Source organism: Aptenodytes patagonicus, chromosome 12 (assembly GCF_965638725.1).
Source record: "Aptenodytes patagonicus chromosome 12, bAptPat1.pri.cur, whole genome shotgun sequence".
NCBI lineage: Eukaryota > Metazoa > Chordata > Aves > Sphenisciformes > Spheniscidae > Aptenodytes > Aptenodytes patagonicus.
In genome coordinates, this window is record NC_134960.1 from 11,439,006 (window position 1) to 11,583,184 (window position 144,179).

At 41.6% G+C, this 144,179-nt stretch overlaps 3 protein-coding genes across 4 annotated transcripts; all 3 read right to left on the bottom strand.

Annotated features, from left to right (window-relative positions):
- Positions 1-8,394: 8,394 nt before the first annotated feature.
- On the bottom strand, positions 8,395-46,387 carry NSG2 (neuronal vesicle trafficking associated 2). Its single transcript, XM_076350091.1, has 5 exons — positions 46,201-46,387; positions 45,546-45,696; positions 31,707-31,826; positions 11,955-12,065; positions 8,395-10,370 (listed from the first exon to the last, which is right to left on the bottom strand). Exons 2-5 carry the CDS (start codon positions 45,672-45,674, stop codon positions 10,179-10,181), a joined length of 552 nt encoding a protein of 183 aa, XP_076206206.1. The 5' UTR covers positions 45,675-45,696; positions 46,201-46,387; the 3' UTR covers positions 8,395-10,178.
- A 10,532-nt stretch (positions 46,388-56,919) lies between these two features.
- C12H5orf47 (chromosome 12 C5orf47 homolog) lies at positions 56,920-63,448 on the bottom strand. The gene is made up of 5 exons (XM_076350433.1): positions 63,160-63,448; positions 61,467-61,555; positions 59,903-60,005; positions 57,317-57,366; positions 56,920-56,946 (listed from the first exon to the last, which is right to left on the bottom strand). The coding sequence occupies exons 1-5, from the start codon at positions 63,446-63,448 to the stop codon at positions 56,920-56,922; spliced, it is 558 nt and encodes a 185-aa protein (XP_076206548.1).
- An 8,252-nt stretch (positions 63,449-71,700) lies between these two features.
- Positions 71,701-116,757, bottom strand: CPEB4 (cytoplasmic polyadenylation element binding protein 4). 2 transcript variants are annotated; one of them, XM_076350270.1, is made up of 9 exons: positions 113,747-116,757; positions 103,695-103,776; positions 86,385-86,408; positions 84,196-84,369; positions 81,681-81,770; positions 80,926-81,044; positions 79,901-80,015; positions 79,509-79,690; positions 71,701-76,130 (listed from the first exon to the last, which is right to left on the bottom strand). In XM_076350270.1, exons 1-9 carry the CDS (start codon positions 114,866-114,868, stop codon positions 75,903-75,905), a joined length of 2,136 nt encoding a protein of 711 aa, XP_076206385.1. In that variant the 5' UTR covers positions 114,869-116,757; the 3' UTR covers positions 71,701-75,902. The 2 variants fall into 2 exon arrangements, with proteins under 2 accessions (XP_076206385.1, XP_076206386.1); XM_076350271.1 differs by lacking the exon at positions 86,385-86,408.
- Positions 116,758-144,179: the final 27,422 nt, after the last annotated feature.

Sequence of the window (144,179 nt, forward strand, 5' to 3'; positions counted from 1 at the left end):
GGCTGTTCAATACGGCGCTGCAGTTCAGCCCTGGGTGGTGATGCAGGAGTGCGTGCCCAGCCCCACACACGTTTCCACACAGGTCCCTGGATACCGTGGGACTTGCAGCACTTCCAGACCCTCTGCACCACGGAAACTGGCAGCAAAGCTTTGCAAATGCTGCGTGTACCGTGCTGTAGCTGGTGGCGACCCATCTCTCACACAGACTTTTCCACTTAGGCTTGGACAGAAAGGATAAAATAATCCAAGGAACAAATCCGAAGGCAATAGGTACTGGAAGTGCAGAGGAGTTGCCAAGTACCTCCTGACTTCCAGTCGGGAGATGAGAAGCTGCCGTTCCCCTCCAGGAGTATCTGATGTTATCTGAAGACCTGTTCTCAGCGCAGGTGGAGTGTGGTGGCTCGGGCACGGCTCCTCCTGCTGATGCTCTTTGGGGTAACGCTTTTGGCCTTGCAGTGTGCCGATTTGGCTGCCCACACCCTGCAACCCGTCCTTCCTTCCTCGGTCATCCCCATGAATGTCCCCCGGGTGCTCCAGGCTCCCCTGCAGGTTCTTGTCCCCTTGGTCTTGTCTTTGTCCGGCTGGTGCTCTGCTGAAAAGAGCCCACACTCTGATGTAGGGATAAAACAATTTGGAGGTAGGCGAACCGACTTGAAAGAAAGTGAAAACTTCATGATGAACACATTTACTACTCAAAAGAAGCCAGTTTTAGAGAAATATGTTACCTGTTCTACCGTATGTTTGTGCAAAGACTTAGAAAAAGGGTGTTTGATCTTAGCTTTTGGAGGTCTATCAGTTACGTGGTGCTTCCTATAAACCTGTGATTCCTTAATCTCGTTAGTTCACACAGGCATTCACTGACACCACACAAAGCCCACAACAGTGTCTGTAGTGTTTCAGCCCTCTACATATTGTTTACTAACATGAACTAATCCCCCTTCTGCAGCCCAGCTTCCCTCGCATGGGGAAACTGAGGCAGTCATGTGCACGGTGCTGTGGTGTGGGGCTGTCACCATCACAGCCTGGACTGTAAGGCGGGTGTGCAGCCAGCTCACATAGGTCAGAAACATGATCCCAACGCTGTCCCCGAAAGAAAAGGAAAAAAAAAAAGGTGAAAGGTAAATAAATTCATTGCTCCATTTAGCATCTCCCTCTCTTTGACCTGGCAGGAGGAGGAAGAAATGTTTGTCATTTCTTTAACTTATGTTTTTAAAACCCAGTTCTTTTTTAACTGCTTACATTGCATAGATGTCACCAAACTGAGGATGGACTGTGGGCGGAATTACCTGTATTCCTAATGCTTAAAATGCATTGTCAGGCTGTAACCTGCTACAAAAATTTGCTGCAACTCCAAACCAATTAGTGGCCGGCTCTGTCTCACCCAGTGCCATCCATTTATTTTAATAAACAAGAGCAAATTGTTATAGATAACTGTGTTCTGTGCATTTTTAATCAGGTGCAATATTAGCCATGCTGGCGGGGTGATGACCAAGGAAAATAGTCCTGGATACCCTTTGCTTTCTGAACTGACATTTCAATTTACTGCTTGCCCAGAGACACAACATGAGCTCGGGTACATGGGGCTTATTGTTCCTGCAGAGTTTATTTTCTCCTTATAGTATTTGACCACCACAATGACTGCCATTTGCTGGAGAAAAGGGTTGAAATAAATAAACCCTTGCTGAGACTCCCTGGATAAACCGGGAAGCGCAGGTGCCTGGTGCTGCTCTCTGCACGCCTCCCCTGGGGCATCAAGCCATGGCAAGCGGGGGGGAGGGTGTCCTTTGCACAGCTGCAAATCCTCCGAGCTAATCGCTTTAAAACCAGTTCACCTCCAACAGGACTCTTCACTGCCCAGTGACCGGTTCAGGCTGGGGGCTTGTTGTCAGGAATTGCTCAGCCCTTGGGCGAGTTATTTCACCTCCGTGCAGGTACTGCTCCTGCCTCCTTTAGTCGCCCACCCGCTCTCTTTAATGACATTTTTCTGAGCACTGTCTTTTTTGCAGCGTGTTTGCAGAGGCTGTAGCACAGGAAAACCCTGAGTTTACTAAGGACCTTCAGGTTTTCCTCTATGCAGCAATAAGGCACATACGGGGCCCACAAAAAGCAGTATAAGGCCCATTTCTTTAATAGCAGTAAATCCCCATTGAATCAGAATTAGTTCTAGCAGGTGGATTATGGCTGTATGTCCCTTAAAGTAATAATAATAGTAAGGAGAGGAGGTGTTTTCTTGGAAATACACTTGCAGTTTACCAGAGTTGCCCCTTTTTGCTTGTACCTGGATTTTTGTGGGGAGCACTCGTGTGTATGCAGCTAGATGTATGCATGCCATGCACACCCACACACGCACATCGGCAGAGGTGCCAGTCAACAGCCTGGCTGGGCCCTTCCATATCCCCTCCAAAGACAGCAGCCCAGTCGTCATTTCGGTCTCTCAGGCTCTGATAATGCACACAAACCCTCGCAGTCCTGCTGCCATTTTAATGGGCCTCATAATAACTTTTCACAGAAACAACCACCAATACCGATGAAATATCAGCTGTTGTAGGGACCTGAACGTTTTATTTCGTCCTCCCCTTCTTACTCTCCTGCCCTTTCTCACGTTCCCTCCATCAGGCAGGTTATTAGTATGTGTCTGTGTGAAAATCAACAGCTTCTCCATCATGTACACGCCAAAATATTATTGGAAATAAAAGGGCTGAAGAGATGGCAAGTCATCCCTTTTTTATAGGCAGTCATCACTGTGCCGCACAGATTGAATGCAGCAGGGAAAAGCAACAAAACCCTCATGCTGAATAAGGAACAGAATAGAATTTTCTCCCCTTCTTTGTTTATTTAGTTTGAGGAGGTTAAAGTGGCATGTTTTGCTTTTTTTTTTTTAAAAAAAAACACACTTCATTGTCATTTTTTTTAAGCAAGGTCAAGACACAGAGGTAAGCAGATAATGGGGTACGTTGCAAGATGGGATGACAGCACGGATGTGGAACGTGCACAGATTAATGTCATTTGTATAAGCCAAAGACTTTAACATCTTAATTACTCATCTTAAGGTCTCAGTGATTATGCCAATTGATCAAAACCATCAGAAAAATGCCTTCTCAAGGGATAACGTGGAGCAAGGAGGGAATGCCACATCTTGAAAGGTTAAGTGACTGCGACACCTCTGTGAACTGGAGCCTGAGTCAGCTCACCCTGAACAGTGATGCCGGAGCCCTGCGGGAGCCCACTTCTGCTGACACTGCCTCTTCCTCAGCAAAAATCATAAACCCACTGCTCTCCCTCTGTTACTCTCTTCTAGACTTTCAGCCTGAGGATCAGACTGAGAAAAATGGTTCCTCTGAAATATCCATTACTTGCAGCATCAAACCAAAACTCTACTCAAATGATCTTGTGTAACCTGCTCTTAGCCATTAGCACCCGACAGCTAACGAGGTTGCATTTGAAATGCTGGTCCTGCTTAAATGCATGGACACACATTGCCGTGTGTGTGTGTGTGTGCCTGCATCCTCCTTGCAGAGTCCCCAGGGATCCTCCCCTGTTATAGGAGCACAGAAACGACCACGGCTCCTCTGCAATAACAGCTGAGAGTCTGCAAAACAAAATGGCACCTCCAATAAGCTGTGTGTTGGGGAGATGACCCATAAATTGGCATGATGAGGGCTCATTTGCACCCCTGCGCATGTGAGGTAGCTGGAGTTTGCTCAAGGTACCCGTATGGGAAGGTGTTGGAAATGGAGGTGGGTCAAAAGTTTTTGGAAAAGGACAGGTTCAGCTTCCCATTCATTAATGAATTTGTGAAAACATATTTGAAAAAAAATGGGGTTTTTTCACTGTTTAGATACTTTCATTGCTACCACTATAATTTTGAAATTCCCTTCACCTTTATTTTTGTTTTTTTCTTTAACATTTATACTTGTAAACTCCCAAAGATGCTCCAGCTCTACTACAAAAAATGTATTTTCAGCAGAAGAAATGATCTTATTCCACTCTCCCCTGCCAACAATTCCTTTTTTCTTGATGGCAGGGAGGAGTTGTTTTTCCAGTAAGCCAAAGCTCCATAATTCACACAGTAATTCTACTGGCTGCTATAAAAATAGCCACATCTTCCCAGTGGATTAAGCTGTCTTGCACACCAGACTAGCCAGTCCGGACCTCTGCCAAATGCTATATTTACATTTCCAAACTAGAATCTGTTTCTAATACATTTTTATGGGGAGTTTTGACCCTTTATATTTATTGTTAATGAGCTTTCATCTCTATAATAGCCTTTCATCCCAAAGGATCCTGAAGAGTAATTGTAATAACCTGGCATACAAAATATACACAGAAATCAATTTACCGACCATTGAAATGTAGCCACGACTGGAGGGGTTGAGAATAAGCGACTGTTTAGCAGAAACCTGCGCAATGCTGCACTGCTGTTTCCATTTGAGTGACAGGGCGAGCTAATTACCTGCACTGGCTGTTGTCCAGACGAGCAGGGTTCACCCACAGGCCTGCAAAGCAGCTTGCGGAGAAGATATTTAGTGACTGCAAGGCCTTGGGAGCTTGGGGTTTTGGGTTGCTGAAAGGCCACCAGTACCTGCGCACTTACCCAGCTGGGAGATGGCAGTAGTGGAGCCCCCGGCATTGGTCCCTGCAGAGACCTGGTCCACCATAGCGTTCAACCAGTGTCTGTAAAGCTGCTGGCAGAAGCTGCCGTCGTCGCTGGGCATCGCTCCTTTTGCCGCAGCAGACAGTACCTCCCTTGGATTTGCACTGTGTTGCTGCTTAAAGCAACCTGCTGGCATTGACCTACAGACTGAAGGAGAGCTGGGCTTGCTGTGGCTTCGCAGCCCCACGTAGCATGAGCTTGGCTCTTTTTAACCCCGGGGACTGTGAAGGGCTAGACTCTCCTTGGCCATTTGCAGCTGGCCAGCACTGTGTCGATGGAGGAGGGCAGGGGAACAGTAAGTAATAATGTCACCATCAATCACCGATTGCCACAGGGAAGCCTCAGCACTCATCTAAAACACCGCTGCCCGAGTGGTGTAAATATTTTATTAATGGCTGCCTCAGTTTGCAGTGTTTTCATTATTGCTCACACCGGTAGTGCTCACGCTTTGTATTATCAGCAAGGGAAGCCACGGGGCATCTTGTTTCTGACCCCCCCGCCCTTGCGCTAATGGGGACTGCCGGCAGCTGCAGCAGCCCCTCCGCACAGGCAGGAGCCCTCAGCAGAGGGAAGCGATGCACATCCCTGGCAGACTGGTTGCATCCCTGGTGCTGGTTCCTGCACCAGCAGTGGGCTCAGGCTCGGGCAATCCCGTCATGTCAGAGCAGGGCAGGGCGCTGGCCATGCCAGGATGAACTGTGTAACCTGCCGTTAAGAGGCTTTTCCATTTCCTCTTGCTCTGCTTTTACCATTCACAGTCTGCCTACTGCAGGACAAAAGCCTCTTCAGCACTAATCCTGCCCAGCCTTTCCCGGTGACAAGCGGTTCAGGCATAATGCCAATGCATTTATCACCTTCCTGTACTTCGACTTGCCGTGGATTATTTTCCATGAGGGAGCTACCCACAACCCATCAAATGGCTTGTCATCCACCCTCCCAAGTAAAGTAACATTCTCAATCAAAAGGATTTTTCCTTTTTTGCCCCTCAAAGGGCACCAGTCCAGATGAGAAGGGGAGCTGAGTACCAGAGACCCCTGACTTTGCTGGGTGCTCGTCTAGTGCTCTCAGTGGGATTCCTGTAACACTCCTGCCACTGCTGGCATTTTAAAAAAGCAAAGGCAAAAGAGACAGAGGAAAGAGCCTTCCCTTCCCCCGTCCCCTGCCATAAGTCATTTTCTCTGGCCTATTTTACAGGAACTGAAAATCTATTAGAGGAATAGCTTAATCCGGTTTGACTGTAATAATTAGGGTGCTTTAAAAAAACCCTGACTAATCGTATAAAATGTGATTGTAGACAGTTCAGTGCACGACCCTTACACTTATCACTTGAGGTATTATTACAAACCAGAAACAGCTGGCAAGCACGGAGGAGGATAAAGGGGGAAAAAAAAAAAATCACATGCAAAGGGACAGAGACTGTTCCTTTTCTGATCTCGTAACAGAGGCACTGGCAGCACCTTGAGCTGTCTTTCTAACGCGGATCTAAAGCATGAAATCACCTCCAAGACCCTGGACAGACACCTCTGGTTTTGCCAATGGTGTGCCCCGCCAGCCACGGGGTCCTGCTGTCAGCACCTTCTTTTCTCACACTGTGTTGCAGGCAGTCCAAGAGGATTTGAATCAGTGGCGGAGCGATTCCCCTCAGAGCACGCTGCAGTCAGCAGATGTTTGTAGCAACAATGGGCAGCTTTTCCAAAACAAGACAGTCTGTATTAGTCAAGCAGGATATAGTGCTTTGGGGTCACTGGGTTATGACAGAAAAGCAATGCTTGCTTCCATGTCTTGGCTGGCAGCAACCTCTTTTTCTCTTGCTCTCAATCTTTCTCAGGCTCCAACAGCCACAATGTCTTCCTCCTCTTCCAGAGCCTAGGCTGGGGGCAGCTGAGTTCCCATCACGGCATCACTGCACCTTTTAGCAAAGCTATTTTTTTCCCCACACGTTCTGCCAGTTATTCCGCAGGATTGCTGCCTGCTCAGTATGTCCCTTTGCCCGCAAGATGAGCTCATCCATGCGTTGACACTTCTTGTTCATCCCTTCCTACCACTCCAGATAGGACAAACAAACAGTCCAGGCACCCATCCTCTGTGTGACTGTCTCAGAAGACAAATCAACTCTTCCAGTCCCAGTGGCCCAAAAGCATATTTTGGTGGTGAATTCAAAATCTGAGCCCACTGCAGCAATCTATTATAATGGAGAAGATTGCTCGAAGGGACTCATGCTTTAGCAGCATCAGTCACAGATGAAGAGGTTGGAGCTGACTTGACTTGGCCATCACATAAATGTTGGGAGAAGCAGAGGGAAGGCTCTTGTTCATCGGTACCATTCAGAGCTATGACTGAGCCCTCGCCAGACACTAGCTCGCAAAAACACTACTCTGTAGAGCCAGAAAGGAGCTTTAGACTTCACAGAGAGATGACAGCCAGGATGAGACTGCACTATCACCAATATGCTACTTTAATCAGCATTGAAAACGTATGATAAACCTTGAAGGACGTTTTTAAAGACTGAAATAATAAGATGTACTACAATTTCAATTTACTCTCTCTCTCTCTCTCTCTCTCTGTTACCGTGATTAAAATATGTGGTTGATCTTGGAAGCTCTATTGCAGCTTGTACAAAAACCGTAATGACAACATTGACAGTAATGGAACTTGCAGCTGGAGTTGGGTTGTTTGGTTTCGTTTGCTCTCCCATGAGTCTTCCTTGGGTCTTTTTTTTCCATTCTGCTCCATACACATTTCAATCTTTCCTTTATTAAATAGGAATGGTTATCCCCACTGACTCACTTATCTAATAATAGCTAGAACCCTTTAATTCAAATTATTTGATTCCTGGGTTTTTTTAGATTAAAGTAAACATACAGTTAGAGTATTACTGGGAGAGTGGCAATAGAAATACCATGGTCAAATTATCCTGTGACTCAATTCTGCAAAGCGCACTGAATCCCTTTTAATACATTCCATAAGTACTCACTGGTGACCTCTAACACCAGAGTGGTTTCTGTCCTATGGTAGCTCAATTTCACAATTCTGAATACACTTTTTTTTGGAAGGAAGGCCATCCAAAGGTTTTTATAAAACGTTCTTTAGCCTTTGGGAATGAGCCAATTAAATGCCAGGGTATCATTCAATTTCAGAGAGTTGAAGGACTTGAGGAAACACAATCTGCTTTCTGAACAATGTGAGATGAATATAGTTGTGGTTTCATTAGAAACCAATCTGCAGAGTTTGGATACAGAGCTCAACTTTTTCAAAGTTCAGCTGTGGCTCTTGGTTTGTCAGCTGTATTTCCTTGCAGCGCTCTTTTTGTAAAGGCCCTTCTGAAGGATCCTGCTCCAACATAGATGAACACTTGCATTGGGAGTAGCCGGTAAAGGAGACGTTGCTGCCAGCCAAAGTTTCTATCATTCATTGGCCTTAAAATGGGAAGGGAGGGGAGGTCTCTCCATAAAGTCAAGAATCACCAATAGAAAGCATCTCCACTTGCTTTGAAGATCACCTTGAGTTTAATTACTATTTTTCTATTTGCAATTGAAAAATGGGCAGGAACATAGGGAACAAACCCCCAGTGATTAAAGGGGAAAACAGCAAGCTCTGAAAATGCCTCCTGAAAGCCAGAGTCACCTCAGGTCCCTTGTAAAGACGCAGTCTCTGCTACAGCCACACTCAGCAGCACCAGGCCACCTGCCACCTCCCAGCCCACAGCACAAGTCACCAAAAAAACCTGCTGGAGCCACAGAGACACTCAGTCACATCTAGCTTTATTTTAATCCCGTCAGAAAAGTTCAAGAATTACACCAAAAAATACTTCAGTCTCTGCTACCTACTGACAAAAAATACACCACAAAATTATAAACTGTTCAGTGGTTTGCTGGAGTTTTGATTGTTGGTGGAGGAGGTGGTTTGTACATTTTGAGTGAGAAATGAATTTACAGGTGGAAGGGGAAGGAAGGATAGGAAATCAGACAATGGCATTTGGCACTACATTTTTAGCTACACTATACAGTTATTTACCATGACGCCTGTTAGGACTGAGGAGTTCTGCCCTCATTTACACCCTCTAGTGTCTATGTATGCGAAATGGAGGACAAAACTGCCCAATGCAGGGGAAGAAGGGGCCAGTTCCTAATTTCCATCCCAGTCTAGCCACAAATCTGAAAAAGCAGCCTTAGTCAAATGTGAACCTTGCCCTCCCTGTGCACTCTGCTCCTGCTGCTCAGTCTCACCCTGCCTGCACTACCAAGGAGCAGAGCTGCTTTGCAGCAACAGCTTGCAGCTCTGAGAAAAGAGAATCCTTTTTTTTTTTAAATCCCACCAGTCTGCACTAATTGCACATGCCATTTGTGGGGAGAGGATGTTTTACATTGGACAGGACTGGATTAAGCTTGGGGTCTGGTCTGTGTTTGCAAGCAGAGATTTGATGGGACCCTTCTACTCTGAGAGCATGCTACAGCCATCCCTCTCTACCTAGAATGACATTAAATACTGAAGTATCTGAAGTTGAAGAAGGGAAGCAGAAGCATCCCATTTCATGGGTGAGGGAAAATTAGGGGCTGAAAAGTTAGAGGCTTAATACTGTTCTATACTATCACCACTCTTGAGAGGCTCCTCAATTTCTAATGGCATTTCTTTGCCTCTCGGTGAGCCTCTGGAGGGAGGTCCCAAAGGATGAAGCCTCATATAACTTGCCAAAGGTCATGCAGAAAATGTGTGTCAGCAGCAGAAATAAAGGCCCAATCTCCTGACTCCTAGCCTCGTGCTCAGAAGTATATTCTTGATTTCACTATGGAAGCCTCCGTCTGCTTCCATCCTGCTCCATACCCAAATGCCAACCAGGATTTCAGCCTCAGAGCCTAGCCAAGATCACTAGCACAGTGGCGGCTCATTACAAATGCCTAGATCTTTCCGGATTTACTTAGGCCACTGTGCAGGGCTGTGTGTGCATGTGTGTTTGCACATGTGTATGTTTGAGGGAGGAGGGGATGCCTGTATTTCTCTATCAGCAAATGAACACTGATGCTAGATTCAATTTGACAGCAACATATCCCCCCTTTGGCAAGCTAAACAACATCACAATGTCTTTGTAACAGATTCTCTCTACCCTCTCTCTCGAAAGGATTTCAGCCGTTCCTTCACTGCATGTTAAGCCATGTCATAGCTTTCCAGCAATGATAAAACTTTGCGGGATTCTCTTTGCTGCTTTTATCATCTCTGGCTGTTTATCTAATTTGCTTTTTTTGTTTTTTAATTTCTTTTTCTAACAAATAGTTAAGCAATGATTTAAAAATATTTTTACATCGTAAGGTACAGTCAACATCAAACATGCCTTTGTACAAGAGCTCGACTCGATTACAAATCAACGAGAACAATGCACGAAAAGAAATATCCATTAAGATGACTCCCGCACTTGGGTTTTATTTATTCCTGTCGTGCTGTTAGCACAGCACCCTCAGCTAGAGCAATGCAGTATAGACATGGTGTTGTCCCCCCACCCTCCCACTTTGCCCATCACCACTTCTTAACCTTAATGACCTTCTGTCTTGGCAGCCTTGGCTTCGTGGTTTACCGATCCTGAAGACAGCCAGGGCGATACGGCCCGGGAGCTGGTCTGCTTGGCCATGCTGTAGTGGCTGATGACGGTGTAGAACCTGCCCCGGGAGTTGGAATCCTGTGCGGAGTAGTACGCGTCCAGCGAGGCCGGGATGCACCGCTTGTGCTGGAAAGGGGAAGAAAGCAAGAGAAGTAAAGAGTGGTCCCATCAGCCTCAGGCTCTTGCTTTAAAAATCCCAGGGTTAGCTGTTTGCATGGATGACGTTTGACTCAGACTTGCTGCAGCAAGAGCGTCTGCTGCGTAGCCCCGACTGCCTTCCAGTGCCATGGGAAAGCACAAAGTTTAGAGTAGGGCAGCAGCCTTCAAAACCTGTTGCTATTGGCAACCCTGACTACAGGCTGATTTCATCCGTGGATGGGAAATGGGGACTGTAAAATGAAGGTCTGACTGGTTTGGTACCTTACTGGCATGCATAGAGACCAAGGCCCCTTGCTGGAGTCCTAGCAGGGCTGGCTGAGCAGCTCTTATCATGTGCTGGACTGAAAGGTCTGTAGAGCGAAGTCCAGAATTAATCCTCAGACAAGTAGAGGACAGGCAGAGGCAGAGTAAGCTGCTTACGTGCTGCTCTGTTGCAGTGTTATCTCTGACCTGTAGGACGACCACCTTGGTCAGGGATGGTAGGAAGCGTAGCCCAACTGGCCAGCCCTTGTCAGAGCTTCTTGTCTGTGCAGACACTGCCCATGCGTCTCTGCTACGCTAGTGCGGACACTTGTGTGCTAAGAACTGCACAGATAAAACAATTCGCTTTGCAACAGCTGTAAAAGAGCAATCAAATGGTAACAAATGTCAGACTGGTTGGTATTCACCAGAGTCGAAGTAGCACCAAGGACACAAAGGGCCCCAGGTACAATTATTCTCAAATTATGAGATACCCCAACTCCCAGTTCAATGTGACTAGCTGAAATCTGAGTCCAAAACTTTTAATCTTTTCAGAAGTTCAGGTTTGGATCTGATTCTGAAATTCATTACGCTGTCCTAAGTTCATTTTTATATAACCTAAGAGAATAATTCACAATGACTAATACACCAACATCCTTACTCTATCTTCCAGCCCACAGACTATCCCCAGTGTGGTCAAGACTCCTGTGAGTTTATGAGTTTATTCACAGCAAGGAGTCAGTGAGTCAGTGAACTATTTTGCAAACAACTTTTTTTTTTTTTTAAATCTCAGCAGACCAGGCAAATAGTTCCCTGTGAATATTCAATATAAAATCACCGGGCAGAGGGGTTTTAGCAATTAAGTTACATGGTTTTGTTCTTGATAGAGGCTCAAAAGCACCTAAAATGAACTACATGAGCAAATTCAGTTTTCTTTCACAAAGGACACACGTGCCAGCACGCTGGGAGTTTGCTTTGCATTAAAATGTATGCCAGTAAACCTCAGTCACTTGAATGTGTGGGAAGTAAACGCGGGATTCCAGCTGCAATAAATCCATTCACAAATATGAGGGATTGTTCCTGAACATCTGTCTGCACTGTTCACCAAATGCTAATCCCAACAATTACAGTGTAACAGTAGCTGATGGAGGCAGATGCAAGTCCACATTTCCCATAACACTTTTCCCATTTCAACACATTCTTGCCAAATGTTCTGTTTGGCCTGGTCAAAAAAGCAGACTAGACTGTAACCATGTAGTCAATTAGAGTCTATCATTATCTCAGGCAATTCATGCGTCTGAAGTTTCTTACCTTATAAACAAATCCATCTGGGCAACTGTGGTCATAAGTAAAGGCTTTGTATACCACAAGAAACACTATGCAGGCAAGGAATGCAAGAGCCAGACTTATGAGAATAGTGACCTACAAAAGAGGGATAATGTTACTCTACATATGTTAAAATGGCATATGAGCAACCTCATAATTAAATGACTTATAGTAACAGCCATCCTAACAGACTGCAGTCTTCACTCCACTGTGCAGTACTTAACTAAGCATGGTAATTGAATGAATGCTAGATCCAATAGCCCTGAATTCTCACATCATTTCCATCTCCGCACAGACCTTCAGGAGTGCACATTCCTGTGTTTAACCCCTTGCAGATGTATGGATTTTGCTGAGGCATTTGGTGTTCTCAGAGGCTTTGTGTTCCCATGCTCTCAGCTGTTCAACGGGCAGCATCATCTGCTGGCCCAGCAGGATCCGCCAGCAGCCAGAGTCCACATTCAGGGTCTAATCTGTGCAGATAAGCTGCCTTATAACTATGGCGAGATCCTGCTTTTCTGATAGCAGAGGTAGGTGAGCAGGTAGAAAGAATGAAGCCTTTGTAGCACACATCCCTTTGTGCCTTCTGGGCGATGCAACAAGGATAAGTTGTGCCTCAAGTACCTTGCAGAAGAGAGGGCGGGAGAAAGGGAATCCTTCTCTATTTATTAAAGTTGTAAAAGGAGAATACCCCGACCACCAACAAAGCCCAGCATGTAAATCCCGCAGCATGTCCAAGAGCAGATGCTGGTGTTGGAGGTACCAGACACAATACCCTCTTTGGGGATCAAATATTTCCCCTCTCCTCATTCCCAAGCAGGTGACTTTGCTGCACCATTCTGTTTCTTTGCTGTAGCTCCCTTGTCCCCAGCCCTTCCAGGTCCCTCTTAAATAGTTCATTCAACAGCAAGTTTCCTGGCCCCATTCAGATGTCTGGACTGAGGCCCTTGATCCTTCATTTTAGCTAGGCTGTGTCCTCCCTAAGGACTAAGCAAGGGTCCCAAATGCACTCTCGTTTTCTCATTCCCCAAAGCTTTCTTGGTCCCAGCTGGTAATTCTGCAAATGCAGCACAAATGGCTCTGGACTTCTACTGTTTAAATTACAGCAACCCATCCTGTCGAGACTGCTGTCTCACACTGATCTGGATTGGCATGAAAAAAAATCATAATCCCTGGGGCTCCAGTGTTACCATGCAAACTGGAGTTCCTAATCAAATGAACTCACTTACAGAGATGATGGGGGTGGGAACAGCAGTAGGGAAAATATTTAAACCCGTTGTATGGCCAGCAGCATGGGGAGGGAGCTGCGGCAGCTCCCCAGCTTGCTCTGTCTCGCTGGGACTGAACACCAGCAGCATGCATTTTGCAGGATGTTTGCCTGCATGGGGAAGGGGCTGCAATGTTTCTGTGCTCGGTGAGCCTGTGAGAGCTCACGCTGAGGAAGTTCCTACAGCAAAAGTTTGAGGTCAGCCATGGGTTTACAGGAGGGATAGTGATCAGCGAGGCTTTTTCCTACCCACAACCTCAATCTATTTGCTTCAGAATCCCACTTTCCCACCATGACACCAGAAGCCGAGCCCAGGACTGCAAATTTTCCCTGGTCACATCAAAACCCATCCACTGAGAAAACCACAATGGTAGGACGTGGCAGGGACTGTGTGCCTGCCCCCAGCTAATGCCCCTACCTGCAGGCATGCTACCACATACCTGCACATACCACATGTGCTCATCCTCCAAAACATGCCCCCGTTCCAGTATCAGGGCTGCACCTACCTGTACTAAAGGCAATCATTATCATTTATTGCCCTAGCAAGGAAAAGCCACAAATTTTTCAGCTCCATCTAGTCATTCATGGTTCATCCACCCTTTTGTTGTTACAGTTATGGCACAATCCTCTTTGTTTTCTTGTATGGGTGTTCAAGGAAATTGCATAGTAGGTACAGGCAGAAGTTGTTCCTTAACTAATGTATAGGAGACTCGTGATGGCAGAAAGTGGGGGAGATACAGAGACAATTCCTGCAGTATACTGGACAGGCTTGTCAGGAACAGCAGCTAATAAAGAGCAAGCTGGCCACATCTCAGAATTCATCAATATAATGTTATTAATATAACAATAATATTATGTAATATTAGTAATATTATATCAATAAAGATATACTAATTGCTTAATACTGGTTCACACTGAATTTTGCTCTAATTCTCTCCTTTGGTCATCGTAGCAGCTGTAATTCTGAGAACCTGTATGATATGCAATCCCTGCACAGACTCAAAGGGGCCACTGTAATTGCTTGCAGTGCAGGAAAAGATTCCTCATCCTCATCAATCCTGCAGAAAGATGCACTGCCTGGTGAGATGTATTCCTACATCTCACACAGCACATTGGGACTATTACTCAGAGAAGCTAAAGCCCCCCTTCCAATCTCTGGAAGATCCAGAGATACAATTTTGGTGGCTGTTTTAAGACAAAAAGAAAGAGTGAAGGTAAATCTGCATGCATGGTGTTAAATCTGACCCACCACAACCAGTTCAGAAGTCAGGAAAGAGAGAGGTGTGGAGACTATATCTAGCAGAAGAGATTCCTAAGTTCATTGTTAAGTCAGAATATTTTAGAATAAAGTATAAAAAGGTAAAAAATTGGGGCTAACAGGTTTTTCCAGTGATGAACAGTCCACTGAAGCCCCGACCTGCCTTTTAGAATAACTGCTCATATTAACCTCCTCCTTGGGGCCTAATCTGCTGCGAAATGGGTCAATTAAGCAAAAAGCAGCTGCAGAGGGAGAAGCACTTACTGCTGGATCTCATCAGAGAACATGTGTAAGAGCGTCCTGGTGTGCTGAAAAGGTAGCTGGTAGGAAAGGAGTACAGCTGTATGAATTGCACTAGTCTGACCAAGAAAATATGGGCACTACCTCCTTTCCATCAAAGCACACCTGCCTGCAAGTTTGAATAATTTCAGACCAGCTTTATGGTAGCCCATGGGTTCCCAACCTGGGGAAGCCATGTCCCTTTTCATAGTGCTGAAGAGGAAGAAGTCTCAGTTGGATTCAAGGGAGATGGAAATGGAATTTGCCATGATTTCTGCCCCAAAAAGAAGTCATATTACACCTGAAAAAATGAAAAAAAGTTGCTTTGAAAAAGTATAGTCAAAAGGAGAGACTTCCTGGATTAAGTATGCCAACAGGAGACCTGCGAAAAAAGACCTCTCTCCAAAAAGGCCCATCACAACCCAGCTCTGGCAGGTCAACGTGGAAGAGCATTTCCCCCTGTAGAACACATGTTCATCAACTCTTCCCCATTTAAAAGGGAAGCATGTTAGGCCTGGTACTTCCTCCAACAACAACTTATGTAGTAATACAAAGATGACAATGACACAAGTCCCCTTTGAGGTTAGTTTGAAGGCACTAAAGCAAGACGTACATCTTGCTCTACCAAAGCCAATGCTTAGAGGGCAGCCCTGGCTAGAAATTCAGAAAATAAGAAATGCTCAGCTCTCCAGTTTGGTTGCTCTGCCCTAAATACAATGAAAAAAGAAATCTTGCTTGAGTTAAGCTGAAGGAACAAATTTGTGCTCAGGGCAAAGGAAGAGACAAAGGACAATGAAATTACACTGAATGCCACCTGGGAATGCATAGAGCGTAACTCAGCAAGAAAGTACTGCTTGTTCCTGAGAAATAAGAAGCTGCTCATCCTCTAGCTTTCTTTAGTAAATACAACCTTCATCATCAGGGCTAGCAACAGCTGCACACCAGCAGGATGCATACACCCTGTGCTATGATTCCTCCTGCCCTAATGTCTACCTGGTTCCCCTCTCCCCCTCTGCATCCCCGTTTCCTCCATCTCAGAGGGATCCCTCAGGGCTGACTGCACCCAGAGAAGAGGCTGTGAAAGGGGAATACCCCTGAACTGTCAGATGTCTCCCTCACCCGGAATGACTCTGTGTCTGCCTTCCCCAAGAGTTGCCACCAAGGTTGCTTTGAAGGCTTCTCACTCTGAGCCAGTTAAAATGGCCAAGTTCTTCCTTTAGCCTTCAGAAAAAGAAAAAAACAACCTGTCTGGAGTGAGAATGAATGCCCCTTCTTTTGTTAAATCCCACGTACATGCACAGCCTATGGAAATGACCGTTAGTAATGCGAGCTGACTGGTTCCTTTCCTCTTGTCTGCCCACTGAGCCCCTAAAAATAATAAATTCCCCTCTGCTCTGTCACTCTGCTCTGGCAAAGTGCTGACACCCAATTCATTACCTCCCAGGAGCAGGTCCCTCCGCTGAGCTCTCCCCTCCTTTCGGGGTGTAACCGAGCCCATTCTCACCTCCCTCCTGCCGTTTCATGCACTTGCAAAATTACAGCGTGACACAATATTACACATGATGATACATAGTGTAAAATTGCTCTGGGATGAAATGTCACGTAAGATGTTAAGACCCAGAGGAAAGGGAAGAAAAATCCACCCCCAGATATTTTGCCACACCAGAGCTAAGATCCACCTCTCTAGCTATTCCAGAGCATACAAAGCTTCATTAACATTCAAACACCAAAGAATCACAGAGCTGCAATACCTAATAAACCTCCACTTTTTTTTATGATTAACATGAACCTTGGCAGTCTCTAAGCAATATAAACACTCACAGAGGGGAAATAAAATTTAGTGAGCAGATAAAACCTAGAAGTGTTACAGGCATGAATCTGTCATGTGCGACTGCGCAAGTGGCTAAAAGAAGGGGGGGATTCACCCGCCCCTTCCCCAAAGTCGTATATTGTTCCCAAAGGTTCCCTGAAAAGGGGAGTATCTGCTGGAATGGAGAAGAGAGAACATCGTTACCATACCAAAAAAACTCCCCATCCTCCACAAAACATGGAAAGAGGCCCTTAGCATCAGGGAAAGATGATGTCAACCTCCCATCAACAACAGCGCGGTTGGCTTGGTTCCTCCCCACCTTTCCCATAGATGAAGTACATGTTGCATTTTCACAACAGCACGGATAAAAAAAAGATATATCCTCATCAAGCAACAGGACATAAGTTGCCACTAGGTTTTGTTCCAGCGAGATGATATCTAATTGCAATGGTGTTCCAGTTAACCTGGCTTTCATGCTGTCCATGGAAGTATCCTTCCTACTCTCTTTGATTTCAACAGCTGCCCGTGATTTTTTTTTTCATCAAAAATTCCCTTTTTCCCACTCTAGCTACAATGAAAAGCCTTATTTAAAAGCAAACCAGAGAACAATGCCACATCCAAACAGCAGGCCATTCTTTTAACTGCCTTTTCGATTGCAAGGTTTCTACATTTTTATTCTTTGTTGTTTTCCTTAGCAAAAATTTTCTGGCTTGTGCCCTTAGTTTTCAGAGAGGGTGTGCACCCTTCACTCCCCATGGAAGTCAACAGAGTGGGGAGCTGCTGGTCCCTCCAAAAATCAAGCCTTAGTGGCTTTGACGGAAATACCGATAACCTGCTGAGCTACAGAGCCTGCAGGTAGCTACACACCGGCGTTGGGCTGATACTGACTGTCACACAAACCAGTGAGGTATTTCGGTGCCCTGGAGTCCTGGGAAACCTGAACTCTCTGGAAATACCTGGGGGAAAAAAGGAAGCGGAGAAAGGCAGACCCTGAAAGGAGGTTGATGGGAATACTACTGCACAGAGCAGATATTCGTAAGGAAGGATTTTCAGGCAGTGTAGGTGGGGGAAGGGTCTGTCAGCAGATGGCAGTTCCCTCAAATTTATGCACTGTTTGAACTGAGTTGACAATTTTTTTTTTCCCAGTGGGGACTGGATGCAGACGGCTCTCTATTAGTATTCAGCATCTAACCTGTGCTGGTGAGTTGTGGGGGGTGTTGTTTTGTTCCCACTTAAGCCACATATTACTTGCATTAGCAGCTGGAGGAACATAATTTATAATCATGGCCCTGGTGTCAGGGCCTGTCATTCCACCTTTGTGTTTTTCTCACAGGTTCCGCTGATGGTGTAACACACTGCAAGGACTCAGCATAAAAATGGTTAAAAAAAAAAAATTGCATGGGGAGAGAAAATAACATGGGCATTCAAATGCAAAGCCACCTCACAGTGAAACAGGGAAGACATCCTACAAAACTGTGAAGCAACACCTTTTGAAGAAGTAAAGGGTTGTTTTTTCTAACCCAAACCACAATTATTCTATGAAATTAATCACAGTTAATCTAACAAATTTACTCTGTACAATATGGTCAGCAGAAGGAGCTCAGTAAGATTCCAAAAAGATTAGACATTCATATGGAGAGCCTCCACACAGCTTGAAGTAGGGCTTCATAAAACAAAAGGCACAGCCCCCTCTTCCCCCACCAAGTTCTTGTATTTGATGGCATGAACCAGTCATTCAGATCCAGATCCACAAAGGCAGTCCGGTGTCTAAATCTCCTTTAGTTTCCTACAGGACACTAAAATACAGTAGGCACCTTCTGTAGGCTCAGATGTCTTCAGAGGGGTAAGAAATTGTCCATTTTGGGTTTTCATACATTGCTCTGACACATCTGCCTCTGGGTCATTACAGTGAGTTTCAGCTAGTCTGGTACAGCACTGCAATCCTTGTGCTCCACTACTAAAGCTCAATCCCATCACTGCTCATGCTGAGGCAGCAGCCTTATCATCTGCTGTCTAAAATTCATTTGGCAAATCACCATGCTGCCCTTTCTTTGGGGGGGGAAAAACAGCTGCATTCAGTCCAGCTTTGGAGGAACTCGGCAAGAATTACCTGCTGTTTGTGGACAAGGCACAAGCCCCAGGTGCCCAGGCATTTGAAACCACCCTCCATTTGCCACTTCAGTGGAGCAATTCTCAGGGTGCAAACAGATGATGTGATCTCTACCAATGTCTGAAGAAAACAGCGCAGAATATCTCTTCCGTGCTCATGCAACTCTTGTGAGAGGCTAGCAAGCAGGGATTTTCATCAGCGTGGGTGGCACTTAGATATCGAGCATGATTTTTTTCTCTAAACCTGGCAAATAAATGTTTGACTTTGGACGTCCTTCCCACTGCTCAGAGCATGCAATATATGTGCTTATACGTGCTCAAAATAGGAGTACAGCCAAGAAGATGCCACAACCAGGAAAAGCATTGCTGTCTATAGAAAAACCAGCCAGACAAGCAGCACCCAGAGTTAATGCTCTCAGAGTGTAGAGTTGTGTGTTACTGTGAAGAAGATCAATTTAATTCCCAGGTAAAGATCATTTACCAAGGAAAAATCCCTACAAAATTCTGCACAGTCTTCCTAGTCTTAGCAGCTGTAACAGGCATAAAGGACCTCAGAAGCCAGATGCCTCTGCCCATTCCTGCACTGCAGTCTCACCCTCTTCACATTCAAGTTTGTCAGGAAAGGATGCCACCGACGATGCCATGTCTGGTTCTCCCAAGATACCTTCAGTGTTGCTGGGTATCAGGAAATTCTGTGACCTTTAATAGGCAACTCAGTCAAAGAAATTCTCTTGTTTTTAATTTTGTCTTTGTAGAAGAAGAAAGACTCTGAATGAGACAAAATTTTTTATAAATAAAATTGGCAGATATTCTGTCAAGATTATTTTCATAGAAGGGCATAAGAGCTGTGCTGGGATAGGCAACAAGGCTCTTTCTATAGTTACACCTGGAAACCTATCAATCCATTGACAACCTAGACAACTTGCATGCAAGAAAAAAAAAATCACAAAATCATCAATCCATTTGCCACAGGGCCAGTCCCAGAGGTCCTGCTGCTCAGTAGAAAGGCTTCAGCTGTAAGGGCATCTCAGTATACGTTCATAGATTCATGATCTCATTATAAGGATATTTGCTTGACAGTGAAAAATTCAGGAGGATAATTTTTTCCCCTTCATCCCATAACTTCTTCCAGCTGACAATTAGATGTACGATTGACAACATTAGATCTTGACATGAAAGCTACAGCTAAAGTGAAAGACTCGGGAGCACTTCCCAGCCCCCGGATCCAGCTATCTATCCTGGCTGCCTCCCACCTGTATGCCAGGATGAAATCCAAGTGTGAACTACCCCATCACTTGAATCCAGGTTGCTAATGTAAGAAAATCCAGGCATGTAGGCAGGGAGGGAGCCACAGGCTGACAGGTCACTCAGATGGATCGACCAGGGGGATAAGGACTCTGAAATACACCCCAGGAAGAGCTGCTCCACTGTTTAGACTCAGCCAAAGAAATGGTGTGGTGCATTGCCCAGCACCCTGTTATACAGCCTGATGTGCTCTGCAGGTAAAAATTATTAGGCTGCACTTCTTTGAAAATGGCATTTCACCTCTGATTTTTAACAATTTTTTTGTAATAAGTTGCTGATTTTGCTGATTTTATGGCAACAGCTTAGCCTCTGGAATTTTGAAAGGCTAACTGGAAAAAAGTGACACAACTGGGTCTTCCTATTTGCTTCGTACTGGGCAAGAAGATGTGGGATTTGTCCTTTATTATTACAGCACAGCTTTATTCCAGATGGTGTCCAGATTCTTAAGTAGCATCTCTTAGGAGATGCTTTGTAAGAGGGAAATGTCCTTAGTCATGTACCTAACTCTTCAGAGCTATGGGAAAATACTCCTTAGTGATGCATGGCTTCTTACACAAAGCTTAAGGGGTTTTTATTTTGGTCCTTTATCTTAGTATTCATAACCATAAACCAATTTGACCCCAATTCTCCTGAGAACACTGAACACCATCCATGAGGATGGTATGATCTTGGGGTCCAAAAACATCTCCCATCTGCTCCACTATTTCATGGGTTCCTTTCAGCCCACACAGCCCAGCAATCAAAGTCCAAAAGACTCACAGAGAAAAGGGAGGGTCATTTCTCCAACTACCCTAAAGCCTCAAAGGTATCCACCTGAAACAGCACTAGCTGTCTCTGAGCCAGTTTGCTATCCCAGCCATGTCCCTGTTGGCTCTACCCATCTCTGCATACACCACCCCACCCCGACTACACCAGTGAACCTCTCCAAGTTTGCAAATCTTAAAAAGAAACATCTATCTTCTGAGATGACTATGTACCCACCAGCAATTCCTCTGTTCTGCGCCTTGTAATACTGCAAGCGCAGGATGAGTGTGGAACAAGAACACCATGTTTCTAAGCAATTTGTCAAATAATTAAATTATGCACACAATAAATAGCTGGCTCAATTATATTAGCCAGTCTCCACCATGTAATATAATTTCTAGTGGCTGTTTAGGCACTAATAGCCTCAGATCTTTTTAGCTGTGTCTGGTGCCAGCTGCGATCTGCATGACATCTTTCTGTGCCAAGTCAAACCCCTTGAAAGGAAAATTCATGGCTCAGTTTCCAAGCCCCCATTCCTTATGGAAGTTCTAAAAAATGCCATTTTCAATAAGGATGCTTCCACCATTGAATATTAGTGAATTTCCACTTAGGTAAATGAAAAGCTCTGTTTGGTTTGCTTTTTCTTTTCTGCCATAAAAAAAAAAATCCTTCATCAGAACGGGCTGGTATATTGAGATGCTATAATATTGCTTCTAGGAACACCAAGTAAATACATGGCCTTTTTGGCAGACCATACAGGTGTTTAAAGGTCTTTTTCCCCTCCTCCTACAAGAATATTTTCTGCCTTTTTTGACTATCATAAGCCTTCCCTTCTTATTTCTGTGACTCTGCAACCTTCAAAAGAAAAGAAACAAAAACCCAAAATTAAACAAGTGGGGGACTCAGGAACACTGCTTATAAAGGTGCTTTTCTTCCCAAACCCATGGTCCTAATAACACCTGACATACCATTTCATGAGCTGAGCAATGCTGGAAGAGGCTTCCTTCCAGACCACTCATTTGGGATGGTTTTTCAATTAGTGGGACTGCAGTAGACAGATACATCATCTCCACAGCTAACCCTTCATCAGTGACGTGCTGCAATTTCCCATTGCATTGTGCAAAGCCTTGGCTGTGACATTTCCTCTGGTCACTTCACGTGGGACATGACAATGGATTCCCCAGCTCATCAAGGGCCCTTTTAAAATGCATTAACAGGAAAACAAGATAAATCAAGTCATCAACAAAATGCCTCTTTGCCTACCCTTTGCCTGCCAAGACTCAACCTCTGAAGAGTCTCATACATGCAAAATAATCTGCTCTCCCTGCTTCCCTCACATTGGATTTGGTGCAGGGAAAGCATTAGGAGCCATGAGTAAGAACGCGTTCAGGGATTAGTACATGGCAACAGACCTGGGAAATGCAGGTTGTGTTCCTTGCTCTGCTGCTGGCTTTCTTTGACACCTGACACACAATCAGGTCCAGCTCCACTGCTTGCTCCCCAAGATACTCACAGACGCTTCAGCAAGATGCACCCAAAGCTGCAAGCATGTAAGTCTCCAAAAGCTTGGCTTTCTCTGGGCCCGTGTATGCAAAACCACCCAAGCACCAACACAATCCCACGGACAAGGATCAGGCTGGTTCTAGGGAAAAGCTGAGGTCTGTTTGCTTTATGAATTACTTTCTTCCACAAGCAGGGCAATTTTCAAAGCAAACCTTTCAGACTCGAGTATTGACGTACTGGGCTAAGGCACAAAATGGTATTCCTCCAGGCGTGTTTTCTTGTGTATTTGCCTCTCCCATCACTTTCTTGTATTTTGATTTTACATGTGACACTACGATTTTCCTCATCAGCCATCAACAACAGAAGACTGGATTTAAAAATGCCCAGAACAATTTAAGCGCTTTATATGCCAGGGCACAAGATAACTTTCCCCTACCACTCCCCAGTCCCATGGACTTCTTAGATAAAATGAAATCGAAGGTCAAGCTTGCACAAATTAAGACACCTTTCTTCAGTGAACTCTTATGGTTAAAAAAAAAATCAATTGGAAGTTTGTTCCTTCAAGAAGGTCAACATATTCACATGCATTTCAGCATCTATGCCTACCATCACGGGCCAGGAAATAAAGCTAATAATATGGCAGCATTCATGGTCCAGTACACCTATTTCTCTTAAAAAACTTATTATGTGGGTGCTTCATACAAAGACAAAGAGAGGACTTGACGAGCAAAATGTCTCCTGGGTAACTTAAGAATTAAAAGCCTTTCCATTTTAAATTAGAAATGTGAAGCTTTATTGCTGTAAATGACTTACAAAAGCTACTCTTTTAAAAACAAACAACAAAATGAATAATCTAGCTGATTATGATGCCTTCAAAGGCATGAGGCCAGTTCCATTAGCTGTGGATCTGACCCAACAGGCTTAATACATCTGCAAGTACTAACAAGAGGGAGCTCAGGTCTGTTTAACATTCAATCAGCAGCCTGTGCTGCTTTATAAATAGAGAGAATGAAACGTTACATGGAAAAAAAAAATACATGAGTGAAGCATTTCACTTCCCTGATTTTTTTTTTTTCTTTTTTAGCATTCTGTGGTTTGGCTACAAGACTCAAAATGCACTTCAAGACAGTCAGTAAACTTTGCCTTGGCTTCAGTCAGCTGAAAACCTCCTCCATCCCATTCGGTCCCTTTTGCTACATTAGCCAAACTACCATTAAGCATATTTCATTCCACCTCAAATGCTGACAAGAAAATTACCCAACAAATAGGGTTTACTGTGGGGTGGCAGAGGTACCAGAACGAAACATGGCATTGTGTTGTTGAAGACAAAGGTGCAGTGTAAGAAATCATTTGGACTAAACAGAAACTGCAATTACATTTTGTAATTAGCAGAATGGGCATCTCCATGCAGTCGCTTATGAAAATCTTTTTCAAGCATTTTGTTCCAAAGCAAAGGGTCAGTTGAGGTTTCTGCTCTGTTACTCCTTTCTTCGTCCAATATAACATGGTCTGGAGAATTTAGATTCAGCAGGTCTACCCCATAAACCCTTAGTCATGTGAATATTCTCTGTGACTTCCATTTTTAGACATTTTCTGCATAGCAATTAACTTTCTTCTTCTCTCCAAAAATCAGTTAAAGCAAAAAAATAACCCTGAACAAATCTCTTCAGCTGATTACTCTGTCAGTGCTCGCAAATGGCAAAAATAAGATATATTTGAGGTGTTTTTTCTGACTTTGCAAGAGTATGTGTGTGTGTTTCTGTAAAAAAGAATATAAAACAAGAATACACTTTAAGGAATGATCCATTTCATATAAAAGCCATGCCTTTTTTTTTTTCTTTGCTTTGCTAGGTGGCCCCTAAGCCAGTCATATAGAGCATTCTAGTTAAATCAAAATATACTCTTCTTGTGTGTGTTTTAAACATGGAAACTCTTCCTGGCTTTACCTTCTTGGGTAACCTGTACCAGAAAGTCAGGTATTATCTGGGAACTCTTACAAAAACCACAGACTTTTACCCAGACAGGGGAAAGCTTGCAGGGTTTATAGTACCATACCTGGGGTCACGATCAGAAATATCTTTTTTTGTGGAAGCTGAGCCACAAATCCACATTCGTTTCACCCTCACAGCTCCGAATTGTCACTGATGACCACAAATGTCTCCATCAATCTATCTCCATGCAAGCTGTGAGACCAACTAGGACAGATATGACCTATCCTCTTCTCTTCCATTACAGCCAGAGGAGGAGAAAAATTATTTCTGAGCTCAGGCAGAAAGATGATGAGCAACATTTTTCACTTCCTTTCATATACACAAGTGAGAGTCCGAATCCACGCAGGTGCTAGTTTGCATCAGATGTAAGTAGACGCAAGGCCAGGCAGGGCTGGGCAGTGGATTTGTGAGAAAGGAGAAACTGTGACCCCTCTGCATTGCAGTGGAAAATACTCAAGCTCCAAAGACAAGGTAAAGTGTGGATCCAGAGTCAAGTCACTCCATCATTGTCTGGAGAAGACTTAGGTGAAGTGAGGGCTGCCTGACACCCCTGCAAAAAGAACATGCCCACTGCATCTGAGCCCATTGGGAAAGGAGATAGTTGAGAACTCCCAAAGGGAGTGAATAAGCCTCCAAATCAGTCCCTGGAGACTGAAATCAGCCCCTTCATACTGACACCTCTCCAAGCCCCTCTTTGAATGCAAGACTCAACAGGAAAACACTATACGATCCCCAGTGCTGGTGCCAGTGCAACAAGATGCCTGAACGCTATTGCCACTGCTCCCCCGTGCCTGCCACCTTTCTGATTTTCCTCCACTTTGTCCCTTGTTCTCCTGGATCACACAGCTCATCCGAGTGCTGTGCAGCCTGGAAACAACATCTCAGCCACATTAGCAATTATGACCAAAGTGAGAAAAATCTCTGTGTATTAGAGCGTGTTCCCTCCCTCGAGCACCACTCACATTAGTCAATGTAATGGGATCTTTCAGCAGCCACTCTGCATCTTCCAGATAACCGATGTGATGTGGCAGTCACCATGGTAACATTGTTATTGTTAGTATTAAAAAGCAGTAAGGAAAATTGTCCTGCTCACACTCAGAGTAGTCCTTTCTCTATGAGCTACTCCTGCCCTGTGGTAACTTAACAATTAAAGGAATCTTTAAATTTATTTAGCTATTGAATGGGCACAATGAAAAGCCCCATGCCATTTTTCTGGGATTCATTCCTTTGCAGGTTAGAGGAAGAACTATGAGCATAAAGCAATAGCCTACAGGTGAAAGCAGAACATGCTGTGGAGAAGTTTGCAGGAACCATGGCATGGAAGGGGAATTTGGGAAGGGGGAGCAGGGGGAGCAGAAAGAGAGGAATGCCACATTTGGGGCTGGGTGTATGTGCAGCAGAGCAAGGGCAAGTTGCCACCTAGACAGCTGCAATGGTGATGTGCCCTTTAAAAACAAGGGCAGGGTGGGCAGGTAGATAAATGTAGGCATTCAGGGAAATGAGGCGTTTCTCAAAGCTATGCTCACGGTGCAGTCATTTGGCAGCCCAGAAGCCACACAGCAATTCTCTGAACCACACTGTACAAGACACCTTGTGCTCACGTCTCAGCGGATCTTACCTACAGAAAGTAAGTGATCGAGACCTCCACAAGCATACAAGCCAGGGACTTTCCTTTCCTCTGAACTGCAATGCCTGTCACATGAGGATCCTTCCACTACAAGATCTAGCTGAATACCCTGGGGATGCAATGGGTCAGATTCTAGCGGTGCAAGCAGGGGAAGCATCCTCCATTACAGCAAAGCTGTTACCAACAGCAAATCAAGCCCTGGCCCTGGCCCTGGCCCAGAAAAATCTTTCTTAATTAGGAGCCAAGCATTTCAGATACTGGCTTGTTTTTGATAATGAACAATTATTGCATCAATGTCTGTTTTGTAGGGTGTGACTGGAGACAAACCGATTTTGTTCTGTCTTTCACATTAGGTCAGAGGAAAATAATTGTTTCAGTATGAGCATTCCAATAACAGAAACATTTGAATGGCTTCCACTATATTTTAAGAACCTGATGAAAAGTTTGGTGAATAATTATATCCACTGGATACTGGATCTGCAGGTATCAGAGCAGTTTCAGGGCGGAGGGAGGAGAGGGTTGATCTAATGATAAGAACTGTATCGTCACTGGATACTCAACAGGAACAGATTACACAGCCAGTGACTCTGAAAATGGATCTTGACAAATTGTAGCAAAATGAGTGAAGTTCCCAGTCTTCTGCAGTGAAGTAATGATCAATACTTGCAGATGATTTTTCCAGGTAGATAAATTGCTCATAAGAAAACATCTTAAATATACCTCAATTTCTCCCCCATACACCCACTCCCAACTTGTTCTGTTAAAGACAAGTACATAGTTTAATTATTCCAACTCTGAAAGACCGTTAACTTCAACTTTCTTAAGAAAATGATCCATGAAAAGGGAAGAACCGTGGAAGTCTTGAGAAGTCAGATAACTATGGTAGGTAACTATCACCAGCTAACAGTCATTAAATCATTGTCTCCCTGAAAAGGCAGTAATGAATAGCTCTACGGCATTTAGTGATAACAGAGGTCAAACTGGTTGCACGTGAACTTACTTGTGTCATAAAGACAGCAATTTGCGCAAAACCAGTAACTGACAGGCAGTTACGTGTGTCAGCCCAACGCTCTGTCTTGTAAGCCTATGCTGAAAGACCACTCCAGTACCTTTTCTGGTGCTATATGAAGATAGAAAAATCTAGGCAAACTCAGGGCTAGCCCAGGTCTATCTACACTCACTGGGTCTGACTGGAGCAAGCACAAAATCCATCAGCAACTACTCTCCACTTTGTTTCTTCTTAAGCAGGGTGCTGATGTCTTGAACACAAGCTTCAGCTAAGTGACAGTCAAGAAAGTGGGTAGAAACCCACTTTTCACCTTTTAAATGCTTCTGGATGATTTCTGTGTTATCTGGACTGGTTGGAAAACAAAAGGGGTCACTGGAAGCCCTGTCCTCCAAAAGTAACATGACTTTTCATTCAATGGATAATAAAAGCAAAAGAGCATTTGCTCTCATTTCAGTACTGATACAAAGAGATAAGGGCAGAAACTCAGGGGAATGAAGATACTTGGATATGAGAGATTGTTCTTAAAAGCTGAAACATAGGATATCACTGGCAAAAAGAAGCAGTAAGCCCTACCTCAAATGCAAAGGGTTAGATGTGTTGTCCCACAAAGGAACACGATAGAGAGAGTCATCACATTTGCAGACCTTTTCTGGTGCACTTCGGTGTCATCACTGGATGGCAAAGCATGGTAACATGCCTACCTTCAAAGCATGCAAAATGGAAGGCAAACACCAGACACTACTCCCCTCCAGACTGAGAAACCTTGGTATACATCGTTACTGCAAAATAAGATCTTTGCAGTTCGGAAACTTCCTAGAGGGACACACTCCAAAGGCCTAAACAGTCTGGAGGAGGCAAGGTCTATAAAGCACTGCCAGTCAGCTTAGAAAAAATGTTGTCATTGCTGCTCTGTGGAGGAGTAAAACGATAAAAGAAATTTCTTTTATGTATGGATGGCTCAACCATAACGCTATTTTAATATCATTTTCTTGTAACCATCTACACACAACTATTTAAACATTTGTTATAAAGTATGTATGGGGTGACTCATCCAGCTGAAGAATAAGCCTAATTGGTCAAACTTCCAGGACACTGTGTGCTGAGCTATAGAGAATCATAATCTCATCTATTAGGAGATGTGACAAGTTGCAGAAGCTATCTTAAATTCCTGGAAGAGGTAGTGTGAAATAAGAACTGTTGCCTAGGGACAGTTTCTTCTTTACGATAATTAAAGAGCTCAGATCTGTACTATTCTGGATGGATTAAAAACATGCACGCATAAGCTTAGATTGTGGCTTTGGCTTGCTCATGCGAGAAAGTTGTCTAATAATTCATTAGCCTCTTCAATAAAAGATACCTAAAAGGCAGAATAAAGGGCATCTGTGGATTTGACTGCCATGTTCATATGGTCCCAAAATTTCCCCCAGAGATCCTGCTCTTCTGTATAATGCAGCTACATGACTCAGAAAAAAAACGAGGACTTGGGAAGAGTTTCCTTCTTCACTGAGAACATTCCCATACCAAGTGACCAGAAGTAGAAAGAAAAGCACGTTATAGATTGAAACAGGAATGTTAAAAACCTCTCCAGAGAGGTTATTAGTGGGTGGGGAGCACAGTCATAAATATGGAGTCCAGCAGCATTTTTCCACACACGCTCATTAATGATACTCACTTTGCGTATTTCTGTTTGAATTTATGATAATTCTACCATTTGGGTGAAAAATAAAATACAAGACATCTCACTTTGTATTCTCCAGGATGCCAAAGTACTGCAGTAGCAGATAGGAGAGGACCTCTTGGCTATTTCTTCGCATCCTCTTACTGTCCTGTCTCTTTCCCCAACATACAGGTACCACATGCTGAGACATACTGCTCCTCATACACAGATTAGTAGAGCTGTAGTAGCAAAATGGCTCCCTATGAAAACCTTTGAATTCAAGCATTGCTGTGGACTCACACTAGTGGTACATGCATTTCCCATACAGCTCTCACATATTTGGAGTGCACTAAACCAATGGCCCATCTACACTTGGATGGACTGTTGGCCTTTCCCTCCATCATTTCTCTTGCAGAAATCAACAGAATGATTTACTTGCTTCTGCCAGTGTACAGCTACCACCAGCCCGGCTCAAGTATAGATGAATACTTTAATTTTAATCAGCGTGTTAGCAAGAAGTTGTGGATGATATTTCCAACACACCACATACTGGAAGGCTATACAAAGCAACCAGCCAGCAAAACAAAATATGATGATCTCATTTATATTATCTTTTTTTAAGCTTTTAAAAGTGTAGCCAAACTGAGATAATAAAAGTTAAGTATTTACTATGATTTCCTCTTACAAAAAACAAATGTAAAATGATTTCATCAGTACCAGATAATAGGCCTGCTTATAACCAGAGGGCGGTATTTTTAATAACTTCACTAAAAATATGCACTGGTACAAAAATGTGGTGCAATAAAAAAAAAGTACAAAAGGTAATGAAATATTACCTACTATCTCAGCTCGTTTTTGTCAGGAAATAATACTACAAACTTAATACGATACATGGAAGCCTTATGAAAAGCAGGCAGGGAGAGGCTTATAGTCTTATCCAGTATTAGATGAGAGGCTGAGTGATTAATAAGTTGACACTGAAGAGCAGAGAATGGAAATCATATGGACTTTAGGGAAAGGAAATAGCTTAAAAATGAAACTGTCATGATGCCAGACTGCATAGGAAGAGGCACAGCTCCCACAGCCATCCCCACCGTGCAGCAAAGGGGAAGGCAGCTTAAACCTCTGTCAGTGCTGTGCACACCGCTGGAGCCTCCGGCTCCCCTGCGCCTGCTGCTGTGCGGTCCTCATGCACACACGAGTGAGAGCAATGGGAGAACCGCACCAAAAATAGGAAGGGGAGAGGAAAAATACATCAAAAGAAGAGGTTTGAATACAACAGCAAGTTGGGGGTTTGAAGAATGGGAAAAATAAGATACTCTATAGAGGGAGTAGATGAAATTAGATTTATCCATAGCAGTGGATGAGCTATATAACTTACGGGCCTCCAGCATGCACAGTGTGTAAGGATGAGATGTGCTTGATTGTTTTTTTAAATAACAGGGCCAGATCTTTTCATGAGATTAAAACTTGGTCTTACATGACCTTAACACTGTTCAGGGCTGCAGGTTTAAGTTTTAAATACCCAGTGAAGAACTTACAATATCAACAATAATGCCATTTATTGTGGGTCACAAGCCAACACATCACTTCCAGGAGACGCTACATTTACCGTTGTTTCTCAGGCACATTGTGTCTGGTTCTGATTTGTACGTTGTTCACACTGAAAAACGTCTGCTGCGGTTTCCAAGACTGGGGATTTAACTGTGGCTAATTCGCTGTTTACTTTACTAGTGGTACCAACGGAGAGTCACTATTGGTGGTAAATAGGTACTACGCATGCAATAAGATCAGTGAAGAACTCGGTCAAAATCAACAGCATGTAAGCCCCTGGTAAGTAATTTAGATCAAAACATGTGATGTCAACTGAAAAAAAACCCAAGAAGCTATAAACATTTATTCACAGACCTCTTAAGAATAAATTATGGCTTTAAATATCCTGGATGAAAGCAACAGAATTGTCCTTGTGAAATATATGTTAGTGAATTTCTGGAAAAAACAGAAACAGTGCCATTCTGTAGTGCTTCAGAAGGGAGCAGCTAAACATTTCTCCTTTCAATAAGTTGAACAAGTCTTATCCTGAAGTTCATCAAGGATGAATGGTAACAATTTTTCCTGGATCACACTCCAATTTTAAAAGTGATAGTTTTCTTCTAAATTACTAGAAAATAATTACAATAAAATTTTTTATTTCTTGCAAAACTAAGAACAACTGGGCCAAATGAAAGACTATTCAGTTCCTTGAGTCAATTCCTGTTAATCGTTGAGGATGATACCCTTTCACAACAATTTATAAGCCCAATCCTATCGTTTCAAGGAGCAGGACTATAGCTAGGCACTGCCTACTCTCTGTATTTTCTACTCAAATCATTGATTTTTCCTCTGACTTTGGAACTGTGAAATCAGATCTCACATTTTTATCACTCCCATGCTCTGTGGTTTAGGGAAAGCACCATATCTTCTCAATGAAAAGAGAGAAAATACTAGCAGCTACACGCTTCGAGTCTAATTTTAGGAGGAACTGAGCCATTCTAATATGCTGCAGTCAACAGGAACTGAGGGCACTCAATAATTCATGAGTTTCTTTCCATGTTTGAGTAGAGCCTGTTGAAAATTTCTCAAGGAAACATTTTTCATCAGAAAATTCCAATTCCTGTGAACCAAAACTGCTTACAGGACAGGATATGCTTGGATACTTGTCTAATATCTCTTTTTTTATCCAGTTTGAAATGGTTTTTAATCTATAATAATATAATTATGCAATAATAAAATATTTTAAATATGAAAAGGGTTGTTTGACTACAAGACAAAAGAATTTTTAAAAGGCGAAACAAACTGTTTCAATCAATCTTCACTGTGATTTTTTTTATTCTTTTTAAACACAAACATTTGAGAAGAAAAAAGATTCAAACTTGTTTTACTTTCAATTTAGGCTGGAAAATATTTTCATAACTTCTCCTGGGAAAAGGAAAACATTTCCTACTTTAGATCTAGTTATGAAGGTATTTTCATGCCTGTCCTAAAAAAAAAAAAAAGCTTTATACTGATGCAGATAAACCTCTCTTTGACCCTAGTGATGAGTGGAGTGTTAAATTTGTTATGTCTTTACTGTCACTTTGATTCAGTTATTTTAAAATGAATGGCATTTGCATCAGAAGGCAGCAGAATAACCATTTCTTACCTTTAGTCTTTCTGTTACACCATCAGTGAAACTGACTGTGAATTCAGCAATTTTGGGCACTCTGAGTTTTCCTTTGTTCTTCTGGTCAGGCTGATATTCTGTTCTTGTTTTCACAATTACCTGGAAAATATCAACATTTTTAAGGTTTCTGCACACAGCATACATTTTTTTTGTTATCTAAGCTTTTCTATATAAACTGTCCCCTGGACCTACACAAGTATCTTAGAACTATAAATTAACACAAACTCGTCATACCCTCAGGAACTAAGAGAGACAGATAATAGTCAGGCAGATACACAGACCTAGACAGTGAGCTTATCACATTGAGTCTTACAATAACTGACAGCAAAATGTTTGACACCCACTTTCGTTTAGGACTAGGCATATAATTTTTATATCGTATTCAACAGGCAGAACATTCAGAATAACAGCCCATCCTAAAGAAGAGCCTCACTTATTAAAAGCCCCATCCTAACAAGTTCCACTGAAGCCAATTTAAATTTAGGCCATTTGGTGTCTAATTTATTCAGGCTCCAGATTATCAATATTAATCTCATACTATCACCTTGGGTTTTCCCCAGAAGATCTCAGTGTCATTTGCTGACTAATCTAGGTCCTACTAATCTTATAAAAATGAGGTGTCTTACGCCAATGGAGAAGCCGTAAGTGGCTTTTAAAAAGGTACGGTCAAATTACCAAAATTGCATTGTCAATCTACATTGAATTTATTTGTAATCTAGAATGACCCTAAATATTTTGGGTAAAACGCACCCACTGCAAACACAGAAAAAGTAACACCTAATGCCAACTGCTCCCAGAGGGGACGAGCATTGGGGCTGTACTCTGAAACTAACAGCCCTTCAGAGGAGTGAGCGTATCCATCCCATTATACACAAGAATCTTAAAAGACTACCCATCCATGAGCCTATGCAGCTAAATAGTGTTGTGAGAGCATGCCAGCATAGCCACACTTACTTACATCTTACTCTGGGTGGAAAATGCAAGAGAAGACAAAATGGCCCTGTCTTCAGCACTGGCCAAGAGCTGGAGCTCACCCCTAGAGAGGGGGGCTGTGGTTTGTCAGTACACACTACTCCACCACGCTTCCGCGCAGGATTCCCAACCCAGGGACAAGGTCCACAAAGCATACAATGGTTTGGTGTGGTTTGCAAGGTTTGGACAGGTTAAACACAAAAGGATAGAAAGAATACCGAAGCTCTCGATCCCAGGGCCAACACTTCCACTTTTTGGCCTCCCATTCTGAATTGCAGGACTACACAGCCATCAGCCTTGCCAAGGTGAAAATTAAACACTCCAGGAGTGGTGACTGGTTCATATGAGTCACGAGAGTGATCCTAAAGCTCTTTGTTAGAAACAAAGTCTGGAAGGATTGAAAAAGACTAAGTGATGCACAAGGTTGAGTTACTAGCTAATGAACTTGTTTCCAAATGAAGACAGCAAAGTCTGGTTTGGACCAGAGAAAACCCCAGGTATTTAATCCTCCTGCACTTAATGCCATGTGAAAATCAGAGTGAGAGAAAATCAGCATGGAGTCATAAGCCAATTTTCTGGATTCAAATGCAAATCATTAAAGACTGATGAATATTTACATCCTTCAGTGAATCCCTCTCAACAGTATTTATTACAGTAGCATCTGCAACATTAAGACTTGGGAAGAAGAGCAGACAAAAAGCCACCCAAATATATTTATATTAACATTTTCGAACTCAGGATTTCTGATGACACAACATAGATGATGGGAAATGACACGTGGGGACAAGCTTGATTGGGCAGGTTTGGGATGAACACTAACCCTACTCTGAACCTACTATTGAATCAAACCCCACTATGATCTGAAATGCAGTCCAGCACACTGTGGACCAAATAAAGCAAAGCTCCCTCTCCAGCCAAGACAAACTGGCCCAGGTTAGCTCTGAGTTATGAACAAGCAATAAGCTCTTTTTCTCACTCAAAAGGAGGCAAGTGCACTCAGGACTCCTTGCAGCTGGCCCCTAGCTTTCCAGTCTCCTCGCTGGCCTTTTGTAAACCCAGTACAGTAAATTACAGAATGTCAGCCATCAACACCTGCCAACCAGTGTTCAGAAATTGCACTCATTCTGTTTTCAAACCTACCAGTCACAATATCCGATTCTCCCAAATTCATGCTTCCTGCTTGACATAAATCTTAGTTGCAGTCAAAATTTTTAAATATACATGAGGGCTTTTCCTCAAATTCTAATGTTACATCTTAATGAAGGACCACGAAGCCAGAATATAAGAAAAAAAAATTAAAAGCCTTACTTGTTTCTAGATATAATTTATTTTTCTTCCACTCTGTCATTAATGCCAGTTTTCTTACAGGTATTTTTTAACTGTTGTTACATTTAACCAATATCCTATAAGCAGGAAAGTTTAAATTATGTTGTCTACAGGGATACAGCTTGAGACTGAAAATAAACCCACACAGTCCTTCACAAGGCATCAGATTCAAGTCCAGTAGCAATGTCTATCAGTCTACAAATAAATAAGTAAGCTCAGTCCCCAGCCAGATCAGAAGCTACCTGAAACCCAATTTGCTGACTGTGCCAGCAGCATGTGTGCGCAGAGCCATAGTCATCTGCTGGTCAGTGTTTTGCAGAGAAATTTGCAGAGGTATCAAAAAGCTTTAGAAAGGAGCTAAGAAATACCTTTGCTAAATACCTTTTGGCATTGCAAAAGCTAAATATCTGCTCTCCAGAAGTATCTTTGTCAGACACCTGGTGGAATTAGTCAGCAGAAGAAAGACAGGGCAGTCAGTAAGGTCTCCTCTTTAAAGGAGAGCACAGAAACAAAATGACAAAGGACAAACAGAAAACTGAATACCTGTAGTGTGGGGGTGGCATTCAATATTGTGGCAGTAATGATAAAAATGCAATTTTGCTGAGGGCACTGGGTGCACATATAGAAAAAAAGAGCTACTTCTTGTTCAGTCACCTACAGTCTAAATAAATAAGCCCAAGCACGGATCCCACTTTTGCAGCAATGTTCACTCCCTCTCCATCCAACAAGCTGCCATCAGGAAGCCCACGCAAAAGCTTCTGGAAATGGAGTTGTGTTCATCACACCCCTTGAACCTCTTGCACTAGTGAGACCACCCCGGTCAGGGCTACCTTAGCAGTTTCCAGAGACAGGAGTGAACGCTGCCAGATGATGATAGACAGATACACACACACCCCCCACACACACACACACAGTTTTTAGCAGAGTATTTGCTACACTGACATGCATTTGCTACATGCATGTGTCAGTTGTGTCTCTGAAACAAGTCTAAATGAGAGCTCGTCAAAACCCAGAAGAACTTTTCTAAAGCACCAAGTATTAATCTAAGTGCAAATTTAGAAAAGGAATAATTAATCTTATAAAGATTTTTTCCTATATTTTTAGCATTATTGTTTTTTGCTATTTTGGTTGTTTGTTCTGTTTTCATTTTCCAGTTTTCTGGTTTGGCTTGGGTGGGAAAGAAGATTTGTCTTCCCCCGTTCCCTGCCATCACTCCTTTTTCACTTTTTCTTTCCATTTTGTCATCGAGAAAAAATTCCTGGCAGTAAAGTCTTCCAGAAATTCTAACCAAATTGCTGTTGGATGTACAGTAATAAAAACCCCACTGACTCCACAGTCAGCGCAATGATCAGCTTTCATTTATCACCGGCTGCCCCAGAGCAGTTCCATCAGAGCCCAGGATCCCGCTGTTTCAATGCAAACAAGGTACATTCATCTCACACCACGACAGGTTTCCTGGGAGAGCTACTGGCGTTTATTATAAACCACAGCAAACAGAATGATCCCCATTCCCTCTTCTTGTCCGTTTTGCAGCTTTGCTGACTTCAGTAGAGTTATTCTTGATTGAAACCAGTGAAAGGGAGTATAAAATTGGGGTCCTGTGTAGGTTTCACTGAAGTGAAAGAAATGCCCATCTCCTCATTCCCTTCTCTGCAATGTTGCTACGCTGGAAATAAACTGCTGTAAGGGGGTAACTTCCAGAGCTGGCAGCACTGCTTGGCTGTGCTCTGGCCTCCTGAGTACAGACAATAAATGCAAACAATCAACCCAGTGCTTAAATGGAAAAGTAGTCTCTTGAATACTCCCCAAAAAGACAATTAGCCCCCTCTCCACCCCCACTGCAGCCACACCATTCTGCCCATTCTCTGCACTTGCCTCCTTGAGCTCCCGCCTCCTCCTGCACACTCCCTAAGGCTTTTCTTAACTCATACTCCTCGTGGTGAGAAGGGTCTGGCTGTTTTAGGTTGGCATCCCTAACCGTCAGCTTACTGGGGCAGAGAAGTATGAAGCAACCTGCACACCTGCCAATGAATATTAAAAAGCAAGAACAGTCCCATCAGCTTTTTGGATTGCCTGAGTCTTTGCAATTGCCAGATAAATACCCTTTGAACTTTTTTGGACACTTGTCAGCCTTTGTGTTTCATTATCTAGGCCCTGATCCAGCACCAGTTCATGCCTGTGCCTCACTTCGTGTGTTGTGGTCGTCCACCAAAGACAGCAGCCTCCCTGCCAGCTCAGTCCAGCCTATCTATAGCAGTTTAAAGACAGATGGAGTGGATGGAGTCTAGAAGAATACTAGCCTAGAGGATCTCCCTGCAAATTATGTTGCTGCTGTAACCTGTTCTTAAAGTTTTCACACTATTTCCCAGAGTTTAAACTGCAGAGAGACTGTGCTGTTTATGACAGATGCAATAAAGGGGACACAAATAAATTACCTGGGACTTTCTTCATTTTACATCCAAAATAACACTGTTCTTTGAAAGTTGCTTCCTAGCTGAAGTTTGCAGACTGCTTGTAAGAATACAAGAAAAGAGAAAAGGGCTTCCACAGAGCAGCAAAAAGACACGTCTAATTACGGGAATCCACACTGCCAGTCCTTGCAGCTTCCTCCAAAACTAAGTTTATCTAGCATTTTAACTCATTAACTTCCAATTCAGGGAAGCACTTAAGCATGCAAGTAGTTCTATTAACATCAGCAGGATTAGTCAGATATTTAAAGTTAAGTGTGCATTTAAGCGCTTTGGCCAGATCAGAGCTTAAGCTGGCTTCAATCACCTTCCCACAGCCAGTTGTAATACCAGTGCACAGGGCTCCTGTGGCATTCTTCAGCAAGACTGCTCAAAGCACTTTACATACCAGCATGACCCCAGTATCCCCATATTACTGATGGAGGAGTAGCAAAAAAAAGAGAAAAAAAAAAGCAGCTTAGTAACGTGCTGAGTCACACCAGCAATTGGTTGTTGAGTCGGGAAGACAGACCACAGTGCGCTGCTACTTACAGTGCACCATGTTTTCTCAGGTTTTCATTAACTGAGCGATAATAGTAACTCCAGCATATTCTCCATATCAATATAACATTTTTGGGATTAGGGACTAGCAGGAGATATGGCTGGGGTGGGTAGGAAGTCAGATGCTTTACCAAAAATGGCAGTGCTCTGCAGAATTGTTGTCCTCAATCATCCTAGGTTAGCAGGTGTAAAAACACTGTCCATGTCTTGAGAGGTTTTTACTTTCAATTCTCTTTCTTGCATCTTCTGGTTCCTCATTCCAATCCCTCAAAAGCTTTTCTGCAAGATCTCGGTAGCAGACTACAAAGAATGGCCTGTAAAAGTTAAAAAAACCCAAACACAGCCAGACAACAAGCCGTATCTATCATGCTGCTCCGCACAAGCAAGATTTTTCTAATGATGCTGTTTGCTAATACATTTATCGAGTCCTAAACCTAAATGCACTTATTATTCTAGGCTTAATGCTAGTGACACCACTGGAATCAATAGGAAACCTTTCCTTGGCTTTAATGAATGCAGGACCAGGCACCTTCTCTGCAGTGATGCTTTGGAAAATTATAGGTGTGCTGAGGTGAGAAACAACAGATGATAGTCTGCGTACACCAGCAGGAAATCCATCATCGACAACCTTGAGAAAGTAAACAGTAGGAAAGTGCTGGGAAATCTAGAGATTTTGGATGCTGAAAGAAAAAAGAAAGCAAGCTTCTAACCAAGTGGACTATATTAAAAGCATTTGCTTTCAGGAGGAAGGAGCAGAGTAGACGTGAAATGTGACAAATGGAAAAATATCACATTAAGCATGGAACCTTAAAAAGGATTTTCCGGCAATGGGATGAAGTAAGTGTTTCAGAAAATGAACTGATACAAATTCTGAGTCTTGTCTCAGACTGGCTAAATGTAACATCTTTTATTGCCACTTTATATTTCCATTTGAGCTCTATGGTTTTCCCTGAAGAAATGAGTAATAATATTTAACATAACTGGCATTGTGAAAACTTTAAATTATTCATTTGGAAAAGGACATGCAGCCCTGCTGTAATTCTCACTTCACTGCCACGGTGCATGTAATATATTGTGGTTCAGGTGCTGCAAAGTGCAAACGATAAAAATTTAAAATACTACTTCCAAGGATTATTAATAATGAAGAGTCTCTCACTCAAAGTGGCTTTCAGATTGACAGAAGAGATAAATAAAATGTGTTTCTCCGACCAAGGAGAAAGGTTTCCTCCAGGTTCAAACCTGGACTTTGTAGTCCCACAAAACGGTTGTAACACACCCATCAGTTTCCATGTGGATTAGCCATGCTCACTTTTAAATGAAAATGAGACTCTTGGCTTCCAAAGACATGACTTTCTTCATTCCTTGCAGAGAGAGAACAGAAAATATAAACTTATCATTGGCACTGACATCATGGTTTCCTTTGCCTTCATTACCCAACTGAGCATCAATAGCTGAGAAAGACCTTAGACCAAGTCCCAGCTGTAGCGTGCTGTCCAGGTTACTGACGATAGCAAAACGGTGACTGAGTCAGTTTCTATGCTTATGTGCTACAAGCCAAGGGATGGCTAAAACTCACCACCTGCTCGCATACAAAATTCTCCAGTGACCTACAAGCTCTAATCCTCACATACAGCCAGCTTCAAAGAGCAAATGAGATGTGCACGTTGCCAACAGTAGCTGAAGTTAAAATACTTAGCAGTAAAAGAGTATAGGAAAAGAGATGGAAAAATCATGTTTCAGGGCTTAAAACAATCTCTTTCTTTGCAGGCTTGGGATGAAACATTCATAGACAGGAGCAGCTCCATGCCCACTGCAGCGTCTCCTGTACCTCCTTCTGACCCTTGCGCTGGCTACTGCTAGAAACAGGACATGTTGGACTGGATGGACTAGTAATCTGAGACTACCTGGCAATCACCATGCTGCAAATTCCCAGATTTTTAAACAATTAGGTCTTTAAAAACTTTCCCAAATAATTACGACTATGTCCCATCCCATGGGAGAGACAGCTGTGCTTCCAAATCTACAGGATGAACACATCTCAGCAGGCAGACTTCCCAGAGATTAGTATTGAAATTGGTGTTTGGGATGTATGTAATGGTAGTCCCCATGGCATCCTAGTCACTATTTAAATACATGGAATGCCTGAAACATCAAGCAGCAAAAAGAAGGTTAAAAAAAAAAGGATGCCCGGGGATCAAATCCATAGTCAATGGAGAAAGCCACAGTCAGGAGAAACACTCTGCTTTTTTTTCCCGTATCAGCTCATCTAATGGATGTTGTGCTGGAAATGAATTTCACAGAGGGTGGTAGAAAAAAGTGGTCTCCTGAATCAGTGCCAGGAGGATATTCCAGGCATAAGGAACATCACAAAAGGACAAAGACAGCAAATGTAATCAGCCCTGGCATCACCGATGAAAGGCAGCACAGAACGCGAAGGCTGCATTGGGAGCTGAAAGCAGCTGAGAAGGGAAAGGCATAGCTCGCAAGCACAAAGGGAGCTTGGAAATTATTCAGCAAAGTCTCCCTACAAATCCCTAGGTGACCATAACCATCAGGAACCCACAGGAGGCTGTGAAGGGGTAACAAAAATTGATTTCAGTAGGTTCAGCCAGGAGACGGTATAGCAGAGCAGACAAAAGAATCAATCACTCAGCTATAGCGATGGTAAATTGGCCAGGGTAAATTAGCAGAGCTCCATTGATTTCATCTAAACTACACTGATTTACACCAGTCAAGAATCCTGCCCAGTCTTACTTTCCAGACCAGTAAGTAACTGGTATGCAGGGTTCACTTCACAGTCTTGCTGAAATAACTTCCACCTGCAGCAATGGGCTTTCATGTTAAAATAAAGAATAGATTGCAACAGGCTTAGCCAAACATCCATACCCTAACAGACTTTTCCTGTGTCCTTTTCTGCTGTTTCTGCAGAATGCAGCTCTAGGAATTGCAGTGCAGACATAACTGGATTTAAGAGAGGCAATGGAGCTCACAAAACCAGACATGAGCTAGCTTTAAACAACCTAATTCAGACACCAATAGCAGTGCAGTTAAGGACAGAAATTTCTGCACAGGCTACACAAATCCTGAGACTTTCCACACTCAAGAGCTGCAGCAGCAACGAGTTATCTGTATGCAAGTGAGGTAGTTCAGTGCTACCCCAGGTGTCTGTGAAGGCTGCGCGCACACACTTGGATTGCAGCACAGCCCTGCCGCAAGTGGATCGCCCGTGCACAGAGATGTTCAGTGTGCTATAGGGGAAGGCTAGCCCAACAGCAGCTCTATCCAAAGAGGAGGAGCATGAACTGCCAAGGACCTCAAGTAGGGCTGTCCAAGACATGCAAACAAAATCAAAAGGTTACCCCAGAAACACTGCACTGCCAGAGTCAGCGTTGCTGCAAATATTTATTACAGCTTAATGAGCAGAGGCGGTGTTTACATTCAGATACACATTTAGAGGACAAATGGATTTGCCCAGTGCAGAAGGGGGACAAATGTCACAGGAGAGGAAGGCTCAGACTTTGTTATTTGTGGGGATTAAGCAGAGTATCCCTAGTGGAGAAAGGAAAGGATGGGGAAAGGCAAGACAGCCTGCCCGTTCCTTCATATTTGCAATGGTCTCTTTTTATTCCCTTTCTTTTATTCACGCTTTCTTTCCCTTTGCATCCTCCTCCTCCCTTTTACTTTTCCTTCCTTCAACTGCCACAATTACTAGCCCTGCCCCATCTCTCCTTTTGCCATTTGCTCCATCCCACCAAACTCACCAGCAGCGTGAGCAGGAGCACAGACGCCTGGCCCTGGCTGCATCAGGAGCCTTCCCAGACAGCGGCAGGGAAGGCTGAGCTGCCTCTGGCCTCACCACGTGCAGGAGCACCCGAAACCAGCTCCATGCTGCCCTGACGGCGTGTGCCTTCAGGCTGGCTAGAGCCGCCATGCACTGCTGGGCTTTGCAGAGGGCAGGCTGACATCAGTATTTCAGGACGGAGCTGCAAGTAGTCCCCTAGGTACAAAAGCACTTACCCAGTGTACTATTAATTATGCCTGCTCAGCTGGCCAGGACAAAACATTATTTTCTGTTAAACCAACAGGGACAGGCTGTGAACACAAGGGACCCTTCTGATTTTCAGGAACTCTTGATTACTCTGTGTAACCGCATGGCCTCGGCCACTCAGAGAAGGGTGCAGCCAGGGAGAGCAAGAGGAAGGAGCACGGGCTGGGAAAAGCATTTGAAGAGAGCAGTTACATCTATTTTTTTCTTTCTTGGGTTGGATGGCAGGAATTTGTCACCAGAGAAATTATTTCTCAAGCCTCCAGATGCATTCAAAATAAAGAACAATGGACCACATGATAAGCTTTCTGCAGCTTTCCCCACAAAAGAGATGCCGGATGTTTTTTTCAGCCCTGACAATAGCTTTCATACACTTTTGTGTTATGTAAAATTAGGATTTTTACTGCCAGAACAGAGGCATTTCCTGCTGGATTATACTGAAGCGAGCCTGTGAGACCAAGGGGTCCCCAGTTGTTGGTCTCATTTAAAATTTCAGTGAAACAGTATGGTCCCTGAAAAGCTGCATATCTTTTAGCATTATCATTGCAGAGACACATAACAATTACAGCCGAAGCACTTTGTCTACGCCTATGAAAACAAGTGAACAGCTAGCCTTTTCCCCTTTGGTCCTAAAAGAAAAAAGACTTCTTTTTTTGGTTTTTGAATAAGAAGAAATGAAATTCAGAGACATAAAAAGCCAGGTCAAGGGTTTGTCACCGGTCATGGCTATTATTCCTATTACATGGATGGATTTCAGCAAAAAGGCCACGCAAAAATTATTTAAGAGCATCTTTCTTTCTCTGCCTTCTGCAAATGCCACCCCAGCAAGAGAACAGGGGGCAAGGGAAATGCTTGAATATAGTCAATAAATATAAATACACAGCAGGCTTAGCACCCTAGGGGAGAAATTACTGTCCCGGGTACATTTCTCCCCTTGCAGCCATACAACTGCTGACAGAACGAGGAGAATGCTGATGCTGCAGGAGGAATAGCACAACCCTTGGGAGGAGATATCCTCGTTTGGTGGAAAAAGAAATAGTCAGTCCAGTGGCCAATAATTTTTAAAAAAGGTTGCCAAATTCAAGCCTCCTGAATTCCTGCCTGGGTTTTTCCAACAGCATCAAGGTGCAAGTCAGAGGGAGCTGCTAAGCTCACAGCACTTTGAAAAACAAGCCTGTTTAGGAAAGCATCCCCAAAAGGACAGCCAGTAAGTTTAAGCATACCTTTAAGAAAGTGTTTCCCCCTATCACCCCCCACACGATTTCTTATAATCAAGGAACTATCTGAAAAGAGATGGGCTTCAGGGATTACATCACATGAGCAAATGCCTCATTTTTATATTCTTTCTCTGTATCCTTTCTCTGAAAGGGGAGCCAGACACAGAAAACACTTTGAAAGAGATGAAGCTATGGTGAAACACCTACAGAGGTTAATGCTGAGAGTAACTTCGAGTGACTCTCAAGTGATCCAGTTACAAAAATATCCTTAAAATGAAGAAAATTCAGGTATTTAAAGCCCTTAAAACACAATTTTCAGTTTGTAGATTCCATAGGCTTTGTGGGGTGCTTTTAAGGATCTGCAAAGGTAAGTATACTGACAAACAACAGGTTTGTTTTTCTTCAACTTGCACACAGGTGTCTAAGACTCAACTGGAAAAAGCCTGTAAATTAAAAGAGCTTGCAAACCTTTGCCATGCAATATACATACACCAGGTGAAGGCGTTATTGCACACTGATAATAACAGCAGTGGGGTTGCCCTGCACAGACCTACTATACTCTTGGATCACTAGCCAAAGCCTGTACTATTCCTCCTTTATCAGACAGACTGAAGCTAGAGCAAGTACACAGCCCCAAGTTGCAGTCAAACCTCCTTGCTCTGGTTTTGATGCACCCTGGATTGCCCCAAACCCAAGGTTAGATCCAGGTTGAGTGCTCACATTGTCTTAAATGAAGATACCCTCTGATGGTGAAGAGAAGCCCAGAAATAGGAGTATTTAGCAGGGTATTTTGTCTTTTTTTTTCTTTTCCTTTTAGATTACGCTTACAGGAAAACGCCAGGCCGCACCAGCTCTTTGTTGCAGAGGCAAAGGCGATGTGGTTCGCAGCAGCTGCCGGGCAGGCAGGGAGCAGGGCTGGGAGCATTGCCTCCTTGTGGTTACAAGTCAGCAGCAATGGGTTTGCATTTAAGAAAACGAGCGAGCAAAGCCCTTCTGAGCTGTTGCACACGGACCCCAACACCAAACCTGGTTTGGCTCTGGTCATTTATGCAGCATCCCATACAAGAGGCACAGAAAGCACCTTGGCTTATGTTCTCACTCTCCCAAGCTAAAAATCAACTGCTGGCAGGTTTTAGGAATAGACAGGAAAAAAGTCAAATCGATTTTAGGGTTGTTTTTTTTAACCCTGCCTCCTGACTGCAAGACAAGTCCAAACAAGAATACACTCTGAAAGACTTGAAATCCATGTCTACTCTTCCTCGGGCTCACAGTCTGATGAATTCAGTAGCGGCTTTGCTTTCCTAAGTACGAAGCTGAATTTTCCTCCTATCACTTAACCTTTGCCCAAGCTTTTCAGCTGAGGCTCAACTCCTTATTAGCAGGTCTTTAAAACAGACCTTCTGCCCTGGGGTGAACTCATCCCAACAGAATCTGTTCTACAAAGAGCAAAGGAAAAAGACTGAATTATTTTGCTTTTATCATAAATAACCTCTTTTTTTGAACAGATCTCCAGTCGCCGTTAACTCCAGGCCTATCGCACACAGGAGCTGAACCACAGCCTGCAGAAATCAATACCATTGACTCCAATGAGTTCTGAATCATGCTTAGCGCTCTTGGAGATACATCCCACTCTTCCAGCAAAGAAAAATATGGATGTCAGCAGATGCATTGACAGTAATGTATGCTAACGAAGGTAATGTAACCTAACAACATGTGAATTATTGATGTAGGCATGTTTAAACAGAAAAATCAGCAAGGAATCACACCAGACCAATACACTCCAGTGTTTGTTCACCAACAGGCAATTGGAACGTGATGGTCATGAGAACACTCATTACCACTTTATTAGCTTGAAAGGATTTTTGTTAGGTTATCCATGTCTCACCTGATACATGGGTCATTTATTTCACATCGTGTGACACTGCGTGATCTCAATGAGCCATTTGTACTAGCATCAAATGAGTTACTTTTACACATCTATAGTTTCCTCTGAACTTTTCAGACGTTTATGATAAATCATACTGTTTTGCCTGAATTATTTTTCTTAATCTTATTTATCAGAGTCATAGATAAGGGCCGGTTTAGTCTCTCATTTGCAACAACTCATGGAAGTGTAACTGCTGAATGCAGCTAAGTTGCTCCTGATTGCCACGAGGCACATGGAGAATGAAACTAGCTCCTTTGTCTGGCGCGGCTCTGGTTCCCAGGACGTCAAGGCAGCTGACTCAGCTCTATCATAAAATAAACATAGTTTGTCTATCTAGACAGTTTTATCACATCCATGTTCTCCTAATGTATTTAGAGAAAATTTATTTTGTACTACAGTAAAAACAGGATATGTGTTCAATAATCATCAGTGTTAATTTTACTATTATTCCATTATCCTGTGAGATCTAATCATTCTGTCTGTACTTTCGGGTGAGTTGGCTCCATCTCTGTGGTATCTGGGAACTACATTGCAGACAGGCTTTGTTTTTGTAAGGACTGTTGGGGCATATGGATTTTTATGGTCTCATCATGTCCTCACCAGGTTATATTGATATGCAGCGTCACTGCATTGATATAGACAAAAGATTTCCTAGTACATACTGCATCTAAAAACCCCCAACCACCAAACCACAGCCAATCGCCAATGCACATTTCTGGACATTTCAGTGCTGCATTCAGTTCTGAGAGTGTTGAGTGGGCAGGGGAGAAAGCTGTCCCCTGGCTGGAGCCAATCGGGGAAACGAATCCCTGGATTGCTCCATCGCCACCCGTGCAAGGGGGAACTCAGCCGCTCTCTTCAGAGAAATCAGCATCCTCAATGCCAAGTAAGCTTTGCAAAGCCATGGAGAAGAAAGCAAACCTTAAGCAAGATAATTAAAATAGCTGCTTATTTCAGAAGAGTTATCACATTACTCTCAATGCAAGCAATTAATCTTACTGATAGTAACAACAACGCATTGTAAACTGCTCCTCAGTTTCTCCAGCACTTGCAAGAGAAACGCACTAAGCCTTTTCCAGTTGTATTTATGAAGGAATATTTGGGGGTTTTTTGAGGAGGGAAGGAGTTGGGGGACAGTTACGTGCTTATTCACCATGTTAAAACAGATAAACACACTACAAAAGATAACCCCTTTTAATTTATTGAATAGACACTATGCCACAGTGCTTATCATCAGAGACCAGTAAGCCACCAAGGCAGTGAAAACCAAGGGGCATGTACGTGTGCGTAATCATGCAGGAGCACCATTTGATTTTGTTTTACCTTTTCCGGAGCCGGGAACTGCAGGTGATTTACTTCCAAAGGTGTGATCAAAGGAACTGTTTGAAAACCATCTTCGTTGGATGGTTGTTTGTTGTTCTTGTCGTTCAAATTACTCCCCAGCTTCACCATTCTTGGACCTTGCTTTCCAGACCTAAAACCAGCAAGATGATCAATGTCACAAGGGTAGCGGGAAGAGGAGGATTGCTGCCTTACCCTGCTCGGTTTGACTTAGCATACCGGTTGCCTGGGCTTTTACGCCTGGGCTTTTACACCTGGGTTTCTAGACACACCGCATACCACACCACGACTTGACTACATGCATTTTGCCGTGCCTTACGCAGACACCCCACAAACACCCCTTAAAAACCCCCGCTGTGAGCACAAGCACGGCTGCTCCCAACGCACCGACACCGCAAATGGCATTACCGATCGGGACTGCCACCGACCGCCTCCCCCATTATTTTTTGCAGCCCCCTTGAGGGTACAGAAACCCTCCCTTGCAAACCCCACACCCGGGGGGACTCGGGGGTCCCCTCCTCCCGGCTCCCCCGGCGGCGGCGGGGCTGGGGGTCGCGCCGCAGGGGGGGATGCTGGGCAGGGGGGGCCTGCGGGCACCCCCCCGCGCTCCTCCCGCCGCCCCCGAGCCCCTACTTACTGCAAACCACGCGGTCACTGGCGGCGGCTCGGCCCGGGCGCTGCGGCGGGGGGGGGCGGGGGAAGGCGGAGGCGCGGGGGGGAAGGTTTCCGTTAATTTTTATGCGCGGTACCGAGGCGCGCGGGGGGAGCGGTGCTGAAGGGACAGCGCTGCGCCCTGCGCTCGGCTGCGGCTCCGCAAGCGCGACTGAGGGCGGGCGCGGGCGGCAGCTCTCCCCCCCCCGCCCGCCCACCGCGCGCGCGCACGCCCCGCGCCCCCGCGCGCCGCCGCGCGGCCTCGGGCACCCCCTGGCGTCCCCGCCGCGCACGGCCGCGCGCCCCGGCGGGCGGTGGCGCCCCCTGCAGGCCGAGCGCGGGGCCGGCGGGGGCGGCGTGGGTGCGTCCGCGGAGGGGCCGCGGGTGCGCTGTGGAGCTGCAGGGAGGCGTTGCGCGGGCGCGGATGCGGCTGCACGGGGGGCATGGGCTGGAGAGGACCCCGCGGCAGCCGCGGCACTGCAGGAATGTGTCGTGCATGCACAAATACAGTTGCATAAAGGTCAGAGAGGGCCACAAGCAAGCTGTGACACTTCCACAGCGCACTGCACGGGCACAAATGCAGTCACAGAGAGGGCTGGGGGCTGGAGGGGGTCCCAGGGTGGCTGTGGTGCTGCAAGGAGACAGGACTGGTGCTGCTATCGGGTCAAGCGGGCACCCCATCCCCCCCCTTTGGGCCACATTGCCGTTGACCACTGTGTCCCTCAGCAGGGGGTTGCAGAAGGTCAGTCACTGCTCTCCGGTGCCCACTCACATGCTGGAACAGCAGGACAGGAACAAGCCGCTGGCCCTGCTCAGCTTTGTACGGGACTCTCCTCCTCTTTCCAGAAGCCAGCCTGGTAACACATCGCCACCACGGCAGGTGGTGATTGCCACAAAGCGCCAGGCTGGCCTGCCAGCAAACACACTCCCACCCGCCGGCATCCCTGAAATCACCAGCCCCTGCAGGATGAGGCTGAAGGACTTCGCTTGGAGACGGGATACTTTGGGACGACTTTAGCCTGATTTGTTTATAAATATAGAATTTGCCTCCAGAGCTTGCAACCTGGCATCTTTTGCAAGACCTAAATATACTCCTAGAAGGCGTGAACTGTTTCTGTAATAAAGCCTTTTAGAACTCACTTGCGAAAATTAATTTAAAGCCATACTTTGGCAGAGCAAGTGAAAGCGCTTAATGCATTGGTATGAGCTTGTTCACAGTACAGCAGTTCAACGTTTAGAGAAAGAAGTACTGAGAAGCAGTCAGTAGAGTTGGGGCAGCTAAAACTACCTTCTACTGTTGTCACCTTACATGGTCCATTGAAGAGCTTGTTTCCCGTAGCTTCGCCACTTTTTAATGCTTGGGTTGGAACTTTCTGTATCACATTTCTGCATGAAGCCAAACTTCTACAGAAAATTTCATCCAAGAGAGTTTTTCTGTTTTTAAGAATAAGGTTCTGCCATATATTAAACCTAACTTTGAGTAACTTTTGCTCAGCGTGTTAAAAATTGTTGGCAGGTACCTCTTCGAAGTTCTCAGAATCATCTGCAAAAAATTTATCACATCATAAAGTTTTGGGAGTTCATATTCAGGAAATTCAGGAAAAATTCCTTAAGCTCAGTAGCAGAATTCCCCTCAGATCCCACCCGTTAGAGGCATGTTCAGCTCAAGACTCAACCAGATTTTCACTGTAACTACAACTCCAGGTTGCTGCAGACTGGACCAGGAATAGATACCTACAAAGAAAGCTGGCAGGTTGCATCCCGCAGATAAGGGAAAGTGTAGGACTTACGCTCTATAGGTCTGAAGAAGCACACTAAAGATTATTGATTAAACTACTACAATATAATGATTTAATATTGTAGTAATACCAGAAATCAACCATCAATGCCCATCTGGGCTAGGATCTGTACAAATATATAGCAAGATATAAACCCTGCAAAATCCTTTGCTCTTGGTCTGCACAGAGGTGAATGTCACTGTGATAGTTTGGCTCAGGATGATAATTAGGGCCTTCAAAATGTGGAGGTTGTAAGAAAATCCAAAAGCACATACTTCACAAACGATGACAGAAGCCCGGTCTTGTCCCAGACACTGCCCACTCTCCAGATCCCGAGCGGAAGCGCTCTGGTCCTAGAGGGGCACTGGACCAGGCTCCTATCAGGGTATTTCTTTTCTTTTATGTACAGCATCACTGAGGCTGGCAGGAACCTCTGGCGACCATCCAGCCCACCCCGCCTGCTTAAAGCAGGGACAGCAAGAGCAGGTTGCTCAGGGCTGTGTCCAGTGGGTTTTGAATGTCTCCAAAGATGGAGACACCACAAATGCTCTGGTAAACCTGTACCAGTGTTCAGCCACCCTCATAGTAAAATAGTTTTTCTTATGTTTAAATGACATTTCCTGTGTTTCAGTTTGGGCCCATTGTGCCTTGTCCTGTCACTGGGCACAACTGAGAAGAGGCTTGCTCTGAGCCCCCTGAGCCTTCTCCGGGCTGAACAATCCCGACTCTCTGAGCCTTTCCCCATATGGCAGATGCTCCAAGCAAGAAAGTGTGATTGCAGCAACTCTCTCCCCAACTTTCAATATATTACAGATTATATCATCTGAAGTGATTTGAATATCCAAAGAGATTCACAGACTCTATAGTTATCTTCCGCTGAATGCATACATTTGAACTACTCTAGCTCCACTGTCAGCAAAATGGCTATTTTCAACTGGGGGACTAGGAAAGATTATTAAAAAATGCAAAGGAAACATTGCATTGTAACTCCATAGAAATGGCATTGTGGTTTTCCACCTTTATCCGGTAATTACCAAGGGACATGAGAGCTCTTTGTTGAAAAGCAAAGTGATGTCTTTCATAGCTTGCAAATGCATTCTGTGATCTGAAAACCAAATCATTTTCATGCACATCAACATTAGTAATGAATACCCTGCTAGCCAAAATACTACCTTAGTGACACCTAGGCAGATCCTCTGACTTAAGAGATGTCTTAAGCAACACTTCACAAACACACTGATGTTAAATCTCCAGAATCACTTGTGCAAACCCATGGAAAGCGTGGTTACACAGTGAAAAATAAGGTTATCTGCTTGCTCAGCATGTCTACTCACTTGAACACACTGATATGCTCGCAGAGTTTAATATATTAACTTTTGTTGGTTATACTTGAATACTCTTCAGAGTAACATAGCTAAGGGGCGATGAAGTGAATCCCATTCCTTCTTGTGCATTACTACCACTGTAAAATACCTTTCGGGTAGCTGCAAATCTACTGATAACTAAACAGAACTGAACTCTGCTGGAGATATTCCATATAACCCAGAGAATGCAGTTCAACATTGCCAGCACTCAAGCACTGGCAGTTAGAGCCACTTTTTCACTAGAAGACTTTTAGTTGTGAGTACTAGCAGCAAGAACCTGTGATAAGTGAGCAGATGCTGCTTTTTTACCTTATGACTTTTCAGGGTAGAAGCACATTTTAAGCAACATCTTTCAGTGGCACCATCTGAGAATTTTGGCAGCGTGGTGGAGGGAGATATGCAGAGAGATGTTGAATCTTCTCAAAGGCCTCCTCAGCATTGCATTCAATAACTTCCATTTCCTCCATGAGACTGAACTAGCCCTGTAACTACTTAGGGTCGGAGTATGCCCCATTTCAGTTTGAAAATACCGCATTGCAAAATGCCTCTTTCACAAACAGACAAACTACCAGGAGTAAACTTATGTAGCAGGATGCTTTATGGAAAAAATAGATGCCTGAAGTTGCCAGCAAGATCCTAAAAGTGAACATTCTCTAGGGACAACGTTAAAGCAAACCCAACTGAATATGAGAAATCGAAGAGTAACATACAGATTTTCTTACAGAGCGAATAGAGAGTCTGACGTTTCCACCCACACAGAGCAGCTCAGTGACTGGCGATAAGACAAAGCAGCAATATGAGCAACATGAGACCCCAGAGGAATGAACAATATATTTCTTCTGTCAACAAAAATATATGCCTCTTTTTATTCTTTTAATAAGACTCCCACAATATATTATTTTCTATTTCCAGTTAAACAAATTAGAGCAGAATTACTGTTTTCATTATCAGTTTACACTGAAGATTATTGGCTGTTGTTAAGAGGTATAATATTTGTAATAGGGCTTGGGTATAACATTTCACTGTATTGTAAATTCTGCAGCTTGTAAACAAAATGTCAGTCCCAGAATAGTTCAACCTCTATCCACTTCAAGCCTGAACATACAAATCAACTTCTCTTCAATGTTAATGAATATTACTTACTTGCTCCTTGATCTATGAAATTCTTATGCTCATCTCTCTTCATAAAATATATTTCCTGCACATCATGCATTTTTCCCTATAGTGTTCTTGCTCATTATTATCAGTAACATTATTTTTATCTGTTTTCATATATTGAAGAACTGGGATCAGGCTTTCAGTGAAAGTATTTGAAAACATGTGAACAGGCAGCAGCAACTACTAAGAAGAGAAACAACAAAACTTGAAGGAACAAAGGAGAAAGTCTCAGGAAGCCAGACCAGTCACAGCAGTCGGGGTAGGGCAATCCTAGGAGGAACATCAGGCACCTCAGACTCTTCTACCGAAAGATCAGGTTTGTTTCTCAAAACATTCACATTAATTCCTTTCAAAATTAGTCTAATATAGCAATGAAAACCAGTACAGAAGTTCAGGAGACAGATTAGGCCAAACCCAGCCCTGATCGGAGTTCTGTGACTTAACAAATACATACAGTCAGAATTCAGATCTGTGCTTTCCTGGAGAAAACACCACGATGTGGATGGAAAGTAACACTTAGACAGAGCACATCAACACGGGAAGGAATCTTACCACAACCTCAACCTAAACCCAAAATATGGGACTATTACCGCTAAAACGCTTGCCTGAGTGAACTGCAGACCTGTAGAGGTTATAAAAGGACAAGTCTTTGTTTCCTGCCCATGCTCCAAACTGCTCCTCACTGCTCATCCTCCGTTGATTTGCTCAGTCTAGGACGACAGAGTCAAGCAAGGAGGGCATTTCTGTTCTTTTCCTTGGGAGATCACTCCACAAATTAGCACCACAGTCAAGAATTTTCACTCTATATGTAGTTAAAGGAATTTAAAATACCAAGGGATGTAAAAAGTGATCATGTACATTTTAAGTTGGGGTTAACTACTTTTAGTCATTGCTGTGGAGGAGCTCATCCATTATACAGAACTACATCAGTGCCGCTGACTTCCTGTCACACGCACATTAGGAACAAGAAAATAAGTATACAGCAGAACAGGAAAAAAAGCCATGTTAATTTAATTCTCATTTCAAATTACAAGAGATTGCAAAGATTCTGGAAGACAGGGAGCATTTGTCAGTGCCTTAGTGAACCTTCCTGCCCAGCTCTTTTAATCTGCCTCCATTCCTTGTCTATGCAGGAATGCCTGGCGCGCAATAGATTTCACACATTCACAGCATGAACGTATTCTTGTCATGATCTCTGGGAGACTGCACAGATCAGACACGTCCACAAGCAGCCCAGCAACATCCGCAGTTCAGCTGAACCACTCGGATGATACACACGTGGGTTCACAATTTAGAGGAAGAAGAAGAGAGCCTCTCGTTAATATGCCCCATACATACGGCAGAGACGACGCAATATAGCCCATGCTAAGAGGTGCCACAGTCAATGGGAGGTGAAAGTACTCAGCATCTTCCAGGAGGTATTCAGCCTCTCTCTGGATCAAGGCATACTCCCTTTTTCCTTAGGGGCCTCCATATCTTTTGTTTCTAACAAAATGAAACTGCAGCTACATACATTGATTTTTCACTAGCATCTAGGCAGGCAGAAATTTCCAAGCATGAATTTTTCTGCATCAGATCAGACGGCCACGATGCTGACACTAATAAGTGAACAACTTCCTGTGAATATTTATTAAAAATTCCCTGTGGCCTTAATATGCTTCAATAAATTTTGCTCTTTTCCTCATAAAGTAAGCTTCCACTTAAGCAACAGGTTCCCCTGCTACTTCAATTTGCTGGAAAGCCTATAATGTTAAACTCATCAAAGTATGGCTGCTTTGGTTTTTATGCAAATTCCTGTCATCATAGTTATATAAGTGCTTATGCAATGAAAATATACATAATACACAAACCTGCCGGTGTCACTGAAAATTATTTACAAGAGCTATAAACCAAAGTTGCATCCTGTTTTGTTTTATACTTAAGGGCCTACTGCACACATAAAATGTCGCATATGCCCAAAATGTGTTTTCAGTCACTTCCCCAAAAAACAGAATTGAACCGCCTGCTGAAGGCTATTCTTTAGTCAGAGTGCATGCAAAATTGTATTAGAAGCTTTGAAGTTAAAACATGAACATTGACTACCAGAGAGGGCCCTAAAGACAAAGACATTTACTGGATGTAAATGTTCAGTGAAGACGAAGGTCACCTTATACTTTCCCGAAATCTGACCATGTTAGAAACTCCACATCCTGTTCTCAAGTTTTGCTTAAGAGCTGAAATCTTTTCATGGAAGGAATCAGCAATGAAATATTATTAACCCTGGTGACTGATTATATTGTAATGGCCAAGTTATGATAACCTCACAGGCCATGGGACTGCAGAACCTCTGCTGTTAGGACCGAGGAATCTGATTCATCACAACAGCAGAGCAGACGGGGCATGAGCAGAAGAGCTGCCTGGCAAGCCAAGCCTCCGGTTTGCAGGAAATGGGATTTTAGCTAAATTGGTGGCTTTGGTCCAAATCAATCAGGAAACAAACTCTTTTGAAAATGCCCACAAACTGAAAATTCCCAGAAAGGTCACTTCAGAAACATCAAAACACTTCCAAAACACAACTCCCAAGTTCCCAAGCCTGCGGCTGATCAGTGACAGTCTCTGGCAATAGCAGCAACATCTGCGAACACCAGCTCCACACAATAGCTCTGGGAGCTCCCAAGACCCTCTGGCTCCGGTGCAGCCTTGATGCTGAGGACTACCCCAGGAAGCCTGTCCAAAGTCACAGCTCCATGTCAGGGAGTGCAGGAGCTCCGGCAGTCCTGATTCAGCCAAGCCTCTTAGTGCTTCCAGACGTGGAAATCAAAGTGGAGTTCAAGCTCCCAGGATTTTCTTGCTTTTAGCTTTACAGCAGGTTGGAAGTGGTAGACCGAGACCACAAGCTGGAGTTTCAAGCCCCCAAGCCCTGGGCAGTCCTCAGTGCCATTGGACAGACTACTCCAAGACAGAGGAGGCTGCGTTTTCCAGGCTGACCTGCCAAGAAGTGCTTCAGGAACCAGGGGAGCTCAGTTTGGCAAGAACTCACTGAATGGGATAACTCCAATCAAAACATTTCAGGCCCAGTGGATGTGCTATTTCCAGCTAAACTTTGTTTTACCAATAAATCTCTAACTAGCATGGAATAGCAATGTAAAAACCAAAGGCCTTACTCTCCATTGCTTTGCTTACCTTCATATAGAGTCATTTGTATTTATGAAAACACAGTACAAAAGAACACTTCTTCAGACCAACTTTAAGATCTTGAGACAAGTGGCTGACACTATTATTTATGGATAACAAGAATCCAGCAGCAATGCCTTCAGTTACTCTGTGTGTCCTGGCTACTCCCTCCCACCTCTATACTACAAGGTACCCCCTCAGATCTCTTGGCAACTGTTCATAGGGTCGAGATGAAAAATTTTCAAACTTTTAGAATAAGCTAGAGTCTTTGTTTTCTGTAGAAAGGTAAATCATGTACTGAGAACAAGGCAAAGCAAAGACAAAGCATGACCTCTGTATTTGCACATCTGCTGCGGTTCACACTCCAAGTGAGATTTGTTATTAAAAACTTCAGGTAACTGATACGCATTTTGAAGAATGTGAAAGAACAACACTGCTTCCCAGGAACCACAGCAGGACGGTATGACACTTGCTTTTGGTTCTGCAGTGATGATTAAGGACTTCACAGGAGGATCAGTTGTTTTCTGAGGCTCAAGTATATGATCTAGTGCCCTGAGGTTCTCTTATTTATTTCAGACTCTATTTAACAAAGAGGGTTTAAATAAAGTTTTTCCTGTATAAACCAACCCTTTTTTTTCCTTATTGAAGGTGTTACTTACTTGGATCATATAAGCGTATTTTAATGCAACACAACAATTACTTTCTCTTCTGCAGTTTACACTTAAATGGTCATAGGAAGAAAAAAAAAGAATGCATTACTACAGGGGTCTGAGCTGATGGTGATGGTGTACGTGTCAGCTGCTCTGGTTTGTATATCTTGAGTTAGGTTTTTCTCCAGACTCTTTTTTCAGCAGCTCAACTGCTCTGACTACCCTTGTTCACAACAGTACCTTTGAAATCTGGTCCCTACATTAACAAACTAGACTTCATCACCCAAAGAGTTAGAAATTGTACCTAAATTGGCGTATATCTTTTTGCCCCACTGCATTAGCTGTTATGGCCCAAAGTGATTTGAAATGTAAGATCCCTTTCAAAGTACTGCCAACTGGAAGTTCTTTTCTATTACTAGATCCCAATCAATTAATTATATCAGCTGGCTCTTGCGGTTTCACACACCTTGCAGGTTGAGAAGCACTGCTGCTCACCAGCCTCCGCTCTGGACACGCGCTGCATTCTGGAGTGAGCTGGAAGTGAAGCGAAGGCATGTTGGACAAGGGCTAAGACAAATAGGCAAGAAGGCAGATTTTCTGCAATTAATAAGGAATTATTCTTTCTCTTGATTAGCAGGATGTTAACAAGTATAAAGGCATATGGCAAAGTCGATGCTGCATAGGCCCTCCCCCTCAAATCACACCTGAATGAAAACAGAGCAGCACAGCACGTAAGTCCAAGCTACTCTGTGTCCCCACAAAATCTAGGAAAGCCACTGAAGCTGGGCAATGCTGGGGCTAGACTATCACACCTCACTGGTCCCTGAACACACAAAGGGGAAGCTACCACCCCTCCATTCCCACATGTGTACCAATAAAAGATCAAATCTGTTTTCTAGGATCTGAATCTTCCCTTGCACCTTCTGGTCATTTACACATATGAAGTGGCTGCAGCATGCAGGTAAAACACTACCAGAGAGCCCTGGCAGCTACTGACAACCAACCTCTACAGACTTTTCAGATTGTAAGATGTGTATGGAGAGGGATGATCTAGGGCCATATTTATCTTTTATAATTTCTTCCTTTAGCATAGTCCCACAGATGAAGTTCTATATTTATCCAAAGAATCTTAATGAGTTGGCTGAATTTCATTCAGAGATGTAGGTTAATGCAGCTCATCTATCCTGTAAAAGTAGCAATTATGCACCTGGAAGAAAAGCTTTGTTTCCAGGGCCCCTTAAGTCTGTGCCAGTAAAGGTACCAACTACAGCCGTAGTTTACAAGAAAAGAGACATTAGAGCAACAACTCTACAATCTACAGTCCAGGATTATAAACTAAATACTCTCCATACAAGCATTTCATTGATAGAACTGTGGGAACAGGGAGATCATCTCCCTTAGTAAAAAAAAAAAAAAAGTGTGTCTCCAAACATGTATTTTGAAAATACCAAAGAACTATGACATTCTTGCTCTGCCAGAAAAATGATCACATCTTGATTGAATACTTTACTTTCTCCCTTCCTTTTCCAAGCTGAAATGTCAACTATTTTAAGTAAAATCAAAATATTACTCAACCACAAATCAGAAAAGAACCTTGGTGTCAGAGTTGTCATCAAAAAGGCACATTCCAGTTATATACTTGCAGTTTTACTATTAAGAAAACAGAGATTAAACTCTTCCAAATGCTTTGCTGCTTAATGACACAATCACTAGCATGTTATTGAAGCTCAACACTCCGACATTCCAGTCATTATATCTGCAAACACTAAAACATTATGCAATGAGAAAACAATCCTTTTATTGAAACCAAGGACATCTAATTGTGACAGGTGAATGTTTTATCTACAGAGATGAAATCCATATACGTTCTATTTTTATGCCGTCTTCGTGCTCCATTTACACAATTTGCTAGTTTAAAAGGGTTTAACAGTCAATCAAGAGTTCAAGTATGAAACACCATAACAGAAGAAAATTATATCGTGTTATTGAAGTCAGCTAGATAAACAATACCTTCTGATTATGATGATATCATTATGTGCTTCATGATGAACAGTAAGACAGAAAACATTCACCTGGTTTCATATTCAAAACACTTGCTGAGGTTCATGTATAAATGGATGAATGAACAGAAGGGTAATTGTGTATTATTTTAATATAATAATGTCAAAATTATTCAAATCAGTAAGAAAAAAAGTGTTTCTTTATATCCTGTGTGGAGTTCTGCCTTACTGAATCTGTGTTTGTTTATGATTCTGAAAAGCTACAAAAAATAGATATAAATACAGAGTCAATGCTAAATGTGTATCTCTATTCTTTTGCAAGCAAACTGTCACAACATTAAAAAGCTTTTGAAAACTAATAACTAAGTGAAACACTAGACTTAATGACTTGAAATAAGTATCTCGCAACAGAGCTGTTTAAGCCACTGTAAAAACAAACCTCTTAAACAGTAGAAGCACATACACCAAACAAACAACCGAGAACCTGTGTTCACTGAAATCACTTGCAGTCTTGCCACTGACTTCAGTAAGAGCTAGATCAAAACAAAAAGTTTCACTACTTTTAGATTTCCTTTTGGATTGAATCTTCCTTTATTTTCTTGCTATACCCAGCCAAAGATGGACTCCTCCTAGAGAAAAAAGATGACAAAAGTGGTGCATTCCCTTTAATATAAAAAACTCAGCTATAAAGTGTGACAAATAAAGACTCTACTCAGATCCTTCAGATTTTACTTTAGACCATCACAGAAGGATTTAGCTCAACAGAAAGGCAAAATCCACCTCACAGCCTTGGCAATGCACACAGCCCTTCCTGCTGAGGACGGAGCTATACGTGACTGAAATCTCGAAAAACATTTGAGCCCAATGTCAGTAATACTGAAGTATACAGCTGGTACTTTATTAATAACATTAAACAATATCAGTGTGTCTTTTTAATATGATTATTTTGTTTATTTTAGCATTTAAGCTTACTTTGCAATTAATGGACTACATACATACCCTGTCCAAGTAGGATGCCTCATTCTGTGAACTTTGGTTCATATCATTGCCTGTGGGAGAATATTATGTGGAGGCACATCATCATTTTCAGTCACACTGAATCTAATCTTAATTGCAGCATTGCAAGGATTAAATAGGTAGCATTAGAATTCAAGTAGATTTTTGTTCTCTCAAGGAAACTATTTATAGAGGCAGTAAAATGCAGCATTAATTATTTAGCTTTATTAATCTAGTGAAAAAAAAGGATAAAAATGAACCCAGTTTATTCAGATTTGTTGATCCATATCTAAATGTCTGCTAGAATTATTCCATTTGCTTCTTGTTTAATGAAAAACTCAGATGAATAGGAGACTTATCTGCTTGATTTGATGTTGTGCAAAATCTGCTAATTAGAAAAAAGGTATTAGAATTGATGGTTTTCACCTAAATAGAGCTTCATAGTAGATTCTCAATTAAATCTCCTGAAAAATGAGGTACAATTACAATTAAGGATAGAGTAAGTGTTGGGGGTGGGGTTTGGTTGGTTGGATTGTTTGGGGTTTTTTAAGTCACTGGAAATTATATATAAAGATAATGCTCTCCCTCCAGATGACAAAAAGAAATGAGTATCTGAATAGGAAATGGGCCCTGTCCATAAATACAAGCTTGACAAGGCAGCACGTTGCATATCCCTAACAAACAGAAAAGCAGATTAGCAGCCATTATGTTGAGATGGTAAATCCACCTAGGAGATCTTTTGTATCAGCAGAGTTCTTGGCTTTTTTACAATAACTTGAAATTTTGGAGACAATCACATATTAAAGATTTTTTCCTTGTCTCGTTTTCCTTTTTCTTAAAAGCAAGCAAACAAAAATCCTGGAAGACTTTTTTTTTTTTCCTTCAGTGACTGCTAAGTCCTACGTATACATTAATAGCCGTGCACAAAAACTTCTGCAATGATCTAAGCTGCAGGAGAAAGTACGTGGAAGCTGCTAGATCAAAACCTTTAGATCAGGTAGAGAAGCACAGTGTTACAATGGCTTCTGCAACAGGTGTTATAGAGGAAAAAGTCCTGCGAAAGACACGCACCCCCTCCGCCAAACCTCTCCTGGCTAGCAGGAACGGATGAGTTCAGGAGGAAGGGTACCCATGCCCAACCCTGTGGGATTCTTGTATTTCACAGGTGCTCACTTATACAGGCATGAGTCAGATGTAGTGTTACAGTTGCAAATAATTACTCTCATTACCGCAAACAAATGAGCAATAATATGGATGAACTATGCACCATATAGAGAAGTAGACAGCATTTTAATTGATGACAGTGATAAGAGAATAAGGATTATCAGAGCCAGGAAACAGTTTCCATATGAGGAGAGATTTAGTAGACTGGAACTTCTCAGTCTGAGAGAGAGAGAACTAAATAGAAATATGACAGAGGCCAATGGAATAATGATTGGTATAAAGAATGTGAATGGCACATAATTAATACCCAGCACCTCATAATAACTGAATTAATCAGGAATTGGTTTTAAAGCAAACAGAAGTGCTTTTCCACATAATGCAGAATATTTGCAGAATAATTGCAGAATATGTTGTTGCAGCATATTGTGGAATTTCTTCTACTATTCCAGTAACATCCACTGTAGGTCACAGGGGACATCCATTGGGGTAGGCAGATTTCTGTTGTGAATGAGAATTGCACTTCTTTTGTTCTCATGAAGAAAATTTTTGAGGGAGTATTGTCTTGGCATGTGTGTGGAGATCTAATCAGTATGCAACATACAACGTTTTACAAAAATAACATGCTGGCAACAGTGGACATACATTTTTGTATATACCCTAACATGCCTACACGTGGAAAACTTCCATCAACACAAATATAACTTAAGCAGAGGCACTGTGGGTGAATATGCCATTTTTTAACTTGCCTGGTAACTCTTTATGGATTACTATATTCTTTTTCCTAAAAACTCATCAGACTGTGAGGCCAGAAATTCCAATTACATTTGTAAGCATACACTGTATTATCTTAAATTGTGCAGCAACTACAATGTTTCTAATTGAAGTTGTCTCAATGCAGAGCACCAGTTTTAATTGCCGAGTCGTTTTCCAGTAATGAAATAGCTGTATTCAGGGCACAGCGTAAGAACATGTTAGATGGTTATGTTAAATTGTGTTACAGCTACTTTTGGGGAGCATCTAATTTATTTATTGTCTGTATGAAACCAACCACTATTTTCCTATCTGAAAAAATAAATTATTATTCATACAAGTACTGCCTTAGACTGATCTGCGAATAATAGTTTAATTACATATTTCACTTGCAGATATTTTATGTTCATGTCTTTAATGTTAGTCTGCAGCAAACACTTCTGCCATCCTTCCTCCAAATTAATGCATGTAAGACCCTCAATGAACACAAGGGTTTTTCAAATATGTCTAGAAGTGTCTAAAGTATGCAATGAATTCCATAATTTGTGAGTTGTAATACCTACTACCCAAAACAAACAGCTGAATGGACCTTAAACCTAAGATCTTAAGTCAAAGCACTTGCATTAATAATTTGTTTTCTCTAGTAAAATAAAATGTTATCAGTTCATTGCCTACCTTCTCCATTAAACTGACTGCAAGTCAAGAGTCGACTTCGGAACTTTTCATTTTCTTCAAGCATTTTTGAAATTACTTTCCAGACCTTAAGCCAAACTTTGGACTGAAAGATAAAATTGAACTATATCTCAGTGAAGCATATAAAAAGTTTGCATTAAAACACCTATAGGGCAGAACTTTGAATTCTCCAGCATGACTATGAAGTCCAACTGGGTTTTTTTTGAGGATTGAGAAGGGGTAGATGTGGAGGAGGGATATATATGTGGGATATACTGGAAGAATCACCTGTATTTAAAAGGCAAAAATATAAATTACTCCACAATTTTCCACATGATATATCCTCTTGCCTAGAACTCCTGTTTATCCAGGACTTGTGAAGTGCCCTTCTAGATAAGAAGAGCTTATGCAAATGCGTGTAGAGCCATTAAACTCTCTTCAAAGTCATCCAAAATGGAGGGGGGGGAGGGATAAGATTGCTTATTTTTCCAGGAGCAAAAACTTTCTCATGTAATCCCTCAACAGCAGCATAATTCAGACCCATGCTCAGATTCCAGAATAGCAACGGCCTTGCCTATTTCATATCAAATCCATATTAATCTGTTTTATAGATGTTGATGACCTTCATTTTAAAGGCATAAAGCTCCATCTATAGTGGGGACATTTCAAACTTGTGCATTGAAAATATTAAATTGGAACTGTTGACAAAGGCATTCAGAGAGAGAGAGGCAGCCTAACAAATATGAATGGCCGTTAACATGCTAACGTTATGACTTTTGCTGGACCCCATCCGTGAAACTAGTTTATATCTAAAGATAATTTCTTTCTCATGGACTTTATTGCTAAAACATAATACATATTCCTCATTCTTTTTGAAGACTATTTAATGTACTAGAAGAGCGATATTACTGTATGTTAGTTGCTGTTCCTCTGAAGTTAGTAGTGTTTGGCTGGTTTTAAATCAAGTACCTGTGACATTACTATATTATAGTCTAGCTGATTACTTGTGCTTCACACATTACAAAATCTCATAATGAGTTACTGTTTTAATAAATGTGCCTTTTAAAATTTCAAGCATTTGTTGAACTACTGAACAGGAACAGAAGTACATTTGTGAAACAAAGTAATTTCATATTGCTACTAGTATAGTGTTAATACCTCCGATTCTTGCCTTCGCTTATTTGTAACCTGTGGGATTTCTTTGCTTAAAACAGAAGAGGAAGAGGAGCTGCAAAGCTTTTCCCTGCCGGGTTTCATCCAGCAAGGTGTGCAGCACCTGGCCCCAATCCAGCAAAGCATTTCAGTACAGGCTTTAAGTCAACAGCATACTCTCATTTTTCAAGGTGAGCACACACTTAAGTGCTTTATTGAATGAGCGCCAGAATTTTAAGGCCTCCAGAGAGGGAAAATAATACCATTTTTCTTTTCTGTAAGTAAGGTTTTCAGTAACAGACTACCAATTCAATCTTTTAATCTCCCTCATGCTCTCACATAGACATATACAGAACAAGTAGGAAGCAATTTTCTCAAATACAAAGGCAGCTAATTCACCTCCCACATTTTATACCTTTTGCTTCTTTCGTTTAATTACTTTATCAACATTTCTTGAAGGGAAGGGAAAGTCAAAGACATCAGCCTTATCCTCTCGAAGATCACCTAGGAAGAGAGTTTAGAAAGCATATTCCAAGCGTTTACAATATGTTCCTGAGGAAGCTGTAGATTCCCCATCTTCCAGAGGGATACTTATTTCTGGTCCCAGCAGGTTACATCGTGCTGTCATCTTGCTTATTTTCTCCATTATAACCATGGGGCAAGTGGGTGTCTCACAAACTCCACAAAACAAATTTCAAAACTGCACAGCAACCAAAAATTAAGACAACAGGCTTCTGGGCAATACAACTAGCTTTTAATTCCCTCTTCTTCCCCTTGCTATGGCAGCTACTAGAATTCTAGCTGAGCTCAAAGGGGAAACGGTGACTAGACTAGGGCAAGAAACCAGACAAATCACCTCTGTTAGCACTAAAAAACAGAAGCAAGAGGGGCAGGTTGATCTTGTGGACTCAAGACGTACATGGCTGCAAGGAGAAAGGACTCGGGTGAATTTCCAGTGGGGTGAGGACAGCAGCTTTCCGAGGAGCTGCTGGACAGGCAGGGCATAGCATGAGCCGAGCAAAACGGTGACCCATATCAGGACACTGAACACGGTCGCAGCTGGGGGCTTGTCCCCTGCCGCAGCGGGGCTTCAGGCAAACCAGCCCTACCACGAGATACCCAAGGCAGCCACATCACAGGAGCAAGGCTTTGAGTTACCGATAGTCACGGGCTGCCTCCGAGCCACAGGTTGGCACCACTTAGATAATAACCTGGCAGAACTGGTGCTTTTAATTACAGACTAATGTAACATTTCACTTTTTCATCTTTAGAAAAATGGCTTTTAGGAGGAGGAAAAAAAATACAAGAAAATGAAAACATCTCAAGAGTCAAATTCAGGACCACCCTATCTGTGTCACCCATCATTTCCAGCCCACACCCCGGCTTCTTCTCCAGAAGCCAGGTCATGTTCTCCATTTTCACTCTATTTCATCCTGTGCAGCAGAGCTATGTTTCATAATGGATCACAACCAGTGGAAAACTGCCTCATCTTTTTTGTTTGCCTTTTTTAAAAAAGGCACCCACACCCATGCCCATCCCAACTTTCTTTGGTCCCAGCCACAAAGAAAGAAAATTAAGAAACATCTTCGGGCTGTCACAGCAACGAGGGAGCCAGCAGCAGAGTGGCTCTCTGGTTAGGCGGGAATCTCCTGAGAAGAGGCGGAAAGGATCCAGAAGTTTGGTGTGTAACAGAGCAGCCCTGTTGGACATAGTTTATTTTTGGCCTTATTGCTACCACAGAAAGGGACGGGGAAGGCTGCACTGTGGGCAGTCACCTCACCTTACAGGATGGAGGCACTGTAGCTCAACAGTGTAAGAGTTTGGGGCAAAAATATTAAATTTTTCACTCATGTAAGTTTAACACAATGTTCCACCTCCTGCCTAAATACCCAGTCCAACTGTACTGGGTACATTAACAAAAAAATTGTGCCGTGTTCTCCTCTCAGCGTGCACAGTCTGATTGCAAGGGAAGACCCTGGCGGGACAGTATCAACAACACACTGCAGGGAAATGGTTTCCCACCAGAAGAGAAGGACATGGCGGGGGCTCAGCCCTGTGCCCTCCCATGCCCAGGCGCACAGAGGTCCCCGGGGCTCAACGACACGTACTGTGATGGCGGCTGACAGGCTTCACCATGCCACGGCTCCCCACTGCCTGCACCCTGCCACCAGTGGCAGGGGGCCCATGGCCGGCCTTGTCGCCTGGTGCCGGGACAGCCCTCAGCCCTCCAGCCGCCCCCGTGGGGCTTGACTGGGAAAGCGGGGGCCCAGCCCGGCCCGCCTCGGCCTGTTGACAGCCCCCACCATAGCGGATGATGGAGCCGCAGCGGTGGGAGCCAAAGCTGTTGACATAAACAAGTTGCACGCGCAGCCTGCCCTGGCTGTGGCCAGGCTCCATCTGTGGTGCGACAGGATGGCGGTGAGGCCCCGCCAAGGTAGGGCACTGAGGAGAGACGGGGGCTGGGGGGCCAGGCGTCCCAGCCACCACACTGGGGGGTGCATGGCACCGGCAGCCCCTTCCTCTGGGCAGGCATGGCGTGGGGGGACCTGCAGAGCACCCCTCCTGCCTCGTCCTGTCTGATCGCCATCATCCCATTTCAGTGTCCCGGATGGATGGTGAAAAAGGGAGAAATAACTGTTTTCTGAGCAGGAAGGAACAACGAGCTCAGTGCAGAACAGGAGCGGGCCTTGTACCATCCCAGTCTCTCTCTCTCTCTCTGACACACACAGTAGTAACCTGCTCCACAAGGTTGCTTTTGGCCAGGGTTTAGCACAAAGTATGCTGCCTGAAGTCATATACGGATATATTTCATGCAAGTTATTGATAAAATGATATATGGGACTCCAGTCTGAAGGCAGTGATGTATTGTCTGTCTCTGCTGCGATTCACAGATGAGGAAGAAGTGACATCTCTTTGATGCAGTTCCTGCATTGATATAATGAATTTTCACACCGGTGTACTCCCAACAGCTTACCTGCTGGTGCATGTGTGGGTGGCTCCAGCTACCTGGTGAACAACATTTATGAAACATTAGTTTAAATACCTGTTGTCATTTTGTCCCTCAAGCAACAGCAGGCGTACAGGCGTGTTGTGTGATACCGAGAGGATGCCCATCGCAGTCGGGAGTCCTTCCCGTGAAGGCGCTCTGAAGGGATGTGCCCCACTGCAGCAGCGGGTTTATGAGACATGGCCAGCGACAAGTGGGATTTCTCAAACCACTTAAGAGCCCAAGTCCTGTTGATTTGTGCTTTGGCACTGAAATACTGCTCCGTATTATTTCCCAGAGTTTCAGCACACTTAGCTGTTCAGAGGCGGGAAAGCATTACAAATTAGAAAGAATAAAATCTACAGAAATACTTTTTTAAATTGTTTTAGCAGCACTAGCAATATGAATGGTGCTGACAATTTGTCGCCCTTGCGAATGGATCTGAAAAGACCACGCAGCAAACTGGAGTCTTTCTCCCCAGCCTTCGGAGGAGGCTGAAACTCCCCAAGGTCTCCAGGGCTGCTGTCACCTTGTCCCCTCGGCAGGGCAGGGTGCTGTGCAGACGGACCCCACGAGGTGGCAGCCTTACCTACCGAACCAGCCTGCGTCCCTGCTCCGGCAGCGACCTGGCGCGAAGACGGGGAGTCCGGGGCAGGGGAAAAAACCCACAGCGCACTTCTGCCAAGTATCCCGGGATTTCCAGCTATCTTATACACTGTCAGAAAAAGGCATTTTGTGTATGCAGTTGAAAAAGAGGAAAACAACTTCCAGAGGCACAGCCTGACAGTTTGCCAGAGTAATCTGTTATTTCCCAATGATAAAAGGGCATCTACTGCGGGCTCCAAAGTGTACGGGCTAAAAAGGAGGTCACAGATATGATACAACCACCAAGTCAGTACTCTTAAGGTCAACTGTGATCTCAAAAAACCCCCAAACACCAGGGACTCCCTCCTCCTCTGCAAAGACCTGAGCTAACAAATTGGCCTGGTGAGGTAGCAGCCAGCGAGTTCAGTTTGGGGATATTAAGCCCGGAGAGAGGCAACCAAACAGCTTCATTAAAAACTGATCCTGGAGTGCAAACTTTGTAATGTCTATTAATCACAAAGCCCTGGTAAAGAAAGCACTCCTTTTGCTGAAATACATAAGACTCAGTCCACACCACAAAATAACCCTGAACACACACCCATAAACCTGAACAGCACCTATTTTCATTCCATGACTGTCTTCGCACTGTGCATGAATACTTGCTGCTGTATCTTCCCGACCAGGAGTTCCCTTTGCCAACTGGCAAGCTGGTTCCTTCTTATGGCCCCGTCCAGGCATCAGGGCTACCAAATCAGTGGTTTTCTCAGCATCTTTATTTATGGAATATGCTTCCACCCTGCTCATACAAATACACGTGCCTTGTGTGGCACATTTTGTCCACTTTTTCCAACAGCACATTGCCAGGACTTTGATTTCAAATGCAAATTCAGATCAGATCCCTTTTAGGATCTATTACTACTGACAAAAATCAATGCCACTAAAATCTATGAGCAATCCACAGAACTGGAAAATTCAGCTATTTTAGCTGCGCATTGTTCTTCATCCTCCTTTCCACATGTGTGAATTGACTACCAGCTAGACACTATCTCTGTATTTGTCACTTTGAACAAACAACTCAGTTTTTCACATCTTCAACTGCCTAGTTAAAAATAGACCAGATTCTAGCTTTCGGTCTGCACCTCATCATGCCGTTTGTTTTGTATTCAAATGTCAGCTTCTCCAGCTCAGAACTTGCATTGTTTCCTGAATTCTATTGTTTCAGTTTTACTTTGATCAAGTATGCATCATCTTCTATTACCCTTGACTATCGTTTTAAAATAAGGTAGGTTTTGGTGGTAGCAAGCCTACAGCTTATGCCAAGGAGAAGGAAGGAAGGAGCCGATGGGACGTTGCTGCATGCACATTTAGGGATTCCCTGACTCCCTAGTGATTCTCTGCAAAAAGGAAACTCCTTCTGCTGTTGGAGATTTGGTTTTCTATGAGGATTCTTTGCAATGGAGTTAAACAAAGTACTCACATGATTCAACATAATTCAGGCAAGGCAGATTGCTTATTAAGTATTACATTATCTTGATCAACTGCAAATTGTGGATACATCTGAAATACGAATCTTAACACTGTTAACAGATTTTTACATGGGAAGTATACTAATTCTGACAACAGCTACAGTCAAACCTTGTTAATTATACCCTCAGCAGTAGCACAAACAATTACTGTATCTCCTTCATTTTCACAGAATATTTAATAAGAGTCACTGGAGTGAGGTATTTTATTAGAATGTGGTTACTTTACAGAATACACTGGGGACCATTTATTAGTATAACTAGGAACCATTATAAAAACAAAACTCACCACTTCTGGTAAATCGAAGCAATGCATTACGCCTTCAGTTTTTGCTTACTTGTAAAATTTCGTAATTTACAATGGATCTCGCGGTTAATTATGTAAGCAATAACACAGGGAAGCAGAGAGATAAAATGGCCAGCTGCCATTTTAACACACCTGCATTTCATATTAATGAACCTGCCTATCTCAGATTGCTTTACAAACCATACATGTGGGAATCACTTCATCCACACCAGTCATAAGGAGAGGCATATTTTCCCATTTCTCCATGCTGCACATAAAAATATTTAGCAGACTATAAACTAAGTTTGTTACAATAAAAGCCTGAGCCTCCCCCCTTGAGAGATTTTCAAATCACCGAGAAGATCCATAGACTTTGTAATCAAAACCCAAGTCAATGAGACTGAAACCCTTGGCTTAGAAGAACTTTGTGTTACAGTATTTAAATAGAGATTCCCAATCTGAAATAAAACTATGGGGGAAACTCAAAAAGGCAAAATGATCACTGAAGATAACACCAGAATTAAACAGCCTTATTTCTGGGAAAGATTTGTAGTCAAATAGGTAACAGAAAAAGGTGGGTAAGGACTTCAGTTTCTCTGATTTCATTTTTCCACACAAATGTGCAAGTTACTGGTATTTAGTGATGACATCCTTTGTTTCCAAATCAGAGATAGTAAAACGTTATCTTGGCTCTTTCAAATTTCAGGCTGCGGGGACTATGATATTAAATGTTACTACTGCTATTCTGGGGAACGTGCAGTTAGACCTGACGTGAACACACAAATGGGGAAGTTTAGTCCTACCTGCGATAAGCCTCCAGATACTGTTCTCTCATCCTGGAAGAATACTGGTTCGGTACAGGATATAAAAAGCAAAAATCACTAAATCAACCCCAGATTCAGCAGTAATGTACGTCTTCCAAGACCATCTGTCCAAGCACAGAAAGCTCACGTTTTCTTAGCCTCTCTCCTGAAATCTAACATGATCTCAGGCCAAAGTGTGCCTGCAGGCTAACGTAATCACCAATACATCTGTCTGCATATATGAGACAGTGCTATTTAACTACAGTATAAATACCACTGAACTTCCTCAGCAGTAGGTCCACTTTGTAATGGTACTAGGGTCTTTGCAGAACTGTTCCAGATACTGAACATTCACTCCCTCCCTACCCCCCCGAGACATAAGGATGCTGCCACAAGAGGAACAGAGCAGGGCTTCTGTCTCCAAGGATTGCTAGCTCTGCAGAGAAAATTGAAGCAGTCATTGCTTTGTTCTGCCATCACATTCCCCCAAAGATATCCCCCTGTAAAAGCAACCCTTGAGCAAATTTTCTTGCCACTGACTGAAAAGCTGAGTTGATTCTGCCAGTGTGTACAGAGCAACATCTGCCTGTGAACAGCTGGCCCGCTGAAGCAAAGCTGGGGGCTACTGCCTGCTGCTTACAATAAGAATGTTCGTCAAAAACCTAAAAAAATCGCATTTAACTCATTGAAAGAGAATTCAAAAACACTTGGCATGAATGTACTCCATACACAAACCAGTACTGGGCACGTGCTTAAAGCGACAAGCACTGTCTTGAAAAATGACACTTTGCTAAATTGACAACTTAATGCTTTCACATGCATAGCAAGGCATAAACAATCACTAAGCAAACTGATCCTGGTTCATGAGTCAGCAGCAGTGTGAGATGGTGATTTAGATTGAGCAAACATTTTCTCAAACGTTGGGTCGGAGAAGGCTGGCAGAGACTTTTTTTTTTTAAATGCATTGCTCTATGTGTGAATTGCTACCCTTCCACAGATTACAAAACTGTGTTAAGAGTTACCACCACACAGCGTGTCTCAACTGCATCTACACTATTAGTCTGCCATTTAAGTAAGATCAGTGTTCTTCACTCACATGAAAAGCAAAGCAACTCAACCTGCTATACAGTTTTGGAAGAAAAAAAAATGCCACATAGCTGAGAGTGATAAAACTAAGTCCATTTCAAACATTAAGATTAATGCAAAACCTAAAATATGTTCTCACAGTTACCTTTTACCCACGTTGTGTTCAGAAGATTTAATCTCAGCTTTCATGACTCACCAAAATTAAATTTCAGGAAGAAAAACACAATCGAACACAGACCTTATATACTTCCATATTTTGTATATACAAGAAGGACTAAGAACTTTTGACTAGCAAATTTTGTGAAGGAACCTTAACAGAATAGTACCGCACTATGGCTTCCCAAGCTCCATAAACAAGGTGACTGAGGGAGCTTCTCTTAGTGATAGATACATTCAAATAAATTAACATTTAGTATCAAATTGTCTCTCTGACAAGCCCTACAAATTGTCAGCAAATTATAGTTCATGTGTCATGAAAACGGGTGATATCTGATAGCATTAATCAGAGCATCAAGTTTCAGACTTTCTCCCCATCTTAAATGGGGAGTTCTGTAGCGTATTTAGAACATGGATTCAACCCCTCCACCCCGCGCAATTTCTATGACTGCAAAGACAGCTGCAAGTATAGTCTTATCCCAGAGGCTGTTTTTCATACTGAAAGACTGAATCAGCTTATTTTACACAGAGGAAGAGATGTCAGTGTTTTTTCCTCATCTATCCTTTCTGAGGCTATTATTTGTCTTAGATTTCCTGTAGGCAAGCGATGTGCATTTTGGACTGTAGCTGAGCAGGCTTTCATAGCACTGAATAAACAGCAGCTGGAGAATCAGGTCACACAGTAGAAACTGTCCAACAATGACTTGACGGCTAAGAGACTCTCTTTAAAATATACCTTAGCCTTCAAATCTGTACTAGATGGATTATATCCATCTCCACCCAAACAGAGTTTCTTCACTGATGTGGAATGTAGCAGTTCGTTTAGTGAAAGTAGCACCCAAGAGAAAGCTGGTGGCTGACTGTGCTCGACGAGCAGTTTGTGCTGAAAAAATAGTTGAGATCATGTACTGTGGAAATTCTGAAATTCCACCCAGCAGGCACACCTCCATCTTCTAGAGTCTGCCTGTAGCATTATTTATAGTTTCAGGACAAACTGAAACCCAAAGGGATTTGTTATACCATCTTTCCTAGAAAGTTACTTCTCAGCAATTCAGAACCAGCCAAGGCCATCACTACCAAAAGTGATTATTTTTAGTTTTGAACCCTCCAGACTTTTGGCATTTCACACCTTATTCAGTTGAATTTTTTAGCCTCTGCCTATGTAATAAAATTTCATTTATTAAACATTCAAAGTATTTTGCAATCTTCATATAGGAAATTTTAGAATGAATATACACATCCCCAACTGTAAATCAGATGCTACGTCCTGATAAACACCTCTAAGTTTACAGAATTTGTGAATTGAAATCAGTGCCTTGTTTGTGAAAGACATCGCTAATTCCACCATCATGGCATCAAAAGACTTAAAATCCCCATATGCCAGGACCAAATTTTAAGTCTATCACACTTGCTAAAAAACATTATCAGATAAACCACTGATAAGCACATGCTTTCTAAAAGACCATTTGCACTTGAAAACAATGTCAAGAACTTGTTATCACATTGGGAGAGGCTGAACTATGACTATTTCCTAACAAGACCAAAGCAGAGAACAGAGAGATAACGATTCCGTAACCAGCCAAGTCACACGCTAAAAACTGGTCAATACTGCCCGGTACTGGCTGGCGCAAAACGCAGCACTGAGGAATTCATTATTCCCTGGGCAGACAACCCATCACTAGCCTCTGTATTTTTGATCAAAGCGTACCAGCATTTTCTGTTTATTTTTAAATAGCCATTTTAAAGGATTAGAAGTATCTGCGCGGAGTCACCAGCAAAACTTTTTAGTCTTGTTAAAAACTAGTTTCTAAAGGCATTAGCTTCTAAGTTTGCATCATCTGAAGCCAGTGGGAATCGAAGTGATTAGCATCTTGCAGAACTAATCCCATTACAGCTCAATTCTGTAAGATCTGCATTTCCTGAAGCGCCCACAGAAAAGAATGATACTCAGCATCTACTTAACATTTACAACACCATCCCTCAGATGATGGCACAAGAGATTAGCGGCTCAGACGCCAACAGCAAAGTGCTGGTCAGTGCAGTGGGCACAGTTTGATTCCTACTGCAGTACTGTATTTTGGGCAGCAGTTTTTATCACAAGGTACATGTGCATATTCCAACTCACGGTTCCACTTCGCAGAGCTACTTCCAGACCAACCAGAATTATACCTCATTGAAGCTTAGCTGTTTGTATCAAAGTACGAAAACCAACAAAGTTTGGGGAATTCCTACCGAGGATGCAAAACTCTTGAATCCTTCATGCACGGTTCCTGTTGAATAGTCCTTGAGGGGCAGATACGTAAAGTTGTAACACTTCACAAGACTTTTTAGACATCTCAGGTTTAGATACTTTAATTTAAAGGCTGACACTAGCAAGCCCTTTAAAACGCCAGACTTCTTCCTTCTGTTAGTATCAGATCACAACCATGAGACCATTAAAAAAGAATCCTTGTCCGTCCACGCCTCCCTTGGCTCTACTCTGGCCCTAGTCTGGTTATCTTTTTGTCCCAGCTGCGGAGTGGTTTCTGACTTACATGATGCATTACATGTACCTCAGTGGTATTCTTCTCATTGAACATGTCGCCTGCCCAGTTAGCTTGATTTCACAGCTGTGTATTGGTTTTCATCTTTGTCCCTATCAATTAGCAGCAGAGAGCACTAAGTAGAAACAAGTTATCTAACTACAATTCTTTGGCTAGGTTGATATGCTTAAGGCTGTGCAAAAAATAGGAACGGCAGTGCTAAAGCTGCTGAAAGGCTTTTCCAAAGCTACACACGATTTCTAACGAATACTCAACAAGCACCAAATTCACAAAATTAAGTAGTTAGCATTCAACATTCCCTAAAGACAACATCTGGACACAAGCAGTAAAAAGGGTTCTTCTTACAGCCCGATTCAACAGAGAGCAATTCTACAGCCCTCTAGACATTGCCCTTTACACTTCTGCAACATTGCACATTGATTTTGTACCAGTTTTATGCAGTGTTCAGGGTACTCAGCATCTCTCAAGTGGTTATACCCTCCCTCACACACCCCCTACAGAACCATGCTCCAAGTTTTGACTGGAACAGGACTGCAGAACTTAGCCTAAAGCCCTTTACACATCATATAGCCAGACGTGTGCTGTACACTTCATCAAAATCACTTCCCCAAGGCCCATGAGCTTCAGCCACAAAGGAACACGTTTCTACAGGAAGCTTAAAATAAAAAAGTTAAGAAGAAACACTGAGTTAAAAGTTTTATTCATTCAACATCTCACATTACAAATATTTAAAAATTATATGCATACTGGTATAAATAGTCATTTGCAAACTATTTAATAACATTAATTTTCACTAGCACTTCAACAAATGAACTCTTTAAAAAAAGTAACTTGTGTTATATAACTTAGAGTAGAACATACAAAAATATGAACTTAAACGTGAAAATGACTTTAATAAAAAATGAATTACCCTTATTTAAAATGCTATAATAAATACTACAACCTCCCCATACACAGTAAAAACTATATGGAAATTCAGCCAAGTAGTACAATTAACTGACATACTTAAATAACTTTTCCTTCTGATAATATGAGCAATACATCGGGGGGAAAAACATATTAGGGATTAGTAAAAACTAGACACCCACTTGCTAAAAGTTTCACTTCCAAAAAATATAACAAAAAAATCTGATGAAAATTATAAAAACTAACTATACTTTAAAATTTAAAAATATAAAAAATAAAACAGTTGAATACAATATTGTCCCAATTCTTACAATGCTATCACAGTAGCTTTAAAATAATAAAATAAAGCAAATGACCAAAACCTTTTATTCCATTTTTTTTAAAAATAATCTCAAATTTACATTAGTAGAAAGATTGATTTCTGATTCTTTTCTTTAGAAACACCAGCAAGAAAGAGGATTTACTAGAACAGTAGAAAATGACATTTTTAAATGTCTGCAATTAAAAACAAAGAATTACACTGCAAAGATCTTCCAGAAGTCTGAAATAGGTATTGCACATAACTTGAAGTTAGCTTGCCACAATTCATCACATTCAAGTTTTAAATCACCTTTTAACAGAAGGTTTTAACTCTTCAAAAACAAAAAGGGGTGAATTATCAAGTCTTTCCAACAGCATCCTTATAAAACGCTAAATTCATTCACTGCAAGTTTTAAATTTGCATTCTGCAGAGGTCTGTGTATGGAGAAGTATATACTATACCAAAAAGCACGGGGCAGTGGGGTTCCTTTACATATAAAATAATCAGAAACACTTTATTTTACATTGCAAAAATAACCATGTGATTACTCTGTAACTACACTGTAAATACATGGCCAGTGCCATGCTAGTGTGATAAAACTACATGCTTATTAACCCCTTTGCAAATTGAAGTGATACCCTAAGACTGGTAACCTAATTACATGTTAATTATGTTTGGAGCTACATGGTAACCCCAACTACAAATCCCATGTAATCAGAAGGACATGTAATCACTATTTAAGTACAGAGTAATGTATATAATTGTTTATGCCCTGTAAATCGAAGTGTAACCAAATAATCTGTAAACACGCTTGTCACACAATCACAAGTGAATATTAGTAGAATAACAATTTCTTACATTAGTCATGCATACTAACATTACATGCCTGCCACTTAGCAGGCTCTCTTTTATTCTTTAAATATAATTTAAAAGAGCAGACACATTTCTGCATCAAACACCTAACATCAATTTTTTATTAATATTAAAAATGGCTAAACATTCACCAAAAACGTCTGCATTTGTGTATAATTTTTAAAAACTTAGTAAGAAGCGGTAGACAATTTTGATGTTTACTTTTAAATTTCTACACTATATTTATGCATTTAAATTTCATGGGTCTAAAGACTGTCATTTGTCACTTTCATGCTTTTCTTCTTTAATTCTCAACTTTACATATACTATTTCTTAAATTATATGTACACCAAATACCTGGTGCTGGGCTAAGATGTTTAAGCAACATGCTTTCTTTTCTCTGCAGATTCTAAAATAGCATTGCCAGTGCACAACATCCATAATTCAAAATGTATGCAGAGCACTGAAATGTATAAAAAGCAGAATATAAGAAAATAAAATTTATTAAAATTATTTATATTAAAAAATGAAGTATATGAAGATCTCTCAGTAATAAAAGTACAAAAAGCTACTCTTTGCAATATGAAAAATTGAGGTATTGCATAAAGAGATATCCCGTCAGTGAAAAGTGTGCCTAAAAATGCTCACTGTTGGAAAAACAAGATATACAAAAGTAGTGCATAACAAATATACATTATGTGCATGACAAAATAAGTTAGCTACAAAAACACTGTACCGAAATTCAGCAGGTCATGTACAAAGGGAAAATTATTATTCAAAGCTAGTTCTCAAACAGTGTTATTTCTTGTAATGGTAACCCATCTCACCTGTTTACTGGGTAGGATCGGCACAATAGCACACCCCAAGCCACCTACAAGCATTAAAAAAATTAAAGGAACATTCCAACTATAATTATGTACTTCAGAGAAAAAAAAGTCCCTGACAATCTACACAAGAGCACTCTGCATTTGCATTACTGTTGTCAATATTTTCAGGGATTTCATTAAAAGCAGCTCCCTTTCTATACTTGACTAGTAGACAGCAAATGTCTCCATTTTGACCTTTGGAACTTGGTAAGGTATAGTTCATTAAAGCCTGTATTGAAAATAAAACTGCTTCTCATAAAGATAATCTGGGCTGGGGGAACAGGATGAGGGGGGCCGACAAAGGCTTTTAACGGAGCAGATGTTTTCCAAGCAGTGCTGAGGCAAGTCTTTGGTTTGAGAGAATCTAGGATGGTACCATGCCACTCAGGCAGTTCAGAAGATTGCCACTAAATTTGTTTGTTTGCACACTGCTAAACAAATCATTTGAGAAGTTGGCCAGGGCATTAGTTCAAAAGTAATAAAAATAATTTCAGAACTACTCCTTCATTCAACTATTTCAAACTAAACCCCTGCACCCGCTCTTTATCATTCAATTAACATGTACTGTGTTAATGCTTCTCAAGGTAGAACTTATTTATAATAAAGCAGGCATTAACTTAGCAATGTTGGCACTTCAAATACCTGTATGTCTTTATTTCCCCATATTAAGTTCTGAAGAGGTGGAATCTTAGTTGGGATTCTTTCTACAGGAGGAGTAAGAAAGGCATATGCACACTTGCACCGTTTCATGCACAAATTCAGAAAACAGTGCAAAACAAGACTTGGAAACTACGTAGGTTCATGCCTTCTGTTACAACTAAGTTAGAGGGTATTTAACTTTACATCCAAGATGGGAAACGAATAAGCAGCCAATTTTAGTTTGTGTGACACAATGGAATATCAAAACTTCAGTAAAAATCAGTGATATCCTTGAGGTATCTTTAGGTTTTTTACTTTTTCACGTCAAAATGGAGAGCAAAGGCTGGCCCCTGATGAATGTTAGTATATTAGGATATAGAGTTATATATAGCCATCAAAAATAAAATCTATATATTTATCCTTCAGGAGAGGAAATGCCAGTTAACTAGTTGTCATTACTCTAGCTTTGGTAGGATTTCTAGGGCTGTAACCAGACAATTGAGTTCTCTTAAAGAAAAAAAAAGTGCACTCCCCCCTCAGTAGTAACTTTACTCAACTTTTACATTCAGGAATTCTTAAAATGTAATCATTTTGATGAAAATATAGTAAGCTCTGCCTATCTCATTAGCAATTTGGATGTGGGTGGTAGTCAGAGGCACGGTCAGATACATACCGAGCTAAAATTTCAGCCTCAAAACCCTTAACAGATTTTAAAAAAAAAAAAGATCATTATCATAATGCTGCTTCAACTTTGCTCATGCATTTTTGTTGCTTTAAACATGCTCTTTCCTGTTGGTGGGTAAATGCTAACTTCATCCATTGCTGGAAAAATTTGAAGTCAAAACAAAGAGAGGCAAAAACAGGCTTCCCTGGGGGAAAAGTGTCAGAACAGACTGATAGTGTTATTGTTACATGGTTATTTTAATAAAAGTATTCTTATGTTCTTTATTAACAATAATTTAATTAAAAAAACAAAATACTCTATTGTTTCAATTCTCTTCTCTTAATATTTTTCTCTCCTCTAAGAAAATGTTGCATGAAATTAAGTGTTCTCTTGGTAGTAAAGACAAGAGAATGCAACTCACTTGCAACATGTTATCAATACGAAAAGGAGTTCCCAATACAGTTTTCAATGACAAGATTCTACAAAATACCCATATTATAGGTCATTCTTTCATTATACTATTGTTAAATTACAGACTACTACAAAAGGACATGCTATCTTGAATAAGAGAAAGGGTAGGGTGGGGTAGGGACAATCAGGGTAACAGAAGAGTGCACTTAATTTGAGGCCTGCATATGAGCACTGCAGTGATCATTTAGTTCCAGCGGAATGAAATATGTCTTGGGCGATCTCCTCCCTCCTTCACCAGGGGCTTGTGGAATTCCCTGCCAGCGCGTGAATGGATAGCAGCCCAGCAATATTCACAGTAATACTGCAGACAGGTAACATTAGCACAGAAAAATGGAGCAAACTTTCCACCGCAACGGGCCCCCTGACATTCATCACAAAGCTGATCATCCAAGACATATGGCTTAACTTCCACCTGTATTCAGAAAATGAGAATGAAGTTTACAATTCTTAATAACAATGTAGATAATGACAATTCCACACAATTTACTATCTGTGTTCTAGCAGGGTTGCAATCACAGTTCTGTAGTAGGGAACATCACACTCAAGAATTTTCCCCCTCACTACACACGATCGTCATCATTAAACACCCAAAACTACAGGCACTTTACTTGAGAACAATCCTGCTCCCACTGTCCTCCTTGATCCTTAAAAAAAACAAACAGAAACCAATGCTGACCATCGGTATCACACATGCTGTCATTGCTTTACAGAAAGGACCAATCAACCTATTGTTACAGAACTGATACGCAGACTCATAACCCTGGAGAATTCTGGGGGTTTATTTTTAAGTATGGTGATGCACAATGAAGCTCCTACCCTTTCAGGTAGGAATGTAAACTGTTTACACAACACTAACTGCAGATTAAATATGCACATGGTCTGCAAATTCCCATGTCTGCATTTCCAACTTTAAAAATTTAATTTATTAATAAACAGCACACTTCTGTTTTCTTTTTCTGTGGCTTAGTCCTCTCAGCAAAAGGAAACCTATCTAATCTTGTTGGGATCAAATGAGAAGCTTAAAATGGGACTTATGGCCACCTACGCTGTTGACATTAAGGGCCAGATGATGAGCAGTAATTCAGTACAGCAGACAAGAAAGGAGAAGAAAAATTTCTTCAAGTTCTTAACTGATAATGACTCACAGGAACTTACCAGCTGGTGCTCCAAGGATACATCTACACTGCAACATCTGCAGGCTACTAGCTTTTAATCTAGGCATTTGCATACCAAAACCAAGCCTGCTGTACTGTGGGCTACAAAACCCTGAGCTACAAAACTCCAGAGCACTTTCTCTGTGACAGCAAGGCAAAGCTTGCTGCTTGCAGTATCCAAGCTGGCTAGAGCACAGCTCGTTTAGACATGCCTATGTGTTTAAATCACAACTGCAGTACTGCCATTCCCTAAAGGCTCAGTTTCACCTCAAAACCAGCAACCACCTCCACTCCCATTCCTTCACTCCACAGAACTGTGAAAGGTCCAAGTGACATATTGGAAGCACAACTTTAACTTCACGTTAAAAAAGTATAGGTACAAGTTCCTGTTCTAGAAGTGTTTGTGAGCCTTCTCTGAAGTTCATTTAATTAGGTGTTTTCACAAACATTTCCAAATATCCAGACTGTGACTGCTGTCTCTACTGTTAACCTGTTATCTCTGCATCCGGCTTAGGGACGCTCCTTTCTGTATCTCACAAACCTCAGAGGTATGCCAGCTCATTCCAATAAGGACATTCACAAGTTCCTGTGTTTTTAAACTTACCCAATTTTATCACAGTCCAGACAGGGCACTGCAGTAGTTTGATGCCCTTTGTGCTTATAGTACATATAAACTACTTGGAGACAGTACAGCAGCCTGTTTTTTGGCCTCGGCATTCCTCCTCTTCCACTGCTAGAGTTCTTTCCCAAACACCCCTCCATGCCAACCCAGAAGAATGAAATTGTAAAAGAGCAGAGGCAGACAAATATTCCTAACACCACACTCTCCCTTCATCCCCTAGCTTGCTATGTAGTTTGAGGTTGGGTATTCATTGATGAGTGTCCTCTTCTACAAGTGCTAAGAGGAGAACCTGCAAATATGCTACGCATATCTCCTTAACATGGCAATTCTGCTGCTCTATTATGTCTACTCAGACATATTCAGAGGCCAAAATACAGCACAGGTAATTATACCTCTGCTTGCTTTAGCCTGTTACTGCAGCACTGGTTTTTGTGCAAGTTTGCAACCCACAGATAATAGCCAGTCTTCAGCACGTTTATTCAGTGTGTGCTGAAGTGCATGTGCCAAATATGGCCTGCAGTTGTTACTTGTGCTAGGTGTATCGAGGTTGCCCAACTATAGAGAAATAGCTTAAATTACAGCAACTTCATGAGGCACGCTTAGGGTGGGCAGCACTAATCAGAAGCTCTGCAGTGGTGGGTGCTGCAGGCCACCGAGTATTTAATCTGCGTTATCTCTTTGAAGGGCACACCCTTTAGTAGCACCTCCTTACCTAATTTTACAGGAAATCCCTTCTTGTTACTAATTTTATTTTTACAGAAAAACTTTATTAGAAGAAATTACTAATAAAAGTAGTATTGCCATTGTTGCACTTTTATATCTCTCATGCACCCAACCCCTGTTACAATGAATCCTCTGAGCACTTATCTCCCCACATTTCTTCTTAACTACACACAAAATGGGGAAACAAGGAGGAGTGGGAGGAGAGAAGGAAGGGGAAATAGATTGCAAAATCTTTGCTAGAGTTCACAAGTACTTACTTAAATTTGTAGTCCCACCAGCTTCAATGGACCTATTCACCCAAGCGTCTGCTTATGCAAGCAGAAGTTGCACAAGGGCGGCCCAAATTATTTGTTCGAAGCCATACAGAACTTATTTCAGAGCCAAGATTAGAACAAAGACATTCCAATTCGCAGGCCCACAGTCAAATTGTTGTTACAATTCTCCTACCCAAGCTTTATAGCCAAAGTAGAAGTGAAATGATAATCAGCTAATCAGTGAAGTTTGGGGGTTTTCCTCTGTAGTAATTATAAAATTAAGATCAATGGTGACAGTCATCTAAGAAAAATCCAGAGACAAAAGCATGAATTCGACAGAACGGTAGATGTAAGGATCCAAGTTTCTCAAAATTGTGGCCCAAAGATCACTGTAATTGGCAAAGTCACATTTTATATAGATGAGAGGGCAGAGGCAAGCAAACTGCAGATCCATTTGGCATATTCCTTTAATTTGTAATAATAAAGGTATAAAATAACCGGACACAGCCTTTACGTAAGCTGTGGAGGATGACTGTGAGGCTGTAATGCACACTAACGAGTTTACAATGCATTACTATGATGCTCTTTAGGAACACTCAGCACACAATGTGTAACAGTAGGGCCAGATTCTGCCCACTCTCTCAGAAGTTCTGCAGAACAGGAGTAAGAACTGCTTCACCCCTGGCAGATACCTTACTCCCTGACATTATACAAACACTACAAGTGCAAATACTTGCAGTGGGAGTATATGACGAGTGCAATATTCTTATAAAAGGGCAAGACAGCTGACATGCTTCCCATTATGCTAAGCAATTTGAGAAAGTCTCCTTCACAGTTGCCTCCCACGTTCCAGAAGCAACAGCTCTGTACCACTCCTTCGGTTTTATTCTGTGTTGTATCTAAGTGGCACAATCTAGCCCTAAATATGCAATTAATCTGATACAACATTTACAGTCTTTACAATGACACACATTTACATGGAAAAGCATTTCTAGAGAAAGCACTGAACAAAAATAGAACATGCTTGAAGACCTTACCCGTTTATCTATCTCTCCATGCTGCAGCTGAACAAAGCGAGCACTGATAGCAGCTATGTAACTCTGTTGATTAGAAAATGCAACCCGCCCAGCTCCTTTTGGGTACTTCAGCTCAGGGTCTGTGTCAATTCCAGCATAGCACACCCCTCCATACAGCCGATCCATTATCATTGCAAGTTCCACTAAAGCAGAAAGGAAAACGAAACAGTGGTGTAGACTTGGTAATTTTTTCTAAAAGCATCAAATGAAACAGTCCATTTGTATTCATGTACCCCGCTTTAAGTGTCAAGAACACTTAATACTTCCCTTGCTGAAATAACTTGTTTCCCCCGTTGCTCCCCAAATCAGACTGCATATTCAACATGCCCAGTGCTGCGGAACACGCAGTGTACCTGCTCGTAAAGGCCGAGGAACACCACCAACAAAAATGGTTTTTCGTGGGTCAAGAGGCTGTGAACCATCCATAACAAAATCACTATCACTAAGGTTCCAAGGCCGGATCTGAACCTATGGACAAAAAGCCTTTTTTTTTAACCATTCACAATTCGAAGTATCTCAGTAATATAAAATTAAAACAGTATCCTACAAAGAAGAAAACCTCTTAAACGGCTGTACTTTCTAAACTCATTTTCTACTTGTTCAGTAATCATTTCTCAAAATGAAATGGTAATAAGCTCTGTTAAGACAGACCACTTGATCATGCTAAATTTCACCACTTCCTTGTTACCCAAATTTCTGGGAAAAAAACCACCCTCCACTTAGACATTTACTTAATCATGACTGAACTGTGCTGTATGAACCACACTGCTGCATACGTATCTATGCGATTCATGTTGTTCTAGCCACATGTAAGCACCAGACTAGCGTTATCTCAATGCAACAGGCTCCAGCGCGCAAAGTTGCGTGTTTATTTACTATGCAAAACTAGCTGCTTTATATTTGCCTACAACTGGCCAAATTTGAAGTACAGGAATATAGCAAAAGTCTCTCCAACTGTCAACAGACTCGCATCAGTCCCAAAACCACTTGTACTAATAATTTACAGTTCGATGCCACTTCATGGTTTTTTGGATTTAATTTGTCTCTGTCAAAACATGTTACAAGCAACACTCAGACAATATGAATTCTACATATAATAAGCATAAAATACCTGTCTGGAAATATATTTATTACATCAGCAATGGTGAAATTTAGCAAGCCTTTTCTAACAAAAATACAAATTGTAACGACTAAAAAACTTCATAATGTCTAGTTTCAAAATAAGTAAGTTGGTCTTCTCTTTGAGAACTTAATTTCACACCTTAAAGAAATTTAAACATTAGCACTCTGAAGACAGAAAAAAGGAAAAAAGGCATCTGAAGAGAACAATTTCTGGTTATCATACAGGAATTGTGCAGGCCCTGACAATTCTACCTACCGGTTTGTCTTTGATAGTCGGGCTGGAAACACAAAGATAGAGCTTTCCATCTTCTTCAATACATGCATCAATCAGTGCCTGTACAGAGCTTTCATCTTGGAACAGTAAAAATGCATATCCTACAAAAGGGAAAACAAACATGTAACTTCTTTTGTCTATTTGCCTATAGGATAATAATTTAACCCAGAATTATACTTGACACCATGTCATCATGCTACCATACAGTAAGGGACAAACTTTAAGATGCTCTCACACATTTCCAACCCAGACTCCTGCAAGTCCTCTGCAGAGACATGAAGGAAAGCAGGGAGCTTGCTGATGAGCACACTCTTTCCCCATTTCCTTTGAAAAGGATAAGCCAGCAGTATGAACTGAACAGAAGCCACAGCTGTAGAGGCAAACCTGCCAGGATGGTTGTTAATACAAGGTACAAATCCTTCCCAGCTTCTGTGGAGGGCACTTAGTCCCTTTAAAGAGGACTAGTCTTGACTATTATTACAAGAATGAAGAACGACAGGGGGAGAGAAAAAGGAAAATGGAATGAAGTAAAAACAGGAAATTAAGGAAGAATTCTTTTAGTGCAGAATAATTGCAAAGCCACATTCTAAATTCCACCAGTTGATAACAATCCCAAGGATTCAACTTTTTTTCCCCTAAACATTCAGTCATTGTCACAAAAATCTGGTCTAAAATGGAGTCTTATCAAGAAAAATTATTCTAAAATGCTTGTATGTTATTGGTTATCAGATATTTACCTTTAGGAGGAAAATAAGATTTGCTCTCTGCCTTGTGTGGCCAGTCTACAATCAAAGGTCCAAAGCGACGAAAACTAGCAGTGATCTCATCTGTAAAGAGAGAAAGGAAAAGGCACGAATTGAAATTAAAATAAATTGAAGACATTTGAAGAACACTGATTTCAGGTGGCTTCATCCTATAAATAAACATTCTGTGACCCTAAAGGTTCAGCAGCTCATAGCAATGCTTACTAGCTGATGGGGAATCTTTATGGCAAGTCAGAACACGCATTAGAAAACAAGCCAGGTCAAAGATCAAGCTTTTCTTTCTACTGATGATTATAAATAAAAGCTCGTAACCCGCTAATTCGCAGAAACAGTCACTGCATCTATACAGCTATAATAACCCAGTTTCAACTATTCTCCCATAAAGAGTTTAGAGACAATTTGCTGACTTGCTAGTAAGCAATCAGCTCTGCCAATATGCCTTATAATTGCAGAAAGACTGGAAAAAAATGAAGGCACTATCACAAGACCCAGCCATGCCCGTTCATATCACATGCCAGTGCCACATGTGCAAACACTATCTGAGCTTGACCTCAAACTAACAGAGTAAACTTGCAGGACATAGTTCTGTAATTTTATAGGAGAGATGGCAAGAACATATCACTATATCAAGAAGCAATTCTTGCATCCATTTCAATTCTGCCTTTGACCTCAAATTTCTGGTATAAATTTGCATATGCTAGTCCCATAGAAGTCTTCTAGTTGCAATTCTGTTCTTCTTGAAATTGAGTGATTATTTTCCTTCTCCACAAACACACTTGAACCATCGCTAGTTAAAGTTCTCTGGACAAGAATTTTTCATTAAAAAATTGAAACAAAAAGAACAAACTTCACATTGCTGGAGCATCATCTAAATTGGCACGCTGCTCAGCTGTATTCTGTTTATGGTATTACAGGGCTTTCTATACTAGCATGCTGTTGGGGGTTCCTAATACACAATTTAGAGGATTTTCCCCATCCTCAAATTCAGTTAGAAATCTGAAAAGGTGTTATTAATTATGTCTTTTTCAGTTTGTTTACGCTCTTTGATGACATTACTAATGAAATAGCAACTGACAATCCACTGTACTGACAGCTTCTCTGTGCACTACAGATCATCAGGAACATACACAGCAACGGTAGCGTGTCAAGGTTACATGCTGATGGAAGATATAAACCAAGGAGAACAATACTTCCTACATATCTAATCTTAAAATAATTTCTGTTCAGAACAGCACTTAACACAAATTTAATGTTAAAGCACATACATAAAATGCTTTCTAGAAACAGGATCAGAAAAACCTCAAAAATTCAGCTGTGATGTACATTTTAAATCGTATACTCTTTATTCTAATTCACACTTGTGCATTTAAACAGGAAGACTGCTGAAAGAAGCAACTCTGAAAAATTCAAGCTACCCTCCTAGCACTGGTTTAGGAAAGGTCCCATTCTTCAATAACTAGGGTCCACAGAGACCAAACTATTCATGTGCTCATCTACTTTTAAAACAACAAAGGTGACAAAGTTAAAAAACAAACAAAACCACAACAACAACAAAGAGAGACTATAAGATAATTTTTCCTCTTGTAAACACCATGTTATATTTGACCTTTTAATAATAAAGTAGCTCTCATGTTTGACATGAAAGTCAGGTTGTCACGTCACAGTAGTACACACTGCAGTACATTACAATCACTCTCCCTGACACAAAAAGTGGGTATTAAAACAATTCTGTGATGAAGAAAAAGCAACTTTTCAGATTTACAGTTGCTGTCATTCTTTTAACCACTGTACCAGCACGCTCATACATACAGAATACAGAACTCTGGTGAAATGAAGCTTCACAACACTTGTGCATGATTTTTTTTTTTTAAATAACAACTGCAGTATTCTGTCACCTTGGTCTGTATGATGGACCCACCACAAATTCCTGGTTCCTCACTCTATGCAACTGCCTCTGTACAGATTCATTCCTGTCTGACTGCTCACCATGCACACGTTAGAAGCTACCACAGGACATAATCACTGCTGAAAACAACCTCTGAGAACTACACATAAGCATCCAAATAAAGAGCTATGACTTACTATGCTATACAAACTTTACAAAACTACTAGCAATACTTTTCCTACTACTGGCTTCTGGTGCCTATAAAATGACTGCAATGTATTTATGAGTTTCAACAGGTGATATTTACTTGTTTATTTTTGCACCACCATTCCTTTTTTATAATTTTTATGCTGTAAAAGTCAGTTAAATGTGTGGTAACATATGAGTTTGTTCTTCAAGGGCAGAACAATGCTATAGCCTAAACTAATTTGAATTATCTCACGTTTGCCATGGACTGAAAGTGCAAAAATACATTTACAAATCAAAGCTTTTCCGTAGAGTTTGGAAAACAATTATTCATTAGCTAACAGACAAAAGCTTTCACACCACAGTTTTGTCATTAAGCCAGAAGAAGCTTTTCTTGACAAGGTTTTCCAGGTGTACCTTCATCAATATCTGGTGGCAGTCCGCCGACAAAGACTTTACGGGAATACCGTTCCACTCTTTCTCCATTCTGATGGGAGAAGCAGTGAGGTGATCCTAAACCACTGTGAAGAGTCTGATCCCCACGTCCATCATCCAAGAACCCGTCTTCCATTGGAAACAGTGAAGACTGACCTGAAGAGGGGGTTAAAAAAAAAAGAAGGGAAAAAAACATACTAACAGAACAAAGCACACACTGTTTAAATAATTCTTAAAAAATGCACTAGTTGCTGCATTAGCAGTAGAACTGTTTGCAATCTTCCCTTTTAATGAGCAGTTATGTTCTCAATTTCATATGACCCTTAGTTTTCAGTATCATTCAATAACTCAAATGCATTATTTCAGAGAAAAGGTTGCTTCCTTCTTCATAACTGCACTACAACTAATGAAAATTTGAAACAAAACATACTTCTAATGGATGTTGAAGTTGACCATTTTCCATAATATCTCGTGTTTCCAATTAGATTTCTTTATTAAAAAGGTGTAAAAGCAGAAGAGAATATAAGCCAAATTTTTTTCTGGGACTTTCCCAATAGCAGACATCACTAAAACCTAAGCCGTATGTATCATTTTCCAGTGGACAGCTTCTTACAATGAGTAGACACAATTTCACAGTGCAGATGGGAAAACAAGAATTCTACCAGCTAAATATATTACACATTTAAATTACCTGATATCAAAACATATCATAAACCACCCACTTGTAAGTAACAAAAATATCCTCATAAAAACAGGAAGACCCACTGTAATTTACTGCAAATGAAGACTGAAAACTAGGCAATACCGTGTCATTCCTTGAAGCAAGTTTACTTAGATGTTACAACAGAGTTTCGTTAATGGACTCACTCTAAGAGAAAATGTTGTAAGCATGCTTCCCCTCACAGCCCAATATTCTTCTGTGATAATCCTTTATCATAAATTTCCTTAATAATATTTATTACTTTTAAATAAGATTCTTTGATTTATAAATGCAACTGTATATCATCATAAATAGAGCACACAAGCTGATCTCTTCCATGAATTCACCCTTTAGTTACAGTTTTCAATATCTAGACAACAAACTGAATAGACTTCTACTCATTTAAGGAGCATTTTAGGAATAAATAAATATATATAGGGAAAGCAAGCACATAAATGAGGTGTGCTACAAGTTTTAGGATACATTTCCTTTTGCCTATGATGCAATATACTCTGTCTGCTTTTTCAGAATTCACTACAATCTACCACAGTAATGTATTGGTAAGGTTAATTTATCCTGCTCTTGCTTTCCTCCTTTGAAACAAATTTATTAAAAAAAAAAAAAAATCTTGAAAACAGAAAATTTCACCACTTCCAATATCCAGACATTTTCCATGCAAAAATCAAACAGCTAACAAGTTCAAAGAAAAAAATACAATAAAATCCACAGTCCATAGAATTTACACAAATAAAAAATGGAAGGCTCGGTCAGCTTGCTTTATTTGAAATTTCAGGAATCTTTGTACACCTTTAATTAAAAGAAAAATCAACTATAATCAGGCCTATTTCTGTAGCGAGGCAAACCTGGTTCCTACTATGATAAAAATATTGTAATATAGACTTAAACATCATTTTGTTTTCCCCTAATGAACTGATGCACGTTTTCTGTTTCACCTCTTAAGACCCCAATCCTGCAGGTATTGTTGGAAGGAAGCAATTCTCCATACCTAAACAACCTTTTCAGGTTCACCAGCATTACCACTGCTGTTAGATAATTCAACATGCATGCTTGCAGGATCTGGTTCTTTAACGTAGCAGGCCAGGACGTATATTCACTATACTCTATACTGCGTCAAGAAAACCATCAGCACCCAAAAGAACCAAAATAAACTTCTCCAGCATTGGCATTCATAACATACACACAAACACAACAACATAGCCCTCCAGTGTAACAAATCATATAGATGATGTCCACCGTAAGGACTGTGATCATTTCAGCCTCAATAGTACTACTGTGGAGTACTAACTAATTCAGTTAAAATGTTTATTTATGGCATGCAGACTATGTAAACTTATGTGAAACTGATGCTTTATAATCTTAAATTTTGGAGTTTGCCCTCTAGTAACAACTTAATGTTATTTCTCCCATGAGACATTGTCAACATTAGAAAATTAAATAGGAATATTGTTACCTCGCCTTCTCCCATATGTCCTTGCTGCATGTTAAATGAGAAAGAAAACAGCCTTTCAAACATTGTTATAAGGACCAAAAGACCTTGTTTTATCGCCTTTATACTAACTCAGTGATTCTCAAGCCTTTTCATACTCCAGGTCATTTAAAATGGTGTTCACAAGCTGACCTCCCCCACCACCCACAATACCGTGCCTTCCTTGCACCATCTCTGTTACTTATTGATAAAACATGTTGATACAAGGCTGACAAAGTATATATGTATACTCAGAGACCTTTTGAAAACAATTTTAGTTCTTAATTTGCACACTTATTTTCAAATCTATTCCTTAATCCTCTGCTGGGTGTATGCCTAGAAGTAAATGGATCTTCTCTCATGCACCAGGTCTCCTGACACATTCTGCAACGCACCATGCTCTCTACCTTGCCAAGTTCAAGCATACTCTAACACTGATCTTCATCTGAACTGTAGGAAAAGCTCTAACACAAGGGAAGTGGAGGACCATTGTGTTCATTTCTGTTTTCAGATTAGGTTGCTATAAAAGCTTTTGCACAACCCACAAAATCCTTGGTTAAATTATTACTGGCAAATAACCAGCTGAAAAAAGTCAAGAAGAAAACATCTGTGCCACTAGAACTGCTTTTCAGACCTCCTGTAGTCTGAGTACAACAGTATAGATTCTCTCATACTAACTTAGTACACTTTGCTGTAATTATTCGACAGCTACCCTCTGCTTCCTACTTTTCATTTTCCAAAACAAATCAATTCTACCACTAAAAAATACAACATTTTTCTGTCCTGGCTTCCAGGACCCATTGTCAGAATATGGCCAAACTTTCTAATCAAACTTGCACATTCTTTCTCTTTTAATCCCATTAAAATCTGGGTCTGAAAGCAGGCCAACTGTTTTCAAAACTTGGTTTCTCCTGGCAAGTACTATGAGAAACTCTCAGCACATCATGCATTTCATTTTGCTTCCTCATTCAAAATTGAGGCTGACAATTAGTTTAAGCATTTAAATATTTGTAAACCACAACAGAGCAGGAGTCGTTTCCTCTTTCAAAATAAAAATCATATCAATCCAATTTACTTCATAATTATTTAACATCTGTAAGATCATTTTACTTCTCTGATCTTCTGCTGATAGAGATACTCACAATGAACACCAAGAATACAAAATAACAAAGCCCTAGTCTTCAGACTGGAGCATACTCTCGACCATTCACACAAGTACTGGCTTTACGGGAGAATCTTAAAGGCTGAGGGCCTTTACAAGTATAATTTGTCCATGGTAATTTTGAATTTAGAAATCCAAGATGCTCATATAGTCCTCAAAGTAGAATGTTTTAAGGAACTTGTCTTTCATGGAAAGCAATCAGCAATCTTACTGCATTTCTGACAAAGCTCAGAAGCCTTTGCACATTTTAGAAAACATCAAGCACTTTCAAAAACAGCTCTGCCTATAAAGCCATAAAAATCTTGCTTGTGGTTTCTAAATTACTAACAAAACCACACAAACTCCTTCACTTGGTACACCCATTCTTGGCAACAAAGCAGGCAGCAGAGATATGATTCCCACTGCGGATCTGTAACCACAATTTAGGTCAGCAGACTCCTCACTGCTTTGCCACCTGTGTCACTCACGGCAATAGGATTTTTCTCCTTTACTAGTACGGAAAACAAAAAAAGCTCAGCCACCAGCTAGGAAGTATTTCCAGTGCCAAATACTACTGAGGAGGTTTTGAGAACCAAATACTAAGAATTTTTTTTTCTTCTTTATTTGCTTCTTATTTTCTAAATTTGCTTCATCTAACCCACAAAATACCAACATTTGACATTTCAAAACATTTCTCAGGAGCCACCGTTTATCAACTACCCCCATGCAGCACAGATTCAAACTTTCTCTGCTCACTGAATTCAGAGCTCATCACATGCCATTAATTTCACACAATATAATACACAACACTGAAACTAAAGAATGCTCTTTTGGCAGGCCAGGAAGACAGCTAACTGTGATGTACCAATTCTGTCTCTGGCTTTCATAATTTCATATTAAGAGAAATCTTTGCTATGGGAGTACCCTAGCTAAGCTGCAACATAAATGAAGCCTTAAGGTAACTGTTACCAACCAGAGAAAAAGATTTAATTCTGAAAATCAGGATGCTTGCCCTGCTGAGAAATGAAACAACTACAATGTTGGTTTGGATTCCTCAGATCTATTTTTCCTTTCCCCATTTCTTCAACATTTCAGACAACTGCATAAAGGGCCTAGGACAGATTTACTAATCTCACAAGATATTTGAGCAAGAATTATGTTACAAAACCTAAAAAATACAAAGTGTTTATGCAACCGGTTCAACTGCTTATTAATAACCTATGCAAAATATTTTCCCAGTAAAATTGGCCTGACATGTAAAATGCTATTAGCAGCTGCTTCAATTATTTTGTCACCTCAGCCCTCCCTGCAACACTCCTTTCTATGTAAGAAATAAAGCCATACAGAAAGCCAATGATCTTTTGCAAAAATCTGCTGCTTTTACTGTCTTTCATTTTAAGGAACTTAATGAATAAGCAACCCACTCAAATTTTTGTGTCTTTTCTTCATTTGAGACACTTAATGGGCTCCTGGCCATTTCCATCTCTTTTTTTTTTTTAAATCACATCTTTCGTGTCTAATGTACCTCCAATTAAATGTGTTGAGCCTTCTTCTCTCTACAGGAAGCACCAAAAAGACTGTCAGCACATTGTGTATAATTACACATGCAATTCTGTATAAAGTACACAGTTCCCAATGACAAAGATATTCTGCTGAGGAAGCACAAAAAAGGCATGCAGCAGTCCTAGATCACTTAAATCCCAAACTTACTACAAGGTTGTCCTGCAAAAAGTGTGCTCAGGCTGAGCACCTGGCACTCTTTAATGGTTCTTGCTGCCTTCCAATCTGCAGGATGGTAGCAATTTCAGGTGTACTTTGTGCCATTAACTGTGGAAGATTTACATAAAAAGCTCAGCTCAAGAGCAGACTGTTTAAAGCAAAGGGACCAGCAAGCAAAAGGATCTGTATTTCCTGTGAACATCATCCCAACTTTCTAAGGCCACGTTACAACTAGAAGAATTACACAAGCATCCATAGTTAGTATTAATATAAACATCATAAAACTCTGGAATGGACAGAGCAATTGAATGCGCAAAGTTCAATTACAGTTGTACCTTCATTCTCACTACCTTGCTACAGTTGTTTTAAGGCATGTAAAGTCTAGGTTGATGTAACACCTGTCCATTTCTGTACCTAACTTGTACCTTTAGTCCAAGAGCTCCTCAAGGCAGGGATTCTGTTCTTCACCTTGGCACAGAGGCCAACATAGTAACACACTGCAATCTTTTACATTAGTCATTGATATGCTCTCATTTCCCTCCTCTCAAAGATCAAACCAGACTTGCTTCATTAGTGAGTTCCAAGCAATTTCAGGTTTCTATGCACATTAATCACTGAAGTTACCAGAGAAATACTTTTGAAATTTAAAAGGGACAAATATTCATGTTGACTTTTTACATAACCTGACTGTGAGAACAAGTAAGATCCAATCACACCCTTCCACCAGGCATTAGCTCTACCACTGAGACAGCTTCCCACCATGCAGCTCCAGGAAAGCTAGGAAACTTGTGTCAATTTGCATATACTCTTTCATATTCTACACCTATCACACAGGCTCTAGGAAAAATATTCAAGCTGAACAAAATTTTGCTGAAGTGATCCCAATTCCACAAGCTTTCATGAATGAAGTAATGATTTTAACTGCTGATTTTTAGGGACAAAAAGTGACAAACAAGATCCTGCAGTACAAACGAGGGAACCACTACAGGGGAAATGGGCTACAACTCTTGCAGATGAAAGAAGTAAAGAGTAGAAGGGAAAACAAAGCCTTTAAACCATCATCAGCTATTTGTTAAGTATTATATAAATGGAGAAAAGTGTAAGAGTCCAGATTTTTTTAAAAAGGGGGAAAATAAGGTTTTCTCTAAGACTATCTTGAAACCTCTCCATATTATTTAAAAAACTTTTAACTGTAGATGGTCATAGGTGGCCAGTTTCTTATGTTGGAAGGCAAATATGACTAATACACAAACATACAGTTTCAAAGTTTCACTGAAACTGTTTACTCTGCTAGTCATTTTCTTCCCCTAAACAGAAGACAGGGAAATAATTTGGTGCTGATCTGTCTTGTTTCACTTAGGACTTAACTTTTAGAGAAACAGAAGTAACAAAGTTTCACAGGATTATTCCTAAATGTGAGCTAGATATCCTTGACTCTATTATAGAAAATATTTATGCTTTCTTGAGTTTTATTTTTAAATTATAGAAAAATAATTGAAGTACAGTCTGGTTTGGCCATTCCAATAGCAAAGCCTTATTTCTGAATTATACTACACTGAACTATATTTTGTAATTGTAGCAAGATTGACAATGCTGTGCACAAGGCCATTAAAATACCAACTACGGTATTTTATTACCTTTTTTCCCCCTACTACTCCCTGAGGGCAGGTAGGGTTGATTGTAACTCAAGAGTTAGATTTTATCATCACTTCATGTTTCACAATGCATTTCATACGTAATGCATGGACCACACGTTTCTACCACAGGTACATTTACAAGAAGTTCTGTAAGGTCATGTCAAGCCCAATTTCTCTGGTGAAGAATCTAATCATATCCTTAACCAAACCAAAAGCAGAAAAATGAAAATTATAAAGAACATCTATATTTAACGTACCTTTGGTTGAATGATCTCTGTATATGAAGGAGCAATTCAGAGACCAAGACAGGTATTTTCAGAGAGGTATATACACTTTCTCAAATTAGAACATAAAAATCATATCTACCTATATGTATCTATACACAAAGGTATTTCTTCCTATTTAAAAGAGCCTTACAACTTAAGTCTTAGATTACATTTTCAATAGGAAAGCAGGTAGTACTTTTTTCTTGCCATGCAACACTTTATGACACTGCTTTTTATGCATTCCTTGGTTTTAGTTCTAAAATATTAAGGACAAAAGGATTAGGCCACAGTTCCATGATTGTTAACATAAGACATGCATGTGTGCAAAAATTTTGCCCAGTTCAAGCACTTAATCTCATTTCTGTCAAATTATCCTGAGCACGTGATATGTTGACTGTGGAATCAACAGCCGATGCCTGGTAAAGAGTGCCACAGTCATGTGATACCTAATCCAGGATAAATTGTCAATATAGAATAAATTGATCAAAATTTTAACAAATCTACACTGACAGTGAACTTATTACATGTCAGAACTTTGCATCTTATGGTCGCAGCCATCTTTATGATATTGTCAAATGAGATCCCTGTTTTAAAAACTCTTGTCAAAAGCAAGCTACTGAAAAGGGATAGGAGAGACTCCCTATTATGTGGATTTCAACACTACTGAACTTCAAAGAATGAAAAACATTCAAACAGTATTTTCTTAATCTAAGACAATCTTACAAAAATTAAACACCTCTATATACACATCTGGAGAATGCATATTTGTCACACTTTTAGCAATGTCAAAGTCAGCATGAAACCAGAAAAGTACACTACATTTGGCTGCACAGTAAAATCCAGGATTAACACCTTTGGAAGTACTGATTCTGCAAAATTAAGCGGCAGAGATGCCAAAAACTGTATTTTTTCCTCCTAATTTATTTTTAAAGAAACGTAATGTAAAAAAAGGGCAGGTCACTGCCACAAAACACAACCAACATACGAAAAGCAAACCGTTTCTTTTCTTCTAAAACCCTGAAGAGAATGTACCTATAAAAGCCTTTTAGCGCTGGCTCTTCTAATGGTAACACTGGTTTACCTGTGATTATGTTTAATTAACTGGTTTCACATGGTAAAAAGGTAGAATCTGAGTGTATGGCACAAAGCAGATTATCAGCATAATAACGTCTAATAGTTTGATTGTTGACAACTTTATACATCAAATAACCAGTGGGGTGGAGGGGAAGAGAAGCCGAGAAACAGTGAAATTGAAAGCTACTGTTTCCAAGGCTTGTGCAATGAGCTCCAAGTTTTTAGGGCTTTAATCTGCCTAAAGCAAAACTGCCTCACTGAAGAGATTGTGCAGTTATATTCAGAAAAGAATAATCTATGGGGGAAAAAAGCCCTAATGGCTCTCATTCCCATGCACTGCACAAACCCAGCTGTAGTGGTACCCAGAGACACTGCCACTGCACGACCCAGGGCAGAAAGGCACACGTGCTTCCAACTCAGCCAGTCCAGCCCAGCATCGGTTCAAATCCACCTTTGTGAGAAGTTCAGGCTAACTCCCAGATTGGGCAACCGGGACAAAAAGTCCTAAACGTGCTTCCAGCATAAGTCTGAAGGGGAAATGGAAACAAAAAAAAGGTTAGCTATGAAAACACTGCAGTTAGGTTTGTGTGAGAGCTTTAAAAACCACCACCATTATTATTCCTTTGCTGTTGATGCTCTCAGGTAGTCTGCCAGACTAAGAGTGCCACGCAGACCGAACCTCAAGAGATGATCCCTCGTACATTTCAAGAGCCACTTAACTACTCATGAAAGGTGACAAACCAAATCCAGTCTCACTCCTCTCAAAAATACAGAAGCTTCAAAGCTAACTTTGAAGTTTTCTTCGCTATCAAACAGAAGAATACTGAGAAATCTTCTCCTAAGCAAACCTGCTTTAAATCCTAAACATAGCTACAGCTTTGTCTACAAGGTATCAATATTTTTTCCATAATTCCAATTACATTACACTGGGTTACTGAAAATCAATTTAACTGGAACCCTTAAATATCATACGTATTTGAATATAACTCTTCCCTCTCCTCCAGGAATCCCCACAGGGTCAGAGATAAGAAATCAAAAGCAGAAAAGCAAATCCTGGAGCACAACCCTCTGCTGGAGACTGGATGCTAGTCAGAATTATACATGTATTTCAGAAAAGCAGCCACCCTACTGCTGGTGGCACTAAGCTTTATTTTCTATTAATGTATGACTTCTGGAGAATAGACAAGAAGTTATAAAACCATCCAATCTTTCCCCTCAATACATCTTCCAGTTTATGATATGGAATAATTGGCAGCATTTATCTTTTGAACACTTAAACTATTACTATATTCACTTCAAAAATACAGGATGAAAGGCAGAGTTTGCAACTGGGAGAAGGAAAAGCATTACACAGCTTTGCCACCAAAGGGCAAATCAGGTTCTCAGCCACAGAACTACTTCAAATGTGTTAACTTCAGTAAATTCCAAAATACACACTAATGATGGACTTTCTGACAGGAGGAAAGGAAAGAAAGGGATGTCATGTGCTAAAAATCGCCAGACAGAATTTATTTTGTAAGTGACAAGAACAATTTATTGAACCTATTATAGAATTTATTGAACGACCTATAAAAACATATGGAAAAAGGTACAAAAACTTCACAAACCTCCCATTCGCAGTCATGGTTCACATGCACCGTGTTCCTGGATTCTTTATACGTAGCATTTTGCCTCAAGAGATGCTGATATCTGCCTATACCGTCATACCTATACCAGGACTTCTGCCCACGCTTTAATGAATAACCTGAAATGCAATTCCTGCATGTGACTTGCAAGGGCTGGATTTACACTGGCATATACTTACATGCTTCAAGATTTAAAACCAGAGTTCCTTACGTACAATAATAGGTTCAAAGCAACTTATTTTTGTCTGTGGAAGGAATGGTCACAAGACAGCCTGAAATGCAACATGAGGGCTTTGTTCCTTTTTTAAGCATCCTCTTACTTCACTCCCAAAGAATAAGGAAATAGTAACACAAGCAAGTCAACATCAAGCACACTCAAGTCTCTGCAGCATAACATTTCCCCATTTTTCATTTTTACAGTAACCAGCATAGATAAGGCACTAATTTTTCCAATATATGTGAAAAAACTGTACTATACACTTCCCCACACCCAATCCAAATGGGAACAGAAACAGAAAACTGTATTTTAAAAGAATCAGCACTTCATTTCCTCTGCCTAGATTCAAAATGCAGGACCAGACACCAACACTATTTATTGTAACAATTTAAAAGGACACATGAACAACTAAGACATTCTTTAGAATGCCTTCAGAAAGCCATCCCCATCTCCCTCATCATTTGTGCACTAATGACAATATGAAGATTTGTATGTAACATTACTATAAATTACTGGGAATTTATTAATGTATTATAAATTTTTATATATTTGATTTTACCTATGACAAGTATCCCCACATTCTATACACAAAATTTATCCTTTTCTCATACCTATCCAATTTGACTCCTGAGCTGGGATTCTTGTTAACAGGTTTTCTAAGTAACATTGAAAGAATACCACTCCGTGTACCTCTAAAGACACTTGATATTTGCGTATCTAGAAACAGCAGGTGACTGCTCCACTCATCTGAAAGTCCAACTATCAACATTATAGTGAAAAAAACCCCAACCAAACAAAACAAAAACCAAAAAACTAGCATCACAGCTAACCAATCTGCATTCCAACAAACAATACATTAAGTCAAGTACAGATAAATCTACTGTAAGATGTATTTTCAGATTCGCCTCATCAATAGTTCTCATCATTCCACCTAATGCCCAACTAAAATAAGTAGATATTGAATACACAAATTGTATATGTATCACAATTCTTTCTCCAACTATCTTAAGTAATTGATGGAAAAATCAGATTTCAGACTGCTGCATAGTCACTCATGGGTATATGCAAAGACTGCCCACTACTAAAAAGTGTTTCTGTATGACCTTCCTAGGAGCTTGTTCCTGTTTACACTTACACCTCATCTGTCACCTCCTTATCTTTTTTCAAAACTCATCCCCATTATTATACCTCCCATTTCTTCTTTATCTCCAGGTTTAAGAAAAGCACTTCAGGCTTTTCTTTCTGCACCTTTCATGCCATTTCTAGCCTGATAAACATGATGGTAGAGAGTATGCAAAACGTGGCTAACAAAAGACTCAAAGAGCTAACAATTCAACATCAACGAAAAAAGCAAACAAAGTGAGCAAGACGACGAAAGACAGGTAGTTTCAGCAGTTTGGGAGGGGAGGTGGGCGAGCTCTCTGTCTTCTAAAACAAAGAACAGACACTACTCATGGAGTACAGCTCCAAATTAAAGGCTGCTTTGAAGATGATCCAGAATGGTCAGAGATTATCAAAGCAAGAATTCAGAAAAAAAAGGAAAAAAAAAAACACTTGGTGGACAGTGATATTGAACAAGGCAGAAGATTAAACACGCTTCTAAAAAAAGGGATGGAATTAATTTAACGAAGACAATAATATAAAAAAGAAAGCAAGAAAACCTTAGAAAGGTTTTAATCAGATTAGCAAGGCTGCTGTCATGGAATTCAGCACAATTTTGTTGGCTGTAACGCTTTTCAAGATCAAATCACTGATTTAGACATGAAAATTTTTAGCAGTATTTCAATGTTTTGTTGTGTTTTCTCTAACTGCCACATCATTTGCAGAACATAAATTCCTAGGAAGTATCTTGTCTAAGGAGTATGAAAGGCATTTAATTTTCCATGCAGACTCTGAAGATGGGACGGCGTGGCAAGGGGCCTATGATAAATGTTTCAAGATTGGACAAAAAAACGTAGGTCTCATACTCCCATGAAGTTAACAGGAATCCTAACTTTCAAAGCTGGACCAGGATCAGAAAACCCTGGGATATTTGTACTGCTCTGTGGTGGCAGGGGAAGGAATTTCCTGGCCTCAAAGGGTGGTTACATTAATACCCTCTAGCTTATTGCTCAATGGCTCCGTTTTAGACAGAGAGCATAAATCAAGGTGTTGCTCTTCCTCAGCTGAATTAATACCCTACCTCAAAACCCTGCAGTAGTGAAGTATAAACATCTAGTTGTTTGACATCTGCATTATCAAGACCCGTATTTCTATAAAAATGCAGGTATTATCACAAAGTTTAAACTACTCAGTAATTCTTGTGTAAAAGTAGTACCAAGATAGGTAACCAACAGTATCTGTTTTCTTACTTTATTTTCTTCCAGTACTACATTTAACTATATATATTTAACGTAAGTCAAACTCGAGTTCTGAATGCAGTTCCAAAGACAAATAAATGCCAACATTCTGAAAAATTCCCCAAACTCTGAGAAGCACCATAGCCTACAAACTACTTCCCACACACTTAAAATTAAGAATATCAATAAATGCAAGGGAATTAACAGTAATTCACCTCTTCCAACTGATGTTTTCCATCATTGAAAACAAATACTAAACTGCTACATTTCACTACATAATTCGGATTGTGCTGTAATTTCCAAAATTATTCCAGATGATTGCAAAAATGTTTATGATACAGTCTTAAATGTTGCACCTCTGTCCTGGGATTTTTGCAGTTTTCATCGTAATAAGAGAATTTGCAGCAAACACTAAACTGAACAGCACTAACTTAACTACTGCTTTATTTTTTAAATCACGTGCATCAGTGTACACAGATACAAATGGTTTAAATTATTTATTAGGTAATGCACAATGTTTTCTGAGATAGTATAAATGGGTCTGGGCTTTTCGCAGTTGATAACAGAAAATTAAGGTGTCAAAGCCAAGGAATAATCAGGAAAAAAAAAAATCTCAAAAGTCTTAACCTAAATTACACTATACCTTTGCCTCAGGGCAACCTGTGTTCCAGTCCACAGACGTCTTCCAAAGAACGGGCAAATTCTCGTTTCATTTACCTCCACCTAAATGCTGCCAATTCCAGACTGCTATAAATTAAAAAGCTTTTTTTAAATTGACCCCGTTTTCTTATGGCATACGGTGCCACAAAACCAGGCAATCATTTGGTAGTTTCAAGGCTTTAGCTGTCCAAAGTATCCTGGATACACCCATGTTGTTTCTCTTGCTACAGAAATAATTCACACCCAGTGCACTCGCGCTGCTGATGGGCCGTGGGTTTTGTACGTGAGGAATCAGAAGCCTGGACTGGAGGGGGGGGGGGGGGGGGGGGTGGTAGGAGAGAGAGAGGGCCTGCCTGTGACTAAGAATACAGCCATATTAAAAGTCTCCATTGTTGTTTAATACCGGTATTACACAAACTGAGCAGAGCACGCAGGCTTCAGCATGCCTTCAGGAAGCACAACACAAACGGTGACCTTTAAATCAGAGCTCAAAGAAGAGCACGCTCCAAACAAAGTTACTGGAACCCGCCAGTAAGGGTAAAACCCCGCAGTATTTTCCTCTCTCCCCTCCTAACTACAACAGAAGTCTCGTCAACTTGCAGCAGCTTGAAAATACAGCAAAGGCAAAAGGTTCGGCCACAATTGCGAAGCAATGCATGCGGGCGCCTATCGCTGAGCACAGCCCTAACACGAGCAACCCCGCTAGGACAGCAAAGATACCTTGCGGTGTGAAATCTTCATGTGCCAGCCCAGATTGCTCGGGGACGGGCGCCCGAGGCGGCGGCGGCGGCAGCCCGACCGCAGCCAGAGGGCCACGGACAGTATTCGGGATAGTCCACGCAGGCAACAACTGCAGGGGGGTTTCTACACCCCCTCCTTTCTGAGGGCCCCCTCTAAACCAAAGATCGGCCACGCAGAGGGAGCTTGCTTTTAAACTGGGGTGTTTTAATCCACGTTTCAGTGGGCTGCCACTTTAAAAAAAAATTTCTCTTCACCACCCCTGTCCGAAATGAAAAGGCGCTCACCTCCACCTTGGGGAATTTGGTAGCGCCAGGTGAGACGGCTGCCTGCGGCTCAGGCGCGCGGAAGGGACCGTCAGTAAAACGCGTCTCCTCACAGGAAAAGTTGGTGCGGTGGGTTTTTGTTTTAATTTCTCGCTGCGTGTCATCTGTGTTGGAGTCCTCGTATTTTTGGCAAGTTTGAGGCATGATTTTCGCTTCCAAATCAAGTTTTGCCTTTCTAAGCCTATCAAATTAAGCATCTCTTGCAAAGAAGCATTTAGTTCAAGCCACAAAAGCAAATGTCAATTTAAATGAGAAAGCTGGAAGTTTATTAGATAATAGCGAATGAATGTAAAATCATACATTATGTATGGTTGTGATTACTTCTACGTAAGGTTAGAATCCAATCTATGGTCTGATCTCAGTATTTATTAATGCAAGATTTCTGTTTGTTCCTGTTGCCCAGGGGATTTCATTTTCTTCCTAGATTGTTGGCTGTTTCTAAACAAAGGCTCTGGTAAACCCCAAATATTGGAAAGGTGGGGATAAATCAACGAACTCTTCAATTGCCAAGACAGGAACTGGTGAAAAAAGCATACCGAAAGACTAAAAAATTAAAATACTGAATGTTGCCCCAAAATTTTGAATATTAGCTGCATTTGGAAAGAAAGCATGCCCGCCCTTGTTAATAGCAGTTATAACACTGCTACTCTAACCCAACGGAAAATAGTGGATCCCAACAGGAATGGGAGCTGCTGATTTCAAATACAATTCACACAGTGTTTCCCCCGTCACAGCTCCATCAGCGTGGGTTGTAGTTTATTGCTATTAGACCCAGTTCAGCAATATTTTGGGATAATAAAACAATTGGTTTTCCTCTTAATTAATATGCACTCAAGTCTGCAAATCCCATTAGCCGTTCCTGGTTACTGCATAGGAGGTAAAATTCAAGAAGATCCTGAGTAGGAAACATTCAACACAGTAATTCATCGACAGTTTCCAAAGACAATTACAGCAAACCGTAATTGTCTACAAAAAATTGTCTACAGCCTGGCGCAGTAGAAGCGAAGGTTTTTGTGCATTTTATCCTAAATGGGATACAATAAAAAATTGCAAATGAGTAATCCTTAGATAAGATTGTTCTGAGACGAGGCGCACAAATGAGATCAATCGCCGATGCTGCTCTCGGAAGTCTGAGGTACGACCGCCACAGTTCCCCTGAGAGCTCGCTCACGTACAAGAGGCAGCAGAGGCATGAAGACGACTGCAGCATCAGTGCAGACGTACGCATTGGCCAGAGGCCTCTGACTTTCAGAACTCAGTAACTAGATCATGTAACTCTTCACACAGAACAAGAGTGGGGAAGAAAGGTTGATCTTAGCCACCAACCTCAAGTATGCCTCACTGCTATGAAAACAAGGATGATTTTAAAATTTAAGAAAACCTCAAAATCTATTATTTTACATTTTAAAATAGCTCAGATTTTGTCCTGTGCAGATATAAAGGACCACTTCCCCAAAAAGAATTGTAGCCTTTGTTATTTAGCCCTTGGCAAAAATTGGGACTGATTCTCACCAGATTCTCATTAATTTTCTGGATCATATGGGAAACCAAATGGCCCATTCTACTCATTAATATGAACATGTTGCATAGTCCATACAGCTAGAAAAGAAACAACTAGTTCAGTTTCTTATCTGATATTCAGAAAATGCTGTCAAAACTATTTTGATCCCTTTCATCAAAGAACGCTTTATAAGGTTTACCTACTTTCTTCACATCTGAAATAGTTTTTCAGATCAATATCAAGGGGCTGATGATTGCTTTAAAAATACAGTTAGGTGTATCCGCTTGCTCAGAGAAATCCTGAATGGTGCCAGTTCTCATCATTCTGGCTTTCCATCTCTAAAATTTAGAGCTGCTATTTGACTCTCTCTCCCAGGTCTATATGTATACTCTGACCTTACACTACTTCTAAAACCCTCCTTTTTGTGCCTAAGTATGTTTATTTCACACAGCATTCATGCAGATACTGAGCTATTCACACCCAAATTTTACAGGAGTGCTTCGCAGTGCTACAAGCAGATGTACTGGCCTGCTTCTTTAATCCATTTCACCTTGCGTAATTTCCAGGCAATAACCTTACATCCCGAACTGAACCATAGGATATTTCAGTAATAAAACAGTCTGCAGTTGTAAAGTATTTAAAGACATTTCAGTGTCACTTAACAAGGAAATATTTAGTCAATCTACTACTATTACAGTAACGCTCAAATTGCCATCTGGAAGACCCAGATTCAACAGTCTCTGGATCCCAGGCTCAGCTCACGAAGGCCGAATACATTGTAAAGAAGATGCAATTAGTCTCCAGGGAAAGGCTTCTGCAGGCTGTCATTGGCTATGCAGCATGCAGCACACTCACTCGTGTGGATAAAAATAACATATTGAAATGGCAGCTGCTCAGCAAAGGAAGGGGATTTGAGCAGGGATAAAAATATACCTTAAAAAGAGGAAAAAATGCTTATCAAAAGCGTTAAAAGGTAATATTGAATGTACTGAATCAATGATACTTAAGATTCACCTTTGAACCTCAAGCAGGAAACACTATTTCATATAGCAAGACAACCCAAGAACATAATTATTACTGTCCTAAACAAATCCAAGGCTAGCACAGCTAATCACCTCAGTCAAGAAGTACACACTGTGAATGGATTTTGTTAAATTCTGAAGAATTCTTACTTAGAATTTTATTACAGGATCAAAAACCTGCTGCTCTGAACATACCATTTAAACACAGAAATTATTTCCAAGAGATGGGGAGTTCCAAACTGTGCCTGGTATCTATTATCATTTCCATACTCTTTAAGTTGTTTTGAAGGTATATTTTAACACGCTACCTCTTTCTCTTGAGGTTCATTACAATATGAAAGGGGGTGGTGTTGGTGTTGTATACTAAACTCATGCTGAGTAAAAATTAAAGCCTCTCAAAGACTCACAAGATAGCAGTGAGACCTATTAGATCATCTAAATTATTTCCATGCCATGCTGAGATTGCTCTCTACAGTATGTTTTATTAGTGTCTTGCCCAGGCTATTTTTAAAGTCTCAAACACAGAAGCTTTTCCTTTCTGAGAGTATCCAACTTTAGTTTAAAAGCACTGTATGCACGGAATAATCCATTTAAAATGCAAACCAAAAAACTTCTTATGGATCTGCTTATTTAACTGCAGGTGTTTGAAATGGCAAGCAAGATTTGAACTGACAACCATAATTTGTCATATTTTAAGATTTCTAGATCCAAGGTTTTTAAAGATTCCTTTCAATCAGTTTAAATAAAGGCGAGGCAAGAAGAGAAAAGTGAAAACAGGAGAGAGACAGAATCTGTTAAGACATAGTCATACGCCAACTGATACAGATGGAAAAAAAGCCACAAAAGGCTTGTGATCACGAGCCCTTCTTCAGACTTGACTTGAAATGTGTTTTGTACCAGCAAGTTACAATTTTTTTGCAGCTGTATCAGTTGGTTTAACTAAAGGTATTTCCTCTCCTTACAAATCCCACCCTACCTACAGACGATCACTGCAGCATTACCACCACACAGTAGATGCTAGTTTGAATAAGGATCCATTCCTAAGTATATTACAGCAAATAAGTTACTGTATTAAGTCTGCTATGCCAGATAAGCAGCAGCCAAATTCAGCGTACTGCATATTTCACTATAAGCAAACAATGTTTTTGCTGAGGAAATCCTTGAAAAATGAGACTTCACAACAAAGTATTTCATGTAGGATCACTTAAATTTTTCATCTCAGTTTTGAGGCTTTTTCTTTGTAGTTTTATAATTATTAACCATGAAACAGAACAATTTATAAAGAACTTAAGAAATAATTCCCAGAACAATACCTGATCGATAATACTGTGTTCTGATCAGTATGATACAACACACATAAAACTTTAGACAAACCATAGATGACTCTGCAGAGGGGACTAACAATCAAGCTCAAGCAGGAATTAACGTCTATCAGAACTGTACGTATTCTTTGCTGACACACTTATTCCATCATTCTTAAAACACAGTAAGCACTCAAAAAAAAAGATTTGAATTGCAAAGAATCTTTTCAAAGCATTTAAACTAAAAATCATACTACTGTACAGAACTACCCTTGTTTAGTTGTTGAATATAAATACATATGAACCTGACTTTGTTAAATTCAAATCTAAAGGGAAATCTTATTTGTTCTGCAGCCGTGTCACCTTGGGTTGTTATCTTGCCAGATTTCAGCAGCTAAAACCTGGGTTGGGCCTGCGTGACGGTTGAATAGAAGGTCTCGGGGCAAATCCCAGGTGCTGCAGTCAAGAATGGGCACCTGATTCTTGGTTCAGTATACAATGCTGGGGTCATAGGATGTTGCCAGACAGCATGTAAAACAAATGAAAGCTACTACTACTTGTCATTAATAAAAGCCTGGCCCCCACCACATAAGGAGGAAATGTATTTTGGTTTTTTAATTCATTTGGCATTACTTTTATCTACATCAAGCTCTCCTTGTCATTTCAATACAAAAGTGTATTTCTTGGTGTTTCTCATCTCCCTGAATTGCTGCAGAGTACTGGGGATGTGAAACGCAAGCTGCATTTGAGACCATGGTGAATGCAACAAATGCAAGTTATTGCCACTTTATCAAAGGTTGGTCTTCTGAGCAAGAATCACTATTAAAACAAGTCAGATTTCATTAACACCACAAGCCTTGATATCGAAAGAAATTTACTTTCAGAAACCACAAATGCAGGTTTGTTTTTTTTAGTGGTCTCATGACTGGTAACAAAACTGAATGCTTAGATAATGAGCATATCTAAGAGTTTGACTACTTTTACTTACACAAGTCACTGTCGAACTGAAACAGATTACTCATTATACAGAACAAGAATAAGAAACTAGACTTCTGAATTGTATACCATAAGCAGTTTCTATTCAGGTTTAGATAAAATATGTAGACAATGCTTTGAATACTTTGTAAGTTGAGGTATTTTCAAAGAAAGATTACCTTTGCCAAAAAAAAAGATAAATCCCAACTGCAAGTCAGTTCAACCCCCCTTTTCCTTTCCCAATGGTACAAATAATTCTGCAATTCAAGGCAGCAACAAAAAGAGAGGTAAAGAACTAAAAAAAATTGTGATGAAATACTCAGTGTTCTTCTCAAAATGACATAGATAAACCTCATTCGTCCCCAAGACAGAAAGAACTATGACTTCAGCAGGAAAACACTATTAAGCAAAAAGTTATGTCTCACCGAGCTGCACAAGATTCCTGAAGTTGGTCATTTTTACAGGCTGCACACATTGTATCTATTAAAAACAACACTGGCAACTTACACAAAAGATCAGCTTATGTTTGTGTTTCGCATTGTTTTGTATAAAGACAAAACACACTTAAGTGGTCATGTGTTGCAACAGCTTCATCTAGAGACAACTGAAAAAAAGAAGGCCTACCCAAGCTGACTGACCTGCATTAGGTGCACAACGTAACTTTACTTTTCCTAAACAAAACTGAAGTTTCTTATTCTAAGTAAGCAGTCTTCCCAATTATTTACTGCAGGAAATAGTCTCTTTCTAAATTTACCTTTCAGTGAATCATTTTCAGCTCTCATTATGTCAATTAGCGAGTTCTCCAGTGAATGCATGTCAAAAGTCCTTGTGCGATCCTGCAAGCAAATACAAACAAAGCCAGTTTAGGCAACACACAGTGTTAAACAAGACCATCTGAAACAAAAACTTCAGTTTTGTTCTACGTTACTACAGCAGAATTAAGCAAAAACACATACACCACTAAGGTCAGTCTGATGTAGGAATATTAAAAATTAGAATATTCTTAAATATGAATCTGATCTCTATTTATCATAACGAATCATTTAAGAACCCCGATTTAATTTTTAGTTTGTATTCCTTGCTATACAGTTAAACTTTGTTTAAAATAATTTCACAGTTAGGAAGTAAAGATCATATCCTGGGAGACAGAATTGCAAGGCGAAATCATAAAGTAGGTATTTCAGCCCAAATTTAAGAAAATCTAAATTCCAGAAACACACAATTTCCTTCACCTAAACTACTACCTCAACAACTGAAATAATCTAATTCTGCACAGTCATTTCAAATTCTGCATAATTATAAAGTATTCCATACAAGCAGTAGTGTTCCAAACAGTCTGGTTTACTCAGTGACAACTTTGCTCTAATTTTTAATTCCCTGAATTCACAAGTTTGGTATTCCAAGCATTACTAGAATTGAAGGAGGACTCAACAAATGGGAGGCAAGATGTCTCATGTACCTTACTGTTTCATTATCTCAAGCCATTTGAAGTATACTTACCAAATATTTCTCCTTCATATTAACCAAAGCCATCATTTAACACATGTATGGTTCAGACTTTCCCAACTAAAACAACAAAGTCCACATCTTACAAATCTGATGCTATAAAATATCCTGGCACTGCATTATTTTAATTGCAAATTCAGAATAACTGAAATTTATATATAAACTTTGAAATCTTTGCAGTATCATAAAAGGTCACTAATGGAGGCAAAAAATCACTCTCATTACCAAAATTATTCACCTATCCATGTTATCTATGTATTCATACATTTGGACATTTGTAGAAACACCTAGATAGAATTTTATACAATTATATTAACCCACTTTGAATTTAATTTTTCTGTGTCCAAGAGCTCTAACATCAGTTCTAAAGATTTTATTTCATTCATGTTCTAAGAGATTCACCTCTGACCTGAGATCAAGCATGGAAAGTACCCATTCAAATAAGAAAGCAAATGTGAGCAATTCAAGACAGACGCTTGCTCTAAACTGCTTCTCTACAACTATCATTATTACAGCAGTGAATATGGGGGTTTTTTTGTTCCTAACTCTAGCTGTGAAGCTGAAATTTCTCCAAAGCACACAGATCCAGCTTTGATCATTTTTAAAACCAGTGGTAAAGTAAAAAACAGTACTGCACAAAGACCGTTGTGTTTCAAGTTATAATGTCCTTTACTTCCAGTGATGAAGTGCTAAAGCAGTATTGATTGTAGTGTTGCAAGAGGCATTCTTTAGATCAGACAATGATCAGTCATCTTGGACTTTAAACACCTAATACTATTTTAAGAGCAGGAATCCACTAGCTCCTAGAGTCCTGATCCATTTCCAAGTTCATAAGTTACATTCTGACCACTAAAAAATACTATTTTTCAATGAAATGCCCTGATATTTTTCCTCTCTTCAGAACAGTTTATTACTGACAGAGAACAGGTGAAGTGTTTCTACCCGGATGTGCTGCATTTCAAATAGGATTAGAAAGATCTGAGTTTGGAACCATTTGCTTCGTTAGTCTAGCCCAATATCAAATTTGCTATAAAATGCATAGCGCTGCCCTATCTCTCCACAGTATTTATTTCCTTGATCATTTATATTACAAGGTAATTGAGGCACCTTAGAGAAACTATCATGAGCACTTAAATTCTGTGTTTTACTTTCACATATTTCCTACTGGTTTCTTCCTTTCCTAGCTGCATCTAGTTTATTGTTTTGGTTTATACATTACTAGTTCATAACTACTTCAAATTCTAATTACACTAAAATACTGAGCAGGATTGAGTAAAAGTCCTTGGGTCTGCATGCTGGACCCATTAGGATCTAACGGCTCTGTAACTCAGGAATGGATGCTAGAAGACAATCTCTACATTTTCAGCAGTCCTCATGCAGGACAAAAATAGCCTAAAACACAGGTGGGAGAATTTTCTGAAAACCTGACATCCCTCAGTAGCTACTGCTTCTTCCATTCTGGCTCTCATACTGTATTGTGTTTCTCTGTGTGGAATTAACCTCAAGTCCAACCCATGAACAGACACAAAATTCTTATTTCACAAAGTGCAGAACCTCAGTAGTTCCAAGTCTTTGTTGAATTTGTGGCACTTAACATTTCAGTTGTCTGAGAGACACAAAGGGAGAAACCCAAGCTGAGTAATTTCTAGTTTATTGTGCTACGTATGCGCTGGAGTACATGAGCCCGAAGATAGCCTCTTGTCTCTAAAATGTCAGTGTTGGGTTGGGTTGAGCGATAGTAACAGAGGGGTTTGCTGCAATGGTAAGTCTTTAATATTGAGAACAGAGTTTAAACATTTGAGGAAAAAAATGGAATTGAACTGGTTAGCTGACAGGGACACCACGTTCTCCAATGGAAGCTTTTTGTGGTGAGGTGTTTATAGTTTTCCCCTTCTGAGTGAACCAGCTAGCTGTCGCTTTTGTAGTATAAGGTCCATAAGCTTCTAATCATGCTGCAAACATTTTAAAACACGACCCTGCGCAATGATACAAAAGCTTAACTGGTCATATTCCTACGTGCAGCTATTAGCAATCACATAAAAAGGAGGACTGGCTAAAATATGGCCCACATTCATACTCACGCTTTCCAGCAGTTCCAGTAACTTGTCATAGCAATGGAGAAGACAGCCATAGGCTAGAGCACCCTCAAAATGCTGATGTGTTACTATCTATTTCTTGTCTATCTTTCCAACAAAAGGTCTCTGTGCTTACAGCATATCTAACCGTCATTGTCAATTCATGGTGCCGAACTGCCCCAGCCTCAACACCCTTGAGAAGATGAGTCTTGTTCCTGGGTTGTTTGAAACGGTTTGCTCTTCCATGCCTCTGCTTATTAATTAGAAGATAGCAAACCATGTTAAGCACACTAAGAGCCACTACTACTGTTACACTGAATTTGGATATATTCCTGAAACTAATGCAGCAGTCCACCTCTCTGGAAATGCAGAGTAATTAAAGAACTTGGTATATAAGTAAACCTGTATACATCTATCCTATGAAAAGATGTCAGTCGTGTGTCCTAAATAAAGACCAGCCAAAATGTCATGCTGAACTGGTTCAGAGGTTTGCACAGCGCTTATTATAAAAGAACTCCATTAACTTAGTTGACTACTTGCCCTGATACTGAAAAGGTCCACACTACTACGGAAAGTCACCATTGGTAGTTTTTTTAGAATTTTTATACAATTTAAAGGCCTTTTATTCTGAGACTGCTTTGAAAACAGTAGCACAAATTTTACCAGTCTTAACTTCCAACACGGCCAGCACATTTTATCAGAAACACATATATCTGAAATATATATATGTATTATATACCTAACATAAAAATAAAGACTGATGACAGGTTAGTGGTAGTAGCCATATTGCTGAAGAAATGTGAAACTTTACATTTAATTCCATAACATCAAAAAAGCTGTAACAGTCAAGATATTGATCATGAACTGGCAACTAAATGCGAGCTATTCTCAGAGACACATTAGTTATGAGTTATAAAGCACATAAGCCAGGCTGTACTTAGAAAGCATCACTTTTCTCCTTCAAGAGACTTCAGGTAGAGAGAATTAACAACAATATGGTGGTGTTTTTAATGGATCAGTCCACAAAGTTACAGTGCTTTCCATGGAGCTGGATTGCTTACTGTATACTTTTTTATTTATTTATAAAGAAAAGATATAGGGGTAATGACTACTCTGGAATAAAGCAGAGTATGTACACTTCAGTAACAAAATAAGTTAACTACAGCCTGATATTATTTCGCCAGGTTGATCACAAGAACTTGGCTTTACACGAGTTTGTTTAGGGCATCTAAAATTTTGCTTTATCAGAGGGCTTAAAGGGCACACACATTTATCCTTGGGAAACAGAACAGAGGCAGAAAGACGTCAGGTTGAACACAAGGCCACAAAAAAAAGCCAACCAAAAAGAAATCAATCAACCTGCAGTCTTAATAAATGACTATGTTTAAAATGTCAGCCAACGTTTCAAGAGACATTCATTAAACATAATTTTGAATAAGCAGTATTGTTTTCACAATAATATACAAGAGGTGACAACTAGCAGATCTGGTTAAGAGAAAGCTGTCGAGACTGTAAATATTCTACAACAGCAAACACAACCGTTTTGAACTATACACTGGCCAGCTCTGTCTACAGAAAAATAAAATTATTGATTCTCCTACTGTCTAGAAATCATTTATAAGTATGTAGAGTGCTCATAATAATGCAATCCCATTGTTAAAGCGCAGAGAGTAGAACTCAGGGCTTCACATCACAACTTTGTCATTGGATTCATACAGTATGGGCAAACCACTTCACCTCTGTGACTAGTGGTTTCCCCACTAGCACCCAGACAGATTATTTTATGTTTAGAGGTCTTGTAAAAAAATGGAGCCACTTGTAAATATGAAATCACTAAATTCTAATTCCTATTCCAATTTTATTTTTCAAAGTCTGAAGGCATTTCATTCCAAAAAGGAAGATCATACTTTGCACTTAAAAATCCCATACCTAAATTCTCTTGCACATCAGAAAAATGTACATTTAACTTAATTATTAAAGTGTAGATTCATTATATTTAATCTGCACCCACAGCATTATCATCACCTGAACAATTAAGATTCCACAACCGGAGAGTTTCTATTCAGTGCTTCCCACCATGGGCCTCTCAATGCTAAAAACCCAAACTGTACAAAAAGTAAAGCCTGGCAAGGTATAAGCACTTGCTGGTAGCTAAGGCTGTGCCTAATCTTATAAAATATGATTTCTCTGAAGACCGAGGCATCAATAATAATGCAAAGTATGCCATTGCATTAAGCAATTTATTGAAGGTGATTAATCAGTATTTATGGAGTAGGTGTAGTTGTAAAACCGCAGCTTATTTTATATATTTAAATCTTTGTCAAACCAGAATACTTGTGAAAATTAGAAAACTCACAACTACATTTGCTACTCTCATTATAGCACGGGAAGCCTGAAACTTTCTGCAACCTTGTACATATTTCCCACAATTAAAAAGCCTTGTGTCTCAGGCAAAGTAAAGCGTGTAGGGAGAGGTAATATTGTAGGTACTAAATACAAGTTCCACGTTTTTCTTTTAATTGCAAAGCAAATTTGGACTTGATTATGCTTCTGGGTAAGCTGCTCCTCTTTCCCACCACCCTGCAAATGCTGTATTCCAGCTCCCAGTCCAGTATCCAGTGAATTAAAGGCTCTGAATAAACAGGTTTTTCCTGAAAGGATGTTGCTGTATGCTGCCCTGATCATCTTTTATAGCTTTACCAGGGAACAATAAGAAAAAGCTGGAAAAGTTAAGTGACGCATAACATAGGAGGTTTTTTGGGAGGGAGCACTTCTGGTTTAGTCAAACTTGAACTTTTTTTTTTTTTTAAGTGTTAGAAATTACAGACCTTTATGAAAATTTCCAGTAACATATCTGATTCTATTTTAGCCACATATTAAGTTTTTTTATGTACCTTCTAGAAATTATTTTCCACAATATCTTGTGTTCTCAGTCTTTGTGCTGGGCTGCTAAGTATGCAATTTTCAAAGCAAAATGCTTAATAAGAGTACTCCTTTTAATCTTAGGAAAATACAAACATAATTCAAATAGCTTCTAACAAAAGCTCTCTTTAAAAAGAAACCCTGAGGTCAAAAACACACAGGAGGGCCAAAGCCGAAGTATTAACGTCAGTAGTAAGTTTATAAAACAAGAACAGTGTTAACTTCCACAGTACTTAACTTGTGCATGTCGTACCACATTAGAGTGCTTCTAATTCCACAGATCAGTAGCTGTGGGGAACTGCATACAAAACACTAATTACTACACAGCTGATGTAGTCATAGAAAAATGGGTGAACAGACATCTAAAAATCCAACTTCAAGTATTTATTCTATTTTAAAAAGGTATCTTGAAATTTCTTGGAATAATTGCTGTTGCTAGAATAAAAATAAAATTCTGCAAAACAAGTAGCCTCATTTTATGCAACCAGCCATCATGATTTATGAAAAGGTTCCTCAAAAACAAAGAACAAATATTAAAATAAAGAGGCATGGTAAAGAAACTTATTTGCAAAATTCCTTCAAGAGGGAAGATTGGCAAATGCATTCAAGAGGTTGTTTTTCAATTCCAGTTCCCCGTGAATTTGTTTAATGCACTTATTAAATCAACCCATTTCTATGGGCAAACAAATCATGACGTATAGCTCAGAATTAAATACATTTGTAATCACGTATGTGTTTTCTCAAACATTCCACATCTGCCTGGGGGAAGAAAAAGTCTCTCTGGCACAGACCCTCAATGGATTTGGAAGGAGTTATATACCTGGAAACTAGCACTGCAGAAGAAAGGAAAAAACATTTTGAACAAGTGGATGTAATGAACTGCTCTCATGTACAAAATTCTTTGAAATGGGCAGTTATTTTCAAGCCTGATTCCAGGAAGAAACACGAATTATTTTTAAGCATTTTTACAGAAAGCTGAACACTATTGCTTAACTTGCTTGTGCCTTCAAAGACCAATTTAAAAAACATCGTCACACATTTGAAGATGAGATCTGGAAACCTGGAAATGCCTATCAAAGCAAGATTTATGCAGTGCATAACAGGCAGGATGTTCCAACTCTCATGAGGAAGTGCAAGTACACAGCAAAAGGAAAGCCAAAACAATCTTGAGGGCACTGCTGCAGTAAAATGCAATTACTGAGCACTCAGTTTGTCAGTGCTGCTGGGAGAGAAGTAGAAGGAATTATTTCAAAAAATCAGTAACTTTGTAAGATGCAATAGTCACAGTCAAAGCACTTTCATTCATTAATTCTCAGGGAAGGCTGTTGTATCCAAAAGACTCAATTTTTTTTTTTTTCCATTCAGGAACCATTTTTTCGTTTGGAGACCATTTCCTTTTCAAATGAACGCACAAAGAACAATGGCTTTTCTCTTTTCAAAAGATCTTTGAAGGGAGAAGCCTGCCCAGTGGCTAAAGCACAAGATCAAAACTCAATTTCATTAACAGATCTGGTAACAGTCTTCTCCGACCTTGCTTCCAGTTCCATCTCTGCAACAAGAGGTTCCTATAGACATGCTACTTCTGAAACGTTATGAGACAGAATTCCAAATGAAAAACACTTACAACAAAAAGCACAATGTTTTGCATGCAGCTCTCAATACCAAACAAGCAATCATCAAATTGCAAGATTATCAAACAAGATCACCACACTATGTTCCTTTTATCTGCACCATTTGGAATGCCCGCTTCATCGCAAGCGTCTAAGGGCCACGGACAGAAATATTTGAAGTGAGCAGCAGCTCACACTAGCGGCTTATAGGGACGTTATGCAATGTTGTCCTCTCTGAAGAGGAAACGAGCACTTACACTTGGTTACCCTAAGATTTCCATCAAAACACAGACTTCTGTGTTTCACCAAGCTTTGGAGTAGAGACAACCTTTGAGAAAAAAAAAGTGATCCCCAAATATTTGCAATTGCTGGTTTACATCTTGCCTTCTAAAGAAACGAATTTTCACTAGACTGCAGCAACACTTGTTAATGATTTAAGCAGCAAAACATAAATATTAAATGAAAGGGATAGTTATATCAAATTACTCCATTATGTTGCTGCAGCAAAGACAGCTTTCAATTATTTCCTAAATAGGAATCTAAGAAGATTCCAGTAACAAAATAGCCTTGTCCAGTACACGATTGCATCATCAAGGATACTTCATATATATATATGCATGAACACAAATATACAATAAGCAAAACTCCTTATTTCTGCTTTGAGTCAGGCATACAATCAGCGTAATCAAGAAAAAATGAAAAGACATCAAAGGTCAAATTTTACATCATTTGTTTCCAGCGATTCAAAAATTCAGTACGCTTTCAACACACAAATGACTAAGTGACCAAAGGAGCTAAAGGTTTTATACAAAAAAAAGTTATAAAAAGCAGTTGTCCAAGATGGCTTCAAAATTAATCAGCATCTTTCTAGGTCTGCAGTGCTGAAGTCCTGTTTTGCTGCCCTGCCCTTTTCTTCACAGAACTGATAGTAACAGACTGGAAAGGACTTCACTCCAACACTTTCCTTTTCTTGGCATGAAGAAGTGTCAGACTTGGTCTTGACATGTACAGCTTCATCTTAGTGTTTATGTAAACAGATACCAACACGCTACACAAAAATTATTTCTTTACTGTGATCAAAATACGTGTGTCTGATATTTTACGTTTGGAACACAACCCAGAAGTCAAGGTTGACTTTGCCAATTTCCTGAAATTTCCTTGATGTCAAACCAAGCACATTTCTATCGCTGCGTATATATTTGGGCCTTATACACAGCAGCAAGGACACACTTGATCTCATTCTGTCACTCTGAACATCAGCTACGTGTCAGGGTACAGAATGAATTAAACTGTGAGCCAAGTCTCACTGCAGCGAGGCTGAATAAAGACCGACTCCAGCTGTGTCCCTTTTTCTAACGGTTTCAGTGTATAAATTTGGTATGCAAAAATGGACACAGGTTCATTATATTAATTACAAATCCTGACATTAAAATCAATTATTACTATGCATTCTAAATTTACAAGGGCTCTACCCAATATTGAACCAGCTAGTAGCTCTGCAGTAGAAAAAAGGTCTCTAATGGAAAGTTATTGCCAGCAGCTGCTCTGTTGTCAGAAGGCTGCATGGGCAGGCCCTGCAAACCAAACAGAAACTGAACAGTTTACGAAGAACTGAACTGTTCCTATGTCTGAATCCACAAAGTCATTATTAAATATATTTCTATTTCCTCAGGGTGGTTTATAACATGAGACATATTGCACGGTTTTTATCTACAGATCTTTCAAGTTATTTTAAAGTAGGTCACCCTGGTTCTTACAGCATAGCTAGAAATACTGCAAGCGTTTTGAAATTTTTACTTTTGCCCTCATTTGAAGATCTTGAAAAACAACCCACTAAATGTAAAAGAACTCTTGGGTTTTTGGATTCACCCTAAAGAAGTTTACAAAAGGTACACACGCACATAAAAGCTAGATTTAACTAGTGGTCAGATGAAGAGTACTTCTGTTTTAATTTTTACTGCAAATTAGGTTCAATGTTATACAGTTCTTTTCAAATTCATAAAAAGTCATCCTAGAAGGAGAGGCTGAACTGCCAGACAACCTGCCAGGATAAGGCCATATTAAAATATAGGAGACCACCAATTGAACTCGTCCAGATCTATTTTTGGTGATGATTTAATGGCCTGTAACCAAAATTTGCTGCCATTACCGAGGAAAGCAAACTGCGTTGATTACCATCACGTAAAAAAATCAAAGTTTCCAAAAAATGCTACAAAAATTATGTTGCACTACAAGTCCATATGATACTGTAAAACAAAATACAGTCACTCAATACTTTTTCTCAGACGTGGTGCATTCTTTAATACTTTAGAAGGCCTCAGATCTTTCGTACTTCATCAGGCAGCACTTTTTTCCTTACTCCTTTTTGTAGATATACTTGCTACTTGTAACTAAATTAGTTCATCGGCTATTTCTGAAGGTGTGTAAGTATTAAGCTGAAGGAAACTGGCTAATACAGATGTCTGGTGGGCAACAGATATTTGTATGACCACCACTATTAAAAAAAACCCTATGATTCACAGCTCAGAACGTAATTCACACTATGGCATTTTAAATTAGCCTTCCCCCCCCCCCCAGTTGCAAGCATAGAAGTCATTCAATCAGACTGTACTGTTCAAACCCCCGACCCTTTCTAGGGCATTTTAATGCACTTACGTGTTATTTGTCTTATGGATATAACAGAGTGTGCTCACCTGAAAAGGAAAAATGTTGTCAGCTCTATTCAAACTGTCTTCCATCCACGATTTTGGAGCAAAGGCTGAGCTGGGTCGAGCGTATTTCTGCAACTGGATATGATTACTTGCAAAATTCTTCTTTAAGGGCGAGATGGAGTTCAGGGGTGTTATCCCTCCGTTCAGTCCCCTGCGGTGGTCTCGGCCTTGGGACCCACCCCACCCACCATATCCACCGCCACCAGGGCTCCATGAAGATGGTGTAGGCGATGGACTTTGGTAGCTGCTCCATGGAGAAGGTGGCTTGTTAAGATTATTAGCCAAATGAGGCAATTGATTAAAAGCAGCATTTCTATGTGTGAATGGAGGTGGATGAGGACTTGCAGGAGACCTCCTCTGTTGCTGATGCTGATTGTGATGATGCTGAAAATGGGGGTGATGAGGGTGGTGTTGAGAGAGGGGTCCAATTTGGGGGGAAAAGCTACCACCAAAGCCAGGGCTGACGTGATGTGGAAAATTCTGAAACAGCAGAGCACCATTATTAGCTGAGGCAGTAGGGACCCCTCCCTGGTGAAAAAAACTTGCATCTTCATTGATTATTGTAGAAGAAGAAGGAGCTATAGCTGCAGACCAGTTACTAAAACCAGTCAGAGAAGATGCAGTGGATGTCAAGGGCTGCGTCGAAGTACCTAGCCCCGAAGCCTCTTGATAATCAAATCCTGTTAACACCGGCGATTCTATTCTTATTTTCTCCTTTCCATTGCCGTTCTCTGAAGAATTATCGCCCTGATTTTCTTCAGTTTTAGCTTTCTCAGGTTCAGAGAGCATGCCTGCTTCCTGACTTTGACCAGGGGAAAGCTGCTGTTTTTCTAGGGACTCTTGCTTTTCCTGTTGCTGAGTTTTAGATTTTTCTGACCCCAGAATCTCATCCTGAATATTATGGGCAGCTGGAGCAGGAAAGAGCCAAGCTGACCCAGCACTACTGCCATTGGCAGCTGTGTTATTATTTATAAAAGCAGCAGGGCTGGGGGTTGCATTTTGATGATGGTGTGGAGGCTGCAGATGTGGATGAAATCTGACTGGAAAAGCTGACTTATTTCCAGTGTTGTTTTGCACTAACACTCCAAACCCGTAATCCCCCATTTATTATATTTAGGGTTTGAATCCTCCCTGTAAAAACAAGTTGATGTTTAGTGTTTACCTCGTCCTCTTCTGAGGCGAGATTAAAAAGTATCCTGTTTTTAGCTAGATATTCCAGTTTCTCCCTCCACGCTATTTATTTCAGATTTGGATAAAGATGTTTGTTTTTTGCAAAAGGTAGATCTCTTCAACTATTTAAATGTGTCAATTTGTGTCCGTTTCCTTCCTTTGGCTAGGAGGAAGGGAAAAATAAATCTTTGGTTCACAAAATAAGAGGTTTCCTTTTTCTAAAGGAAATGCACAGCAATGAGAGAAAAAGCTTCTGGGGAATAAGGATAAAGAGATTCTAACTATCCTGTTTTTTTCCTCCTCAGCAGCCTTGACTCGCCCATAAATGAGTTAAGAGGGAAGAAAAAAAAAAATATACAATGACGTCTGGTCCCCCGACCCCTTGGCAGCAAAAAATAGATTTAAATCTGGAATAATTTAATACATTTCTATAATCTAATATATATTTGTGTCCTGTTCAAAAAGAGTCTTTGCTGTGGGTAAAGGAAAAATTTACCTCAGGATCTCAGCATTCAGAAGGGTGAAAAGGGGGACTGAGTTACAGAAGAGGCTTTTTCCCGTGCTGCTGGGTTTAACCTATTATATTTAGTAATAATATACACTGTGTGTGTGTGTGTGTGTATGCGCGTGTGTGGTTGTTTAAAGGGGTAAGATCTTATCTCAGGAAATTAGTATTCTGTGTGTGTTGGGTGGGGAGTGAGTTGTGCAGGAGAAGGGTGGATTCTTGATGCTGCTCCTTTTGGGCTGGGTTTCTAAGCTCGCCAGACTCGCTTCTTATTTATGATCCAATATTTGCGTGTCCTTCATATGAGTCCTGGCTGTCCGAAGAGGAAGATTTTCATCTCAGAAATCAGCATTCAGCGTTCGGGAAAGGGGAAGGGAGGGGACAGCGAGTTGTGCAGGAGGAAGGGGAAGGAGATATTCTGCTGGGAGGGTGGTTTCTGGTGCGGGGCTCACCTCCTTCCACCGAGATACGTGGGTTCCCTGCAGACGAGCGAGCCCCTGGCTGAAAGGCCGGGTGGATATGCGTGTACGTGTTTTTCCTCCTCAGGGACTCGGCATCCAGCGGGGCAGGGGCGGGCGGCGCAGGCAGGCTCGGCTCGCCAGGCCCCGGCTCTCAGTGGGGTGCCCCCCGCGGTGTCCCCCCTCCCTCGCAAGAGTCCTGGTGTCGGGGAAGGCAGGAGGGTTTTTTTTTTTACCTCAGGAGAGGAGCAGCCTCCGGCAGGGAGGGGAAGGTGCAGGCGGCGGGGGGCCGGGCTCCTCTCTCCCCCATGGAAGGTGTTTAACCGGTTCTCCCAAATCGCCCGGAGATTACGGGACAGGGTCTCGGCCGCTGGGCGCAGCGGAGGGGGGGCCCGGCGGACTAACCGGGGCGCGGGGTCCGGCGGCGGCTCCTCGGAGCAGTCCTTCCCCTGCTGCGCGTCTTCTCGGCTCCAGGCGGGCTTCCTTCCCCCTCATGTAAACCGGCCGGGCACCGGGAGGGTCGCCGCGGAGGACGCTGCTGCCGGGAGGTGGAAGGAGGGGGGAGGCTCCGCGGGCGAGAGCGACAGGAGAGGGGGGAGGGCTGCCGCGACACCGGCTCCGGGGAGTCGGGAGGCGCTTCGGTAAGCCGGCGAGCCTGGCCGCGACGGGTCCTCCGCGAGAAGCGTCCGCTGCTGCTGCTGCTACCGCTGCCTTGTTTTGCCTCTTTTTCTTTTTTTTTTTTCTGTCTCCTTCCCCTCCCCCCACCCCCCCAGCGGCCGCCGCTTCCTGCCTCGGTGCCGCAGCCGGTGCCTCCCTCCTCCCCACCCGGCCGCTGCCGAGCCCCGTCTCCTCAGGACCGAGCTGCCGCACGAAATGACAACCAGCTGGAGGAGGCAGCGCGGCACTTCCGGTTCGGCGGCGGGCGCGCCCCCGCCCCGCCCCCGGGCCCGGCTCCCCGGGCGGAGGCCCCGCCCCGCCCCGCCCGCCGGCTTGCCGCTTCGCGCCGCCATCTTTGGTAGGGGCAGGGAACACCCTGGCCGGGGCGGCCACCTTTGTTTTGGGCACGTCGCCCGCAGCGTGGTAGCCATCCTAAGTAAGGGCAAAAGGTCAGAGGGATGCCGGCGGGGCGACCATCTTGGACAGAGGAGCGCAGTTCCCGCCGCGAGCGGCCATGTTTGTGCAGGGCAGGTCGTCCTCCTCGGCGCAGGGCCTGCGGCGGGGCCGGGCCCTGACAGGTCGGGCTGGTTGGGGGCACCCCAAGCCGGTGTCCATTGACAGTCATTCCCTGCTGTAATATCACGACTAATGTCTAAAAATCAAATCCTACCCGAAACGCTGCCTGTTTGTAACACCCTTCGGCACCCAAGGGCTGAGGCCCCTCTAGTGAATCATCCCCTCCCTGAACTCCCTGGCCTGGGCCAGCATGTTTGAGCAATCTCACTCGTGGAATGGAAAGTCAGCAAAATAATGTAACAAAATGTTCAGAGGGCAACTTATGTGGAGAAAATACCGCAATACCTGGCTTCTGCTTGGTTTTTAGCTCTTGAAACACGGAAATCCGATAACAATGACAGAGGGTCGTATTAAAAATGTGTGAAAAACTTGGGGAGTTTTCCGAAATTGTCATTCTGAAAGTCTTTTGAAACTCCAGCTCAGTTAGGTATTTTAAAGGCTTTCCCAAATAACTTGTGTTATGTTGGTTTTAAAAATGGCAAAAAACTAACTAGTGAAAGATACGAACAGAGAGAAGCAAATAAATGGGCAGTAAATCTGAATTATTCAGGCATGGTTTCTGCTGCAGGGCCCACACTGTGCCGGCCAGGTCCTCCCCATCCAGCGCGAGGGGAATTGCTACCGATCACATGGGCTGAAGGGGGATTTCTCTGATTTTCAGCCGTATTTGTCAATGAACAGACAGGAGGTTTGAGCTGTGACAGCCAGCAAGTCTCGTCTTTCAGGATGATGGATGAGGCCATTACGACATTTTAAGCAGTATAAATAGAGGTGTTTATGGGGAGGGGGATCACAGAGATGCGTTTGCACTGAAGTGCAGCTCAGAGCTGGAGTGGTGGTGGGATGAGAGGACCTTTGTTGCATTACTGTGATATCTTGAACTTTCTTGTGGCTCGTGTAGTGCCTCCTGCACCACCATACCTTCACCTCAGCCTGGTGTAAAACCGGCTCGAGCACGTGGTACCTTAGGACGGGATTGCCCCGGCAAGAAATTCTGTCCCAGTAACCAATACAAAGGCCCTAGTTTCTAGTATACTTTAGGAAGTTCTGGATTGAAAGTGAATGCATATTACAGCAAGTTGTACAACAAATTAATTCAGCAGGTATTTTATATAGCTCTGTTATTTATTAAACATTTAGTGATTATTACTTCATCACGCATAGCAAATCTGTATAAAAGCAATGGGCTTGGTTGTCCCCAGGTGCTAGACAGAAAGTGAAATTCCAGTTTTACTTCTACTGCAGTTACCAGATGGCTAACACCACGTATTGCACATCTGATCATTTTTTTGTATGTACAGTTATGTGGTCCATGGGCAAAACCATGGGCCCAAAACTGATGTGCGCTTTAAAACTTATTCTTGCACAGGAATGTGGATTGTTCAAGAGCAAGCATCAAAACCTTTGTCTACTACAAATCTGTTTTGTAAAATAGTTCATTTCTGGGATGGGTGCCCTTTTTGCACATCTACAAATTAAAATCTGCAAATAAAACATAGTTCAAAATTAAATAACAAAAAATAGTTAAATTAAAATAGCTATATGTAGATACACCAGTAGAAAAATCAGGTGGAAAAGGAAACATGCAGAAACATTTGCTGAATAATTTTCAATTTAATTTTAGTGGACACTCCACTACTACTTCCTCCAAGACTCTTTCCAACCTACTCAGTCACCTGATTGTAAGTTTGGGTGATACAGATGTTTTCACCAAACCCAGTATTTCTCAACAATTCTATTAAATAAAGTTTTTTCTTTGCAATCATATATACCTTGTTTCCATGTGAAAATAGACTTGTTTACATATGGTGAAAATATCATTGTTCATGAACGTGTAATTACTGGGTTATAATTTCCCCTTTTTTTTTACTGTTTGCAACCTATGTGAGCCCATCTGATATTAAGTATTATTTTCCTCTGTATTTTTCTAGTCATACTGTTATTATTATCATCATCATCATCAGATTCAGGGTTAACAAGCACTTCTGTCAAGAAGCTATGAACCTGGCTCCAGCAGTAGATTGCTATTACATGAATAGTTTGGGAAAGACTGAGTAGATGGCCTTAATTTAATTTCAGGCACACCCTTGCAATGCATTAGGGTAGATGCAGATCAACTAGAGTGATATGAGCAGAACTTCCAAAATCTGACTTTAATCACTCTGCTTGACAAACACAGTTTGCTGAAACCATGGGAGGTTTCTTAACGGCTGACATTTTGATGGTATCAGCTGCCCAGCAGGATTTGTGTCATTTTATTCAGCCTCTTTGAGGAAAAATGCCTGAACAATATACAGGGATTGCAGTCACTACAAAGAAGAATAAATCACTAAAGAAAGTGAGTAGTGTCTATAAATAAGTGCATTTAACAACCTGTGAGGAAGTTGCCGCTTTGATGACTGGATGACGTAAAGAGAGTCTCAAATAATGTGTCTGAGCTTCATCTGGAATGCATGAAAACCAACAGGAATTTTTTTTAATTGTCACATAAGTTTTGCCAAAACTAATGATTAGCTTAAAAATATGTCAAACAATTTGAAATTAATTACTTTTAATAGCAATAGAATTTCATTTGCCACCTTCTTTTGCAGGAGAGAATCTTCCTTTCCCAGCTGTCTAACACTGCAAAACCAAGCTAGTTTCCATGGAGTGATGAAGATATTATTGTTGCTGCTTTTCATTACAGGCACATTAAAATAGTGACAAGCATTCCTAAAAACCTTCCTATTGCTCTAACTCAACATACAGCTAATGGTATAAGGAAGATCTTTTAAATCACTCAAGCCATAAGCTCAAATCTTTGCACAGTCAAATCAGCCTTTTATCACATAGCAAGTGACACACTGATTTTCCTATAGCTTATACCATGACCTAACTTTTGGATAAAACTTGAAATATAAGATCGAAATAATTAAAAAACAAACCCTTGGGCATCTAAATAATGTGAATCTAACTAATTTAGAAATTTAATCCTAAGTTTCCCTTTATCTCAACAATAAATATCCAAGGATATTTTCAATGGGAAGGAAGGGGGAGAGTTTTCTCAGTAGCATTTGCTCACATACAGCGGTGAGATTGAGTGCCCGGATTTGCTGCCACATCCACCAAATAGGTTCCTGCAGCTCAGTCGTGATGTATCTTAACACCTTTCACCTGAAAGGGATTTCAGACTGAATTACACTTGAAGTACTTTCAGTCATTATGGTACCTTACACTAATCACTATCGGCACCTAATGGATTCATTTCTGGAAGCAATTTAACTCTTCTGGCTACCTCACAGGAGAGGATTCCCCTGGCCACTCCGGCTGACATCATTAGGCAGTTTTAGCTGATGATTGCCAGTGGCACTGTGCATTAAGCAGGCTCCCCCCAGAATCAATCTCCGGGATCGCAAACCCCTTGACAACCTCTTCACTGTGAGACCGAATCACAAGTGGGAAGACACTGCTCTCCTCTGAGGATTAGATTTCTTAGCCTGCTTTTATTCTGACAGTCTCACCGTAACACATCACCCAATAAGTGCTCGACTGTGACTCAGGTCACAGGAAAAATTGGGGACGGCTGAACTGGTGTAGAGAAATCTGTTTGCTCACTTTTACTCAGTCAGAAACAATCCTGAGATCTGTGGTTTGCCTGGGTCTGGTGTAGCGCCCATTCAACCTTTCAGTGTTACACACCCCATGAAGCACAGCAAAGGGGAAAATCTTCAGAGCAAAACAGAACCATTTTTTCAGGTGGACCGCATAGCCTTGGTAAGGTCATATGACCCATAAGACGTGGAATCATTAACGATAATTTACTAGAATTAGCTCACAGATAAACTAAACCTGAAAAAAATGGAATCCCCAAGAAGAAGCCTCTGCAGCTCAGTCACACCACTTATCCTAGGAGACTCCGGGAGAGCAGATGTGCGGTCTGTGATATACCCTGAGTGTTATTAAATCAAGGTCCTATTGAGCTAAGAAGTGAAATGACTTACAGAGCGTAGAAGGAACTCCTTATGGAAAATGCCTTGCCAGCAACCCTCTTTTTTAAAAATCAAAGGACTGTCATCTCCCATGCATCTGCTGATTGCAGCTGTCACGGTGTCATCTGGAAAGAAAGGTGAACCCTCGGTGACTCAACACAGGAACTTCAAACGTTAACACTGCACACATTGCCGATTACAGAAACATCAGACTGATGCACCTTTTTAACACTGTTCGTGGGGAAACTGAGAATTCAGGTCTCACTGCTGTACATTTAAAGTCATCCTCTGCCTTAAAAAAAGGAACAGAAAGAAGATAAGAATCTCTTTTCTAGGACCAAAATTATCAACTGGATCTTATGTATCAAAAATTGTAACAAAGCCTAATGTTTTCTTAAATCTCAAAAGCCTTATCAGGATGTCCAGATCTTCAGTTTTATATTAATAATGGTTGTTGTGTCTTGTCCATACAACAGTCTACGGCATATTAACAGAATTTAGTAAATCAAATTAAAAGTAAAAATTAACGCTATACTTGCATTGTAAGGACTTTAGGAAGGGTGCAGTGGGCTGTACTAAAATTCAAAGGGATCATTTACGGGATTATTAGTCACGCAGGTGTTCCTCCATCTTACTTTAGGTCTAATGTATCACATTAGACACAGGACTTGCTCACGTTCAATGGTAGTAAACGCAACCAACAGACCTGAAAAGCTGCATCAACATTTTATCCTAAACAATTGCGCCAGGAAGGCTGAGCTAAAAACTCTAGGCAAGCTGTTAGTAGCTAATATTAGCCTACACATAGAGAAAACTTTTTTATTTCAGAGCAATTTTCAAAGACTGCAGAAAATGTTCTCTAGGCCGCAGAGAAAATCCAACAGTTCATTTTTGTGCTGATGCAGCTGCAACTGCTGTTTGCTAGATCATATCTCAGCTTGGTCATTGCAATATCAAAGTATGATTTTATAAACCCAGTAAGCCATTTAAATCTTATGTAAAACACATTATACATGCTAATGGCTTCATTTGGCTAAGCTGGCTTCATCATTTTTCTGCAACTGGATGAAGGTACTATATATTGATATACCCTCATATGTTAAGCAACCCCCTAATGGAATACATTGCCTTGGAGTCTTTAGTCTTTATGAAAAAAATCCTTATCACTGCCCAGAGAACTATTTTGTGTGCAGTAATTATGTAATATTAATGAACAATATTATGTACAACTGTATTTTCCAGCCCTATTCTTTGTATGGAATGTACTTTAGAATGACCTGACACTGCAAAAATGCCTCTAGCTTCCATGGCTCATGTAAAATACAATAAATACATAAATAATTTAGATGAGGAAATAGTAGTGTTGTGACAGCGGTGGTGTTCTTACCACTGTACTTCAAAATCTGGCGATGTGGCCTTTGGAAATGCGTTTTTCTTTTTTCATTTAAGGATACTGCTTCCTCAAGCTGGACAAAAAATTCCACACTGATACGGAGCTTTAAAATGCAAATTTGAAATCTAACTTTATAATTTTATTTCTGAAATTGTAGAAGGAAAAAAGCACACGAGGGGTATCTGCCCACTGCAGGCTTTCGCAGAGTGCCTCGCATATCTTTGTGCTAAGATGGAATTTCTGAAGCTGAAAGTTCCTAAATTTTGACCACAACTGCATCACAGCATTGCGACCATGGGGTAAGCAAGAGGGAGATACCTCTCTGATGCCTGGTCTGTGTGCTAAGGGCCGCCCCAAACCCCTTTCAAGACAGGTTCGTCTGCCATGAACGCAGTTAGCCTGCAAGCACGGCCTCGGGCACAGCCAGGGTGCCCTTTTCCAGATATTTGGGAGGCTGAGCCTGAACACAGTGGGTGAGCCAGCCCCAGGAGTGCCAGGACAGCCTGTCCACGGCCACCCACCAGTTGTCCAAGAGGCATCTGGAAGGCAGTAGTCGTTCAGTGCATTTAGTGGGGAAGAAGCTGTTTATGCTATGGAGACTTGGCTTCTCAATCTCTTGGGTTTTGGGTTGGGTTTTTTTCCACTTCTGAAATAAAATAACTGGTTATTTAATTCCTATTAATGGAGGAGGAATGCATCAGGGCTGTTGGAAGGGCCAATTAGTCAAGGCTTACAAAGTGCACTGGTGCTAAGTATAATTTTTACTGCAACTCGGTGACACCTCCATTTCTCAAAATAAGATTTCATAGCCTATTCATTTACAAAGTGGGCTAGTGCCTTTGGGTATTTGGGAAGGGCAAAAAGACAAATTGAAAAGCACCAAATCATTTAATTTCAAAGTGCATTAAGCGCACACCTTCCAATTTTCTGACTAAAATGTTCATCGGCTTTTTCCAAAGAGGTTTGTATTCAGGGCACAGAAATAGTTTGTGGATTTTAGATTCCTGAAATACTTAACAATGCTATTCAGGGGAAAAAACACTGGCTTCTTGTCCTAAAAAAAAAAAAAACAGATTCACATGCAAAGTGTTAATGAATCCAAGTGACAGCTTAAGGATAAAAAGCATAAAACCCCCCAAATGTTAGCGAATCAAACATTTTCAAGAACGGAATTTCTGGAAAGTGTGAGATATAATAATGAAAAAGCAAAGAGAACAATATTAAGAGTCCAATTCAGAGCAACCAAAATGAGATTGGTCTTTTTTTTCCACCCGGGAGTCACAGTACCCCTCACTGCAGCATTTCAGGACCCAGCCCTCGGGGCTGGGTCCCAGTGTGCAATGCTGTCTCAAGCGCCGCGCCTGGGCTGCTTGGCTTGGTTTGAAGCATTGCTTGCTGGAATTTGTAGTCTCCAGGCTGCATCTCCATTATTAAAAAGGAGAGCAGTGGTAATCTGCTCCATTTTAGGCAAATTAAGTGCAGCTCTTTGGCTCCTGGCACATTCCCAACATGGCTCTGAGATGAGTATAATTCCACAAAATCCAAAAAATTCAGAGCCTGAGACTGCTACTGTGCCCCCTTCCCCATGCCTTGCAGATAACGTAAAGTCCTCTGCTGGGGTACTTCACAGGGGAGAGACATATTCTGTATGTGCCTAATGAATATTGGTTTTCTATGTGCTAAGGGGACGAGTTAAGAATAGAGTTTCGGTCTTAGCTTTGAGTTCTCTACCTTATGGGTTTCATGTCATATTTCCACTGGCAAGGGAGGGGGGGGGGATGTTGCATATTCAGTGTTCCCCTCCTTCTGCCTTGCAGGGGAAAGAGGGTGTATTTCCACCAACAGAGGAGAATGAACTCATGCTTTCCAGTTTTTCCCCATGTTAGGAAATAGGTCCTGTCTCATTACTGGTGACAGCACATATTGGTAGGTCATAGAGCAAAGGGAGAGCCTTGCGTAGAACAGCTGGGGCCCAGAGCCAGAAATCTCATTAAAGTAAGCTGCTGCTATTTCCAGCCTGTAATAGAGCTTTGGAGCTTGATTATATTCAGTGAAAGCAGGTCATTACAAACAGTGCTTTTTGCATATTATCTAAATTGAAATAATAATATGTTCTCTCCTTTCATGTGCTATATTGATAAATCCCAACTTATGAATGAAATATGTTGATTAGTTAGTTAAAAATAATTAGTTCCATATTATGCCTCCAAGTTTAAGGCTTGATTAGTGCAAACAAGTAACTTTTCTTGATACTAAGTCATTTACAGATTATTCTCTTAAATGGAGCACACAGGCATAAAAATAATCTGCAGCAATAAATTGTGTTATTTGTTCTCTCTTTTCTCTTTGACTTGAAATATATCAGTACTTTTAGAACTTGAGGGACAGAATATCTGTATGCAGATTCTGATCTCAACAGCAATTGCCGCAGTGCAACTCTGGCATTATTTGATTGAGGTGCAGTGTACCAGATAAAAATGTGACCCATAAGTGTTCTTTGATTCAGTCTTTCTGGCCATGTAGTCCCAAAAAAACAACAATTATTGCTTACAGTGACTGAGAATATTGCTCTGTTTAGCTTCTCGTTATTTAGCTTGCATTTAAATATTCTGATACTTACATCAGAACTGAGCTAATGAGTGGTTGGTGGCAGTTTAAAATTTTCCTTAGTAGTGGTAGCACTAAGTAACCTTTTCAGTTCTTTTGAAGGAAAACAAAACCCTGCATGAACATTTTTTTTCTAGTCATCAGTTCACTGAAGCCAGCACAATTCAACAATGTCCATAAAGCTTAAGCACAGTCCTGAATATGAACATTTTCCTGAACCAGGGCTTAGGGCAGTCATAAGGACAAAATCTTTTTCTTAGCTCCCCTAGGGTTCCTCTCACACTGGCAAAAGATGGGTCTGTAACTGTGTATAGGAGACATCCGCTAAAGAAAGGCTATACATTGATAGGATTACGGTATATATACTATAATAAAATTAGATAACATCCTGGTAAAAAGCCTCGACTCTGTTGATACTACTGTCTCTGCTGTTGCTCCCACCGACAGAGCCTCCCTGGTGGAAAGTTATGGCTTTCAATTATCACTGTGAAAAATCCAGCCCTATTATGGGAGTGCCTATAACTTGTAGCAATCATCTACGGTGTGGGAGTTTGACGGGGTTGTTAGAGAATATCAGCCTTCGTATTTAGGCACTGGAACATGACAATTCTGGATGAGGCAAATAATACACTTTTGTAAAGCATTTTTATAAAACACTTTCCTTCCTGGTTGACAGGAAAACTTGCAAAGCCTGGGAAGAGAACCAGACCCATGCTCCATTCGCCCTCTTTCCAGATTGCCAGCAAGGGAGCTAATTCGATAGCAGCAGTTGTGGTATGGACACTTGTCCACCGGTGGCTGAGACCACCAGCTTCACGACTATACATAATCACCAAATAGCCAGTAGCTAGAAATGCCTAAATCTCTACTGTTTTGTGAAAGACCTGAAGTGACTTACAGGTTAAAAACTCTTCAATCCTTCCCAATCCTTTCAGAGGGCGCTTACTGAGAAATGGTAACCGGTTACAGTCTCAGAGTACTTTTAAAGCACTCAATGTCAGAAAAAATGGCATTAACCCACTCTCCTCCCCATATTGTGGACCTGATTCTCAATGCTAATCAGGAGTACTTTCAATGAAGTGAAGGGAGTTTTACAAGACCTGTGTAAAAGTGGAATCAGATCCATGTATCATACATTTAAGATTCCTGGCAAAATATGCTCTGTTTACTTGAGGAAATTAAAACGTTTCAAAGAGTCTGGATGATTTAAGGGCTATGATCTTACTTCCAAGAAATTAGAACAGTACATCAGGTAATCAATAAGTGTATAAAACTGACTAAAATGCAAGCATTGCAGAGGTCAGGAATGGAAAAAACACAGCTGAAATCACTTCACATGATATACTGGAAAAGCAACATTATTTTTACCAACAGCACTGAGAAGCCATTGCAAAAGGCAAGAAACTGATTTAATGGTATGGCAAACAACATTTATTTCATAAAGCCAATTTTGCCACTTCCATGACAAATAAAACTAAACTCAAAATTAGACTGTTCAGTTAAGCACTTTGGCTCCAACCTCCCTTGAACTTCAAGAAATTCAGGGAAACACGCTCTTGGGTTGGGCCCATTTGTATTGGAAACACAGCACTGCATTTATACCACATTATCAGCATTTTTTTCACTTCAAATCACAAGCACCAGGCAGTGTGGGGTGTATATCTCCTCGATGGTCGGTAATAGAAATTCCTCAGTTACATGCGAAGCCTCTCCAATGTCTTCCACAAGACGAGGCTCCATTAAGACTAATGAAAGTGCTGATTCTGCACAACAGACGCCACAGATCCTCCAGGAGAGCTGTAGGAAAGAAATGGGCTCTTAAACAGGTAGGGAGTCACTCAGCTTCTACCCTCGAATCTGAAAGAGCTGCTTGATGAGGCTTGATGAGACTTAGAGGTAAGCAAGAAATTCAAGAAGGAAATATCCAGGACTTTGAAAGCATAAATAAGCTGCACATAGTTTTCTGACTTGTAATAACTCACAGATCACTGTATCAGCTCCTGGGCTACTGCAGGAGTATAAAGAGGCTGCTAGAAAGAGGAACAAACACTCCTCTGTGCTGCTCCTTCCCCCTGTGTTACAATAAGCCAAGGCTTGTGATGTTTGGCCAAAGAATGGGGAAACCAAGGAGTGACTTTGGACAATACATGCTGGTGATCATGAGTCACTGGCTAATGTTAAAGACAGATCTACAGTCAGATGCGGTGTGTATAACAGTGGCTTTGTTTGCCATCAGTGGAGTTGCCGTTTGCTTTATGCCTGATCTGAATTTTGCATCACGTATGCTCCTAATGGCATTAAAAGAAATTTTTGTGAACGTACAGTGAGGGGAATAAGCCCCTGCAGTGTCAGCCTCAGTTTTGAATGGGTTGGCTTTTTTGGCTTGTCACATCTTTCTAGTCTCTGAACCTCTCTGCCTTTGTATTGTAATATGGCGTGCCGTAAATATCTGTAATGGAATGGATTACATCAGCTAACTTAGCGTTGCCAATCTCAATATTAAACTCTGCAGCAGTAAGGAGCCCTGCCCAAAGGACTATGACAAGTATTCAGCTCCATTTATATTAGAATACGAAGTACAGAATAAACCCACGTTGTTTCTGGCAACTGATACCACCTGTCAGATAAGAATGGCAAAGGGGAAAACAATGCCAGAGCATGGAAGTTCCTTCTCAGAATTAAGAGCTGTGGAGTACTTGATACGTGCCCTTCCTGAATTTGCTGTAGGTTAGTAATTTTTTTTTTTTTTAAATAGTAACTCCCCATCCCCAATACCCAAGCAAAAGCAAAAAGTAGTTTCCTATTTCTACACCCACTGACTCTATTAAGGGCATGCTAGCTGCAACAAGGGAGAGAGAGATCAGGTGGGATTTTAACATATTTTCACCTCATTTCAGATATACAAAAGACACTGGTTAAAATGCTTAAAAATATGTTCCACATTTTCTTGCAGTTTCTATACGCTCAGTCAGATGCACATTGACTGTACTGTTCTCACAGCAATTTCAAGTTTGCTTGAGGTTGTTTGGGGCCAAATAAAATCCCATTCCTATGAGAAAAGTCAACATTAGGTTCCAGTGAGCTTGACCAGAACTATTGTCCCCATGTTAGACTGTTCATCAGAACTTTCTCTTTTTCAGCCCTCACCCTGAATATTCTTGGAAGAGACTGCTCAAAGATTTATGTAGCAAGTGTGAAATAATTAGACTCAGTGAAACACAAGTTCTAAAGCGTGGGAGGCATGATTCAGCACTTCATCTTTCCAACGTTAATGATTTGTTGTTTATTTTTTTGAGATTTTCAAGGGAAAAAACGGACTGACTTCTCTGCATGGGACTTAACGATTATGTAACTGGGAAGATAAAGAAGTTGGCAAGAACTTCCTTTATCCACCATGCTGTTTTCGATTGCTGCTAGCACCACAGAGATGGCTTCATTCCGTTAGTATTTACTGCATATAAATTGCAAACAGCACGTTGAGATGCTCTGAGGAAAGAAGCAAAAAAACCACAGAAAACATGAATGCTCAAAAATTGTATTGTCTGTTGTAGGAATATGGAACCAGATCCTCGGGTCCTGTGCCTTTATTTCAGCAAAGGAGCTGGCCTATTGTTTCTATTTAAAATTGGTTGCCATGGTGGTATCATCCGGGCTTTCACCCTGATGAAAATTGTTTGCATCTGTGACGCAGTAGCGCTGGCAACCCAATGTTTGCATCTACCTCTAACACGGGAGTAATTGTGAAAATGGAACCTGACTGTTTACCTTTGCACGGTAAACAGGTTCCTTAAACTCGCACGTACCTCTTGCTGTTAAAACTGTGTGGAAGTGGAAAAGCAGTTGGTTTGACAGCTTCTGAGGCTGCAGAGACCTCAGACGAAATGGAAGTGCTGAAGTGAAACTCCATGACCAGGCTGACCCTTCCCCAGGCGTGACACTGGTGCACGGTTTTGATTTTGCAGTACCGCCTGGAATTTCTGTGAAGTTACAGGTCTCATGTTTTCAAACTGATGGGAAGCCCTGCCTGACATTCAGATCTGCTGATACGAGAGTCTCTCTCTCCCATTTTCTAATGAGTCTCAGTCATTAGCCTCCTTACTTCACAGGCGGCTAGTGATCCTATTAGGTGAATGGCAGCCACTACTATGAGACTCAGAAATGTCTATGAACAATAAAACAGGTTAAAAAAGGGACTCTTCATTTATTTTAGGTGGCAGTTCAACTTCTGGTCCAAAGTCACTATGGGTTCAGGTTTAAGAGTGCCAGAATCTCATGAGGGTCCTCCAAAACTTCACCCTGTTCTTCCCACTTGGTGCTGATTCTGTAGGGCAAACCAGAACAAAACAGAAACAGAAACAAACCCAAGACAGTCCCAGGTCTCAAAGGGACATTTAGGCTTAAAGCTTTCTCTCTAATTAAAAAAAATTCTTTTGGAATACTAAACCTCGTACAAGGAACAGATGGGGTTAATGCTCCTCCCTGCATAAGCTGTCGGCACTATACTTTGAACAAAACAGCAGCAGCTTTACTAGCTAGAGTAGTGCTTATTAAATTGATTTAGATCTGGAGCATTAGTATCAGTCCCTTCTCTTTACCTTTATTGGGAAATCCTCCTTTCCAGCATATGTGATAAGTGGGGGAGGAGGAACTCAAGAGCAGCTCTGAACAATGAACAAGGACCAAACGTTATCAGCAGGAAAGAAAACCTGGTAGTGCCAACTCCATAATGGCAGTTAGCATTTTGCAGAGCAGAATCGACCCGGGGTGCCGTCTCTATATTTCTTTCTAGTTTGCAAATGAAAAAGCTGGGCAGTCACCTGTCTGTCTTTCCAGCATGCATATTGTATTTCAGCTGATGTGTCTGCAATGCCGATTCTGCTGAGCTGTAAGTGAAAGATCTGCTGAGTAAGAAATTATTAAAGGCAGGCAAGAGCCTCGTTGTCTTTTGGTGGTGTCAGTGCGACCCTTATAAATAATTGAATGGCTTTTCCAGGAACACAATCTAGAGAGACCAGAGTCTGCGTTACCACATCGCTGCTTCAGTCAAATGTTCCAGGAAAGGCTGCTCTCCACGGAGGCAATGTTGTGCCATTTCTTTATTCTGCAGGCTCACGATGCTGAGAGCTGAGACAGTGCTCCATCTGATGCACCGCTTCCCACCCACAGGCTGTCATACTTAAAAGCATCGCGAGCTTGAAATAGGGACCATTTTAAAAGGGACTGGCCTGTCTGCTGCAGACTGGAGCCCAGTGGGGTGTTTGGAGGGAGAGCTGTGGGTCTTTCACAGTCCCGTGAACCTTCACTGCTGACTTTTCCATTGGAAAGAGGAAAGCTGCAAGTCACAGCTTCACCCCATCGCTATCACAAGGACTTGGCATGGGGAGCAATGATCATGTCAGAGCATCTGGATACTAAAGCCAGGAGCTTTGTATAAAAACTGAGAAGTGGGTTCCTGAAAGCTCCCTCTTAAAAAGCTGACACCCAAAGGCTGGGAGAAGCCAGGTGATTTTGCATTTGTATCACTCCTGCAGAAGACCTCTTTGTCTTAAGCCCTCCAATCAATACACCAAGGGGCCAACTTGTAATAAATGCAGAAAAAAAACCCAACATATGAGGGGAGAATATCAGAGGTTGCACTTGGTTATGCCTTTTATACAGGTATATTCTGAATGATACAAGCCGATAGCTGTGCTCTCCTGGCAAAGGATTTTGTGGGACAGAATTTCATCCCTCCCCACAGACCTTGTGGGTTACTCTGATGGCATAAAGAGGCTAGAAACTGTGCCCCACAAGGCTCTGCTACCCAGGCACACTTTGGGTAAGGCCCTGCCCCTTCTCAAGCTCAGCCTTATCATTACACTGTGATCAGGAGAGGCAAGAGAGAGATTTCCGCAGTAAATACTGTATCAGGCAGTCTAGGCTGCTTCAAATGAGAGCAGCTTATAAGGAGCTACTAAATATAAAATCATCCTCAGGGCAGCTCCAGTTTAAGCCAGGGCATGTCAGCCCTCAGAGAAGCACTGAATATCCTGGATGTAAATAAGATAAAGGCAGGATGAGGAGGAGAATTTGAAGTTTACAACTGAAGTTCTGAAAAACAAATGCAAGGTGTGCCGTGTAAAGGGAGAGGAGCAAAAAAAAAAAAACCATCAGAAACATGAAATGTCCAGTATCTGCAGTCCTAGAGTTTGGAATTTCAAGTGTCCTCCACCACAGTCTCTTGCACGGCTCCCTTACACTAATCACCTATCCTGCATACCTCGGCGTCCTCTCTACCTTGGAGGATCTTTCAGCTCATTCTAACCCTTCTCTCCCCTCCGGTTTCTCCAGACCATTTTCTTCCCCTGTGTTTGTACAGTAGCCCACAACATATTGGTGCCCTAAAAGCCACTAGTAATAAAAATAAATACAATAATTAAATCTTTCAGTAACAGAACTGAGTCTTCCATTGCTGCAGTCTGAACTCCACCTACTAAAAAGGCAGATGTTCTCTGTGGTTTTCTAGTTTGCGTCCCCCAGTTCTGTGGATGGTAGATCTAGGCCCAGTTCTACACTTTATGCTGGTGTGACTTGGTCTAATGGGGGTAGAACTATGCAAGAGAAGCAGATCTCCAGAATGCCCAAAACAGACAGGGTATCTGGTGGGGTCAGGTTCCTGCCGGATATTATTGAACTAGTTCAGTGATCCAAAACTAGATCTGAACTTTGCTGCTCTGGCCTATATCTGATGGGGATAAAAGATTCTATCTATATCCTTCGGGCCACACAAGCCCGTTTCTAAGCCGTATTGTGTTTCCAGGTTGTATTACAGGCAGCTGACCCTGCTTGACTTCTTGCATCTGAATCATTCCTCCACTTTTATCCATGTTTTCAGCTGCAGAATATAATTAATTCAACAACATATGGAAATCAACAATTATCAGTAAATGCTGAAGTTTAATGAGGTGACAGCAGGACACACTGACTAGTATTTAATCATACGAGCCAGACCATGCTGACAGGTTTACAAATACCTTTGCGGAGCTTCAGTGTCAACACAATTTTATATAGTAAAGGCAGGTCCTCTCTTGCAGTGTACTTGCACCATCCCTGAGGTTGGTGTCCTGGTACTTTTTGTATGTATACTCTCTATTCCATAAGCATGCCTCTGAGATGTTTTTTCAAGTTCTAACCATAACCAGGCCAATTGCACTGCATGTAATTAATCTGCATTCTGAAAATAATCTTTTAATCATAGCATTAAAGGCATAATTTTAAAAGGAAAAAAAAACCAAAACAGATTCTACAGTACAAGACAAAATTAGTACGGAAAAGGAGCTACATCCCAATCTACTATAAGCCAGCCCAGTTTAACCTGTGGTGGTGTGATCTCCTGCTCTATCAATTTAGACCTATCAGGGAAAGTACACACATCTTCTAAATGGCTGTTTACCACTGAAGCAGGTGCCTCGCAGTCTCTTATCCCTGGCACCCTATGAAAAAATGAGCAAGGAAATGGAGCAGGACACATTTGACAAGTAGGAGTGGAGGCAGACTAGGTGGGCACCTAAACAAGAACCGAGAATCTAATTTGTCTTGGTATCAACAGTATTCAAGCATCCAAACATCTTTTAGTACCTCAACCCAATTGACTTGGACACAGTTCACGCAATAAATCTGTAGCGAAGCAATTCAAGTGTCCCCAGGTCATCTGCTAGCACCCGAAATAATAAGCTATCTATCTGCTGTTATGGTTGGGCATTGTAATAAATGGTTCTTCAGGATAGTAAAAGCAGTACGTTTGACCTATTGGGCCAGTAAAAACTCACCGGCTTATTTCTTCTTGTGCAGCCTTGACTTAATTCTGGCAGCTTTCCTGAGGTGTATGTGGCTTGTCCCAGAGTCAACTACTACTGTAGGCTGTGGGCTGAAATTCATCCAAGGTTCTGTAGATCTTCAAGCCAAACTCTGCTTTCTGTGCAAAATGTGTTGCAACAGTGAACTGCTGCTGAGCACTAGAAACTGGCCCAGGAATTACAGCACTGAGTGTTCGGGTTGGTGACAGATTGCTTTACCGATGCTTAAAACAAGAACACCAACCTGCAGAGATAATTAAGCAGTTGTTGCTAGGAGGCTTCAGAGCAGCTTTCTGAAGTTCTCCTAAAATTATGGGTGCTTTGTTTAGATTTTTAAGAACCTTTGAAAGCTAAATACAGCTGGATCAAAATCACCATAAAAGGGAATTGGATTTGGTGACCCTCCATTTCCTGAAAATAATATTTTCTGGGCACAAAACAGCTGTTTGAATCTCTCGGAAAGATTCAAGAATGAAAAACAGATTTTTTGACACTGTTCATTTGCACTAAGATTGGAGCAGAATATCTCAGTCCAGAATATATATAGCACACACATACAATGTACACTTCTACTCATTTTTAAAGTGATGTGTATATATGCACATGTATATACAGTGTATACAAACAAACCTCCTTTTAGCATTCATGTATGTCATTTAGCTGTCATAACACTTGTAACAGAGCTAGGCACCATTTAATTTTTCATAGTCCTTGATCACAACCCAAAAACATAACGATCGATTTACACTTTTAAATGTCTATACCACAACTCAGATTGTTTGTCAACATGTTACATTTATTTTAATTTGTTTGAGCTCTTCATAAAGTTTCTTTCTGTTCTTCTGATTGGACAGTAGAACCTGAGGACATCTCTGCTTCACAGACAGATTAAAAATGGGTAAAAATAGATACAGCGATTTGGTTTACTCAGGACCTTTGCTGAAAGAAAGAATCAAACTAAAACCACGTCTTTGCTGCAAACAAAATCTTGGGGTTTTTTAGCCAAATAGTTTACATACAGGCTTACTGGAGACAAGGCACTACCATTTTTGTCCTCAAAACTCAACTGTTTCCTTGTTGACAGTTTTCACAGAGAAGTTATGAATGATGTAAGCATGGTGGCTAAGGGAGGGAAGAGCACTAGAGTGACTTTAGAGAAAGACATGAAGTTTAATAAGGCCAAGAGACCCACTGACAAAAGAGACAGAAAGGAAGAAGGATGAGAAAGGTCATAAAAGTCTGTACCCACACAAGTATTTAAATAATATTACCAAAAAGCAGAGTTATTGCATAAAGTCCATGCTCTATAAGTAAGGGACTTCCTTGCACAAAGTCCCTTACTATCAGGGAGGGATCCACTGGGCAGAGAAGTTAACATATTTCCTGGAGTCCTACCATAGTCTGAGAGCCACTAACTAATTAAAAGTAGATTTTTTTGGCTCCATCTCCACAGTAAGTCACCAGGACGAATGGAAAGTGTATTTAAATGAGGTAAAGCAGTGATGAATCACCAAATCTACTGCCTGCTGAGATGGATCAGCCCTCCACATGGGATCTGCTTCTCCTGCCTCTAGCTGAGGTACCACTGATTCTCAGTGAGAGAAGACACTGGAATTAAATAAAATCACAGCTTTTTCCGAGTACCTTCAAGAGTAATTTGTATATTACTCATGTTTCAGAAGCAGAAAAATCATTAAGCCCATTAAAGGAATAATACCGAAAGCCACAGTGCGGAGGGGCTGAAGCCCGATGACTGCAGCTGGATCGGGAAGAGAGGGAGAAACCAGTCTGTGAGCCCTGACTCTTACACTGCATAAAGCACCACGTATTTAGCATGGCTAAAGCATCTGCCTTTGACAGAGATCCTCTCACTAAGGACAGAAAGAAACGTTCATCAACAGCGACAAAAGACCTTGGAGCATCCCTCCTTGGCCCTTTATTTCCTGAGTGTGTAAGCCATGAATGATGAGCATGCTGAGGGTTAAAGTAAAAATAAAAAATCACTCTCTAGGAAAACATACAAGAAAAGGGCAGCTAAATCTCTGACAGATGAGAACACTCTCGGGGTGTCAGCAACAGGAGTTCTGATTTACACTATCTGGAGGGAGAGATAAGGACTCTGCAGTACAGCAGCATCTAATAAATGATGCCTGCAGCACAATAACGAGAGAGCGCTCTTCATTTTATTTATTTATTTTGCAGTTAATTTAGTGTTCCTGAAAGCAAGGGCTTTTTTGCTCTGGTCACTGACAATACAGCCAAGTTCTCCCTCACTCACAGCCCTGTCAAAAGACACTTTATAAATTACTGGATAGGAGGATCTTCACCCCTGACCTGTGGGATCTACCGCTTGAAAAGAAAGATGAGGAGCACTGGTGCCTGGCAGACATAGCATGTCCCTGCCCTGCAGATTGCTCACACAAATCTATCTAGTTCAGACCTGGTCCTCAAAGCAATAAGCAACGGGGCCATGTGTATGTAGTAAGCACATGATGTACATAACCAGCAACTCTGGTTATAAAACTAATCTCATTTTGACTTCTAGGGTCTGCTACAAGAATTTGAACTGAAGTCTTGAGACAAGAAGATCAGATCAAAGTTGAAATATAAAATAACAACTCCTCCACTCTCACCCCCCCATTTTGGAAAAAAAAACCTGCTAATTTGGGGGAGAAATTAAAAAATCATCTAACACCTAATCTAGAGCCATTTCCTCTGCTTTACAGGAAGGATTGCTGCATAATTTCAGTGCACTTGTTCAGAACAAGAGGTGTTGCAAACAGCTACTTTGTTTTTGCTGTTGCGTCCATGTTCCTCATTCCCTCCAGACTGTCCCTAGCTCATTAGTCATGTTGGGGCAATGATAAGGTGGAGAATGATTACATAGTTGGCTCAGACTTTTCCCTTCCCAGCACAGAGTGTGCTTGGATCCCTCCTGGGTGGAGACTGACCTGAATGCCTTCTTTAAACCATACACATGCAAGCCTGTACTGTAATGATTTCCAGTTTGGTTATGTACCTGTTCCTGTTCCCAGGGCCCATCTTTCGAAACAGGATGGTCCTGATTCAGGTCCTGTTGTTGGTTTTGTTGATTTGGGTGAAAAACTGCAGATCCCCACTGAAACAACTCACCTTTTCTCAGTTATCTTCAGAAAAAAACATTACTCTCTGCATTCCTCACCTGCTATTATGTGCAAGTGAATTCGGGGAGTGAGTGAGTGTGTGTTGTGACAGTCCCCTGAGGAATATTGCCTCTGGGAATAACTTTCTGAGCTACTTGGAAAGCTCTTTGTGAGTGACTCTGGAGATGCTCAGTGGTGAGATTCTGGTTTTGCCTCTCTCTCTCTTGAGCCCTGGGCTCCATGTTAGGACAGTGGTGGTTTTTACCCATCTCAACAACAACATGTACCTCTTACCCTGAGACAGACCAGGACTTGCCTCACTGGGCAACACACAGTCATAGCACAGGACAACTGTCCTCATATGCCATGCAACCAAGTATGTGCTCAATCTTTTCCCCAAAACCTTCTCTTCTCACATTTTCTTTTGCAGAAAGTACTAATGTCCCTTCTCTACCAGTCTGAGCCTTGGCTTCCTCCTTGACTCAGTCTTTGACTCAACATTATGTCGAAGGCTTGTCATTTCTTCTGCTGTATGTTCAATTTTAGCCTTTCCTCTATTCCCACACTGAGAAAACTCACCGAAACACAAATTGCCTTGTGACTTGCCTGTAGCAAACGTCTCCTTCCTGCCACAACGCTGCCGGTATTACCTGTTCAAAGCCATTCAGACTGTTCCTCCTGTTGCTCCACAGCCTCCCACCGGCACGTCCATGCCCTTCGCATGCCGTGTTTATGGAAAAGAAGGTGGAAGATGCAGGGTGAGGGTGGGGGGTTGGGTAGGAAGTTTTGGGCCGTGAAACACAGAACTGCTGGCAGCGAAACAGAACTGCTGGCGGCAGGGGCTGGCTCAGCCCTGCCGAGGTACCACCGCTCCAGCCCTCAGCTCCTACACGGCTCTACCTGCTCTTCCAGTTCCCAGCTCCCACATCTGTCAAAACACTTGCGCCAGGGAAAGTAATGCTCTCCCTCACCTGCCTCTGGCCGTACCCGTGTAATAAGCTTTTCTGCCTTAGTCCTTGCCTAGAACATCTCCTGCTGCTTTGCACTTCTGCATCCAACTCAGCTGCCCCCAAAAGCTCCCTGCTCTGCCCCAGCCTGGCAGAGGTCTGACCCACTCGTGTCTGTGTCCAGCAGAAGAGGGGCAGTGACAGCTTCTGACACGTCTCCCGTCCATCTGTGGACACGGTAATGAGAAAGAGAACAGGTGATACACTTTGCCTGCTCTCCCCGTTTTGCTTTTTTCAGACCCAGGCCTTAACATCAACTTTAGTGCCACCAAATTCTCACGCTGTTTTCCAAACATCAGCGTAGGTCTGAACCCTGTTGTCGGCCATCTTGGCAGACTGAGTGGTTAACCCAGTTGTTACTGAGGCACCCATCCACGCCACCAAAATACATAAAAAACCAAGGAACTAAAATACTGTAGACATTAAATTGGGCATCTGAAGTCATCACCAACTTATTTTGCTTTTATGTCCCTTAGTGATAAAAGGGACCTCGACAGAGATTTTTCAAAGCTGCTTTGGGATTTAGATTAATCTAATTTTGGGGTTTGTGCACCTACACATCTTAGGCTGCACTGAAAATCCCACGCTAAACTAATTTTCTATGTGGGAGAAGATGCTGTTTCCCAAAGTGAAGGGAACAGCTTGCCTTGCAGCCAAAGTCCACAAAGTCAAAAAGGCTGGGGGGGGGCGGGGAGGACACAGGGAAAGCACATTCACAGTGGAAAATGCTATTGATCCTTTGCCATAACAGCAATAGTCGGTAATACTGCAACATGAACTAACCTGCCCACGTAAGCAAAATGCTCAGTGATTTGTAAAAATCCCCTCTAGAATGTAAAGAACAAGACCAGAAAAGCTATTTAAGGTTTGTCAGTTTCCTCGGGCAATGAAAGAAATAGAAGCCTGATTAAGTCTCAGATTTGTTACTCTGCAGGCGAATAAACACATCCCCTGTGCTCGCGCATGAAACTCGCTTGGGAAGGGCTGGTGGTTGGGTCTGTCGCTGCTGAGGGAGAACATGCAGAGAGAGGGGGAGAGGGAGAAAACACCTTCCCTACCACAAGAAACATGCCCTCAGCTGGAGGCATGGCACAGTTCTCCCATCTTAGGCTCATACAGCTTACCCAGTCACAGCAATACTGACCCTGGGGGAACACCCTAATTTGGATGCATTTTGTGATAGAAAGGGATCATCTCTGCTGCCCAGACCCTAGTAAAACTTCTTGTTTTCTTTTTCACTGGGCTTCAGAGCTAGAGCTTGCTAGATGCACTCTTAAATAAATGCCAAAGAAGAAATTCCCGTTGGCGCAGCGGAGCCAGTAGCAAGATTTGGTATGGTAATGTACTATTCCAGATACAGGCTGAAATGAGTGTACCACCGTGCGAACAACTGCATGCTCCCAGAAAATACCCTCTGGAGACTTATTGGAAACCATTTCCATCTGACAGGTTGGCACTCAGCCCTTTCCCTGGTCAGCATTCTTCTCTCTGGTAGCAGCTAATGAGCTCTGTGCTGATGCACTGGGCAGCACAGGTGTAGAAAAGCCACAGTAAAGAGAGGATTTCTGAGATCTTTTATCATGTGACTTGAAAGGGAAAGAAACACTATGTTGGACATCTACTGACTTCAGAGGGAAGTGGATCAAACCATTTAACATTATTATTGTAACACAACAGTGCCCAATGGGCCTTAGTAACAAAAGAGGCTCCGTTGTGCTAAGTCGTGTATCGGCACTTTCCAACAAAAATGTGGTGAGGTACGAATGAGAAGAACAAGTGGGTACAGACAGACCAGGCAAGGGAGCATGAGAGCAAATGAGTTTTCAGTTTGCTGACAATTCTGTAAACATGAATGAGTAATTTTGTTTGTCCGAGATTTTAGAAGTTAAAAGAGGCAGCTTGGCACTGGACAAAAATGTTTCCCGCTGGACTTTGTAATAACCAAACTCCAGAACATTTTTAAATGAAGAGTCAGCCTGAATCAAAACAAGGATCAAAAAAAAAAAAAAAAGCCTTGTTTGAAATGTCAAGTGAAATGGTCTGGACATTTCTGTGCCTTTTTCAAAATTAAACCAAAATGGGTTTTCAGATTTTTTTTTTTTTTGCCAAATCTTCTGTTCTTGCCAGAAGGAACAGCTGGGCTGGAGGCAAACCATCTCACCCCGCTGCCTGCAAAGACCACATGGAAACAAGCCTGGTTATCTGGGTAGCATGTCAGCTGTCAAACCACTGCTGAGGTTTTCCATGCACTTCTGGGCTGAGGAGGATTTTGAGGAAGAGTGTGGAAGGGGAGAGGGCAGCCTTGAAGGTACCTACCAGCACAAGAGAGGCTCTAGGAAAAAAAGATGGGGGTATAGGATAGAAATGTTTTTAAAATGGAAGAGGAAGGCAAAACATAGAAGGGATCTAAGCACTTACAGCCTAGCAGGCATGACAGATAGGACTGGGATAGTGTACGAAGGCAGTCATTTCTCTGGGATACCCCAGAGAAGGGGAAGCCCAGGGTGAGCGATGCTCCAGCCCAAGTGATGAGCCAGGAAACAGATCTCCATATCCTGCAGGATTTGAGACTAAAATACATGTGTCTCAGAAAGCTCAAGAGACTAAATATCGTTTCCAACCCAAAGCATTGGCACCAGCCACCACTGTGTGACTCATGCTCAGAGCTGACCTCTCGGAGGCTGTGGAGGTTGGTGTGGAAAGTATTATACTGACACAGAAGTGGAGAGCTGACCTGGCCACTGGTGGTGAGCAAGGCAAGGAGACACCGACCTCCTTAAGCAAAAGTTTCCTGAAGGCTTAGAAAAGACTGAGTGCTGTCACCAGATGTTTTCTGGGAGGGATGGGAAGAAGACCCTTTTCAAAGATGTGTGCCGGGCTGAGGAGCTACCAGAGGCACAAGGCTGCTTTGCAAAGCATTTGCGATCAATTATTTATTAGGTAAGTTTGGGACAGATGGCAGGAGCGCTGTGCGTCCGTGCGGTTACGTTGCTGCTAGAACAGACCACGGCTCCAAACAGGAGCCCTGAGGCAGGACCAGAGGGATCCCTTGGCAGAGACAGGCATCACCACAGCAGGGCATGGAGCTCAGCACCCTCCTGCTCCACTCCTGTTTTCTGCCTCTTTGCATGCAGTGGGGAATAGCAGCCCAGCCCAGCCCACGGGCAGGAAAGGGTGAACAACCCAGCTGTGATGTGAAGGGTTCAGGGGAGAGGAGAGGAACTTGCAACACATGTAGGCCAAGGGGGAGTTAATTTGGGTGTCACATGGGAGTTGGCAGCGACCAACAATTTGGGCCCCGATGCTAGGGTCTGATCAGGCTGTCGTGGTTTCTCCCTGAGCTGGCAAACCCATCTATGAGCACCCCGCAGAAGTGCTGGCCTGTCGCACATGGGCTGCGAGAGACCTTGGCAAGCAAAGCTCTTTTCTCCCTCCATTTGAAACAGCCTGTGAGTGGGCAGCGTTTTGTCTATTATTCAAAATCATTTGACAAGCTATTTATTTTTTACCCTCTAATCATTATTTGATATTCAGGTATCCAGCTGGAATTCATTCCTGCTCTGTAATGTGAGAAATAAAACTGCTGAGGAGTTTTCCCACCGTGAAAGCTCACAGTGAGCCCATATAAAGTTTGTTCCTCCACAAGCACTTGCATACGTGAGCTCAGTATTTCCACCCGTACCGGTGCAAGGACTACTTAGCTGTGTGGGAATGCCTGGAGAAGGCCTTTGAAGAGGGCCGGATCAAACTGGAATTTCAGTTTTAATTAATTGCTGTAGAAAATGTCACCGGTATTATTCACCCAGCTGTACTCTTATGTCATGTTTGCCTGAGACAAAGTTCTCCCATGTACTGTAATGAATCATAATATTTAAGATGAATACAGAGCAGCAGTGACATTCACCGGGCCTTTTGGCAGCTGGAGCTTGGGATGAGCTCCGCCAGGCCCCTCTCCCAGCTGCAGCTGGATGTGCTTCAACTTGACCCCGTCCCAAGCTTCCCGAGGTCTTTTTGTGCCCAGAGGCAGGCAGGCACCCCACACGCCGCCTTCACAGGGCGTGAGCCATGGGGAGAGCCTCTCTGCACCCTCTGCGCTGGGAATTTCACCACCACCACCCCCCCCCCCCGCCGGTAGGACCCATGCGCCTGCCTGGTGCAGCTGGAGTGGGAGGGCAGAAGGAGGTGTTGGTAGGGCTGTAAATCACCTTTGCTTCCTGCTGATCTCCAGAGCTGCCAGAGATCAGTCTGCTTCAAGCTGAAGAAACCGTCTGAGCGAAGGTGGAAAGAGGTTGTTATTATGTATAATCAGCTTACGCTGCAATTAATGCTTTTTTTTTTTTTTAAATATCCCTTTGCAGAGCAGGTTCCTCTCTGTTCTCTCCTTTGAGTTAAACCTTCCACCACTCCCATTCCTGCCAACACCCACTGGTAACGAGTACTGCAGTGAAATCTAATCAGAGCGGAGATCAACTCATTACCCTGAGAAGTAAACGTGTCTCTCAGACAAAGCAGCAATTTTGTCTGAGTCATTGCAGCATCCCTGAGTGTATCCAAAACAATCAAAAGCTGGCTAAACCAGTCCATTAGTAGCAGAGCCATCACCTTTTCCTCCTGCATAGTTGCAAGGAGAAGCCGTGCTCCACTTGCCCTACTCCTGGCGAGGAAACTTCCTGCTCCTTTGTTCCCACGATTAATAATTCAGAGAAATCCCATGGCCCAAGTGTTCATGTTTCCTCTTTTTTGCAGGACTTTAAAATGTGGCAAGAGAAGGGATACTTTTAATTCCTTGGACTAACTGGTGAAGGGCTGAGAATGGTGTAATTGTTGGCGTGGATGGGGATAAACAACCCAGACTTGCATGTGCACACGCGGATGAACATAAACAGGAGGAGGAACAGCGTTACCATAGAAATGAAGAGCTGCCTGCGCAGACATCGTTTGTCACATCAGCATCCCTGCCACAGGGTGCTGCTTCAGCCCTTGGGCTGTGATGAGGGTGGTGGTGCCTTTGGGTGTGCAGGTGTTCATCTGCTCAGAGTTACTTCCTGGTGCTATTTGGGAGAACTGATAATGAACCCTGATAATGGTCAGAAAAGTTTTGGTGAAGGAGCAAAAGTGGTATCTCGGGTGCCAGCCAGGAAACAGGCTTCGGAGCTGCGGCTGGGGCACCGGACCTGCTTCCTGCCACAAAGCCAGGGGATGGAGAAGGCTTGCGGGAGACCGACAGATAAACACCTTGTCAGGCAGTGGATGTGCACAGCGGGGCCAAGAGCTTTAAATTCCTCCCTCGGGATCAGAAAGTTTTGTCTCTGGACTGGTGCCAGCCTATAATCTAGTTGAGAACGTGCGCTCTCCCTAGGATGGGATTATAACGCTGCAGTGAATAATACAACCTCATTTACAGAGAGACAGAAAGGTTTGGGGTGTACTGCTGCCCTGGGAGTTACGAAGCCAGCTCTCCTTGTTCCCCTAGAAGATCCTCACTTATTAGGAGTAGAAGCCCAGGCAGTGTTTCCTAACAACCCTCCCCGGGGGATGGCTGGGGTTGACAACACTAGCAATTTTCCTGCAAGCCTTGTGGAATTTGGTGTTTTTTCATGAAGTTTAAACTCCTGGACTCTTCTCATTAACTGAAAGTCTTAGCTTTCATTTTTTCCTAGGTCTCATGACTGCAAAGAAAAGCTTAAAAACATGACCCTTAAGCCTCATAAATCAGAAGTTAAATAATTTCTTTTTTAAACTCAGCCCAAACATCCCTATTAAAAAAAAAGAAAAAAAAGAGAGAGAAGCAAGAGCTCATGACATTTTTTTAACCAGGAGCCTTTTCCTTTGCAGGGAGAAGCTGGGGGCTGCAGAACCAAGTCTTGATTTTTCAACACTCAGAATATATACAAGTATTACACATAAACATAATACAATATACGTAATATATATTTCAGCTCTGACCTTGCAAGTCCCTCCTAGTTTGTGAAGAGAATTTATTGTCAAGACATGGTCTCCCCTTGGCCTCTGTAAAAACTGCCAACGAAATAGGACATTCTTGGAGAGAACAGAGGAGCTAAAATCATAAACATCCATGACGCAGTCAGAACATACAAGCCTATAAATAAATATACCTGAATGCTAACAGCTTTCAGTCAAGAAAAATTGGTGTTGACCACTGGCCAGCAAGTTGGGAAACGGCTGTAGAAAACAGCCCTGTATCACCCTACAGTTTGCGACGCCTCTCAAACCACACAAGCAGAGAACAGGCTACAGAATGTTGTTTTGTCCCTCTGTGGATGCTGCCCCAGTAAATGATTTTCCTTGATCAAGACTTAATCCAATAAGGAAGACACAATAAGAATGTAAATGTCAATTGTAGTTGAGAAATTTGACCTGTTGGTCATAGAAGCAGCTTAATTTAATTAGAGATACTTACTGGAATAAAATAAATGCCCATTGTAGTAAGACTTACAGACAGCTGTGTGAAGATAATGTGAAGAAGAGGAAAAGAGGGACCTGACCTAAATTGCCGAAAGTGAGAAAATGCAAGGTCACAGGCAGGACAGACACCTCCGCTCGCTATTCCTGCCTCCTGGACTACGTACAAAACCACTGCACCACTCTGGCACAGCAGTAATAACACTTCACATTCGGGAAGCATTTTTCATTGAGGCTCTAGGAGAGCTTTGTAGGCATTGATTATTTAAGCTTCACGCTAGCACATTACGGATTGAAAAGCTGTAGCTCAAAGAGGTGAAGTGACTTGTCCCACGGTCACCCAGTGAGTCACTGGCAGAGCTGGGAGCAGAGTCCCGCCTGACACTGGTACTTTGCTCCAGCCAGCACGACACGCACTTGCTTCAGAGGCAGCATTTGAGCACATGCGATTGCTCTCTGCAGTCGATTCCTCTCATCTCCTGGTTCAAATTAGACTCTTAAGTTTTCCTGCTTTCAAATCTGTGCGTAGAGCATTTGGGGTTGGTTGTGCGAATTTCCTGCTGCGTTAAAGGTATGGGCTGGTGTGGTTAACGCCCCGTGAAGTGCTTTGAATGTTTAAGGCTTGACACTGCTTTGGCAGACCAAGTATTTCAGTTTGAGTAGTGTAAAATCCCAAAACCAAGAGGGTGAACTT

Excerpts from the sequence above, each read along its gene's own strand:
- NSG2 (XM_076350091.1), bottom strand. The coding sequence starts at position 45,674 with ATGGTGAAGCTGGGGAGTAATTTGAACGACAAGAACAACAAACAACCA. Across the intron at positions 31,827-45,545 it reads AGTTCCCGGCTCCGGAAAAG|GTAATTGTGAAAACAAGAAC; the intron begins GTAAAACAAAAT and ends GATATTTTCCAG. Across the intron at positions 12,066-31,706 it reads GTGTAACAGAAAGACTAAAG|GTCACTATTCTCATAAGTCT; the intron begins GTAAGAAATGGT and ends CCTCTTTTGTAG.
- C12H5orf47 (XM_076350433.1), bottom strand. The coding sequence starts at position 63,448 with ATGGAGCCTGGCCACAGCCAGGGCAGGCTGCGCGTGCAACTTGTTTAT. Across the intron at positions 57,367-59,902 it reads CAGTCAGTTTAATGGAGAAG|GCAATGATATGAACCAAAGT; the intron begins GTAGGCAATGAA and ends ATTCTCCCACAG. Across the intron at positions 56,947-57,316 it reads AGGCATCCTACTTGGACAGG|GAGGAGTCCATCTTTGGCTG; the intron begins GTATGTATGTAG and ends TTTTTTCTCTAG.
- CPEB4 (XM_076350270.1), bottom strand. The coding sequence starts at position 114,868 with ATGGGGGATTACGGGTTTGGAGTGTTAGTGCAAAACAACACTGGAAAT. Across the intron at positions 103,777-113,746 it reads ACAACATTTTTCCTTTTCAG|GATCGCACAAGGACTTTTGA; the intron begins GTGAGCACACTC and ends ATTTGCTTGCAG. Across the intron at positions 76,131-79,508 it reads ATGGAGAGATAGATAAACGG|GTGGAAGTTAAGCCATATGT; the intron begins GTAAGGTCTTCA and ends TTCTGAATACAG.